This window comes from Melanostigma gelatinosum (genome assembly GCF_949748355.1).
Source record: "Melanostigma gelatinosum genome assembly, chromosome: 9".
In the NCBI taxonomy this organism is placed as follows: Eukaryota; Metazoa; Chordata; class Actinopteri; order Perciformes; family Zoarcidae; genus Melanostigma; species Melanostigma gelatinosum.
Window position 1 is genome coordinate 20407319 of NC_136642.1, and position 116429 is coordinate 20523747.

Below are 116429 nucleotides of genomic sequence, written 5' to 3' on the forward strand. Positions count from 1 at the left end.
TACTGAAATGATTTTGTAACTATAAACCATTTCCTCTAAAATCTAATCTGAAATTAGACAATTTGTCTCATGTGATTTGAAGTTAGCTCATGAATGAGATGTTGAAGGGCTTTAATTTTCGAAATGCTACATCAGAATGTCCTGATTATCCCTTAGCTATACTCTGTCGTTGTCTGCTATTATCCTCAATAGAAATGATTTCATAATTATAGAGCCTTTCCTTTAAAATCTAATCTGAAATTCAACGGATGTTGGCTCATGAATGAGATTTTTAAGGGCTTTCATTTTGAAATACTAGATCAGAATGTCCTGGTTCTTTCTGAGTGACACCTTGACGTGGTCTGCTATTAACCTGGAGTGAAATGATTTTGTAACTATAAACCATTTCCTCTAAAATCTAATCTGAATTTAGATAAATTGTCTCATGAATGAGATTTTGAAGGGCTTTCATTTTGAAATGCTACATTATAATGCTTTTTTGTTTTTGCCTTTAAAAAGAGACGCAAAGCACGACAGGTAACCCGGAACTCAGAACATTTGAAATATTCCCTCTCCGCAGCTTCCTGGTCCTGTGCTCTGTGAAACAGGTTGCTGCCAAAGTGTGACACTCTTGTCAGTGAGCCCACCTCTTGTTCATACCAGTCTGCAGCCACTGATGCATCCAGCAAAAGGTCTGTGGACAGCTTTTTGGGTATCACTGTCTGGCTAAGTAACTAGTATCCCCTTCCCTATAATAAGAATTGAATCTTTAACAATGGCTAACAACAACAACTCTGCGCACACAAAAATGACTTTGATTAAACTGAATTATAAACTGTATTGTATCAAACAATGCACCGGTTAATTGAAAACCTGATTCTTGCTGTGTGTATGGATACATGCATATTAAACTGTGTCAACTCCTGTTGCCAACATACTCCTGGAATTGGCCCAGGTTTATTGATTTAAATTAATTTATTTTTATTCTAATGTTACCCTGGTATGTGCTTGCATCACAGACTGTAAGAATGTATTGCATACAGTCATTCTATTGCCTTGACTTTTATTTTTGAAATATTCTTCCTTCCGGGTTACCTGTCGTGCTTTGCAAGGCAAAGCAAGTTTATTTGTATAGCACATTTCAACAACAAGGTAATTCAAAGTGCTTCACATAAAACCATTAAAAGCATCAAAACATAAGGCAAAAGAAAAGGAGATTTAAAAACAATTAAGAACATTCATTGCATTAAAACATTAAAAAACAGTATAAGAAATAAAATACAGTAGTAAAATGCAGAAATGCAGGAAATTGATTAATATATTAATTGAATGTGGTTCAATTAAAGGCAGCAGCAAACAGAAAGGTCTTCAATCTTGATTTAAAGGAGCTGAGGGTCTCAGCAGACCTGCAGCTTTCTGGGACTTTGTTCCAGATATGTGAAGCAGAAAAACTGAACGCTGCTTCTCCATGTTTAGTTCTGACTCTGGGAACAGAAAGTAGACCGGTCCCAGACGACCTGAGGGGTCGGGATGGTTCATAAGGTAGCAGCAGATCAGAGATGTATTTTGGCCCTAAACCATTCAGTGCTTTGTAAACCAACAGCAGGATTTTAAAGTCAATTCTTTGTTGGACAGGAAGCCAGTGCAAAGACCTCAGAACTGGAGTGATGTGATCCACCCTCCTGGTCTTAGTGAGGACTCGAGCTGCAGCGTTCTGAATCAGCTGCAGCTTTCTGACGGACTTTTTACAGAGACCTGTAAACACACCGTTACAGTAGTCCAGTCTGCTGAAGATAAATGCGTGGACAAGTTTCTCCAAATCCTGTTGAGACATAAGTCCTCTAATCCTTGATATATTCTTCAGGTGATAGTAGGCTGATTTTGTAATTGTCTTGATATGGCTGTTCAGGTTGAGGTCTGAATCCATAACTACACCTAGATTTCTGGCTTGGTTTGTGGGTTTTAACATCAGTGACTGAAGCTGAGCGGTGATTTTCAATTGTTCGTCCTTGGTACCAAAAACAATTACTTCTGTTTTATCTTTGTTTAATTGAAGAAAAGTGCATCTCTTTTTAAAAGCAAAAACAAAAAAGGGATTTGCAAAAAAACAATATTGGCTCGTTATTTGATTTTGGTCTGACTTGTTTTTGGATTCTGACAATAAAAACGAAAAAACGGCTGTGCTTTTCCGTTTTTGGTCAAAAACGAAAACGAAAAAAATATGGTATTTATGTATTTTCGATTAAATGGGAAAACAGACTATAAAAACGTACATGGACCTGGTTCACAGCAACAGAACGAATATAATTGGAAGTTAGTATGATCATATAGATCGATCCTGAACATAACTTACTCCTTTCAGATGGCAATGTTATCCGTTTTGGGGAACTCTGATGAATGGCCTTGTTGTTGATGCTCAGCCAGTAGAATATAAAAGTGTTAAAATAACTTTCGAGGACAAAGAAAGATTTTCCAGGACATTTTGCTTTGTCTCTCAGTTTCCATGTTTTTTCCAATGGCTGAAAAATTGGTCAACAGTTTTCTAGGAGGCGTAGCAACCCTGATAGTAGCTGCTCTACAGCTGTGCTCTAATGTTGTGATTGACCATGGAGGGATGGGAAAAAAGGCATTATGTGAAGTGTCTGACTTTTGTTTTCTAGTGTCATTACTGCTCCTATATGTAATTTAAGAAAGCAGCACTAAAAAGCATGTTTCACTCCACAAATAGCTTCAGATGCATGGATATTGATGTATGAATGACAAGAGGGCCTCTTCAGAGCGTATTTATTTCCAACATCCTGTTAATGGTCAGAACTTACAACATTATCCACTCACCACATCATTCAAAGCAAAACCACGAAGCAAAACAAACCAGTTGGTTTGTGAAATGATATGTTGCAAAAACAATTCAATCAGCACAGCTACATCTGCAGTTTTCTTTATTTTACATCATCATTATCCCCCAAAATCCTTTATACGGTTGGTAAAACATGCAAGGCAAATTAATCAAAAAACTTGATGAAAACAAATGAAAAAGATTTACAGAGGTAAAACACTTTAGAGATACAGAACAGAAATACAACTATAGGCAAAATAAAGCATCAAGCTCTTTTTCAGTTTGCAAAGAAAATCAATGGCAAATCAACTGATATGAGTTCATTTGATACAATACATACATTCATGCAAATTGCTGCTGTATCAAACATGTCAATGTATCTTTTGAGCACTTTGGTCGGACTGGATTTACAGAGAGATAATACAAAAACATACTGAGTGGACTTAAGAGCAGCTAAATGAAGATGTGCTGCTCTACCACTACTGTTTATGCCAATTAAAAATAAATACTACACATGCAGATGTGTGTATGTTTGGGAGTGTTCTCTCGAAAAAAGGATATGACCACACAAATATCACTACTAGCATTCAAATAATAAATATATAAAAAAAAAGGTAATGAATGAAAAGTGTTCCTAGAAAGGTATCCCAAGATGGTTTCAGGTTGACTCTGCCTCAGCTCTCTTCAAATAGGATGTGCAATGGAAGAAAAGATACACTCAATGGCAAATCTAGAAATAAAAGAAAATAGCTATGAATTCAAATCAAAATAAACTAAACCATGCAGCGGGAAAAATAGAGATGAAATGAAAATTGCCAAACAAATCTTGATGAAACTTAGCGTCATCTTTTGCAAATGAAATGAAAATGACAATGTTTTCCAAAACAGTAATACACTGTACCTGTGTAACTGCGTGAGGATGACACGGACTCATAACTCCATCCAAGTTGAGAGGATTGTATGCTGCGGCCAACGCAGTATCCGTGTTCATATGTTGGATTATGTTGGACTGAGGCAGCTGTCAAAAACAAGATGACAAAAAATCAACCTGTCAATTAGCAGCAATGAGAACTTTGAACAGTAACAGTTCACTAGTGATATCACCATGTGTGGGATAGGGAAGAAATGTCATCAATAAAAGGGCATTATCTAGGCTCTGAGATGCGATCAAAAATAAACTGAAGAAATCAGACAACAAAACAAAACAAAAAAATTCAACTTACAAGAACCAAAAGAACAGGACGCAGGTCTGTATGGGAGAGCAGGATGAAGTCTGACATCATCTTGGGATTAACCAGGAACACTTGACTGACGGTTAATATATAGAATATAAAACTTGGAGTGTGTAAAACAATGAACCCAAAGGATGCAAAAGTCCACTCAATATAAATGGGCATGAGTACAAAAAAATGACAGATTTCAGAATAGTCTGCATAATTTTAATTCTGGCATGTCTTTTTTTTGTATTCTTGTAGTGTCCCATTTTGTAGTGTCTCAGGTGTACATTATATACTGGGTATATTATGTAGTTACCCAGACAACATTCAACATAACACATAATGTGTCCATACTCTATACACACATCCAGAAATGTGAAGGCATCTATGCATTTTAGAATCTGTTAAAAAACATTAGAACTACGTCGACATACAGCATCTCATTAAGGAGTGTCGGAAAACATAAAAAATAGACAAATATCCATGAATTTCAAAAGAATACTGGAAAAATATCTCTGTTTGACATACATACAGTATATATTAGCTTCAGAAAGAACAAGTTTACAACTTTTTAAGTGTAAAATGAAAACTATAAAGTCACTTAAAAACAGCAGAAATGTCATGCTTTGCTTTGAAAAATATAAACGGACTTGGTAATTAGTACTAAAGACATAAAACATAATATATATATCTATTATGTCTCCATATATGAGGCACATGTGTACCCATCTGTTATCTGAAAAAAAATAATAGCCTTGGCAATTCTTGATGTGACCACAAATAAATTATATTTTCTTTGTTACTGTAACTATTTCTTTCCTATGAAAAATGCAACTGCAAAGTGCATTATTATTGTTAATTCTTAGACACTTGGGCTATTGTTGGGAACAGAACTAGCTCATCAGTATCTGCGGCTGTAGCCACTGGAAGAAGATGTGGTGAAGGAGGAGGAGGCGAAGTTCATGTTGAAGCCAGCATCAATGCTGCCTCTCCTGGAGCCTGATTGGGATCCGGTCCTCGAGCCAGTCCGGGAGCCAAGGGCAGATCCAGGGCCGCTGGCATTGTAGGGACTGTAGAGACCTTTGCTGGATTGTGAGGAGGCCTCTAGAAGTCTCAGGCTTGATCCTTCCTCGACCATGCTCTTGTCCATTGCGTCTTTGAAGGAGATTTTCAGTTTGGTTTTTGGACATGTTAGGTATTTAGAATAAGCACCGACATCTCTCAGTTTCTGGGCAGTGCGGGCATCAATTGTGCCCTTCCTGATAGATTCATCGAGTGTCACTCTGCTCTCGACATCAGGCTCAATAAGTCCACCAGTCAGATATTGGACCTCAAGGAAACGCTGCCCAGCTTCATAATACAACCAGCCTTTCTTAAGAGCCTGGGAGGCAGACATCTTTACTTTAGTTCTGGGGTCTTCAAATCCATTGAATGCTTTTTGAGCCAGGTTCAGGCGATCAACCATGATTTTATCCACAAGGCCTTTTTCTGCTGCATCAGTGACTGAGAATCTCTCTCCAGTTGTGGGATCAATTATTCCTCCTGTGCAGGCTTGGGCCTCCAACAATCTTTGGCCAGTTATGTTGTCTACCAGGCTTCTGTGTATGGCCTCAGTAATAGACACCTTCTCCAGTGTGTCTATGTCCAATATTCCAGCTACAGGGCCAGTCTCCTCTGCTGGGTCATTCCATATGACTGCAGGTACTTTAATGGAGGGTATGGGGCTCATGGGAGAGGAGTAGGTAGAACCAGTGGTGGAACCAAAGGAGGATGAGCGTGAGCGGAACCCTCCCGTGTTTCCAGAAAGCAAATCAGCAAATTCTGTGATTGGCAGGTTTCCAGATCGGTATGTTTCAAGGGCTGTCTGGTCAATGAGGCCACGTGAAAGAGCATCATCAACATCATACTGTCTGCCAGACCTCCTGTCAATAATAATCGATTTGACAGTACCATCAGAGGAGGTCATTGTGATCTCTTCCCATTCACATTCCTGCTCAGCAAGTTCCAGGTAAGTTTGGTTGTCAATGAGTCCCTTCCTGTAGGCCTCATACACAGTCATTTCTTTACCAGTCTCAGGGTCTACGATGACAACTCTGCGTTTACGAACCGAGGATTTTGAGGAGGTCTTGCTTTCCCGCTTCTTTTCTTTCAAAAGCAGGAGCACCAGCCCAGTGTCAGGATCGGTGATGCACCTCTCCATGAGCTGGAGGTAAGTTAGGTTTTCTTCAGTGTTGGGGTCAAAGAAGCCTTTGGTGTCATCAGATGGATCTGTCAAGATCTCATTCATTTCCTCATCAAAGAAGCCACGTTTGTAGGCCACCTCAACTGGCAGACGGTGACTTTCCTCTGGGTCAATGACTCCGCCGGTGGCAATCTGGGCTTCCAGGAGACGGATTCCATGATCTTTCAAGATGAGCCCCTTTTGCATGGCTTGGAACAGGGAGATTGTCTTGCCTGAATAGGGATCTCTATATCCTGTCACTGCACGTTCAGCAGAGAGGAGCTTGTCTTTGAATTCGGGTCCTACAAGACCCATTTTCACTGCATCACTGACAGTCAGTCTGAGGTTTTTGATGGGATCAATCACATATCCTGTGGATGCCTGTGCTTCAAGGAGTTCAAATGCTGTGCCTGGCCTGATCATGTTCTTCTTCATGGCCTTGTAAATTGATAGACGCTCCTTTGAGGACTCTAAAAATACACCAGCAATACAGCTTGTGCCCACGAGGTAGCTTGATAATCTTATGCTTAGCTCCTCCATTGTAATACGACCTTCATTCAGTTCAGTGATAGTTTCCTGGTCAATAATTTGTGAGCGGAGCAGCTCTTCTAATGTGATCTTTTTCCTCAGACCGTCTAACATCACTCTCTTGTCTCCCAGGGAGAGTAGGCGCAACCCGCCATCTAACTTGCATCTCTTGAGCAGCTGTGCATATGACAGGACCTCGTCATTGACAGGGTCCATGAATCCCATAACACTGTCAGTCAGCTTCTCGTTGGTTTCCTTGTTGATGTAACCCCTTTGCATGGCAATGTCTGCTGGCAGGTGGAACTGGAATTCTGGATCAATAATACCACCAGTGGCGGTTTGTGCCTCTAACATTTTCAGAGCATAATCCTCTGGAACAAGATCCTTTTTCATGGCCTGGAAAAGAGATATGATTTTCCCACTGTATGGATCTTTGTATCCTGTGACTGCTCTCTCAGCTGAAAGAAGTTTATCATGGATCTCAGGGCCAACAATACCCTTACGAACAGCTTCGTCAACCGTGAGTGTTTCATTTTTAACTGGATCGACAATGAATCCTGTTGCAGCTTGTGCTTCTAGGAGGCTCAGGGCTAGTTCTGGCTTGATAAAACCTCTCTTCATTGCTTGGTATATGCTTATCTTAGAGCTTGAGTCTGTTTCGACCCCAGCAACACAGCCTGTGCCATAGAGATACTGTTTCACACTGGTCATCTCCATTATATCACGGATATCCCTCTTGCCCTGTTTAAGGAGGTTGTAAGTCTCCAAGTCAATGATGCGGGCATTGTAGAGCTCCTCAATCGTTATCCGTCTCCTTATAGTCTTACATGACAATGGACTATCATGTATGATGATCTCTCTCTGCTCCATGATCTCAATAATAATGATGATCATCCGCTCTTTAGTGATTTTACCAGAGCGATATTCATTCATGAGCTTCTGCCTCTCTTGCTCTGGAAGCAAATTTGAGTTCATGATTTCCCACAGGTTGAGTGGCTTATCAGCAAGGCCTTCGATTGGAATGTCAATCTGGGTGTCGGTCAGGTCACTCTGCGTTTGTTCCTCTGTGTAGAGGTATGTCTTCTCCACAACAGTTGGAGACTGAGGCTTGGAGAGTGGAAGGATGTACAGGCCTGTCTCTGGATCTCTGCTGCACTTGTCTTTGAGCTGTCGGTAAGTAACATTCTCATCGGTTTCTGGGTCTGAGAAAGCCTTGTTATCATCAGATGGTTCAGATAGGGTCTTAGCAATTTCTTTGCTGAAAATGTTCTTCTGATATGCAACATCTGTTGGGACACGGTGGCTATTTACAGGGTCAATGATTCCTCCACAAACCATCTGTGCCTCTATCAAAGGCATGGCATGTTCTTTCAGGATGAGATCTTTTTGCACTGCTTCAAAGAGGGAGATTGTGTTGCCTGTGAATGGATCTTTATAGCCAGTAACAGCTTTTTCTGCAGAAAGAAGTTTTTCATGTAGCTCTGGTCCAACAAGACCTGACTTCACTGCGTCGTCTACTGTCAGGCACTGATTCCTAACTGGATCCACAAGAAACCCAGTGGCAGCCTGGGCCTCAAGAAGTGAAAGACCTGTGTTGTGTCTGAGGAGCTTTTTCTTCATAGCCTGATAAATGCTTATTTTCTCTTTGGTTGGCTCCAGGTAGATGCCAGCGATGCTATCGGAGCCCTGGAGATATTTATTGACATCAGGATTCTCACTGACTTGTTTGGGTGTTGTTTTGCCTTGTTGAAGGAGGTCAAAGGTTGGTTTGTCAATGATTTTGGAATCATACAGAGAGGATGCTGGAACAGGAGCTCTAAGGCCCTTGAAGCTGGACTGTTCTCGTTTCTTGGCCTCTTTCTCATCTACAATTGTGATGACAATCTTGACTATCCTTTCAATTGTAAGCTTTCCTGATCTAAACTGTCTGAGCAAGTCAAGCCTTTGTTCCTCAGTGAGATATTCTGAGTTGATGATGTCCCAGATGGTTATCTTCCTGCCCTTAAATGGTCCAGAGTCAAGCTCCACAGTTGCCTGAGTCATAGCCTCTTTCGTCTGGGTATCAGTTAATGTTGGCTCCTCCTTTGCATTAATTGCTTCATCAGAAAGAGGCAGAAGCTGGAGACCAGTTTTCTTGTCAGTGACACACTTCTTGAAGAGCTGCGAGTATGTGACATGTTCTTTTGAGTTGGGGTCAAAGAAGCGTTTAGTTTCATCAGTGGGACTGTTCAGAATCTTTTTCATTTCGTCATCAAAATAATTTCTCTTGCAGGCCACATCATGAGGAATGTGATGGCTCTTTACTGGATCAATGATACCACCAGTGGTCATTTGGGCATCAAGCAGTCTGATCCCTTGTTCTTTAGGTATGAGGTCTTTTTTCATTGCCTGGAACAAAGATACAGTCTTCCCAGTGTAAGGATCCTTGTAACCTGTAACAGCTCGCTCTGCAGACAGGAGTTTTTCATGCAGCTCAGGACCAACCACACCTGCTTTGACAGCTTCATCAACAGTGTACTTCTGATTATTAACAGGGTCAATCACGTAGCCTGTTCCTGCTTGGGCTTCAAGCATATTCAAGGCAGGCCCTGCCCTCATCATGTCTTTCTTCATAGCTTGATAGAAGGACATTGTCTCCTTGGATGAGTGAATCATTACACCTGCAATGCAGTTTGTACCCTTCAGTGCTTTGTGGACAGGCTCCATTTCAGACACTTCTTTAACTGTCTTATTGCCCTTGTGCAATTTGTTGTAGAGGTCTTTGTCAATGATTTTGGATTCCAGGAGTTCAGTGGCAGGAACAGGTGCTCTCAGTCCATCAAAGGTAATCTCATTCTTCTTCTCTTTGTTCTCTGCCACAGTAATGACAATCCTAATGATTTTTTCGATTGTGATTTTCCCTGTTTTATATTGACGGAGAAGGTCCTTCTTCTGTTCCTCAGTGAAGTACTCAGAATTGATTATTTCCCAAATGGTGATATTCTTTCCTTGGAATCGCCCGAATGGCACAGACACAGTGGTTTTGCTGAACACATCCTTGGTCTCCTCCTCTGTGTATATACTTGAGCACTGAGCAGCTTTGTCTGTGATTGGCAGGAGTAGCAGCTTGGTCTCAGGGTCCGTAGTGCATCTCGCCATTAGCTCAGAATATGTCAATGGCTCCTGAGTGCTGGGGTCAAAGTATCCCTTTGTGTCATCTGAAGGTTTCTCCATAATCTTATTCATTTCAACATCATATTGTCCCTGTTTGTAGGCAATGTCATTGGGTAAACGGTGACTATTGATAGGATCGACGATGCCACCAGTTGCAAGCTGAGCCTCAAGGACTCTGATGGCATGATCACGTTCGATCAGACCCTTCTTCATAGCTTCAAAGACAGAGATCTTTCCACCAGTGTATGGATCTTTGTAGCCAATAACTGCCCTCTCTGCTGAAAGCATTTTGTTGTGCAGTTCAGGACCAATCAAGTCTTCCTTGACAGCCTCGTTAACAGAAAGTTTTTGGTTCTTAATAGGATCTATAATGTAACCTGTGGCTGCTTGAGCTTCAAGAAGGATCATGGCTGTGCCAGGAGTAATCTTCTTCTCTTTTGATGCGTGATAGATTGACATTTTTTGATTAGATGGTGTCAAAATCCCAGCAATGCAATTCTTTCCTCTAAGAGTTGTTTTAAGTTTGTCAGTCTCACCAAGCTCTTGAACAGTTGTTTTGCCTTTCTGTAGCTTTTCAAACTCCTTCTTGGATAAAAGGCCAACATCACGAAGTCTGCTTGCAGGTACCTTATCACGTATGCCGTCAAAAGCCAAGGGATCTGGTTTCTTCTCCCCACTGTCTACCGCATCACTGGCATTTTGTCCATTGTAAACAATGGACGAAATGGTCTGTGTTGTTTCAACAGTTTTAACACCAATGTCAGGGACTTTATCAGTGTGTTGGTCTTTCCCTGCTTCCTCAAGCTGCTGCAGCTTATTGCGCAATTTCTGGTTCTCTTCTTCAAGAATCCTTTCCTGCTCTAGTCTCTTCTTCTCCAGTTCTTGCATTTCTTTTTGCTTGTTCAGCATATCTTTCTCAGCTTCTTTTTGCTTATTGAGGGCCTCATCCATGGTAGCGTGGAGTTTCTTCTTCTCCTCCTCCATCTGTTGTCTCTGGCGTTCCTGTTCGTCTTTGAGAGCTTTGGCCTTTTTTAATTCCTCTTCAAACTGGCTCTCCAGCCGCTTTTTCTCATCTTCAATTAGCTTCTCCTTCTTCAAAAGCATCTCCTTTTCTGTCAGGAATGTCTGCTGGAGCACCATCTTCTCATGTTCAACTTGTTTCTGCTGTGCATCAGCCATCTGATAAAAAAATAGAAAAAGTAAGTTACAATTGGCATATAGGTGAAGAACATATTCTGTACATATTTTCTTCATCGAAAATGTTTATTTTGTATACTTAATTTGTAATGGGTACAATTTGTACAATGCACTCTGCTTATGCATAGGGAGATACAATATTGTTAAAATTTGAGTGTGCAGTTTTTGTATATATATATATATATATATATATATATAAAAACATATAAGTTTAGAATGACTTTCCTCAACTAGCAAAAATGCAGAGCAAAAAAATGAATCGATTAAAATAAATTGTCACAATCCCTTTTTCTGAGAGATTTTTATGTGAATGTCCTGCCTAGAATAATTTGGACTGCAATTTGTCTGCATGCTCTTACTTGTTTTGATTGTAGAGTTTTTTGTATTACTTGATGTGTTGCAACAGAGAATACATTTTGTTGCAAAATAATTTACTGCTAACTATATACCAGAAATCTTGTGTTAGTTACATTTTAAGGCGTTACACACAGACTCACCCGATATATTACTTATAGTAAATGGCAAGGATCAGAATTCTGACGACACATCATATAATTAGTTTAAGACAAACAGTTTGCAAGGATCTCGGATAGTGTCTTTTGAAATAGTTAAATATTAAAGGAATACTCCACTGCTATTCAACTTTACCTCTCTGTATTCTAATAATTCTAATGATCACTTCAACAAAGCTCCCAATTTAGTGTATTGTATACTATTGCAATTCTCTCCTCTTCTACCAGATGTAATGGAAACGGAGGGGTGAGGGATGTTGATGACGCCAACATATACTTGTCAACAAGAAAATAAGAAAGCTCAATAGGTATGGTGAGATCTCTGGTAAATGTTTTAGAATGTCTATGTTGGTGATAAAGTTTTGCTTGCCTGAAAAGTATAAATACATACATTTGTCGGGGTAGAGGCCAGTTTGGTGGAGATTTCTGCATATTTTAACACAGCATTCAAAATTGAATCTGGGCATTTTTACAAATGGGATGGTTACTAAAGGTAAAATTTGCTGAGCCACTAATGGGTTGGTCTTTTAATCCTGCAAATACAGCCAATATTCAAGGTTTGGCCATCATCCAGGATAAATGCAGTGGAACATTCCTTTAAAACTCATTGAGCACTGGCACAAATCTTCCTAGAGGTTTGGGGTTCTTGTAAATCTGGATGTAGTGTAATGCAAGGTTATCTCTCTAATCACACTTAAGTTTAACGTTTTGGCTAAATTGCCAATGGACTATCATATTTTTATTAATTTGAGTTTTTTGAAACGGAAGAGATGTATGAAGCATGTCTCAAAATAGAAGAAGAAACATTCCAGGATATGAGGGTGACATTCAGGATATGATCTGCATGAGCAGAGTGCACTGTAAAAAAATTAAATCAAAATCATATTTAAAATCAAAGATGGTTTCATGATTAGTATGATAAGAGAAAGGAATAGAGGAAATTTAAAGAAAGAAGTGGGTTAGTTTTCAGAAAGAGTTAATGACATAAGCTGCTTTGTTATGCCATTTTTGACACAATACCTCTTTAGATTTATTTTGAAGTTCTTCGGCTTCCTTTTTCAGTCTAGCCTTCTCCCTCTCTAGGTCTGCGATTGCGTGGCGTAAATCGCTAGCCTCTTTGCTGGTATTTGCGCTCTCCAATTCCAGTATTTTCACTGCAGTCATTTTTCCTTTGGTGGCTATCTCAGTCTCATGAAGACGGGCAGCAATATCATCAGCTTGTTTCTTGAATTTCTTTGCCTCCTCCTCAGCTTTGGCCTGGCCTTCGCTGAGCTGAGAAACCTGGAGTTTGAGTTTTTCGGCTTCAGCTACAATCTCCATTTGCCTTTTCCTCTCTGCTACAAGTGACTTCTGGTATTCCTCCGTCTCGTCGTCCAGACGCTGTTGCATTAGTTGTTTGTCCTCCAGCAGCTTTTGAGCCTGCTCCTGAGCCAAGTCCTTCTGTCTTTGGAACATCTCTGCCTCAGCCCGAAGTCGCGATGCCTCCTGTATGGCCTGCATTTTCTCTTTGAGCATTTTCTCTGCAAGAGCTCGTTGCTGATTGAGGTCATCTTCTGCAATCTGTCTCAAGCGTGCAGCCTCTTGGGATTCTACACTAAGTCTGGCAGCATCCTCTGCGAGCCTTTTCATATTTTCAGCCTCATCGGCATGGAATTTCTGTGAGTTGTCTTTGTCTTTCTTGAGGAGGCGTTGATTTTCCTCCTCGATTCTGATTTTCAGTTTGAGCAGCTCCTCCATCTGAACCTTGACTTTGAAGAGCTCCTCCTCTACCTGGCCCCGTTGTTTGACAGCATCATCAACCTCATCCTTCAAGCGCTGCAGCTCTTCATCCAGGACAGATTTCTGTTTATCGGTATCATCGAGCCTAAGTTTAACCTTTGTGAGCTCTTGCTCCACTTGGAACTTCTGTTTCAATGTTTGCTCTGCCAGTTTTTTGTGCTTTACCATTTCAGCATCGGCCTGTTGCTTCTGCTTGAGTGCTGCACTTTCTGCCTGTGCTCGTTTAGCAGCTTCAAATTCAGCCTCCTTCCGCAACCTTTCCGCATCCTCCTGAGCTTTGACTTGGATTGCAGCTTCTTTCTCAGCAGCTGTCTTCTGCCGTTCTGCTTCCTCTGCTTGTTGACGAAGCAGAGCCGCCTCCCTCTCTGCCTTCTCCTTAGCAGCCTCTGCCTCCTTGGCCAGCTTCTTTGCTTTCTCGTACGCTTCCTTAAGCTTATTCTGCATGATGCCGTCTTCCTTCTGTTGGGCAAGGACACTTTGGGCTTGCTGCTCAGCTGCATTGCATTTCAGGGATGCTTGTTCGGCTGCAACAATCTGTTTGTCAGCTTCAATGTCGGCCAAGTCTTTCTGCCTCCTGGCCTCTTCTGCTTTCTTTTTCAGGCGAGCGAGCTCGTCTTGGGCAATCTTGCATTGTCTGGCTGCCTCTTCCTCTGCAGCAGTGATCTTCTTAACCTTCTCCTCTGCTTCCCTCCTCCTCTTCTCCTCCTCCAGGGCAAGCTTCCTCAGGTTCTCCGCCTCCTCCTCTGTTCTTAGTTTGCTCTGTTGAGTTTCTTCTGCAATGTTCTTCAGTTTGTTCAGTTCCAGCTCCAGATCAAGTTTCCCAAATGAGGCCTTTTCAAAGTTCAGCTTCAGAATTCTGATTTCTTCTTCGACGACTCGCCTCTGTTTCAGGGTGTCGTCCACTATTGCTTTTTGTCTGTCCATTTCAGCCTCAGATGATTTTTTGAGTAGGATGATCTTTTCCTCAATCTCTTGCTTGTGCTGGTTAGCCTGGTCTTCAAGAGCTTTCCTCTGGTAAGCCTCATCCTCTGCTTGACGGCGGAGTCTTTCGTTTTCTGCCTCTTTCTCTTTCAGGGCGATTTCAGCCTCTGTTTTCGAACGAGTGGCGTCGCTGATAGCAGCCAGCTTCTCTTTGAGAATCCTCTCAGCCTCTGCTCTCTGACGAGCTGCCTCTTCCTCCGCAACTTGCCTCTGATGCTTGGCCTCCTCTGCGATGGCTCGAAGCTTGCTTGCTTCCTCAGCCACGTCCCTCATCTTGCTGGCTTCAGCCTCAAGAAGTTGTTTGCTCCTCTCTGTGTTGGACATGGTCTCCTTTTCTGCCTTGGACTTAAGTTGAATGAGTATGTCCATTTCACTCCTCACTTTGGCCAGCTCATCCTCAAGCTGTTTCCTTTGTTGTTGCGCTGCGACGACTTCATTTTTCAGGCGGTAAAGTTCATCTTCAAGGAGGGATCTCTGCTGTTCTGCGTTGTCAAAGTCGGCCCTGAGTCGAATCAGTTCGTGTTCTGCAGTCAGTTTCTGCTGAGCCGTGCTCTCAGCTACCTTCCGCTGCCTATCAAGCTCTTTCTCGGCCATCTCTTTCTGCTTCAGGGCTGACTCTTCGGCTTTGGTTCTCTTTTTGGCCTCACGCTCAGCCTCATCCTTTTGTTTCTCAGCATCTTCTTGAGCAAGGCTCTTTTTGTGAGCTTCTTCCTCAGCCTGGAGTCTTAGACGGAGGGCCTCATTAGCTTTTTGCCTCCACTTCTCAAGCTCTCTTTCCGCCTCTTCTCTGGCATTTATCGCATCCTCCTGCTGTTTCTTGAGATATGCTGCTTCTTGTTGCAGCTGAAGGACAGCGCCATGTTCTTGCTTGAGGGATTCTTCCAGCTTTGAGGTCTTTTCCACAAAGGAGGTCCGTTTGCTCTCGAGCTCAGCCGCGGCACTCTTCTGGGCTGCCACATGGGCAACCTTGATTTGTCTCTCCTTTTCAATCTCTGCTTGCTTCACTTGCCTTTCAGCCTCCTCGGCCTGCATCTTGAGATTTTCAAGGTCTTCCAGAGCTTTTTGCTTCTGCTTCGCAGCTTCTTTCTCTGCCTCAGATTTGCATTTGAGTTCCTCCTCTGCTATGCGCTTTTTCTGGGTCTCTTCCTTGACTTGTCTATGGAGCTTCTCAGCTTCTTCCTGGGCGGCCTTTCTGAGTCTCTCAGCTTCGGCCGCTCTTTCACGAAGTTGCTTGAGCTCAGATTCCGCGGCGGACTTTTGTGTTACTGTTGTCTCAAGTTGGATCCTGATGAGGTAGATTTCCTCCTCAATCTTGGTCCTGCTGTGAAGAGCCTCATCCACCTGTTGGCTTTTGTCCTTGATCTGCTGCTCGGACAGATTTTTGAGCTCATGCAATTCCAGCTGGATGTTGTGCTTTTGCTTCTCTGCATCTACAGCAGCAATGTCTCTCCTGCTAACTTCTTCCTGCATTCTGAGCTTCAGCTCTTGAGCCTCTTTCTGAGCTTTGGCAATGGCCTTTGCGTGAGCGGCAGCTAACTGCTTCTGTTTGTCTAACTCAGCCTGCATCTCAGCCATCTTTTTCTGCTCTTCTGCTTTGAGTTTCTTTGCAGCTTTCTGCATTAGTGGAGGCAAATGGTAAAGAAAGGATTACAATCAAGCATGACATGTTAAAGGTAGCACTGTACATTAACGAGCTCAAAACGGTGTGGATTCAAATTGTAATTACTATAGTAATCAGAGCCAAATCACACCGGAATAAGAGCAACGTAATGTACTGTGTTACCGAGGCAATGTTAATGTTAATGTTAGCTCAAAGATCAATCACTGGACACAAATTAGATGCACATTCATCAAAGTGATGTTAAATTCACGATGCAATTAAAAACATTAATGAGAAGGCAATTCAGGAAAAAAATGGATGACGGGGATGAATGAATCAATGTATGGAAACAAAATATCACTTCACAACACAGCAAGAAAAGCATATGGCATGCAACTGTAGCTGTTTCTAACTTTCAAAACTGCCTTATAATTGTGATTCCAATATAATATTGTACGTTTACAATGTAGCTTTAATTCTTGACAAATTGTTGAAATGTTTTTTTTCCAATATTTATTGCATAAGTGGGAGGAAAAGCCATTTCCATGTATGTAAGAGTATTTCCAACACATAGGTATTGTCACTATTTAATTATTGATCACTTTCAGTTTTGTTTCGGTAGGTTTCTGTTGTTTTACATAAAACTATATTTTCAAAATAAGAACTAAATGCTCCACACCATTCACACAGACTAGCTTGTATCTCATCCATGCACTCGGGGTTCTTTAAATCACTATTTGCCACAACATGGAATGGAAAGGAAAGGCAAGGTCAAGGATGACGAAACCCGTTTATAGATGCAGGAAGTGTAAGAAGCACTGTAAGGTGGGTTTAAAAAGAACACTGAGTACATAGTGTGAGTAAGGAAGTGTGGATAGCTACTGTACATCTATGAAAGGCTGCCGTGAAAGCAAGGAGATGAATATGCCATGAAAAGCCAGAGCGTAGTTTGAGAGAGACACAGATGTTAGGATGAAAGAGGGAATGGAGATTATACGATACAGTAGAAACACTGTGAATAATTTACCTCTTTAATGCTCAAACAAGTTAAGCATTCATCATGGCAAAGCACTGGCAAGCAGTTAAGAGGAGCAAAGAAACAAACAAAACATTAGGGTTAGAAAATAATGTGAAACTTTAAACTTGTGTGAATTTAGGGGCTAAAGGAGGACTGGAAACCACGATAACCAGGATGAAACACTTTGGTTTTAAGGACAGGAAGTGGCCAGAAGGAAAAGAAAGGAATGAGAATTGTAGTGAAAGAACGAACCCCTAACTCTAAACCTGCATCACAATACGCAAAATGAATGGAGATGAGGCAGCTATACGAACACTCAGTGTGCTGTATTTATTTAGTCTAGTTTTAGACTGCATTGAGAGTTAATGTTACCGTCTCAATGTAACAGAAAGAATAATCGAATAAAATACTATATTCCCTTGAATGTAAACACACTCAAACCGCATGCATCATGTTTGTTTGCAAATTCTTAATTTGGTGATATTATTAATCATATCCTTATACATCATTAATCCTTTATCGTGATATAATGACTACTGAATGCTCCTCCAGCAGATAGATCAGCTACAGCATGCCAATGTTTCAAGCGTAACCAGTGCAAAGGAACTGTTTGTCACCGTACATTAATGTGATGTGTGCGTGACACACACAGTACGTGCATGCATGTGTTTCGGTAATCGGCGGGTGATCTCGTTTGTTGGTTGGTTGATTATTTGGTTGGTTGGTTCGGTTAATGTTAGAATTTAGTTTGTTTGGGATCCTCAGCCAGTTGTCACGCACCTCCTCGTCCTCCAGGCGGCGCTGCGTGTCGGTGATGAACTTGATGTACTGACTAGTCAGAGTCATCAGCTCACTGTACCGGGTCCTCAGTGTTACATACTGATACGGGGAGAGACAAACAAAACATCTGTGTCATTTACAGGGAAATGAGTTCATGGTTAAGTCATCCTTTAACAAAGCTATGTTCTACAAGCTGCATCCAACGGGGGTTCTCGGAAACGAACCTCCTGAATGATGTTGTCAGAGGCAGAATCCAGTTTGGTTTTCTTCAAGGGAGAAGCAAGAGGATCCATATGGGCTTTGTAGGCAACCAACTGGAGTTCATAGTCCTGATTGGAAAAAAGGTGATCCTCCATACGTTAGTATTGCTCCAAATTACTCCAATTTACAATAATGAACGGAAGCTGTTGTTGTTGTTGTTGTTGTTTATGCTCACCTTGATAGTGTTAATGTATGCTTTCGCATATTGTTGACACTCTTCAACTTTGTCTTTGTTATTCTCAATCTCCTCCAGCAGTTTCTGTTTTGAAAACGGGTTTTAATTAATTGAGCTCACGTGAAATAATTTTGAAAATAAATAATAGTGCTCAGAAATAAGAATGCTGGTTGGTATCAAGCGGTAATATACCTTCTCCTGGGTCAGTTGTTCATTCAGAGTTTTGCTGTTGGTGATGGACACAGCCTGGATCTTCTCCTGCCTTTGCTTGGCGTCAGAAATCCAGCCGATCAGCCAATCGTGGCTCTCGCGATAGTAGCCTAGCTGGCGGCCAAGCTGCTCCAGCTCTCTCTGGCGGATGTCCATCTGGGCGAACACGGCCTTCCAGCGGTCCTGAAGACCAGACAGGAGGTGGCGGTAGTGGTCCAGCTCGACGTCCCGCTCGCTGTGCACGCGTGACATCTTGACACTCACTGCGGTGGCCTTCTTCAGCTCTTCCTCCAGAGAGTCAAACACTGGCTGTTGACCCTCAGCCTCCGCTCGCATTTTCTGCAGATTTCGTAAGAAGAGAAAGGCCAGTCAGCAGAGCGCAAACAATGTCAAGATCACCGGTCAGGCTGAACTACTTAATGGGAACAGTTCTCAATTGGCTGATAGGAGGATTTGTATTTTTTTCTGTATGCAAATATCCGATCAGTTGAGAAAAATTCTCCTCGTAAAAAAACACGCTGTTTACCTTTAGCGTTGTTCTGTAAGTATCTACTTCTTTGCCATCGCCTGGCACGGTGTGAACCTCACGCAGACAGTCCTCGTACTGCTTGAGAACTCCCTCAGCACCCTGTGTGTTACGGATGACCATATCCACAGTCTTCAGCCTGGGACAAGAAACAAAAAGTAAACAAATGAGCAAGGCAAAGGGGCATCAGTGCATTTCTTCATTCCCATTGAACTCGACTGGGGGACTCACTTCTCGAGATAAACCGAGGAGAGCATGTGGGTATGATCCATCTTCTGCACGGTGATGTCAAGCTCTGAGCGCAGAACGGGAGCTGAGGCAGACTGCTGTGGGGAGGCCAAGACCTCTTGTGTCCTCACAGACACCTTATCAAGGTCCTTCTTGAGGCTCTTGAGCTTCACCTGGACTTTCTGCACAACAGAAGAAGACAACAAGAGTAAGCAACATGTCAGAAGAGTCAGAACTTCTTAAGCATGGGGGGGGGAAACAATCAACTGACAAAGAAATCCCAACCAGACTATTATGAGGAGCAGATTCCAAAAATGTGCTTCAAGGCACCTTTTTAATTTAAATGAACAGTCTCAGATCAGCAGGCACCTGAGCAGCCGTTGTAGGAAAGCAGCCAGAAGTCGTACTGCAATCTCTGCAACTCTCTCTGAACTGCTACAAATTCCAGACCTTAAAGCTTTTACAATTCTCTGCGGTATCTTCGCACTCTGAGCTACACTGATTGAAGCTCTTACTCCAATTGTACAGTGTGCCCAGTGGTTTAGTTCTTCTTTCCGCCAATCCTGCCCATCATTGCCCCTTACAGAATTAGCAAATTCCCATTTTCCCTTCCTCTACTTTCATCTTTTCCTCTTTCCTCTATGTGGATGGGTTTGTTTTGCCTCTAGGGCCAGCGGGTTGCTAAGAGCCTTGCTTTACATCCGCAGATGTTGCCATCAGGCTTATTTTAAAAAACGAACCAAGCACATGATACTCAAATAGTGTCCCGAGGGTCAGGCAAATGTGCACAATTGCGGCCAACGTTTTGTATCTCTCACTACATTGAGACACGTGTCCTATTGAAAAGATTATATTAGTTCCACTTCATCCCCTCAAGTAAGAATACAAGAAAGGCTAATGTAACTTAGCCCTTGAGATAATCAACGCCATCTGATTCAAGCCCATAGGCACTGGTGTGTAATTCATATGGTAATGTCGTGTAATTAATATGGCCACATTGCTGTGTACAGTACCTGCTGGTCTGCTGTCTTCTGAACACATTCTTTCAGAGGTTCCTTCTCCATTGGTTTGCGTATGCGAGATAGAGTCCCGGCCTCGCAGTCCTCTATGCTCACACGCAGGTCCTTGATCTCAGAGATGTAGTTCTTACACAGAGTTTCATCCTGTTGACCTGTGGAGCAGCATAATGTATTACTTTAGAACAGCAAAACAAAAGATTGATTCAATCAAAAGGCAAGAAGTGAGTTTGGATGCACTCGAGGGCCAAGAACACAGAAATACTGAATACTGTAGATACAAAAAGCACCGTCACAGCCTAAATATGAGTTTTGTGTCCATGGCACAGTATGGTGTGGTATTGTTGATGTGTAACTACGTGTGGCCCTCTTTCACACTCAAATCACGTTTTTTGCGACATCTACCACGTATTTGCCGTGTAATTACATGTCGTGACACACGCAGCTCCATTTAAACTACAGTCAATACATACAGTACATAGCAAGTATGTTCTACCCAAGTAATCACAGCATTAGGTGATAAGGCTGCATGACATAAAGAAGAAAAGCAACGTGGGAACCAAACCAACATGCGGTCACTTAGAACTCTACTCTAATCACACTGATGGTTATCTCTGAGCATCTCATCCAAAGCTTTGACCGGCTCGACGTCACTCACCTTTGAGCCTAACAACCATTAGTCCTGAAAGGTGAACAATTACATGCTGTGAAGTTGCTAGTCACTTATTGTATATTTCCTTTGTACATCCATGAATTATTTGTTGTTTGGAGGGAAAAAAACCCACAAAAGTTACCTTTCTCCATGGAGCGGAGCAGGTGGTCGAAATGCTGGGTGGACTTGGTGTAGTCGCCCTCGACCTGCATGCGGTCATCGGGGCCAAAGAGCTGCGAGTCCTGGCTGTCGCGCATGTAGTCCTGGTAGTGGAGCTCCAGGTTCCTCATCAACAGCCTGTACTCCTCCGCTTTCATGGTCTTCAACTGCAAAGGACGGAGAAGAATGGGGGCGGGATTAGAAGGCGGGATTTATTCTGCGTATTCTGAGGAGGTTGATGATGTGGTTTGATTTAATGATGTAATTCTTTGGTTTTGGTAACAAAACGGTTTCTTGTTGATTGTATCACGGCTAGGGCACTCTTTCCAGAGCTATAAAATGATCCGACAGTAACTGAATGTGATTCCAAACACCTAACGTAATAAAACCCTTCCCTGCGCAGCCTGCTGTTACAATAACAGACGTCAAGCCTTCAGTTAGTTATTTAGAGTCTATTAGCTATTTACAGCTCATGGTTTGGTCTTATTTTCAAAGTAGTGCAGTTGGCAGAAGATTATATGTTGTTTAATATTTCTTAAGTAAAAAAATAAAAATGCTTTTTGAATTGTTTTTATCATTTTTCACATACAGGTCAGCTCATGAAGTTTACACCGAATACAACAACTCTGTTTTTCGATTTAACATTTTTTGCAGAGAAGCTCACCATTGTGATGTTCCAGGAGCGTATCTGTGTGTAGTCTCTCATCAGGTACTGCCACGACAGCAAGCTCTTCATGTCTATATGGAGCGTCTGCCACATAGACACCATCTGCTGATAACCTGAGTCCAGACTGGAGTAGGAGAGGAACGCAGCGAGAATCAAGAAACAGACGGTACTCCAGAGATTGTACCCGTCTTCACCATTTACAGTTTAGTTTTAAACTCAATATGTATTTAGTGTCATTGGAGTGGACCGGTTGACAGAAAGAGAAACGCCTTCCTAAATCGGTCAATCTGTCCCATAAACCCTGCTGCTCGTCCACATGTGTTCTCACCTGGACACGCTGTCCACGGCCTCCTTGTTGACTGGAGGCACCATGAAGCAGACGGAGGGCACCACCGCCTCGTTTCCGGCGTGGTTCAGGACCTTCCACTTGTAGGGCTGTGAGTTGTTGAGGAGCGCGCACTCGTCTCCTTTATGGACGGTGATCTGCAACACAATGCACGATTGGTGAATTACACACACGCATGGAAGAGGGCGTGCTGAGGTTCCGCGACACGTTTGACCACTCTGGACGAATCGCAGATCACTGACCTCCTGCTGCTTGAAGTCACAGACGGCTTGAACGGGCAGTTTGCCTTTGATGGAGGTGGTGGGGTTGCGTGGTTTCAGCTGGATGATGGACTTGGCTCTCTTGTTCAGGCCGGTCGCAAGGGTCTTGAATTCATTCATCTGCTCTTTCTCCTCCTGGGGGAAAAGAAATACGATCAAATGAATAAAACACAAACAAGATTCGAGTAAAATAATTCCCAGTTTTCTGATGGCATTCACTTTAAAAAAAAGGGGGAAATTGTTGCTTCTAAATCGAAATAGTCATCGCCGACATTTTCTTAAGAAGCTCATCTGGCACGATCGTGTGCACGTAGAGCTAGATATACACATGTCAGCAGTGCTCACTCACCACAGCATCCTGCAGCAGATCCTCCAGCCGTGTGGCTGTGGTGGAGCGATCGCAGCTGTATTTCTTTCTCATGGTGTCTTGCATTTTCTTCATCTTGTCCTGAGCCTCGTTCACATCAGCAAAGAACTGCAAAGGGACAGGAAATTGCTCACTGAATGTTGATGGACGTATAGGGTTATTGGAATTCCACAGATCTGTCTGAATTCACATAGCTGTGCCATACCTGGTAGTAGGCTGTGTTTTCTTTGAGATGAGCCTCAATACAGCAGCACAGCTGAAGGATCCAGCTCCACTGAGTCTGCAGGGCGGCTGTGAAGGCCTGAAAGAGACAAAGAAGACGGTGCATTAGTGGAGGCCTCACTCAGTAGCTTTTACACAGCGTGTGGATTTTCACTGTTCAGCTGGGCTTATTAGCGTAATTACTTCAACTGTCTTCTTGCCGGGATGTCCGTCCCTGATAAGTTTGTCTCCTGTGACCTGGAGATCATTGACTTTCTTCTCCCTCAGCTCCAGCTCTCGCATGAGACCCTGAAGACTCAAAATGAAACAGTTAATGTCAATCTTGGTCGGAAAAAAAAACAACAACTCCTGTGCATTCATTTTATGACTTTATCCATAAATATTTCACACAATGGGCTGGAATTGGAGACAAGATTTAGGAAACTGAAGCACGTGAACGCAGAATTTGAAGTCCACTCCTAAAACGCACCGAGTAGTTGTCTTTCTTAGCCATCATGTTGCTGTTCCTGTCGCTCCAGTCGAAGTTGACCTCCTCCTCTTCTTTGTCATTTAACCACATCATTTCCTTACTGGCAGCGCTGATGTAGGCGTGGAGCGAATCCAAGTTCCTTAGGCGGGACTTGGAAGAGTTCTGAAAAAAAGATCAAAATACAAGCAGTTTAAAAAACAGCTTTCAAACACCTACAACCATAACTTAAAATTTGTGCAGATTAAAATACTAAATATTTACCAGTAGCTTGCCGTACTGCAGGTCCAATTTCCCCATGTATTGTCTGTACGAGCCCTTGCCGATAGGAGATAGCTGGCTCTGCAATAAATGAGAGATGCGACGGAGGTTACTTTTGAAATCAACAGCACAACATCGTACGGTGTGCGATCCCTTCTGGTGACGGTGCTACCTCGTCGGCCCTGGCCCGCTCAATCTTGGATCGGAAGTCCTCCACAGTTTGGTGCAGGCCTCTGTGGCTGCCCAGCTGGGACTCCACAGAGGGCAGATCAGAGCCCCACTCCGCCTCATCGATGCGAAGCTGGTTCTCCTCCACCCACGCCAGGAGGTCTTTGACATAGCGGATGGTGACATCATCCAACTCTGGCCGCACCCTCGTGGAGCTCTGCTGGAGTGTCTGCGTCATAGAAGCCTGGCTCGTCACAGTCGTCACAGTGGACTTCAGGCGAAGGTTGTAATCGGTGCGCAAGTTCACCAAGCGCTCATGGAGGCGGTAAACCCTGTGGCGATGAGAAACACAGAACTTTTATACTGCTGATCTTTTTTTTGGGGGGGGGGGATTCAGATCTGTGTCTTTCAACTGTTTTGTAACACGGTGTATTACGTCAAAGGTTCACTTGAATCCAAATACACATTGCACCAACCTGCGGTACATCTGTTCAGCCTGAGGGTGGCGCCCGTCCTTGAGTGTCTGCACATCGTTGAAGAGCAGGCGGATCGCGTTGTCGGCCTTGTCGAGCTCCCGCTCCACTTCTGCTGTGTGCTGAGCTGGTTTCCCCGCGTTCAGCAGACGAATGTCCTGAAGGAATGAGAGACAATTAAAAACATACATTTTAGACTGAGAGAATATAAAGGCGTGTGACAGTGATGGACATACAAGCAGCCACTTCTCTGCCTGAAGGATACTAGAGATTGCATTTTTTTCTCCTTTTACTTTTCTGTAGCTTTGCGTGACATATTTTAGGTGCATTCTTCTCTTAAATGTCTGATTGGAAGGATGTTCATAGTTAGTTTTTGTTAAACTAAATAGCATAAAAGAGGCTTAAAAAGTCTGTCCTTTGGACTCAAATAGACCAAATTTATAACTGATATGTATGAAAAAAAACTTTAAATCCCTAACTCTTCACAATGAAATAAATAAAAAAAAGCCACAAGGTCCAAACAATCATCTGCTTCGTGAACACACATTGAAGAGTAGTATTTCTAATGTTAGCACTCACCGTCTGCAGCAGGGTCTCCAGGTGGCTGAGTTGGCTATCGCAAGACCCCGACTCCATCTGGACTTTACTGACAATCCTCTGGAACCTCTCGAGTCTGGATAAGATACGATCAATCATAAAAAAAATCTAAAAATGAAGCTCAATAAGACATTCAATTGGAAAACCACATTACATTTAGACCAACAGAAGCTTAAAATCAAAACTGACGGCCACCTGCGTTGCAGCAAATACTCCAATTTATGAGGGTCACTCACAAATGCCATTCCTCAAGCCTGTTAGAAAGATTACAGTTACAGCTACCAGACAGTCAGCTCTCCTCGCCCGTCGTGTCTCCTGAAAATACTCTGCACGTAACAGAGCAGGGTGAGACGAACATGTCCTCTTGACAAAGACATCCTGTCTGCTCACTCAAGTCACTCCTCATCTCAGAACCATGAACAAGGCTGTCAGGCTGCGAGATGACCGGACCGTCTCATGACATGAAACCACCCCATTATCCAGACATGACGCAACGCGACTCTACATTCTGTCTCGTTTTGATGCAGAATGTTTGTCTGTCTCCTACCAAAGCGGGGGAACGACGCAAAACAGCTGCAACAAAAAATATATGACGGTGAAATAACATTGTTGTTTGATAAAGGAGTAACTTAATGTACCTAATGTATTTTAGCTATATAAGAACGTAATTGGGAATGAGATACTTTTATGATACCTTCATGAGCACAGCTTTGGTGGTGTGGGAAGGTTAGCAGGCTAGCTAACGCAAGAACCCTCAGACTAAAGCTGGGCTACTAGCTAGTTGCATTTTTCTTTAGTTATGAGCTTGATAATACTAGAAACTTTATTCTTAAACTGTTCTGTCTTATTTGCACAACACTCCTTGGTTGGGGGGGGGGCACAAGTACAATGAAAATGAATGAAACCTAACCTCTCAAACTCTATCCTGAGCAGCCGTTCTCTTTCCAGAATGGTCACGTGAAGTCGACCCCATTCTTTCTCCACATCAATGGGATGGTAGCCTGGAGGGACCTTCACCTGACCAGCATGCACGGCACTCTGTGGGCAGGTGGGAGCACAATGCGTTGGCTGGCACTCAAAAGAACAGAGCACAATGAAATACAAAAGGACAGGACGGTTTAGCTTGCCTCAAAGGACTGGTAGATGTGCTTTGACCGGTTCTTGTCGCCTTCTTTCACTGGCAGCTCCGTCTCTTTGAACTTCAAGAACTGGCGCCAAAGAAGCTAAAGAAAACAAAATAAAAATACACAAAAAAAGAAAGTTTAAATCAGTAATATCTTATCTATATCGTCATTTGATTTATGTCTTGAATGACATAATGTTTTGGACATTTAAATGAATTTAAAATCCTAATTTCCGAAATAACATAAGCACATTAACACCTCACGCTACAGTTTTAGGAGTCTCTACACAATGGCGTGCTGTCCTCTGTTCATTCCCATGACTGGTGTAAATTGAGTTGAACTTATAGAATGACTCAATGACCTCACTGCCTGCATTACCAAAGAAAACTGTTACTCGCTCTCAGACTTATCTGCTTTAAAAAAAAAAAAAAAAAGCACAGCCAAACTGCTACTTTGGATGATGCTGTGTTGCTGATAATTTCACTTCAGAGAGAATTAAGAAAAATACTAAAGTCACGCTAAGCTTTTATTCTGCAGCGCTGACAGGGAGTGGTTTCTCAGGATTAGGTTCAGCATGATCTGCCTTTTGGCTGCATATTCTCAGCACCGACAGGGCCCCACCTACAGTACAACAATGTCTGGGAATACAGTTACTCTGCCCGCAGTTAGACATTATATAAGCGTGTTCTTTGATCCAGCAATGGAAACCTCTTTTTCACAATACTTAATACATATTAACACATGCAATGTGTTTTAATTGTTTATTATGAGTAAACTAAAATACTAAGATATTTGTGCTCTTCAACAAAAGACAAATCTCTTGCAGAGAGGCACAATATCGGCACATCATCTCACCTCCATCTCCTCGTAGCTGGCAGGGAACTTCCTCTCCTCAAAGATCGTGACATGGTGGCGGATCCACTGCAGCAGAAAAGTCACCAGCTCGTAGTACTCCTGCCAGCGCAGCTCCAGCTCCTGCAGCCAGCACAGCAGAAAACACAGGCAGGCGTTTAACAACAATAACAGATAGGGGGGGCGCTTATTCCTCCCGCCTCGCCATGTTCGATCGCTCGCGCACCACGCTAAACTCAATTAGGCGCCAAACAATCCGGGTCTTGTGTGAGTGGACAAGGAGGCAGAGGTGGAGGAGACAGTGGAGGGGGAGGAAGACAATGGTGGGAGACAGACAGACAGACGGCAGCAGGAGAGTTGAATTTAAAGAAGCCGTGTGTTTGTAAAACTATGAAGAGTAAGAGTGTTTCAATTTGTGGAATGGTTTGGATATAGAACTCAAGCAAAGTCCAAATATGAATCTATTTAAGAAGATGTGCAAACAATGTCTTCCAAGAGGTATCGGGGTGAGGAAGGGTCGGTTGAATGAATGTGAGGTAATTGCCAATCGGTGGATATTCGGGTTCAACATAATGGCATTGGGGTAGTAGTTATTTATATGACAAATCATTGTTTGAGTTATGGAGGTGGAGTAAGATCATATCAGCGTAAACTTCTTCTGGCTCAGACATGTAATATTTATTTACATTGTTGATTTATATTGTTTATGATAATCTCTATTTTTAGAGTCAGATATGTTTATTGTTTTAGCATTTTATTGGTTATTTTTGTTTTGCTTTTTTATGTTCGAAATAGAAAATAAATAAGCAAACAAATGAATAGATGAATAAATAAATATATCTCTGGTTCTCCCAGAGTCATTGGTTGCTGTTACTAGAAAAGATGCAAGATCAGCATTCACCTTTACTTGTTTTGAGATACAACAGGACATTAAATGCACCAGCAGCATACCATTAGTCCAATGAGTGTATAAACTACGATACAGTATATGTTTTATGTGAACAGATATGAGCTTATGCCCTTTGGCTGACGCAGTGTAAACAACACAGGTTGCTAATGTCCTGTGATACTTGGTTTCACAAGACTTCTATTTCTCTCTGAAAGCAGCGGTGAATGCTCTTAACAAAAAGGCAAATTTATAAGCAGAGTCACAAGCCCGTTCAGGTTTCAATAAATCTGATCAAGCTTTCAATCAGATCTAATTAGAGCAAACGTTTGTGTTCGTCAACCCAGACTCATGGTCTGGAACAAGTTCTGCTCACGTTAGATCTGGCGCCATCGTGTACATCGATCCGAGGCATGGCATCGTACAGGGATGACACATACGTGATGATGGACTTCTCATCAGGGTGTGCGACATCGACATCTGAAAGGACATCTCATTATTTCATGTTGCAAATGAATACCGATAATCAGTAACTAGACATAATGCAGCACAACAAACCAAATTATTACAAGATGAAATGGCCTCTGGGCCAGTCTTACCCTCAGGGTCCAGTAGGCGGGTCACCCCCAGGTCGCTCTCTGCCACAATGAAGGCCTGTTCCAGGTTCTCCAGGTTGGTCTGTCGGTACACGCTGCCCATGTCGATGAGTCTGGGACTAGGGGAACACAAGCATGGACAGTTAATCACCAGGTGATAAGTTATAGTAATCTTCAGGGGGGGGTCGAGTGAAACGTTTCACAGGAGTTTAATAGTATGACCGACTACAATCCGCAGTGTAAGGACGTGCATTTTGAGTCTCCACAACAGAACTGCCACGATACATTTGATATCAACGTATGAGAGTAACCTGTAAAGCTGCAATTCAAAAGTTTCGCTTTCTATGCGCACATGTTGTGTTGTATTTTCAGCCTCAGAAATCCAAAGTTGAAACTTGGGAAGTGGGATAGAATGGAGGGCTAAATGCCAATAATATAACATTAACATGAATAAATAATTCATGAAGTCTGTACAGGTGGCTGTGCTTGTTTAAGACCTTCTGCCAATAGCTACATCCCCATCTGCATGAGCACCTGCATTTTTGTCCTCTGGGTGTTTGACTCTGCCTGGCAGATGTCAGAGCATCTATAGCTGGAATATTAATTCATAAGGGCAGCTGATGTAATCACAGCTGACACATTTTAAATAGGCAGCCGCCCACTACTCGACTCTCAGGACATAAAAAAAGGTAACGTCTTCAGAGTGCAAAGCAGGATGACTGAATGCACCACAAAACCTCATCTGTCACACATGCATACTTGACCATTACAGAACTTCTCATCATTATATCACAAACTGTTTCAAACGCATTACCAACTCCACAAATTCAAAAGTGCAATGCATATCCCTGCAGTACTGATTCCGATATTTAGTAAGCAAATCCAATACGTGCAATAAGTAACGGATGGAGCAGGTTCATACAGCTCTCTGATGCGTAGAGTGGAACGACCTGCATTCTGCCCGCCAGCAGGTGAAGCCTCCACGTGGCGGATTTCTCGCACGGAGTACTGCTCTGTCGGCCTAGAGGAGCTGCTCACGCTCCGTCCCTCTCTGTCATGAAAGCCACGGGACCTGCATCCGTGGCACAGCTCGTCACCGCTGGAGCGGGCCCCCGAGCTCTGGGAGCCCCGCCCCGAGTCCCAGGAGGATCCCTCCGACGGGATGTCCTCGCACAACATGACCACCCTGCTGTCCGCATCGCTGACAGATCGCGACACGCCGCCAGTGAAGCCGATGCTTCCCTTCTTCTTCTTGGACTTCTTCCTTATACTGAGCATCTTAAGATCTGCAGGACGGCCCTCGTCCAGCGGCAAGTAAAAGAGGTTTTGCTTCACAGATCTTTCATTGGCTTGACGGTTGCATGGAAATCAATCCAATGCATTGTCTCAGGTGTCCATCAGCACGTGAAGATCCCCTTAATCCTCCTGCAGGGTTGCTGAGATGAAAAATCCTCCTCGTGGTGCAGCCCAGTCACTGCTTTTTTTCCACGTGACGTCTAATTCGACTGTTGCGGCGTTACGAATTAAATCAGTAACCCTTCACACGCCTACATAAACCATGGACAATTCTCTGGACGAGTGCACATTCTGCTCCGGGATGCTCTGAACTGTGCCTACACACGAAGCAACGCCACAGTTTTCATGTAGCAGCCACAAAGCGCCACAGTCACGCCCACACACCACACCCCTGACCGTTATGAAAGGCAGCACTAATCCAGCCTCAGGTGTCTCCAACAAAGAGAGAGAGAGAGAGAGAAAAAAAAAAAAAAAGGTTTCAGGTGCACGCTCCAGTTCTTGAAAAACTTGCCCCTGCAGGCATCCCTTTCTTTCAATGCATAAAGACTCTTAACCTGCTCCGCCTTTAACTCTCTCTCATCTAATACCACGTTGCTGTCTGGACTCTTCTGCACGAATCCCTTTGTTGAAACGTCTAAAAAGAAACCAACCAATGGCAAACTGCATTCACAAATATTCCTGAGAAACAAACGGGCATTCATTTCCCAGGATGCCACCACACAAAGCGATCCTCAACCACTAATTATGCCATAAAGACACACAACAACTTGAGGGGAATTAGCATATTTGGTGGTCAACAGCAAGGACTTTACTTTGACTTTTTAATACCTAGGGTTAGCAAACAATCTAATAAGCTAATCCTGATTAATAGCGTGTTACTCACGGCCAACGGCTGTGCTATTCGTAGCCTAAAGGCCTCAAATGTTCATGGCGAGCCATTAATAATGCAGCTTTTATTCGAGCTGCAGTGAGTAGAAAATTGGTCAACAGAAGACGCTTTTATGAGAAGGTTTAATCAGACGCAAGTGAATGATTTATTTAAGCATTGCGATATAGAGGATCTGCACTATTAAAATATGTTTTTTCCGTTAAAATAGTGGTCATGTCTGACTGGAATAGACACATCTTGTCAGTACTGAAAGTGGGATTTAATTACAGAGCATGTTGAATCCGGCATTGTGAAGCGGAATTTGACATTTGAAAGCTTGGCAAAGGTCCCACTCCTGGTCCAGTGCACTCAATATATTAAATTAAACTCATGTGTGGTGTCATGACAAGACACAGCCCCTCTGGTCCTATTACAGGACCCCTGCATCCTTTTTTTTTAAACTTGACATTTAACAGTTAATATGTGTCTCCAAACTGACTCACATGCCAGTGCAATGACTCGCGTGCTCTCGCTACCGTTTGTATCGCTGTTATCATTTTACAATGCAGCAAACAACGAGTGATAAATTGCCCCACTCACTGGTGTTTGTGTATGACAGCGTTGAAGAGCTTGCCGTCCCTCCAGCTGGTGGTGAAGTTATCACAGCGGATGCTCTGGTAGCCGTCGGTCATCCTCTGGGACCAGAGCAGCAGCTTCTCCTTGGCCGTCATGTCTTCTGACTGGCCGTTGATCTGAATATCTGAGATCTGAAACAATATGGATCCATATATATATAAATACAAATGCACTGCTGGAAAAGGTGGATGCTGTGTTAAAAATGCAATGTTGGTGAAATGTGGAAGAGATAAGTCATCAGTGGAAACCATAGGATGTCATTTAAATGGTTGCAACCCATAGTTCAATTAACAGCTTTCATCATTCCTTGGCTTAATGTCTTTCCTGGTTGTCTCGTCTGTTAACATGCTCAACATTTATCAGGAGTTCAGTCGATTTAAGTGTTCTGACTTGGCTCACAGGATGCAGCAGGATTTCTGTCCTGAAAAACGGCGCTTTTAAATTTGAAAAAAAAGTGTGTGTGAATATCAATGTGTTTGCGCCATTCAAATGCATCTCCTCTCACACACTATCGTGCAAATCTGCAAACGTTTTTAAATGAGGAATTATTCAAAAAACAGAATGGGATGTGATTTAAATTTTTTAACTTGTAACTTTTGCAGATTTTTCTTTTTTTTTTTACCTTCTTCAATGAAAAGCATGTTGACAATATGGACCACTCATCTGGATGTTTTGATCATGTCGATTTTAGAGTGACTATTTAATCTCAGATCATTTTTGTACATTTATTTTAGAGCGAACAATTCTTATTTCCTCAGTATATTAAATCAATTGAGGATACTCGCGTTTTTACTGAACATTACTTGGTAAGACTGGAATTTTCCTCTCCCCTCTGATCTCGATGACTCACCAGCCGCCACGACCCAGCTAAGTTCCCTCTCTATTCTAGAAGAGTATAAAGGCTCATTATGTGTATCCACAGGGCACCTTCACCGTATCACCGCTCTCACCACCAGTGTCTCCTTTATTTCCCATGCTCCGCTTTTTGAAACCCGAACCTGAATCATTTGACATTATAAGGCGTGCCTCTGCCAGTCAGGCTGGTGCCCAGAGATTTATGCATTCTTGGAAAATGACTCATACGTACACCCTGATGGTGTTTATGTTCTTTATGCTGTTCATAAATCAGCCAAAGCACACCAAACATGTGGCGGCGGTGTTAATATGTAGCTGTAAATGCTTCTAGAAATACGGTAAGACATATTCCGTGTTGGTTAGAGAATGTCAATTTTGAAAGGGAATTTGGAGAGCAGAGAATCCATTCCGATAGGTTCCAGGAAACAGCAGGTGGAGATCCCAGAGACAGAGGTATAGAGCGATAATATAACGGAACACAAAACTGACAGAAGAGGAGACCTGGAAGTGGAGGATGATGGTCCATATTAACCCCAGGGTGAGCTTGGGGTTCCCATCTGCTATGTCATCGTTTCTGATGTTAACCAGCTTGACCTGAGAAGACAAAACGCGGTGCGATTATTTTCAGGATTACAGCATCTGGTGAAAACACACACACACACACACACACACACACACACACACACACACAACAGGGTGACTTGTGACAGGGACAGGTTCAATGTCTCCTCATATGTTTCGTACCTGCCGGTGTCTGAGGAAGTCCAGTGCTATCTGTACATTCTGTAGTTTGTGGAATCTCATACGGCCCTTCTCTCTGGGCTGAAGAGGAGGGGGGGAAAAATAGATGTTTGGTTACATGATGGACACTAGACTGTCAGAGACGATACTTCTGGTATACTCATGGTGAAGGAGAACGAAAAGCATTCAATCAAAACAGAGAAATGATGGGGAGGAAAACAGGAAATCACGTGGAAAGACATTTAACAGAAAGAATAAATGAAGTAATAACTGGAGAATCTTGGATATTTTTCGAGGATTTCAGGTGAGTAATTATTTAGATTTTGTCCTGTTGTTCACAACCATCCCACCCTTGGGGGAAAAAACCCTTTAGAATACTAAATACAGCAGGAAGTTAGCAGTGGCCGAGCCACGCTTTTGTTTGATTTAAATCTACTGACAGCAAGATAAGAAGAGCTCATGATGCTCAGTTTGTCCTTTGAATTTCAAATGTAAATCGGGAAAGTAATGCTGAACACAACATGAAAAGTTCCTAAACAAATACAAACGCCTCGAAATACTGCAACGCAAAACAAAGCCCAGCTTGAGCCCAAAACTGCATTAAGTTAAAATAAAGTGTCAGCAGCAGCAGTTAGTTAGAATCCAGCAGCCAAATGCTTAAAGCGAGCATGTCAATGAACGAAAGAAAGGAAAAAGGCAACAAAACACTTGAGAAAGCGCAGATGAATAATAATGATAATACAATAATTATGATAATAAGAAATGAACTGCTGTAAGTTATCGACCCACTCACCAACCCAGCGGTCCTGACCACGTCTCTCTCCCTCAGCTAGCCCCAGCAAGAGCAGCGCAAAGAGAGGAGGCGAAGGCCAGGCAGCAAAGATCAGCACACACAGACAGAGGTCACAGCGAAGAAAAGGAGGAGGAGGAGGAGGAGTAGAGAAGGAGAACGGTATTCATCAGGTATAAGTATAGTTCACACACACACACACACAGGCCAAAGTGGGGTTAATGTGTCAAGGCTATGGAAGCGTTCAGAAGATGAGCAGAGCTGGAGCTGGTGGAGAGAGCGGTGAACTACAGCAGCAGAGCAGCCTCTATACAGAGCTGGTGTGTAAGTTCTAGGATTCTAGTTGAAGACATATGCAGACTACAAGGGTGCATGAGAAGTCACATATGAATACAAACTAGAAGGATAGTTAGGAAAGACAGAAAGGGATCCTGGGCTCAAGAGCCGCCGGTAAATGAGTCTTTGTTTAGCGAAGTTCAGCTCAGGTTAAGCCTCTGACTTGACAACGTGGCTGCGACTGGTTACGACTTGTTGACACAGGGATGATATCCCAGCTCGACGAACACACGTACTCCTTGTGTAATTAGTCTGGATTAGGTTTTGGTTCGGAGGACGTCTGAGAGGTAAAAGATGCAGAGCTTGGGCAGACTTGTCGGCCCCTCGTCCTGGTCAGAAGTCAGACATGGCGGCGGTACTCACCAGCGTATCCCCAGAGAGGACCTCCAACAGCGAGATCAGGTTATGTCCATCTCGAAGGTCTTCGTACAGGTCTGTCACGTGACGCTGCGACTGCCAGGACAAAGGGAAAAGAGCATGTCACAGGGATTCAAGAGGCAAGCACCGTGAATAACACCGACAACCCCATATCACATACAGGGACAGCTGTTCAGGACTAGCAGCTGGGACATTTCTTTTAGTGACTGAGGCGGAACACAATAAATCACAATACTGGCCTATTTTTCCAAATGTTTCCAAATGTGCTGAAGCTCAGCTAGAAGTGCTTCACACTGATTTGAGAACTGCTTTTTGTTTTATATATGTTTACAGTGCTCAGAGCGTTCTCTCCACAGGTACAGTTCTACCCGGGACAGGAATGCATCGCCGTCAGCAGGCAGGCCCGATTCCAAATCCAAATATCAGCTGTCATCCCTGAAAAGTGATCGATGGGACCGCATAACAGCCAGAGCAGTGAGGTAAAAAACGCAAAAAACACACATAAAATCAAATGTAACACAAAAAAGCCCAAATGAATCAGAAGTGCACTCCCTGGTTATAAAAGTGAGGTGTGGTCTACTTGCAACCAAGACAGTTGTTGTGGCGATGCCAGAAAACACAAGATTGGAAAGGGGGAGAACAAAAACAAATTGAGGGAGGTCTCCATGCAAAGTCATGCCCATGACCAGACACATTTAGTAGAGTCAACCGCTGGAGCGTGCCAGTACCTACCTCTGCCCTCCGATGCTGGGTGAAAGATGGAGGAATGAGAACAGATGGATGAGCAATGGAGAATCGGAGAGAACAGAAACAAAGGAGAGAGAGAGAAGGGAAGAAATAAATGACAATACAATGAAGGGCAATGATTTGGTTGAGATGATGGACACGGCGGCATACGGGACGGACAGATGAAACACAGAGTGGTTAAACTTCTTTCGTTTGTCGTCTGAGTGCGTTTCGGTCGTTATGTGTGAAGGAGGCCTCGGCCCTCGAATGGAATGAAAGCGCATCGCCCTTTGCAAGTTGCAACAGCGGCTCATTTTATGTCGGCAAGAATTTCAATACAGTTCTCCAAACCTTAGATATGCTCCGCCCCTTCTGGCAGAGCCGAGATGAACACATCTGGATGCGAGTGGAGTGAAGGCAGCCTGCACTGCCACCACTAGGGTTCACTGTCTACACATGCAAAACGTCCTCCCGGGGGCGATGTTGTGTGGTTTGATCAACTTGTGTCGAGTACTGTAATATAATATTCTCGAGCTGCACGCGATTATTAAAAACGTTGAACATCTTAATCAAACACTGTTAAATTCCTTGGTTCAAATATAGAATTTTGCAATTATCTTGTAGTGTATTTCCCTGGTGTGTACTTAAGAGCCAGCTGTCATCGCCCCTCAATTACTTCGAGGCTCTGCTCCATGTGACACTGTTGCAGCTGAAAGGTAAGTGGTATGCTGTACAAACAAAGCTGCTCTGTAAACTTGTCACGGTGAAAATCGTTCGCGCACATGGCTGACCGCATCATCCTGGTCATCATCCTGGTCCCTCCGCGTGGAGACAAACGCTCAAAATGCTTCGGGTTTAACGTGATGTTTTTACGACACCTTGCGCAATTCCTCTAAAACTCCCAAGGGCGTACTTTCAACACTAGTTAGGTGTAATATGAAATCAACCTGCAATGATTGTAGTTTTCAATCAATGTAACATCAAATGTAAGATGATGCTCGAGGCAGATGTTTTGCTCTGCAGCTGGTGTGACATTATAAAAAGATGTACTGCGCTGGGGAGCCAGCCATCAGGCCATTAAATCAGTTTAACATCAGTTTAACCTGAGAGGGGCAGTCTCGCCGACCGAACATGTGCCTTTTTATTTACTGACATTTTCAGTGGCTGAATGTAGGCGGAGATGATGATCCCTTTCTTCTTATTCGTTGCTCTTCTTAAGTTAAAAGTTATATTTTTCATACCAAATATTGACGTGCAATCCTTAAACTTTTGAAAACAGAACAGTCATGCTTATACTGTAGGGTTCGCTATCAAACCGTACCATATCGATGTGAATATCTGCAATCTATGCAACTTCCCACACATCAACGTCAGTTTAGAACGGGCATGAACGCAGGTAGACACCCAGACCCGGGAGTCTGTGCAGCACATGTGCTACCGTTGGCCTTAACCGCCGTGGGCCCTAGTCCGAGACCAGAATTTGCCTTTTCAGAAGGAGGTAAATGAGTCCAGATGTCTGTGACTCACCCTCCAAAATTCACAGTGATCACTAAAGAGGAACAAGAGGATCTACAGTACGTTCTCATAGTCTGTCAGCAAATATATTGCACCGCACATTCATGGAAAGGAAAACACTCTTTGTGCTTTTTTCCCCTCTTGTTCCATTAAAAAAAAGAAAGAAATGAATGGCCCTGTGTCTGTGGAGTGAATGTTCAAATAATGTGGAAGCGCTGAATGTTGTGATGGCTGTTAATGCATTGCTGCCAATGGGAGTTTTCTGGAACAAAAGTGGCGCAGGCAGGGGTATTTCTACTGCATGTGGGAGGGGTATTGTGTTACGGGGCTCATTTTTCACTCGTAATGAGGAACTCCAGAGTGAGGAGTTTGGCCCCGTCTTCCCCCGAAAGCATGATGCATCAGCCTGCATTCAGGTCGTAGTTTGAGAACAGAGCGCGAGGTCGGCGAGAGCGGACGCCCGCTGACGGATGGTGTACACGCTCTCCAAGCTGATGACGGACTGGACTTCTGGTTAGCCTCCCCCATCGCGGTGCAATGCTAAAGACAAGGTGTGACACAACAACTGCCGAGCTAATGTGTGTTTGTGTGAGGGGGTGAGGTGTTTCGGTGGTAATCACTTCCACAGGGTCAGTTCCAATGCACAGGTAAGGGCAGTCAACCACATGTTTGTGAGGTTCAGAGAAAGGGACATATATGTGGGCACCTTTTGGTGAACTTGCATTTTTTCTTTTGCACAAGTGTACCTCGGGAGTGTGACAATTAACATGGAGCATGACACTGTAGGCGTGTGAGAGCTTGAATGTACCTTTAGGGTAAAGAATAAGAAACAGTAAAAGTCAAGGATGGCTCCTCACCTTTATCAAGTGCTTGTTCACCCATTTTGTGAAGGTCTTTTTCTGTACTCGATCTCGTTCATCTGCAAAAAACAGAGACGCCACCGTTAATCATCAGACACGTGTGAGAAGGAAACAAAATCGACAGGACTTTTGTGAATGTAGCCTAAACCTTTAAAAGTCGTGCGCTGTAGCTTTGTGACGACGGAGGTATCGCGGTTGGAAGCTCCATTTATTTGGCATAAAAGCAGCAAAGGAAAGAGGAAATCCCCAAAATGCCAGACTTGTTTGATATCTGTAAATCTGACAAAAAGATTCATCACCAGGTTAAAAAAATGCCTCTTGACTGTGCACGTCTGCACCTGAGTCAGACCGCATCAGATCACAGTCATTGTCGGCAGCTGACCCCCCCCCCCCCCCGTATTTGCGGGGTCACATCTGTCCCTATGACACCGCTGTCAGCTGGGCTCTTGGACACAGACATTCCTAAAAAGGATAACATCGTGAGGGACGGATGTTTTAAGGTGCTCCGCATGATTACAACAAGACATGGCATATCTATTAGAGAGTGCCATTTTCCTACAAGAAACAAAACGATGTTGGCAAGGAGCACGCCCACTGAGACAACAAACCCGCATACACCCAATTCCTATTGGAGTTCAGGCAAAGCCCACAAGGTGTGGCGGCGCTGCAACATCTATTGTGGACACAGTGGATGGATCGGGTTCGTTTTCACTTGAACTTTAATGCACAGTTTTCATTACGCAGCATGACAAGTGAGTGGCGCTTTGAAAACTGAAGGAGCCAATCAGGCACATTTTTGTATTTCTCCTGAAAAACCCTCCTTTACTGACTCACACAGCAAATAATTCTATCCACATTGAGCCAGAATGAACTATGGTCACAGACATCAAAGTCCTCCGTCTTATCAGTTTAATAGGAGTTATCTGAACGGTCAACTCATACAGCGACACACCCAGCAAAGAGAAGCAAAGGGCTGTGATTCAACCTTTAAACAAAAAAGAAGCCCATAGTCTGCATTTGTGTTTTCAGGAGGGTGTCAGCATGACTTACGCAAGTGTGTTATGGAACTACGCTTCCAAGGAAACCTTGTATCGACACCGCAGACCTTTTAACCACCTCGTGTATCATTGAAACCAATGGGGGGGGGGGGTTATTGTTGTACAATAAACGTATAAAGTATGATCTAATGTTATCGATGGAATGATTCAGTCTTGTTAGAATTAGCCACCACCTTAACCCAACACTTACACATTATTGCATTCGTAATAATACAAGTTCATTTTCCCTGTGTGATGAGTGCGTTAGTTTTTAATTCTTGTTCAATTCCTACTTTCACTTAAGAATTCAAATACTTTGTCCACCACTGCTCAGGGAATCACAATGGCACAATCAAAGTGTCTTGATTAGGAGAACTCATGTGTTCCACTGCATGGTAAAACAGGGCATTCATTTTTTTTTTTTGAAAAACAAAAGAAAAAGAGGAGCAGACTGGAGAAAAAAAACTGACGAAAATGTAACGCACCATTCATCCTGTCTCCAGTACAAGTTAAGGCAAATAGACTGCAGCTGCAGTGACTCATTCAACCTCCAAAACCCATGCATGCCACACAGCAAAAGTTGTGAATGGGCTTTGCTGACCAATACGAAGTGAGGAAGCTGCTGATGCATTAGAAAAGGAGAGTATATCCTCCTTTAAGTTACAGAGATGGAGAAACACTGGACACTGCAGTCGGATCACAATAACTGCATGTCTGCCATTTTTTCAATGTTAGATTGCTTTGACATTCAAACTTGCCTGTGACGACACTGGACACCCCGCCACCTGATGAGCTAACTGATGTACAGAACCACACATTAAATAACACGCTAGCCAATCACATAAACCTCTTAAAGCTCTTACAGACAAAGACGCATAAAACCTGAAACCATTGTCGAACGCTCCTCTCACCTCTTCATGGAAAAAAGCACTTCACTCTTGCCCAGCGGTGTCTCACACACACATACAGGAGCAAATACATCAAGATCAAGACTTGCAATGGAGCCGTTTTCCATTGATTGCCACCATACTGGTACCTTTCCTGCCGTCCGTAGCCTTCAGCATCCCCCGGTTATAGCCTTCGTCTGAGGCCATCCTCTCTCTGCCCGTGTTGTCAGAGGAGAAATTCCTGAACCTCTGCTGCTGAGAGTTCATTTTCACCGTTTGTCAGCACGCAGGATAATATTCCTAATGATACAATATCCTCGGCGGCTTTCGCCCTTGAGAGCAAACTTCTGCTTTTCTCGCGTCTATCTGTCCCTCGGGTTCGTCCCGGAGCATGCAGTCCTGTGGCCACAATCCACTCAGCACTTCACCGACCTATGATTTCTCTCCCTCTCCTCTGCCTCTCAAACTCCTCACTCCCTCATTGGGTTCGACTCTGCCCCTCTTTCTTTTCTTTTTTCTCTCTCTCTCTCTCTCTTTCTGTTCTGCTGCCGCTCACTCTATCCCTTTCATAGCAAATGGTGCCTGTGGGCTATGAAGTCTGGGCCTGTCCTTGTGTGGGATGAGCGAGTGTGTATTTAGTGGGTGCTGGTGTGTGGAGGACACGGTGGGCGGGGCTCTAAACACACCCCTTCCTCTTGCAGCGTGCCCGTGCCTCGCCAAGGACGAGGTGTGGTAACCTAGCTGCATGGACTATTGCTTCATTGCGCAAGAAAACACACACACAGAAGCTGAGTCTCAAGGTGTAATAAAAAAAAGTCTGTGCCGATTACTTTTTAAGAATTTATATTGCACTGAACAGAACATTAATAAATGATGTACAATCGAGTGACAGAAGTAACGTGTTCAAACAACAACAAGTTAAAAAAAAAGAAGTTATTATTTTCAGTCAAACACTCGCGTACACACCAACACACAACCTCATGGTTAATCATTACTTAGTCACAGCATTCCTCAGACATCTCACATTAGGAGTCACTCACTGTGACGAGAAAAAAGGAAGAAAAGAGAAGCGATGGGGGATGAGATCGTTTTGGGAAGGGCTGACTTGGACTCCAGACAGCGATGGATGACCACACCCTGAACATCACTGCTTCACAGAGAGATACAGCAGCTCATAGCTCAGTGTTTGAGCACGCTTGTGAATGTTGCGCGATGACAGGCTGCTCTGAGAAGTCGACGCACACGTCTGAGCATCTGTGTTTTAGTTGTCATTGTCGCACAGCATTTCTCACGACTTCGTTGAAGCTTATCTCCAGCTCTGTGAAGATATTTTGCCTCTTTGACAACGTTTTTTTGTAACAGCAGCCGGAGCTTCTTTCTTTGGTCGTTCAGTCGCCGCAACCATTGTTTTCTCAGCCTGACTGCACATGTCCTGCTTTGTGGTGGCTAATGCTAACAAATTGGCAAACATCAGATGCGTTACTTCCTGCTATCCAGAGGAGGAGGAGGAGGAGGAGGAGGAGGAGGAGGAGGAGCAGGCAGGCAGTGTTTAGAACAGAAAAGGCAAAACAACAGGCATTGCTTCAATTCTGTTTCAGTTTATTATTCTGGGTTTTTCTCTCAACATATTTCAAGGGTCACACTGGATGCAAAGTTATATTCCATGATAGATTAATCTGCAGAAAAACAGCACAAAATAAACTTCTAACTCATCAATCAGTCATAAAATCCAAACCACAAGTACTGTCATCAAATGTTCTTTTAAATTGTTAAAATGTAGCAGAAGTAGAGAAGAGGCAAACAGTCAGATTACACAGAGCAATGTCTGCGTAAATAGCTAATATTAGTCAAATTTAGCCACCGTAAGCTACTGGTCATGCCAGACCAGGAGAGGCTGTAGAAGCATGGTGCATATATATTACTTATGACTTTAACTTTTCTTTTGTGAAAGGGAGATTGTGTTGTTTCTCATTTCCAAAGTCACTCTTGCTTTTAAGTGTCTCAGCACACAGTTCCTGCATGTATTCAGAGTTTATCCGAGGAGTTTGGGGCTTAGTTACACAACGTTCCTCTCGTGGTCCCCTATACGGCTAGTGCTGACAGGTAAGCTTACTGACATGATTTAATCAGGCATCCAAAACCACTTCTTCTCCCAGAGTGCCGAGTGCTGAACGCGACCTGTAGGAACATGAAGGTGCTTCATGTGTCAGGGTACGTGTGTCCGTGTGGGTGTGTGCGAGCGTTGACTCATTTCGAGCCACGTTAGCAAATTTCATAGAGACACACCTTTGTAGGTCCAGACAATGTCTAGGCAAGCTCAGGAATTAAGGAGTGGTATGTGGGAAGGAAATTAAAGGAAATGAAACATGCCGAACACAGAATTTATTGTTGAACTTTCATTTAACATCGCAGCCTGACACTATACATGCTGTAATTTGAATGAAATAGTTGGAGCATGTAACACCTTAAGGAATGAGAACAGCGAAAGGTCTATAAAGTTTCTCATGTACGATATACAGTGTGGAATAGAATGGAATGGAATTAAAATTGAACAGAATAATAACTGTTGTCCCGGTTATCTGAGACGCAGAAGCAACAGTAGACGGTAACGGAGAACTCTGTGGCGTTCTGGCAGTGAAACACGCACCGACACCTACTAGAGCGCTCTCAACCTCGCGGGCAACACTAGTGGGAGACCCGAGAGGGAACAGGCGAGAACGAAAGAACGTGTGGAACATCTTAGTCATGAGATCTTTCCACCGAAAAGGAGGCATATCATTAAGGTCTCAACATGCTTATTACACTGCTGCCTCGTCTGGCTTCATTAAAACCAGATGGAACAGTTTTGGGCTTTTTATGTACGAGCGGAGAGAGCGACAGGATAGTTTGATACATTTTATTTTCATTGATGGAAGTGACAGGGAACTAGTGTTTCCTTCTTCCCACACGGATACTTACTATCTATTTACATGCTAGCAGGGTATTTTTAGAGGAGGTTTGGGTAAATTGGGACTTCTAGCATTGCTTTTAAGTCTTATTTTCCCAGTCTACAGATTTCTGTTAGTAGCCATTTTTGTTAGCCATGTAAGAGGCTAGAGATGGAAATGTTGGTTGCTCAGTCGGTAAACCACTTTGGTGATCTTCAGTCGCCATCAGGTCAACATTTCTATTTGTCGAATACTTTGGTTTAATACCTGCAAAACTCATAACTCCCATCAGCCGGAGCTCTAATTTGTGTTGACTAACAAATGCTAAGCTAAGATGCTAAGCGTGGGATACCCTGCATCACACCTCCTAAACATCAGCATGTTAGCATCATCTTTGTGAGCATGTTAGCTTGCAGACGTTAGCATTTAGCTCAAAGAACCACCGTGCATGAATGCCGCCTATCAGAGCTGCTGGCGTGGCTGGAGGCTAAACAAACAAGATACTGTACCATTGTGAAAATAGTTTGGTACAATTACCATGAACAAATCTTACCACCAACGTCATGTGTTGGTTCCCAAACCGGTCCTTGTGGTCCTGAAAACCACAGTCCCCATAAACCATTTTTGTTTTTGTGATCCTGTATAAAGGTAATCTCACATGCATCTGTGACAATTACATTTCTAATCACTCAGGCGTGCCTTTGATACGACTTGTTTATCGCTATTACCGCAGCAGTACAGTAGAAAAAGAGACGATGGATCCGGCGCGCTAATATCACTTAGCTTTAACTCTATCCTTTAGCATCAATCGGTTTGAATCAACCTACACAAAACAACACGATGTTGTTGGTCAGTATTAGAGGCATACTGTACTTACTTTACAAACACAGGGCTGAGTTTGCAGCCTTGAACGACCTGTATTTAAGCACTGGGGACTCCATTCCCAAACCAAGCCAACACATTACAGGACAAAAGAATTCTAAGAATATGTCATTATGGCTTTTGAAAGCGCTGAACCGCAGAGCAACTTTAAGGGTTTACACAGAGGGAGGATGGACATCACCTTCCATCGTAGAGGATGGATGAAGCCGCAGAAAGGATTTGCTCTACCTCTCTTCTTTTTTTTCTATCCCTCCCTTTAATGTCTCAGTCACTCATGGTCAATTCAGGTGAAGGTTTATTTACTGCGATATCACCACACCCCGCAGGGAAAGGAATGTTCATAAAACTAGGAGCAGCCTAAACACACCCTGGATTATCACCTCAGTTGTTTAGAAGGAGGAGGAGGAGGAGGAGGAGGAGGAGGAGGAGGAGATAGCTACCACCTGAATCACAGTGCACGCCGGATCAGATTTCTGCTACGCTGTGAATGCAAAGCCAGCATGTGGCGCATTGAATTTAAAACATTTGAAAGGCCTTTTTTAATAATGTTGCATGAATTAATTGATTCTATTGAAAACCAAAAAAATCTAAAAGCAAAACACAGACTCCCTGATAATACACCGTCATAGGTGGCCTGTTTCTCAGTCGAGCAAAACGAATGAGCCATTGTGCCGTGATGCGATGTCCAGTTATTATCCACAAGGATCTCCAGCCCGTCAGCAGACTCTAGATTATGTTGTTGGGAATAGATCTAACGATGAAGCTGCAAACCCACTTAACAGGCCTCTGGCTCCGCCTCCACAGCTGAGTTTTAAAATAGCTCAGCGCTGACCTTTGGAAGCCTCTGTGGAAAGAGCAACATCTGGGATTGTGACAGTTGCTAATGTTTAAATTGGAGAAATCAATTGCAACAGGCTGATGGGGGTGAATAGCTGAGGTGGGTGCAGTTCCAGTGGCTCAGAGGACAACGTTTAAAGCTGCATGTGTCTCCCTCTGCAGGCGAGAGCAACACAGTTAAGATGCTGCCACCTGGCTGAACATGTAGATGTCAAATAAGACATGAAGGAAGCAACTTATTATTAATTTGCCAAAATGAGTCAAATGTAATTAAAAATGAGTATTTATGTTTCTTTTTTCTCTGAGTTAAAGAACAATTTGTAATATTTATTTCTTATAAATTGACTAAATAAAGTGCCTAAATGTAAATATTTACAGCAGTATTGGTGGTGTTTTGAGTCAGAGCAGCATTTTCAGAGATGATAAATACATTTGAAATATCCATGACTGTGGGTTATGACCACCAACTTTCCTTGCCTTGTTTACTTCACTCCATTGGGGAATATTTGACCTCAATAAAAACACTAAATATACATGCCGTCTTTGTCCTATCCTGTTTGCATACTGCTGTTCAGCTATAGCCTATCTATCACCGCTCTTCTTCTCCTATTCCAAACAAAGTGGGATCCCCAAACCGAAAGTTGATCATCTCACTTTCATATATATAATAAGCACCTCCTAATAGAAGCTGAAACAAGGCAACGTTTGGCACTTTTGCTTGGAAAATGAGAATTAAGGAAATCACAAAATAGTTGCCGATTAAATTTTCTGTAAATTGACTACTCAATTAATCAATTAAATGTTTCACCTGAAAACCGAACACAGTGAATCCATTCATCTGTGATAAAGTAGCAGCAACATTTTCTTTTTTCTATAGAAATGTTAGATTTCACAACTTAAACACTCATGTTAAAAAGAGAGAGGAATTACTAAAAGTACATCAAAAACTACTCAGTTAAATGTTGTATTTGTTATAAGAAGCTCTACGGAATATCAGAGCCTTTAATAAACTGAAAGCTGAATATTGTAGGTTCCCCTTTTCTCATGTGTTTGATGAATCCATCATTATGACGTGCGGTATTTCCATATGCCATCTTACCGTTGCAGATGTGGGGGGAAAAAAGGGGAAGTTTCGCATGTTTCTATGAGAACAGCTATAAACATACAGAAGCATGTGCAGTGGGAGCTGTGACTGACTCTTACTCATAGCTGTATTTTTAGACACAGGAGTCTCCCATAACTGACCCATTTGATGGGGAAAGGAAAACGCCATCTTCCAGCCAATACGCTGCTCTCTCCCCCACTGGCAGAAGGCGAGACATTGTTCTCACCACTAGATGGAGCCGGAGCACAACCACGCCCAAACTCTTCCCCAGTAGATTCTGCAACTATGAGGCTATGGACTAGGGGGAGATGAGAAGAGCGACAACTATTTAAAAGGATAATGAATAGAAGGGAAACAAATCGTTTTCTCCCAATAACATTGCAAGCTTGTTATGGATATATGACATCAAAATGCTTTTTTTTTTACTGGGGTTAAATATATAGGGAAAAAATGTACAGAAAAGTAGGAATAAGATGAATTACCAAATACTATATCAACTTAAACCACCCCCTTGATGCAAAACCTTCTTCAGAAGAGCTGTTTTTTCATAATCATGTTACACAACAACAAAACAAAAGGATTTTCTGATAAAGTAATTAATTACTTACACACTGATGTCCTGTCACTCTCTATAGTCGTATAATATAATTGTGAAATATAGATGGTAAGAAAGATAGTTTATGTTATCATGATTAGTCATAATTAGACATGTTGGTTATGCAGAAGATAAACGCATTGTTCTCATGCTATAGATATTTCCGGCCTATATAATATTTCTTAGATAAAAGCTGACGCTATCCTGGTGGTCATGCTGATTTTTATCGAGTTAATAAAGATAATGCCGACCATAACGACCACTTCATATCTATCTTAGTTACTCATTTACGACATGAGCCAATAAAATGACTGAATTTCTTTGGCATTATAAAACTTAATTTTATTATCTTCAGACATGTTACCACACCTCACAGCAGACAGCTCCCATAGTTATGTCGCCTCCCCCTTATCATAACACATGTGGGCCCAAGGTGTGCTTGTTGATGGTCGTAACATATGTATTGCGTGAGATACAGCTTCAATTCACTGTCGGATTTATTGCAGCAGCCAACAGGCAAATCTCTCAGCGCCTCATTGTATTACAAAACACTCCAAGGAGAGTAGTCCTGTGGTTTTGATTTTCATCTGAACTCCTAAGGAAACAAAATATTCCTCTATATATGATTTGATATGATTTTTGATACAGCTGTTCAGAAAAGTGATTCAACACATTTTTATAACTGGTAGTATAGTGTGAGAGAGCGCCCCCCTCAGGACTGAAATAAATGGAAAGCAGAGGCTTCTCTCTATTTGTGTGTGAGTGAGTGAGTGAGTGAGTGAGTGAGTGAGTGAGTGAGTGAGTGAGTGAGTGAGTGAGTGAGAGAGAGAGAGAGAGTGTACAAAAGTATATTAAATAGCATATCTCCTGTCAACAACCCATTATCTCCGATATCCTTTATTTTATTCAGGTATAGAACAGACTGTCGGACTCAATTTGAGTACTTCGCAAATATGAAGGTTTTCCAGCTGCTGAGCAAGTAGCGCAACAAGTACTGCACGTTCAACGATGACATCCAAGGTAACGCAACAAACAACACACACACACAAATGGACACCCTCTCTGTCCATCTAAGCCATTCATTAATTTCTATTTTATAAAACAATATGACTAGTGTATTATAATAAAAATTATTATTATTGGGAGTAGCATTACAAAATGTAAAAACTATGGGAACAATACACTTTTTAGCAAAATATAATTGAAATACTTGAATACAATAAAGTAGATTCACCTAAAACGTTTAACTCTGTTCAGTCTCTCTGGCAGTAACAACCATGTAGTTTCACCACAATGAAAACACAACAACAAACTCCCTCCTTCCCTACCTATCCAGTCAATAATGCACGTCAGGTCTCTCCACTCACCTGCACAACACATCTTACTGTACAAATATCTGCTTTCCCCATATGAGCCCATCTCATGCAGATATAGGGCCCTCGCACATGATCCCATAATGTGGCCATTAGGGGCCCAACGCAAGATCTGTGTTCCAAACACAGTGTGCCAGCTGGTGTATTTTTAGATACATTGGCAGTAAAAAGGGCAGTGATTTAAAATCCTAAGGGTGTGTTGTCGTATGTGAGTTGGCAGGTTTGATGCCAGGTTTGAGCCCTGGAGCAACAGTGACAATTCTTTAGTGATATTATTATTAATAGTTTCTCTCCTCTGGGCTTTCTAGAATCAATCCAAAAACACTCTCTCAGCTGCAGAACTTTCATAAGGAATGATATGTTTGAATACAATAAAAACACAAACAACAAACGCTGACTGTGTTATGCCAAGTCAACTTTAGCATGTGACAATTTACGACGGGGCACAGCTGAGCTCTTCTTAGGTCACATTTGAAAGGGAAAGTGACCTGAATGTGCTGTGATCTACAGGATGCTGACCTCTGACCCAGGACCACACGGGATGCTCTCTGATCTCCTCACACTATGACCACAGTCACTCGCAGAGGCAGCATTTTTAGGAAGGCCTCCTTGTAGTCTTTTTACAGCAAACATCTTCCTGTTGACCTGAAGAATCTGTTGTCGATAACACGTTTTCAGTGCGATATGCAATGTAACTGGATTCAAGAATGCCAAATTCAAGACTTTCAAGGTTGTGTTAATCGTGTCTGGAATTTAATTGAGGCGACATCATAGCCTTGCAACCTCAGAATGGACAGAGCTGCAATTTGGAAATTGAAATCTGAGATATGAGCCGAATATATGGCAAACAAAAGAGATTAGTAATGCAATATTGGCCATAATATTCTAAAGGGATGGCTATAAATCATAAATAAATCTTTGATATCGTCATATCAGTTCATCAAACCTAGTTGACAAACTGGTGCGAGGCACTTCTTGTCCTTTAAGCTTCAAAACTCAAGGAAAGTATGAAAGGAATATTTGACGTTTTAGGAAACACGCTTATTTGCTTTCTAGCTGAGAGCTAGAAGATTGACACCACACTCCTTATGTATCGTTCAATATGAAGATATACTGCCAGCAGCCGGTTAGCTTAGCTTAGCATGAAGACCGAGGGAAACAGCTAGCCTGGACATGTGCAGGATTATCTCTTGGCCAAGGCAAGGCAAGGCAAGTTTATTTGTATTGCACATTTCAACAACCAGGTAATTCAAAGTGCTTCACATAAAACCATTAAAAGCATCAAAACATAAGGCAAAAGAAAAGGAGATTTAAAACAGGCCAGGCACAGTTACTCTGTCTGCAGAGTCTCGGCTGATTGCAACCTCATGGTGACGACACTCAAGAAAAACACTGTGTCCGGCCAAGATCTATATTTCCTTTGGAGAGAGCCGAGCTAGCTGCTTCACCGTACTTCCAGTCTTCATGCTAACAAGCTAACTCGTTGTAGCTTCAAATTGATCAATATTATCTCTTCCAACTCTCAGCAAGAGAAGGAATCAGCTCATTTTCCAAAATGTTCAAACTATAAATCCAGATAAGTGCGTCAAGGTTTTGTATCTTACCGAGGTCAGAATTTTGGTTTTGTGACGGCACTAACTGAACAGAACAGAAAGGGGCACTTAATTCAGGCACCGTCTGAAGAAAAGTCAAAGTACCTGCAATCACACTTTGGTTATTTGACTCAGAAATTGTGTTTTCTGTCCTTCATGAATCACTATAACTGCATACAAAGACTGTAGCTAGAAAGTGACATCTTTAAGTAAACTATTGATGTCACTGCACTTTATGCCCCAAGGAGTATCGGTCAAATCCCTGATGGAGGTCACAAGAGGTCTAAATAAACTCCCAGCACAGGACCGGATGTGTATCCACGGCCCCAGTGCTGCTCATGAATAATGAATGCATGTGCCCTATGTGTCTTTCTGTCTCATCTGGGTTTGTTTACTATTCCCAGAGGACATACGAAATGTATCCACAGCCCCTTTTGGGTTCCTATGAGGCACAAGTTCACTGTTTATCTTATGACTCATGCCCACTGGTTGATATGCAGCAGTCACGGTGGTGTAGGCCATCCAGGCTGTTTTATGTACTCATGAGGGCTGGAAAAAGAAACGAACACACACACACACACACACACACACACACACACACACTGGTGTACAGTAAAGTAGCTAGTCGTGGTTGTTTCCAGGAAGAATGCTGACTTTTCCATAAACCAGGCCAACGCTAGAGCCAGAGCTCAACCACCACAGCCCATACAGCTCTGTGTGCGTGCCTTACATTCATCTCTTAAAGCATTTGTTTGGCAGTTTGTGTGATTAAATGGCATATGTGGCCTTAGCATGTCTAACAGGATGTTACCTTTTACCAGCATTGTAAAAAAAAATAACTTGACACATTCTCAACTGTCAGCTGAGAGAGATGGATTGCGAAAATCTGCTTTGGTATATCCCCCTGGAGTCGCCCGAGGAAGGGAAAACAAACACGGCAGAAAGGTCAAAGTTCAGCGAGAGAAGGCCGAGTGACGCACCTTGTGTGTGACAGAGTATTTACAGTCCAACCTTTCAGCTGACCTCATTCCAACATGGTCGGTGGGGCATGTTCAGATCCGTGTTCTCACTTCTGCGCCCACAGCACAGTGCGGCACATCTGACTAGAAGCCGAAGCTGCTCTCACCGCTGTAACATGCGATAGCTCGAGCTGCGCGGCTAACTACAGGACAGAGTCTGTCATCGTGCGGAATGGATGCCAGGGAAAAGGGGGCAGCTAAGACCAGAAAGCCCCAAGAGCACAGATTACCAGGGACAGCAGCTGCATTAAGTCTTCAGTATCTCAGACGATAAAACATTAGTGGATAGCAGGGTAATGTCAGGGTCATGGAAACAATATCCCTTTAGGAAAAATGTGTGTGCAAAACGTCAAGTGGCACAATGTATACTTCATTTGTATCTTTTCAGCGCGGTCAGCCCAGTTTCCTCATACTTAGTCCCTCACCACAGTCACCTTCCTTTGAATTACAGCTATCTCACACTACATACGATACCAATGCTTGGGTGACACCCCTGCTCTTTTGATGCGTGTGTCCGGAGATAAATGGTCTCAGTGACGACGCTGACGTTCCGAGGTTTTGCAAGTATATTGTCAAGCACATTCAGCATCTTACTTCAATGTGCTGGCTTACACACAGCTAAGTCTGATGAAAGTGTCATTATTTTAGCAGGGTTGGACAAATTTAAATTGTGACCTCACAGCTCGAGGAATCACTAAAGTCAGTAGGATTCATCCTCTGGGGACCATGAATGTCTGTACAAAATTCCATGGCAATGGCCCCCAACAGTTGTTGAGATATTTCAGTCAAAAGCAAGGCGGAAGCAGAGCCACAACGCTAGCATGGCTCAAAACTCAAGGTAAGTGATTGAGTAACTTGTGAGTAACGCATCAAAATGTTGCAATCAAAGATTAATGCAAAATCGCAGGATCAGACAGCTTACTTTTTATCTACGGTCTGTGGGGAGCAGATTTATGGATTGATTTATACGGCTGTCTGTCAGTTCAAATGCTGGCAGCCAGGTTGGGGATTGTGTACTAAACAAGTGCTAAGAGAAAGCAATTCAAAATCTGAAGAAACTAGAGGACACCCACCAGCCAGAATACACACACACACACACACACACACACACACACACACACACACACACACCCCACCCCTTTGATCCGTAATCAAACTTGACTAGACAGGTTTGGGAGGGACCCAGCAAGTAGTTGTTACACAAGCACTCATCTACGTGAGAAAATGGGCCAAGTTCAGCTCCACGTAGTCTGGACTGGTTTGTATCAATGCACTGAGACATGTCAGGCCATCAGTGTTGAGGGCAACTGTGACAAGAGCCAAACAGAGAAGGCCTCCAACGTTGTCTGAGCCTAATGGGGGCTAATCTCTTGGCCGCTGCGAGTAAGAGCAGCCACTTTGCGAAACTGGCATGGAAAGGCCTGGTGGCACCTCCGACCGGTCGCAGTGTGCAACGGCGGCCAGGTCTCAAGGTTGCACGCGAACGTGACTAATGCACGAGGTAAACATCCCACAGGTGGAGATGTGTGTGACCTCTCAGTGTCAGAAATATGACCTGTACAGATCAAAAAAACAATAATAATAAAGAAACAAGCGTAAATATAACAAATAAGACACAGGCAAAATGACAAATATGCAAAAATCAGGGTGACTAAGTGCCCCAAAACCACCAGGGCGGGGAGAGTGGGTCCTGGGGGGCTTGAAGGCATTTGTTTGGATAAATAGAGATAAGTAAGAGGGGTTCAGGAGATGAGCCCGGACTGTGGCGACAGGTGGGCCTTTACTGGGAGGGAGGAGAGGGGGAGTGGATCGGTGAGGGTGTGGCGGGGACATTAAAAATAAAAAATAAAAAAAGGACGCATTCCTGCGTCTCCAGCCTGCGGCTATTACTGAGGGTCTGGTCTGCTTCTCCTGATTTGTTCAGCTGTTTTTTGAACACTTGCCTGACAGATGCGTTCTGTAGAGTCAGAGCAACTTATCACATTACGAAATGTGTGGTTTCTTTTCCTAAGCACAGTGTAAAAGAGCAAATGCACTTGTTTTCTGGATCCACGTTTTTGCTGTTAATCCATGTCATAAATATCTATTTCGAATGGTTTAAGCTCATTTCTGTGTCAATCAAGCATGAAGAAAAATAACAATGGTTAATCTGTGTTGTTTATCAGATGCACCTCTGTGAGTCACTCAATCTTGCAACAGCTACTTCAGGTCATCGCGCCAGATTGGCTCGTCATCTGCATTCTTGGCAGATCACCAGTTTCTGGAGAATAGGGTGAAACCCATTTGAGCAATGACAGGTCCACCTACAAGGACGTTGTGATTACTACAACACCCATCAAAGGAATCTCCGTTGAATATCTTGAAGCATCAAGTGATGACTGTGTTCAGTGCAGTGACGGTAAACAGGTAAGAATAACTACACATTTAAAACAGCCCTCTCTCAGAAAATGAATAAAATATAGTCTGTGTGAGTCACCCCAGCGTGTTGACGCCCATCAGATGTCATGATTGACAGGAGAGACAGCTCCTGAAGAGAGTAAGCGGAAAAGGAGGGGGACATTTCTCTCCTCGACCCCTGCCCTCACCCACTATCTGCATACCATCAAATAAATGACAATACAGAAGCCAGCCAAGCTCATGATTCAAGTCAGTCACGTTGTAGACATGTTTACATTTGGAATAGAATCTGTGCTGAAGGTTTCTCTTCGTTACAAGTGTGCGTCTGTGGTGGTCCAGCGGTCCCACCTAACGACAACACAACAAGACTTCACACGGGGCGTTCGCCAAAATCAACAATTCCCCGACGGTCAGCGGCACAGACGGACAACACGCAGTTAGACACAGACAGACACGCCACAGCAACCCCACTCTGTGGACCTACCAGGTATGATCTTCATCTAAGAGGCGGTAGAGGGAGGAAGAGGAGTACGAGGGTGACGAAAAGGAGAGCTTTACAGAGGGGGAATGAAGAGGACAGGAGACGCTCCTGTTTGTTCGCTCTGAACCGCCTCGGTTCTCCGTTGTGTTGAATTTTGACAGGCTGTGCCTGCTGCTTGGATCCGTCAGCCTGCTCTCCCGTGGCCAGGGGAGGGGGCAGGGGGGGGGGGGGGCTGAGGGTTATAAATACCCATCAAAGCCAGATGATCACACAGTGTCACAGTTAGAAACTGATGGAAGTGCTCTGGCGGGACACTTGGCTGCACTCACCCCCTAGAGACAAACTCCACAAACACAAGCCTCCCTCCCTCCCTCCCGGTTTCTCTTTGAGGAGGATGACGACCGCAGGCTGATCTGTGAAATTAAGTCACAGCTCTCAAAATATTCTCAGCATATGCTCGATGCATCATTCGGACATTATATTCTCGACGATAAAACTACATATGACATGGGATGTAACGTAATATAGTCATATCCCCATTTGTGATTTCCTAACTTTTGATAACTTTGGTGCAGATTTTTGCACTTCTACCGTTTGGTGAGGCCTCTCACGATGATTGATAACAAGAGTGTTTACGCAAACGTCTGACATTTAAACTGTAAATAGATGAGTTGACTGGATATATTAAGTGTCATTAAGGGAAAAAGGCACCGGCAGTAACGCTTGACAGAAATGGCGACGAAGTTAAAAATAAAAACTGAGTCTATGACTGATGGAATAATTATCAACAGCCACACACAGAGTTTAGTGCTGGACAGATTGAAGAGCGTTTAGCTCCCAGTGTCCCATTGTTTTGACAATTAGTTCCATTTCCCTGTAATGCTAAAAGCAATTCCACCCAGTGTCTGGAGAGTAGAGGTGGGATTGTCTCCTCTCATGTGTGAGGCAGCTATACTGAGAAACCACGCGGGGGGGCTTTACGGAGGATCGCAGGGAATCCACATGCCTCCACAAACTCCTGAACCTTTAACTGAGCCTCACACTCGCGTCATTCATGTTGAGACACATGGTCGAAAGCTATTCGAAGCGTGCGTCCAGAGGGGAATACACCTCTTGTCTCAATCTACACCCGTATACTGCTGGAGCGTCATTTTTTTGTCAACACCATCTTGACTAAACAGGTGGTGGGGTCTCCTGAGAAAATACCGCATGAAGCAATGGTCAAAACACAAAATTGACATAAAGGCTTAAAAAGCCCTTACAGAATACTGAACTACAGCTATTCCACCAACTCACTCACTAAACTGAAGTTGAGTCAGTCAGCCCCTGTAATACGGCCAAACATGTGCTCTGGGAAATGACTAACATCATAACCATCTTGACCAAACCCTCAATATATTCCACATGTTATCGCAATCAACATCACAAAGTTATTGACAACTGATTCCCGTTTTCTATTGCAATCCTGATTCAACCGGAGTGATGCAGCAGCTATGGAGTATTACAGCCGCCTGCTCAAGTTTCATTCTGAATGTATCAACAACATCTCAAAATGTTTTCTTGGTGTGCGTCTGTCTCAGTTTCATGAAAGGGAGGCCGATATGCTCTGACACTTGTGGGTGCAATAGCATATTAAGCGATTTCGCAGGCTGAGTCAGCAGTAAAAGATAGGGCAGCTACGGTCATTTACTTTGTTTTGAGCAAAACATCGCTGGTGGGCAACAGCAAAAAGAGGCAGCAGACTCTTAAGCTGCCAGCTCACAACAAAGGCTATTGATAGAGAGCATGAGATTGAACATTAATTATGTTCCCAATTCTTTATTTTTATTTTTTTCTAACTCAAAAAGGTCAGGCTCATAACTCAATCTCTCAGATCAGAGAACGGTTCGGGTGAGTCATAAAATCAAAATGACGTGCCGCCATAATGAAAGGCACGAAGCTGCAGTTTTCATTTCACCACTCACACAAGTATGCATCGGGCATGATTTCAGAGGTGGAAGAAAAATAAAAAAAAGCAACATTGAGGACCTCAGTGCCATGTCTGGGATGTGATTTAGTCTAATTGCCCCCGGTGCCATGTGTGGGCAGAGTTTAAACAGCCTTCTCATGTGTGTCCACTTCATACAAAGCACGTACAGCGCCCTCCATTCAAGAAATCAAAAGTGCCGCACGTGATGTCAAAGCGTTCCCTTCAAATCAAAACCAGTTCAAGGAGCTCTCTCTCTCTAGAAAGCTAAATTATTTGGTTGCGCAAGACTTTTTCAAATCCTTTCCCTTTCCCTGGTTTCCACATCACTGATGCAATGAAAGACAGATTGTAGCAAGACACAAGCAGACATGCTAGACTGAAACTATGTCTAAGGGTGTAACTGTGTCTGCTGACAGCGATTTGATTAGCTAACATACCAAGAATACCGCACTCTTTACAGCACTAAACATTGTACCTGTGATAACCACTGTCCTGTCTAACAGCATATCTGAGGTCAGATTAGAAGGAAACTGCTTTGGCAACAGTGCAAAAAGCTGGATAATGCAAAGCTTGATAACCAAACAGAAAACAAGGCCTGTCCACTACGTGATGTGAAATATGCATAACTTGGAGCATTATCAAAACTGATTACAGCTGCAGCATTTGGTCTATGTGACAGATGATAATGGTTGGTAATGGACAGCAGATGTCAGCAGTGGGTCACCGAACACTGTGGTCATCTGATAGACTGGCACCGTCTGTGTCAACATCTGATAGCGCCATAGTCTATCAGACTCCATAATTAAAAGCAAAATTTAAATCTTTCTTAATGTTTCATTTATTAGTTTGTTTTGTTTTTAAATGTTGAAGCAATTAACTCAAGTTCTGTTTATGATTAGTTGCATATGCTGTTTTCTGTGCATGTGAGTCACACATATATCTTTATCAAAGTGCAGAAGGGAATTATTTCTCTGGTGAGTACCACAGATTGAATCGAGGGTCCAGGCTGCTAATTGAATCCAGATCGGCTGTCAACCAAACAAACACACCCTGAGAGCTGTGAGCAAGCTATTCCAACTTCCTGACTCTTTGTCCCGTTGCTCACACCCACGAAAGACAACGCCCCTGTGAAGTCCCTGCTATACACCCATATGCACATGACAGTCAACAAAACACGCATATCACTATTTCCATCATCCAAACCCCAGAGTCACATGAACACGCTTCATCGTGATTCATAAGTTTCACTTCAGCAGAACCAACCGCAGCATCGAATGGCATCGTTTTCAGGGAGTTGTAGAACTGTTATTTTCCAGATCCAGCAAAAAAAGGAGGCCATCATACACTCCTGTTATCACAATGTCTACATAACTCCCATATCCTGCGCATGCCATTGCATAATGGTATGCAAGGGGAATGCCAATCTCCTATACACAAGAGAAACAGAACCACAGAACATAAAAGAGTGCCAAGAACACATTCTTACTGGAGGAAAGGGAACAAATGCTCCAAAAAGCACCACACCTCCCTGCCTCTGGCTTTAGCTCACACACAACTATCTCTGAAGGGACCAGGCGAGCGGCTGAATCTCAGCAAACAGCCCCACCTTGTTGGAATGACTGCAGGTCTGCGTGATTTGGCAAACACTCCGAGATGGCTCCAGAGAGTACTGTCTTTACGTGTGTAGAGTTCCCCACCCAAAAAAAGTGTGATTCTTGGCATTTGTTAAAAATAATTATAATCGTCACTGCAACATGCTCTGCATGTAAACGGTGTGGTAAATTATAGGTACGATGCATTTAGTACTTAATGCACAAGTATAGCTTTATAAACAGCTTTTAAGTATAGCGTTTACCTGAGATTATGTGATAATGCCAGTGGGAAATCTGCCAGTGTGTCACTGATCTATTTTAACACACGGATAATTAAATCCCAGACACATCTCAACTGACTCTTCTCACCAGCTCACTGAAACCACTCCTAAAGAGAGAAAGCCTCTCATCCACATCGCAAAAGTAGAGGCTCTGTAGCGTGTAACTTTAAGCCATGAACTGTACTCAAATCACCCCAAAATAACACTTTAGAAGAGAAGTGAGAGACAGACAATTATGATCTTTGGAGTATGAACTGCTTTAAATACATGATAATGTGGCGGGGCAACAGATAAGCCCTCATCAAACACCCAACCTAAGACCTCCCACACTTCAAAGAAAGGTGAGATCCTAGCTGAGAGAGCAATTACACATGCAAAGCGAGAGTCGTGCAAGGTAGGAAGTTGGTTAATTGGCACGCATTCAAACAAACCTTCAACGAAGTGTGGCCATGTCTTCTCCTCTGGCTCATCCAGTGAGTGGTCCCAGGTTCCCTCAGGTGAGGCTCCTTGCACCCTGGACCCCGGCACAGCTGACAAAAGTGCCCGCTCGATGGCAATTTCTTCCAGAACATCCATGTCCAGTTCCTCGTCTTCATCCTCTTGTTGCACAGGTGGAGGAGGCGAGTGCTCCCCAGTGCCCTCTGGACTAATAACCTGTTGCACCTCGACTATCTCCTCAACCACTACAATCTTCCTCCTCATGGCTGCTTCGTCTGTATCAGGGTTTTCGGACTTGCAGGTGTGTCCTAGGGGAAGCTGGTCAAGCTGGGCAGCAGCGGGTTTGTCAGTGGCAGAGGGTGTGTCCTCCACCGAGTCTCTCTTCTTCTCTTCCTCCTGCTTCGAGGCCTTACCGAAAGAGAGCCCTTTCTCTGTGCTGCGCTCTGCTGCCTGACTGGCTGAATGTTGTGCAATTCTGGGAGGCTCCTCTTGCTTGCCGAGGGGGCTGGCCTGTGTCTGAGCTGCAGCTGCCTCTGCTCTCGCCGCTGGTGCTGCTGACGGTGATTCTCCGGCTGCGGGCGCTTCCCTCGCAGTGGAGGATGTTTTTGCTTTCGGAACCTCCCGCTTGATTCTTTCTGCGAAGAGCCCCGATGGCTCCACCTCCCCTTTGTCTGCCGGGGCCTCGCAGAGCACAGCTGCTGCCTGCCTGGCTTCCTCGCTGCACAGTCTTTTGGGAGTCTTCTTTGGAGAAACGTTCAGTTCAGTCACCTCAGTGACATTGCCGTCTTTAACTGTAGCCTTGGGTAATGATGTAATGTTAGAAGATGGGCAGGCCTCTGCTTCAGGCAAAAGCACAGGCTTTGTGTTTATGGTGTCTGATACTGTTGCCTGAGCCTGCTTTTTCCCTCTTCCTTTCTTTTTTCCCTTTGAAGATTCCTCTGCAGCTTTCCCTGTATTTATAAGGGATTTAGTGTCTGTGGGTTTCTGGGATTCTGGCGCTGCTGCAGGGCTTTTGCCCTCAGGTTTAGGACTTGCTTGTATGAGCTCCACTTGAGTTATTTTCTGCATAGTCACTGTTTCCACTTTAGTCACAGTCATTCCCTCATATTTCACTGACTCTGTGTGGGGCAATTTAGCTTTCAACTTGTCCTCAGAGCATGATGGTCCACGTGTTATTTTGCTGACACTGCTTCCCTCAACCTTCCCTTTTACTAGTGCATTGTCAGGAAGCTCCACTGGGGGCACTGCTGAAATCTGAGCTAATGGTAGTGATGCTACTTTAGAAATACTCTGGTCCTCAGTTTGTTTAGGGACTTCCATTAATGGCTTCCCTGGAATTTGTTTAGGCACTTCCTTTATTTCCCCCCCATCCCTATCTATTTTAGCCTGAGCCGTATATTTCTCTGCAGGTCCCTCAGTCTTTATGCTGGTACACATGCTCAGTGGCTCTGAGGTAGTCAGTGGTGTGGGTTGGAGGATATTTTCAGCCACCTCCTCAGGTGTCTTGTCAACACTGGGTTTTTCCTTCTCCAACTTAAAGTCAGGCAGCTCCTCAGCATCGATAATCTTGGAACTCTCACCTGGAGATTTCTTTTTCTTCCTTTTTGATTTAGAGCTTCCCTCAACCATTTGTTTGGTTTCCCTAACCACCTCCGTGGTGGCAACATTTTGACTGAGTTGAGAGGATGTGACACCCTGTACTGAGACTTTAAGCACCTCTTCTGGCACTATTGTTTCATCGTTCTGGACATGAGGAGTCCCCTTTACATCAGTTCTCTCATGTTTTGTAATAATCTCCATTTCTGTAGCTCTCCCCTTAACGGGTTTTGCGTCTTCAGAACCGGCCATAGGTGCTGAGAGAGTCGTTGTACTAATGGTAGTTTTAACTTCGAGTACTGAGGACTCCGTCACTTTAGTAGTTTTCTGGGGAGCTTCATCAGTTTTGGGCTTTGCTGAGAGATTCACTGTGGTCACTTCAACATCAATGGGCTGCTGAGTGACTTTTACTTTAGATATCTCCTTTACTGACTTCCTGGTGATACTGCCAGGTGGTGGTTTGGTGGTCTCCTGAGTAACAGAAACTTCTGCAGTTTTCTTGGCCATCTCGTGATCTATTTTGGATTCAACTGGGGTCTTCACTTCTGCCAGTTTAACAGGTTCCTCATTGATCTTTGCCCTTTTAGGCTTCTCTTCATTGACAGGTTTTGTGATGACAGGGGTGGAAGTGGCATTGTCAGCAGGGGGTTTGGAGGTTTCCTGAGCAGCAGACACTGCAATAACTGTCTGGGCATTCGTGTCATAAGATGCTGTTTGAGCTGCAGCCTTGACCTCGGCAGACCTTACTGGAACCATAGTCACTTGTTTTGTCTTCTCTTCATTGAAATTTTTATTGACCAGTGTTGTAATGACAGGGGTGGAAGTGGCAGTGGCAGCAAGGATGTTGGAGGTTTCCTGAGTAGCAGACACCGTAATAACTGTCTGGGCCTTAATGTTATCAGTTGCAATTTTAGCTGAAGGCTTCACCTCTGCAGATTTAATTGGATCAACAATCACCTTTTTTGTTGTCTCTTCCTTGACATCCTTATTTGCAGGTTCTGTGACGACAGGGGCAGCACTGTCAGTGTCACTAAAGAGTTTGGAAGTTTCTTGAGGAGAAGCCATTGTAATAACTGTCTGGGCCTTCATGTTATCAGTTGCAATTTTAGCTGTAGGCTTAACCTCTGCAGATTTAATTGGATCAACAATCACCTTTTTTGTCTTTTCTCCCTTGGCATCCTTATTGGCAGGCTTTGTGACGACAAGGGCAGCACCGTCAGTGTCAGTAAGAAGTTTGGACGTTTCTTGAGCAGAAGCCGTGGTGATAACCGTCTGGGCCTTGATGTTATCAATTGCTGTTTTAGCTGAAGCCTTGACCTCTGCGGATTTAACTGGATCAACACCCTTTTTTGTTGTCTCTTCCTTGACATCTTTGGTGGCAGGTTTGGTGACGACAGGGGCAGCAGTAGCCGTGGCAGTAAGGAGATTGTTGGTTTCCTCAGCAGCCGGCATTTTAATAACTGTTTGGGGCTTTGCTTTATAATTTTCCATTTCAGCTGCAGCCTTGACCTCTGAAGGTGTAATCGGATCCACGATCACCTTTTGTGTCTTCTCCTCTTTGATCTTTGAATCAGGAAGCGTTGCGATAGCTGAATTGCTTGTTGCAACATAACCAGGCTTCCTGGAAGCTTTTTCATCAGCAATCTTGAGCTTCTCTTTATTTGTTTTAGGAGAAGAGGGTTCAGCTGTAATCTTTGATGTTGCAGCACCTGAAGCCACAGTTAATGGTAGGGCTGTCTTGGAGGACACTGATGTCAGAGTGGTCCGCGGCACATCCTGTTTCAAATCTGCTCTCTGAATCTGGAAAGACATTGGTGCCTTCTCCTTTTGGACTTCAGACACTCGTCTCTCCTGTGATGTAGCTGCTGGCTTCTCACTGCTCACATCAGGATGCTGACGAGAGACTCTTCTTACCTTGCTCTCCTCCATCACCGCTGCCTCACTTTTAAAGCTGTTCCCCCTCCTAAACAGAGGCTGAGACTGGTCCTCCACTTCCCATGATGCTTTTGGCCTGACTGGTTCCGCAGCCAGCGGACGGCCCCTAAACCTGGGGGTCCTATCAGAGTAGCTCTCCTTTTCTCCGGGACCCATCATCTGATGGCGGTAGCCTTGGCGCTCAGTCAGAGACTCTAGGCTCTCTGCTTCGCCCCTGCGGCCTGGCTTGGGAACATAAGATGTAGGACCTTCCACAGATTGGACCTGTGCAGCCCGGTGGCCAATGGCCAGGGTGGCGGCTGGCTTCCTGATCCTCTGCAGGGAGGCAGGGACAATCTCAGAGGGCAGGTGGAGGTAGTCACGGAGGTAAACAATGCCCTCATTGGTCAGGTACCAGTAGAAATGTCTCCAGGCAAATGTCTCCTTCACGTAGCCCCGAGACTTAAGAGACACCATGGAGCGGATTACTTGTAGGTTGCTCACACCTTCTAGCTCAGGGTGCTTGGTCTGAGGCCTCTTGTCCTTCTTGGCCACCATGACACCATCTTTAAACAGGGCCTCGTAGATGGCCCTCAGTTCCCTCAGGGGCATCAGCATTCCAGCAACCATTGTGCTTTATGTCAATGTAGACTCTCAAAGAAAAACTGAAAATCACAACATGAAAGGAACATAAATAAGACGATCTCACACCCTGTTGTTTAAAAGAATCCAGTGGCAAAACCGGCTGTCACATGCTTCTCAATTCAATTAGAAAAAAGTGGAAGAAGGAATCCTTGAAATCTTTTTATCTTACTTTATTTTCCTCGTTCTTGCCGATCCTTTGGATATCGTGAAGAAAAAAGAATATTCCTCTGTGAAATCGGACTTAAACAAAGTCAAACGTGGGCTGTTCCCCCCCCCCCTTACATTCAGCGTGGCTGGGAATGAACAGTCTCCGTTCTGCCGAGATGGCAATGACAGAATGGAAGCGGGAGCGTGGTGTGTGAGTGTGAGAGAGAGAGAGAGAGAGAGAGAGAGAGAGAGGCACACTTCTCAGTCAGACTCCTCCCACCTTTTCTCTCTATTTCTTAGGAAAAAACAGGCATGGAAAAAAATTCTCGCGAAAGTAAATAGTACAGCAGGTAGTAGGAAGCGAATAATAAAAGTCTACGCAATAAATTGATTGAAATCAAGAAAGCACAAAGTTAAACGAATGGAGCAACACACCTATGAAGTGTGTTTGAGCACATGTTCTGCAGCTCTGTGACTTCTACGGAGACGCCCCAACCACACACGAAAGCACACACCTCCGAACACACAATACGACCGGCAGATAAACACCCTTTGGTGTGTCTCTCACACACACACACACACACACACACACACACACACACACGCACACACACACACACACACACGCCCAGTAAATGGGCTGTTCTAAACAGGGATTAGTGTACAGAAAAGACAGTCATCCCCTTGGCATGCATCTATTCCTGAGCATCTCTGTAGCTCATCTATGTAGCTCATCATGTGCAAGGCGTCTAGTTTTACACATTTCCCGATCAGGTATCACTAGGGAACTTTTACTCTACGCACAAGGTGTGGTTTGGGGATCTCATGTCACACAGTCTTTTGAATGTGGAAAGAAAAAGATGACATTTTAAGAGAAAACATATAAATAACCATTAAAGTATTTTGGTATAGGGAGAAAACTGCCATGACAGTTTAACTGACACACAAGTAGTTTGAGAGAGAGAGAGAGAGAGAGAGCGAGAGAGCGAGAGAGAGAGAAAGAAAAGAAAGAGAACAAGAGAGAGAGATTCTATTCATGTCTGTTTGTTGGAGGGTCACCAAAACACCAAGTGAGGGAAATGACATAGACTAATAAGTGTTTCCCATTGCAGCTCATTAAAGTGATGCAACAGGCTGTAAAGCACCCTAAAGTTGTGTTGCTGCTTCAGACGGCTAACATTCAGGCTTCATGCCTCGACTTAGCTGGCAACCGAGATTCTGTCTTGCACAACTATATAAAGAGCTGCGCATTATAGCTAACCTTTCCAGCGCTCCCAGGAACATGCTATCAGATTTCTGTCCCCAGATCAGTTCTCTCTTCCGTACATCTGTCTCCCGTTCGTCTCTCTGTGTCAGTGAGTGTCCTCTCACGGTCACTGTCCAAGCCAAACTGGAAGGAAAAGTGACCATTGTTGGATAGAGCAGAGGAGTACATGTTCACTCATCCCAGTGAAAAAGTACACAGTACTGTGCTGGAACACAGCGATCCAGTTGCGAAATTGTGTGGCAGCGATGAAATGATGCATTCCGCCTGTTGGTTGAAACCACACACGCTATATTACACATCTAAACACTGGCTGAAAACTGTTTCCACTTTGTTTGCCATGGCAACAGTCAAACGAAGTGAGCCAGTTCTGAGTAAGCCACATGTCCGCTTGCTGGGCCGAAGTGGAGCAGCGGGATGTAAATCTGTTCTCCTGGGCAGCTGGACTGAACTGTCATTAATCAGAGCTATTAATCAGAGCGATTTGCAAAGACACTGTGATCTGAAACAAACCAGTCAGCACATTGTCAAGCTTTTGATAGCAATTAAGAAAATAAAAAAATGATCCGAGGGCAAAATTATCGTCTTATGCGAATAGAACCACAGACAACTATTAAATATCAACATGATAAAAACTGTTTTTGGCAGTACTGTGGTGACACTTGTGTCTACTAATAGTGTCATGAAAAAAATTCCTGTCAGTCAACACTTCTTTAGCATCCATCTAGTCAGACTCGTAGGTGATGCCTCAGGACTCAGGCCATGTGCGTACTCCACCTACAGCAGGTATGCTCTGAAACATCCCTCCAGGGCTTCCATCTTCTGTGGTGGCGCTTGTGAAGTTAATGATTCAGATTAATGGCTTGGAGGAGTTTTTAGTAGAGGAACAAAGGTATACTCAGGTTCATGGTACAAGACAGGCATTCGTCTGTATTACGAAACAAATGTTTTATCACTGACTTGCTGCAGTTTGCCTTACATTGAAACAGAGGCGGTGGCGGTGGTGGTGGCAGCTGGTTCAAGCTGGCTGTGTGTGAATCTGCAAGTTTGGGCTTAAATAAGCATATACAAGTGACATGAGAATGATCCTGAAGCATTTTATTGCTCAACCCATTTGGTTTTTGTGGCACACTGCTGAATGTCTAGCTGGCAGTTATAGAGGTCAATGCAAAACAATATAAGGACCTTATCCAAACAGACAATAACCAAATACATCAGCCCCAATCATACGACAGTCAACTACTGGTAAGTGTTAAAATCGTGAGGGGGGGGGGGGGGGGAGTAATCTGCATCACCATGCATGGTGCTTTGATCTCCTGGCCCCATATCAGTGTGATTTCATGCACAAAGTGTTCAGTGAACTTCAAACTTCCCACAGTGGCCCGTATTCTGGCTTGAGGCCCAGTCCCCTTCAGCCATCCAAATATGAAATATGCCCAGCTTCAAGAGGAATACAGTATCACCGGGCCTGACAAACCTGGCTATGAACACGGTGCTGCTGCTTTTTACAGCGACCTGGTGGTTACAATAGCTGTGTGAAGGTGTGAGGGTGGCGGTAGCAGCATAATAAATGATTAGAAATAGATTCTCAGAAGGGAACGCTCACTATAGAGCTAATACGGTCCGATTTCATTCAGTCTATTAACAGCAGACAGCTGCAAATGGAAACATGATTTGATTGATTGAAGGAGGTAAAGTAGTAATAAAACTTTGGGGACGAATAGATTCCTAGTTAAGAGCCCACTTCTGCTTTGATGAGTCAGACCTCCACAAGTCCCAGAATAGACTTGTCACCACCAAACCTGCTGCCTCTGGTTCTAATGGTCTTGCACTCGTGCCCTCCATTCTGATATCAGATCCAAGCCACTCCAGCCACTTCCAGGGAAAGCAAAGGTCAGCAGAGCCTTTTCTTGCCCACTAATGTGTACGCTGACATTACCAGGAGTTAGCGCGAAGTTAGCGCGAAGTCACACCTGTGCCGACACTGAAGACCATGTCAGAGCAATTGGGTCCTCCGAATGAATGACACATGCAATTCTCGCGTACGGGTTAGCTTCATACACGACTATCAAGTTGTTACGGTTTACAGTACAGTTTAATTGAGATTTTTTAAAGCAGGGACAAATGGAATACGTCTCTGCCATCTGCCAGCCACTGATGATGCACTGACTCTTTCTAGCTGAGCAGCAGGAACTGATTCTCCCACAGCGCTACACGCTGACCTGAAAATACGGTTTAAAAAATTTGGCACATATGATATCGCATGAGGTGGATAGAAACACAGAAAGGGATTTGAACATCTTTTTGGAAGGGTGGCTCCCAAATCATGACATGCACTTTTGTGTTAGTGAAGAGTCATTCTGCAATGCACGGGAGTTCCCTTTTAATTAAATAGCCGATATTCATTTGAGGAGCTTGTCCCCTGGATGGATATAGTGCAGCGAGTGACCCCCTCAGTCGGGGTCAGCTGTGGCCCCTGACAGGGCTGACGCTTTTTAGATCACAAACACCTCTGACCCAGTAACCTGCTAAAGTTAGACATTGTTGTAAACAGCTATATATGGAGGCGGGGGTTGTCCTCACAGTAATTATCGGTTGTCCCACTCGGCAATTTTGTCTTTTTTCTATAAGAAAATATCAATAAAATAAATATTAACAATTATTTTACTGATATCACATGTTTGCAGCTTTAAGTGTGGAGTAAAGAGAACAGTCAAGATCTTTTTTAGCCATGCTAGGAATCTGTTGGGCTGTTGCACGGTTGGTCGGTCGACCACATATATTAGTCACAACTCAAATATCTCAACAGCTATTGGATGGATTTCGCCAAATATATTCTTGGTCCCAAGAGGAAGAAGTGGACTGACTTTGGTGTCTTGCCTCTTCCTCTAGTGCCTCCATAACATTGACTTGGACCTCTAAAGACATTTCCCATCAGCCTCAGCTGTATTTTGTGTTTAGCCCTAATGTGAGCATGTTAACACGCTAAACTAAAATAACTGACATGGTACAACTGCAGTGGCTTGGGTCTGGAAGAATATTACTGAAGCATGTTGACATGAGCATTTAGCTCGAAGCACCACTGTGCCTAAGTACAGTCTCAAAGAGCTGCTAACATAGTTTTTAAATGTGGCCGCAGTAAAAAGGCTGAATCCACAAAATTGGTCATATCTTTTCATACTCAATTTCATACTTAGAATTAACCAGGGCCTAAAGATTTAAGTTGTGTCACATTGTTCAGATTGAAAAGCCCTCAGGGACACGTTTGTGATTTGGGAGCTCTATATAAACTTTACTCGTTGACTTGACAGTCGGAACATGCCGATTGGCGGCATGTGAGGCCTTAATCTCGACAGTGTCATAAGTGCTTGTACAAGCAGAGAAAGTAGCCTTTGAAATGCAAGATGGACGAAGCTGCAAGGATTAACCCCACTGCACTGACTGGCCCCGGGCCACTCTGTGCGTAATTGGGGCGCTCTAGTGGTTAAACATTGGCGATTTGTTGGGGAACTGTGAGTTGCATGCCAAAAGGGACAAGAGATCATTTGAGGGGTGGCCAGTACACAAATAAAAAACTTTTCATACTCTTTCACCAAACACAAACACACAGAAGTGTGTTAAACCACAGAATGGCTTCAGACAAAGCACTGTGTGTTAGAGGCTGGTGTGCATGAAACAAGCCAGCGAAAGTAAATAATCAACTGTTCTTTGATAGTAAAAACAAGGAGGAGCAAATTACAGTAGGAGGAAAATTCTTTGCTGTGTTTCAGAGCAGAGGGGCAAGAACAATAGACAAAGTAATGGTCTGAAATCAATCAAGACGCCATAGGAAGTGTTCTTGCTGCTTTGCCAAAGCTTTTTCTTGCCCCGTAAATATCTTTGGAGTTGTATAAGGCTCGTTAAAAGCAATTGTGGATGAAGACATCTTTGTTTCATAAACGAAAGTCTGTGTAACGGTGTAAAAGTAAAAGAAAATGTCAGCAGAGTCGTTTTTTTTAAAGCTAAGCTATATAAAACCATATTGACGTCACAAGGAGAATAGCCTACTGTGTGAGCAGAAGAAAAAAAAAAGGCAACTCTTGGCTTTTGTCTGACCAGTATACGCATAAGTGCACATGGAAAATCTATAAACCGATGTGCGCTTGAGGTAAATATGACAGGCCCCGCTTGTGTCCTCGACTTCTTCGAGTCACGGATCACACCGACTTCTCCTTTTCCAGAGTGGAAAGAAATGAAGTCACAGATTATGCATCCCTTCACCCTCTTTACCGACCAAAAATAAGCAGGAGCCCCCGAAAGGACTGCCAAGTCCCTTTCATCCTTACTCTCTCTCTCCAACAAGCTGTCATGTCATGTGTTAGTGGTGGGGTCTCTATGTGTCCAGCCTCACAACGCCCCCTGCAGCCTCTCAGACTTGGACGGGAGCCCACCCATGATGGGGGGCAAATGAGGACGAACTGGAATCAGGATCTGTAACGTGACAGATTGTCCATGTCTAACAGGAACGGCATCGTCCGTGGATAATAATAGATAATATTCCCTATGATTGATGCAGAGGAGGCCAAAGTATTCCTTGCCCCACCATTCTACATCCATTCTACACAGCACCTATATTCTGCTTTTTGACCGCAGGAGGAAAATGTTTCTTTTCATTCTCGAATAGAAATCAGCTTTCGGTGGGATTTCTGCAAACAGCCACAGACTACAAAACTCTCTGTGTTGCAAACAAGTTCCAGCAGTGGGATCTGCACAGAAAATTCAAACCAGCCCTCGACTCTCTTGTTCTTTCTCCTCTGTGACAGCGGGTCGCCAGCTCAGCTAGACGGCAGCCAGGGATCAGAATCAGCATGCAAGAGAGGTATTACGCAACTTAGGTGCTAGAAAAGGCTCAACTATTGACGAGTAAGACGAATCCTCGACATGCGCAACTCCCAATTTAACTCGCCAGCTTCCAAAGTGTGAAAAATTAGTTGCTACTTGTATGTGGCCACGCCTCTTCATCCGACCAATGCTGACAACCATTCACTCGCTGCACCCTGCCTCCCTTTCCTGTATCGATTCATGATCAATGTTTGCCACCTACCTTTCTTCGGGCTGAGCCAGAACCGATCTCCAAGAGGATCTCCTCTGTCCATGCTGCTTTGATCTGATCGCACAAAGGCCTCGGTGGCATCGACAAAACACAACACCTTGTTTTCTGCTTCCACCACCCAGTCAACACCACACTGCTACTCCTTATTTTCACCCTCGTGAGACACGCTGCCCATCCAGCGGAACAACAGGGCACGCAAGATGGGTCTAAGAGAGAGGAGGAATGGGAGTGGAGGGGTACATTCAGGGTAGGGAGGGTGTTTGTGAGAATAAGAACAAGGGAATCTTTTCATCTGTGGCCCATAAATGCAGAGGAACATCTACACCATAAATTTGAGAGGCCTTGCCAGCCTGGACACATCCTCTCTGCTACCCCGGATACCCTGCGCCATGTCCCATACATCCCAAGGCGCCCACGCTTTATTCTGACAGCGGCTAAGTGGGGAGATACACACTGGGCGCCTTGTTTGAGAAACCTCACAGATTACAGCCCCAGACGTTAAAATGAAGTGTGGACACTGGATGAAAAGGGAGAACAAAGAAAACCAGATGGAGAAACACAGAAGACAAAGAACTAATCGCCGGACTGCAAAAATCACTACCAAGGCATCCACAAGAAAGCCAACAACAACTCTGGCTCTGTCTTCTTTCTTGGTTTATGGGGAGCAATTAAGCTTTTTGTGAGTCGTTAAAGGCCGGTGAGTTAATCTTAGAGCTGGAGACAAGTATTAGGGAACCAAAAAGAACAGACCCGCCAGAGCTCCTATGCAAATTTCCTTTTTAGTGTGCTAATGGTGTAACCGTATTTCAAGAGCGCGAGAGATCACAGGCAATAGCTAATACGGTTTAGCCGTTATCAATGCTGGCTTGATTCCAATGAGTGCAGTTGGGCCTGAGGGGTAGACCAAGAGATAAAGCTCAGACGGAGCTTCACTCGATACACTGCAGCACTTTGTTCAGCCTCATTTGTAAACCTGTCAAAGCATAATCCTCCTGGTTATGTCAAAATGACAATGTGGCCCCTTCCTTGGCCCTTGACATACATGACTAGATGAGCTGTCCCTGTGTTGTGTGGGCATCCTACAGCGACTGCCTGTGAAAGACTGTTCTCAATGTTGTGGCTGCAATACATAGAAAAGTAAAAAGAGCTGTGCTCTTTAAAAGTGCTATAAAAAAACCTTGCATCCCTAACATATATTAGTGATTTATAATAATGATTTCAATATCAAAAAGTACGTGAAAAGTATGCAAAAAAGTGCATGTGAGTATCGTATGAAGAGAAACTAAAATAAAATGTGATTTGGAATTATGCTTAAATGGAGGTTGACCTTCACAAAATGGAGCTCCAGTCTGGTTGGTGAGGAGGGTGTAAAATGGCTGGAAGGGAGCGGCAGGTCTGGCAGTGCCAGCCGGGACCAGCCGGTTTGTTAGGCCAGAGCGGGCAAGCTCGTTCACTCTTCCTCTAAACTGTGTTTGTATGAAAGTAGAGGAAACATCTGAGCGAATATGAAAACATGTCCCAAACAATGAAACAAAGTCACGTTTTAGGGATAAAAGAAGAAGAAGAAGAAGAAAAAAAAAGACTATTTGCACGATGACTCAGCGTCTGCAAACCACACATGGGTGTGGCCATGCCGGGCTTTGGTCGCTGTAGCAACACCGCCCACAGGTTATTCAAATACCATGTGGCCGTCCACGGTTGAGGCCTCCGGGAAACGTGGGCCTGCTGCTGCTGCCACGGGCAACCAGCTGTCAAACAACAAAACTCGACAAAGCTCAGACTTTCCTGACTGGCTGCCACAAATGTGAGGATTTGCATTGTAACCTGAAGAGGCTGAGCTTTATATTTAGACAGGCATCCTGACGATCAGCCTCTAATTGTACCCACGCAAACAAAATACAGGTTACTCCTCCCGTACACACACACACATGCCCCCCCCCCCCCACACACACACACACACACAGGTGATTTATTATCCTCACTACCATAAAGCGGCTCCATCTGGAGAGAATGAATCGGTTGCATTCTTTCTTTCCTCAGAGTGGAGAGGGGGAAAAAAAGTGACCGCACGAGCGGCTCCGTTCACAAAAGAAAGACCTGCAGTAGTCTGTTTGTGGCTGAGAAAGGAAAAGGCCTATTCTCCCATAATGCAGTCCTGTTTCAGACAGCGGGTGACTCGCCATCATTATAATCTCTGTGACATTCATCAACTGAGCTGAACCACCCACAACAGGGCTCTTGTAACTCCATCGTGTGGGAAAGAAACACAACAGACGTGGCATTTTGAATCAATGCTGCTGCTCTTTGGACTGAAGCGCTGACGGTTGACATATTTCCAACGCGCAAGACAGTCACCAGGACTCTGCCTCAGAGCGGCCCCGTGGAGCTTAGAAGTGTGTTTTATCTGATGCACACAACGCAAGACTTCACTTCCTGGATTCCTGTCGCCTGAGAGGCGAGGACAGACCGCTGCCATGCGGTAGCATAGCAGACAGGTATGAAGAAACGAAAGGTGTCCATGTGGGGGAAATGAACACATGATAATTAATAAACACATTCCATCAACAGGCTTTGCTCTTTCAGTCGTGTACTCCAACAACTACAGGAATGCGCTCTGCTTGTCCGAATGACAGCCCATGTGCAGCAGAATATAATTACTGGAGTAAAAAAAAAAATACAAATGTAACCCAACGTGTCCTTTCATGCAACGATGTGACCAAAATATACACATCCTGGCACCTATGGAGCACAACAACTCATGCAGCACTGAGTCTGTGCTTGCCACTAAACCACAATAACAACAGGAGATAGTATGTCATGCAGGAGCAGAGCTTCACCCAGTGGGTGGAGTGAGATATTATAATTGATCACTTTTGAATTATTAAGTTCTAATTATAGCCATAGGGTTGAATTATTATTTTTTTTTTCACACAGCATTGTCTGAGACTGGCGAGAGTCCAAGGCAGAAACGCTGGGAAAATAATACACCACACCCAGAGCTGCTCTGCTACAGCATTAATAAAATATGAGGTCTGTTCAGATGCATGTTCAAAGTACAATACCCTGGAGGCAACGAGAACACCTACACTAAGCCACATGATCGAGTTTCCAGTTGACATGTTGCAAATGTATTATTTAACATAGGCTATTCATGTCCACGGTTCAAGTGTCCTCACTGCCGCAGGAGATGGCATTTTGCTTTCCTCTTCCCTCGTCCTTATCGGCACGGCTAAAGCTGACTCCACATCCTGTTTTCACACCGGGACGCCTACAAATCAAACTCCTGCCTTTGAGAGAGAATAACAGTCCAAACAATGGGCGGCTTGTTTTTCCAAACTGTCATAAAAGCCAGTGAGCGGGGGCTGCTCCAACATTGAACAATACAGTGGAGTCTTTTAGCACTGTTCTATGAAAGCCCAGAGAGGTAACAGTCAGTACAGTTCGTCCTTGAGGGCATGTGAGGACTAAACAGCAGGGTAGCTATACGGCCAGCAGCCTATCAGCTTACTCCCCTGACAAATCTGACAATTGATTTATGTCTTTCCAGCCTCCTCTCAGGATACAGTATGAGCTTTTAAAGATTTTACCGCAATCAATCCATGACTGAATGCACTGACAAAAAGGTGTGAGGACAGTTGTGTTGCTGGCACTCACACATATATATACAATTGCACGGCAGAAAAAGGCATACGACCAGGACACTCTTTGTAGCAAAACCCGAAGTCAGACAGCGACACATGTGCTGCAGGGGAATTAGATACGATACGAGTGTCTGATGGCTTTAAAAGCGGCATGCCCTTTGAAGGGAAAGCCAAACCAGTTGGATCAGCTTCAACCACGATGCACCTTGCTTTCTAAAGAGCATCCATGCGAGGTGTGACAAGGTCGTGGCGGGAGTGGTTACTCACCCTCGGGTGAAGAAATGTGAAGCCCAAAAGCTAGGGCGGAGAAATATCTGTAGTACTATCCATCACATGGTCAGTAAGGTCAAGTTTGCCAACATTGCGACACACGCACGCACACACACACACACACACACACACGCACAAAGATCTTGGCATTTTTGCTTTATGAGTAAAGTTCAGAGTAACTGAGCTGGCATTGTTGCCCCCCCCCCCCACCCTTCAATCACACGCCCACACATTCGTTTCAGCAACATTTGATGCTATTTCTCCTGTTGTCGCTCTACGTTCACTGCACAGCAGATATCAACATAAGCAGAAGCCCCAACAGAGTCTCCATGGCTCCTTAAACACCGTAAGAAAACATACCGTTCATACTTTCACCCAATGCTCTGTTATGGGGGCCAAGCTACACCCAGGTGTTAAAGGGCCCTCCGCTGGTTTATCAAACTGAGACAACAAGACTTCCAGATGTACTTCTGAGGAAACCGATGGCCTGTGAGGGCAGGTCTTGACCGAGCCCTTCTCTTTCAAGACCGCAAAAAAATAAAAAATAAAAGCATGGGCTGAAGTGAGTGTATGAGGGTTTCAAGTGTGTAGCACAGAATATCCATCACTGAACGAGTGATGCAACTATGTCGTTTAGGAAAATGTGACACTCAAAGCTCAAACAAGCGTCTCTTTCATAAATCCATGCGGTACTTATTGGTTCAGATATTCAGATGTTCCGGACCATCCTCCGGCAACAATGAAACCACAGAAGAAGAAGAGGCACTCACCTGAAAAAACAGACAGACAAAACAAAGTATGAGTGTAATCTCATCAGTGGTAAATAAAGATATGAGCTGTAGGCCATGTTACATAACAAAATACAAATGTGGGTGAAGTTACTACATCTCTCACAGACACATCTGTTGAACTGTAAACAAACTGTTCCAAGTGTGTTGCATTAAGCAGACACTTGCAAAGCCGTCAGTCAAACGGGAGCATTTCTTTCTCCACACGCTGGAGCACGAGTTACAAACTAATCACCACGTTTGAGCCTCGGGGGAAGTTTACGTCAGGTGAAAGGATTTTTGCACAAAAGGAGAGGAGAGATCTTGATCTCGGGAATCTTGCCCCACGGAGGATTAAGCAAGAATAATCCCTGGATGTGAACAACACATCCACGAGGCAAAGTCAAGTTAAACTGGCTAATATCACCATCTACTGGACAAAGAGAACAAAAGCAAGCGGTGTGCTGCAAAGCATGATGGTAAGTTACAAAGTATTTCAGCCGGGTCACCACACTCTCAACTATTTTAAATTCCTTTGCACCATACCTTTCAAACTCCAATTATGGCATACAGAATAATTCATGTGGACAAACTGAGACATTGATAACTTGTAAGATTTAATAATTATTTGGTGAGTGTCATAATTCATCAAGCACAGAGTGACATGTGTAAAGGGAACATTGGTCCTGAATATTCACAACCGGATCTGGTGTCGAAATCAATTATAATAGAGTTGCCAGTGGAGGAATGTAACTAAGTGCATTCACTAATACTACTGCAGGTAATGCGGTAAATTTAGGCAAATTTTCTCCTTTTACTCCTCTACATCTCAGAGGAAAATATTGTCCTTTTTCCTCCACTACATTTGTCCGACAGCTGCAGTTACTTTTCAGATTTCCATTCCCTTCCTGCCCAGTGAAAACCGTGCATCTCCAAATAAAGTTGTTATGAATATGAACATTTGTTATAAAACTGTAGGATGATGTGTTCCTTTATGTGTTGAGAAAATTCTCCTCCTTTTTAAGATTTTCTTTTTTTGCATTGTCACAAAGCTTTAAAACATGAATGTTTCGAATGTTGTTTTTTTTTCACAGATACGTGGTTCTCACAGGACAGCAGCGCGACCAACATACGATGATCTAATGGAATATGATGCGTTGCTGTTGATTAAACTATCTAACAGGACGTTCCCCACGTGAGCACCGGTGCAGTTTCCTGTGCGTATGAAGACCGGCTACCGACCGTCAGCCCTGCTCGTGTTTCCTTTGAGTAACCAACACCTGTTTTAAATCATCACCGTATGACATCTGCGATCTAAAAAAACCCGTCCGAGCAGCTGTCTGTCCCAGGTATCTATGGTGAATACTTGTGGTAAATATTTGGCGTAATAGCTTATTAGGTTATGGTGAGGATGATTACATTTTAGTGGGCAGCTTTTAAGGTTTTACTTGTTTTTTGGGGGGTCCCCCATGCTTCACATTCTGCAGCTCATTTTAAATGGTTATGTCTGCTTCAGAATATTCCACCGCAATAAACAAGAATCCAGCCACCTTATTACTTTATCTAGGACAGGGATATTTAACACTATGCAAGACTCATGTCTCTGTGAAAACACTGAACATTTTTCAGTTGAAATCACAGCCGATGATGAGGCTTAGGGTTGCAACCAACAACTCTTTTCATTCATTCAGCCAATCATTTGATCAATGTATCAATTCATTTGGTCTAAAATGAGTAAAACCTCCAGCAGTTTTCGGTGACGTCTTCAGGGTACCAACTTTTCTTTTATAACAGAAGTTGCACATTCATTTTTCTGTCAATCAATTGACTACTCATCCAGTCCCATTCCCGTTAATATAACAAACCATATAAGCATGATATGATGACATTAGGTAGTGTGTACGGTCGGAAATTTGTGCACAGAGGTGGCATATCACAGTGAAGAGAATCAATTAAAAAACTGTCTGACAAAATCTGAGATAGAGAAATCTACAGCAGTTACAGACATCATGTCCCATTATTTCTAGGTCAGAAAGCTGCCTTGTATCGCTCGTACGATAAGTGACATGTGATACCAACTGCTGCCAGAATCACGTCGTGTTGTGAGCTTGGGGACTCGTCAAATAAATATAAAATACAGAACAACAAGATGTGAGAGGAAGCATCTTGAAAGAGCAGTCAGACTCTCCCCTGGAACATCCCATGGTCACATTTCCCGGATGGACGGTCTGCTGTCGGATAGTGACATCTTCAAAATATGCGTATCAAGGACAACATCATGGGACAGGAAAGCATTATCTTTGTTCGGAAAGGGACTCTCAGAGCCATTTGTCATGGGATGGCATCCAGCCAGTGTTGGCCCTGCTTTCGGTTCATTAAGGGGGCATGTGTGTACTACAAAGTCTGACCAGGCAGAAAATGAGTGCAGTTGGTTCCTTATGATTAATTGTGTTAATTGCCTAAGTAGACCTTAGTTTAATGATGTCACTGTTTGTATCTGCTCTACTTTACTGAAGACTGTGAGATGTAGTTAAAAGCTGGAAAAAGATAGAAAGTAAGTGCACTCCCATGAAGTTGGATGACTTGCAAGAGACAGATTTCCAAAAAAAAAGAAAAGTTAAAATCACAGAAGCAAATGCCAAGATATCCTGACTTTTAGCTTTAAAAAAAACACTGAATCCTACAAATCCCACAATGCAACTCAGGAGTCAGTCAATAGATCTTTCCCTACTTCCCATCTCCACTAATAAATATTAGTTTGGTGTTTCAAACAGAACTCAAGATGACTCGATGACATCATGAGGGTATTTTTCCTCAGAAAACATTATTTCCACAAACTGAATAGAACTATGTAAAGTGTAATGACCTGTATGAGTGAAATAGTTGGAGTGCCACTTGCCAAAGACCAAAATTGTAAATAAAAAAAAGAAAGAAATGATACTATGCGTGGTGAAATTATGCAGTGATATCAACTCTTGGATGTCTGTAGCTCCTGTTTTGATACGCGCTCCTCTTTGGTTGCCCAGAATGCAAACTACCCCTATCCAGCAACAACCTAACACACATTCCACCAGTCAGTACAGCCCCAGAAACCTGCCCTTGGCTTTCACTCTCGCTCCTGCAGTGCCGGGAAACACCGATCACTGCCAGACAGACAAACCTCCACCGGACAGACACAAACACTAACTGACAGTGCCCTACTTCTTCTCGCTGTGTGGGAGGACTTTGAATCGTGCTGCGGCCTGATGGAAGCTCTCAGCGAGAAATTCGTCCTCGCTAATCCCAGAGAGTGCCACAGCAAAAAGGCCTTTGAGTGAGAGGAAGAATCCCTCCCCTGTGGGCTCGGCACTGAGAGTCAGCAGCACGGTAACATCGCAGTCAGCAAGAGCACACGGAGGGTAATATACGGTACTGCTCAGGCTGCTAAAACGGGGACATGAAGTGGCAAATTAGGGAGCCGCTAGTGAAGGGAAGAGAGTATATCTCTGTAGGACTGCACGGCCACAGTCAGCATCTATTCTGAGTTACACCTCGAAAGGTTTAATCCATCTTTGATGAGGCATTATGAGATTTCAATCTGTGGCAGAATAATAAAATATCCGTACCAAAAAAAACCAGATAGTAGATTATTAGTGCCAGTTTTGTTCATTGAGGTTTGGTTCCTGCAAAATGTCGCTCCTCCTCGAGAAGAATAAAACAAACAAACCCCTGAGAATTCTGGGAAAATAACGTGTTTTGAAGATCGGTATGAGGACATGTAACCTGCAGTCCCCTATACTATAGCACACACAGCCATTAGCCGCTTTGAAGCACGTTGTCTTGTGTTCCCCTGCAAGCACAGACAAGAAAAGCAAATAGGCAAAAACTAAATGTGGATGATACACTGATCCAGTGACAAACACAGCAGACAGAGAAGAAGATGCTCTTCAGGCGCTGTGGGGAAAACGGTATGTTGGTTCAAAATACCAACTGGTGTCAGGCTCACGAGGTCTTCTTCATGGTACCATCGTTTCCTTCCATGCATCTCTTCATGCATTATTGTGACCCTGAGCCATTCTACTCTACAGCAAGTCAAATACAGCGGAACTGCATTGGCCACATTTGATGTTGCTTTTGATTGACCTCACTACCCATGTTACTACCAGGTAAGGTGCTAAACCGAATACATTTACAGATTATCATTTTTGGTGAATTCAGTTTCATTTAGGGCTGCAACAATCACTTTCATTATCAATTAATGTGTAGATTGTTTTTTTTTACTGATTCTACAAAAAGGAAATCTCATAATAATAGTCTAATGGCTTGTTTTATCTGACCGACCATCTAAAACCAAAGGTATTCAATTTCTAATTATATAAAACAGATGAGAAAAGCTTGAACCAGCAAATTACTTAAACCATTACTAATATTGTTGACGATAATCAATTCAGCTGAACACCCGTCCCCTGAGGGTATACTCACTCCATTGTTGCATGGTTGCATAATGTCTGAGCTGCTGGAATATCTACTGTTACAATATCATATTCAAACATACTTTGTTTTTATGATGTTGTATACTATGCAGACAAAGTTATATTGGCAACCAAATAAACTTCCAGCTTACAGAACAAGTGACGCTCAGTGATAAAATAGTCTTCCCAGATACTCTCCATCACATGCACATATGTAAACATGCATCATGCAGTATGCATTATGCATTATGCATTATTATTCCGGACAAAATCTATTTGTCTGTATGTGATATTTAAGGTCATGATCTTGATATACTGTAAATCGAGATATCAATCGTATTACAGATGAAATAACCAAATGCTTTTGTCTTTTACAGGCTAATTCAGGAATACAAATAAATAAAATCCTGTCAGTGGAATGTTGCCATAAAGCAGTCCAGCTCACTGAGTTGCAACACATCCTGGTCTCAAGGCAACCAGAGACACTTGAGGGACAGCATCCCTCCAGTGTCATGGCAAAATCTGACGAGTGACACGTGTCCATCGTCACATGATGTGCCGTTTATCGTTGTGTTTTTCCAAACCAGACAAGTCATCATAGATTCAGACGAACACGTGCTACGCATTTACTGCTGCTTTATAGTCCGTGCAGTTCCACCCACAGCCTGAAAAACAAAAACCCTCTCCCCGTCTGCTCTCCACCTGTATCACTTTACCTGTTGGCTTCGCTACCCGTCTCCTTTCTCTCCTTTTCAGCTGCAGCTCTGTTCACTTAAAAGTACACGCAACGGCTCGCTTACCTTTGCCCGAGCAGAAGGACTCCATGCTGAACATTTGGAGCGAAGAACTTTGGAGCCTCAAGAGTTACCGCTGCGACTTTGCCCCCCTCTCCCTGACAGCGTTTCCTTCACTCCCTCTTCTTTTTGATCAGAGTGTGTCCCGCCGGATCTCTGACTCTCTCTCTCTCTCTCACAATCTCTGTTCCTTCTCAACTCTCCCTTTCAAAACACATCCCACTGTTGTGTAGATCAACAGATCATCCCCCACCCCACCCTCTCCGCCTTCACAGGTCAGAGCCGCCCTCCATACTAATACTTCTGTTTGTGTGTGTGTGTGCTAGTGTGTACGGCGGTGAAGTGTTTGAAAAAAAAATGAGCTGACATTTCGAAGCATGCAACAAAGGCAAACAAGGGCGTTCAAGTTGAAAGGGAACAACAGAGAACATGAGTGAAAGGATCAAAATTAAGTCTGGCACAAGCACAGACTCTGCGTTCCCGCTGCAACGGCAGATGAGATGTTTGATTCAGTAATTACAGGCACACACAGTTAGGGGTTATTTCGCGAGGCTAAATGTGAGGTTTCCGTGCAGCTTTGTGCGGGGACAAAAAGGCATTTTCAACATCTAATGTGTTGTGAGAGTGTGTCAAATTGCCCTCTACTACGCAGAGAGAGAAAAGACTGGGTGACATTGAGACGGAGGGAGACAAAAGCATTACAGATTGCACGGACAAAGAGGGCCGCAGCGTTTAACTGCAGTGCCACACACTGTGTGCGTGCATTGTGTTGTATATACTGTAAAGAGAGGATGAGTGTCAGCAGGGGAAAGAGTTCCAAAGTTATATATAGTACATTAATGCAATCAGGCCGTCTAACTGGGTCTCCTAACATTCATCGGGCTTGCGGTGTTGAGGCTGGCGCAGGTGGATGCTTCTCAGCCAATTAAAGTCCAGCATGCTAAAGAATTCATAAGCCGCGTGTAGAGTTGCAGTGTACGGCGGTGTCTGGTCAAGCAGGTGTTTGTCTGAATGTGTGAGTTAAAGATTAACACGTATTCTTAAATTGCAGCACAGCACCACACTCATTAACCCAACATGGAGATATGAAGAGCCATGAGAGCGAGAACTGTGAATGACACCCAAAGACCAGGCTTCAGTGTCTCATTAGAATTCCTTTATAAAAGATGAATTTATGAATGTTTTTGTAGGATAATGGTCCCTCTCTATTCCAATACTTAAATAGTACTTCTACGTTAATCGGACGTGACGGTTTAGTCCTAAACTGGTGAAGCCTTTCTTTGTTCTCTGAGTCTGATAAGCCCGCCATGATCCTCCTCTGACTCTGAGAGCCGAAAGTTCATTTGCTGAGCGCCGAGTCCTGCCCCCAACAGTGCAGCACACCTGAGGGGAAAAGTCGTCGTCTCTAATGCGTTTCCTTTAACAGACCTGTCGTGTATATGCAGTGGTGCATGTTTGCTTTTTATTATTTCATTGTATCCTAAAAGGGTGGATATCGCTGGGCCTGTCAGCTGCACTGCAAACACAGCACATATGCCTACAGTATATGGTGAAGTCCCTGAGAGCATTTCCTCATTGTTTTGTGCATTCAGTAAGTCACTCTTGTCTGCTGCATGTCCCCAAAGCCCTACACTTAAAATGAGGGCAGACTGTGCATTTGCTGTCTTTGTTAAACTTTGAACTAAAGTTTACAGCTCATCTCTTCCAATCTTATTTACTTTTACCATTTAAAGCTGCCAGATATTTCCCTCAGGAGTTGGTGGAGAACAAAAAGAAAAGGAGAAAGAAAATTGTAATTACATCCAGGTCCCCGGAAACAACTTCCTCCAAATGAATGCTGGCTGTGAGTCTACGGTTGTGTACATTACCAACAGTTTGCTAATAACGTCGTGTTTACAGCTTGTTGTGCTGCCGTTGCACTTGGCAAACTGATTATGTGCTTCATGAAAACACGTTTCCACACCACCCACTTGCTTTTGTGACGCTAATGGCATCACCCACTCAGGAAACCGAAGCTGCAGGCTCACACACAGTTTTCACTACCGGTACTTGATTAAATAGTCAAAATGAGGAAGTGAACAGTGCCGGCTTCTCTTAGCTTCCATCTGGTCATGCTCGCCATGAGGGGGACACTCACAGCTAAGGGTCAGTCCGACTCTAAAGGTCTTTCCCCCGGGTCTCACCATCACCAAAAATAGCTCATCAACAGAGAGGGGGAAATACCCATGATGCATTTCCTAGCAGGGATGTAGGGATAACCATGTCACAGGAATGTCCTGAATTGTGTACAAAATTGCTTCAGGGACTCTGGACAAGGGTGTGAAACGGGATACATAGAGAGCCCTGTGCTGATGTGCAGAAGTGAGAATAACAACGCGGGGGTTTACCCACACAATAGAAATGTAGCAGAATGGTAGGAGGGATTCAGGACAGCTGTAACATGCTAAGAAAGAGCCTGACACATAATAAACAGCAGAGGAATTTGATGTGATCCCCATGTGGTGGACTACTAGACAAAAAGGGAGTTGCTGTTCCACAAGTCAACAATAAGACGAGTTGCACAATCCATTGTCCTGCCCAATCTTCATCAACACAGACCACACAGTTCAGACCTCACAGAAGCCAACTGATCGCAACAGTTTGATGACAATCAGGCGTCGCTCCTGTGCCTATAATGTCGTATTCTCACTGAAGACTTGTAAATATCTTCGGAGATATTGGCGAGGTTCAATCATTGTTGATGAATCCAGCTTTATCTGAGAGGGAACATTTTTGTATTTGCACGCCCAATTTCAAATGACCACTTTCTGTGTGTCAAGAGGTTTTTCTCACAACTATACAGAATCAGAATCAGCTGTATTGGCCATGTATGCGTACGCATGCAAGGAATTTGAATCCGGTTTTTCGTTGCTCTCCACATACATACATAGAATAAACAAATAAACACGAAAACAATTTAAATATGTCGTAAAAGAGAGACTCCGCTGTGTGATTTAGACTGTAAATGTGCAAGTTGTTTTTTGTTAAAGGGACTACAATTAATATTTCTATTTATAAGTCTACTTTAAAGTGATCGCTCACATGACAAAACCAATAGAGATGCATCCCTCGACTGCAGTTCCTCTCAGCTCGACGGAGATTTACAGCGTCTTTGAGCTTGTGGTTTAGTTTTCCATCCAGAAACATTTGGATTGGTGAACATCCTTCAGTATTTAGCAGCTGTATGGCGAGATATTTCCCTCAGGAGACCAAAAATAGAGCTAACAGCAGAGTGAATATTGGACTTCCTTTGTGAAAAAACAACCGTTTGCAAACATGTTTGCGAAATCAGCCTGAAAGATACCAATGCTTCTTTGGTATAGTTGCGTTCCACTTGAGGCAAGGCAAGGCAAGGCAAGTTTATTTGTATAGCACATTTCAACAACAAGGTAATTCAAAGTGCTTCACATAAAACCATTAAAAGCATCAAAACATAAGGCAAAAGAAAAGGAGATTTAAAAAACAATTCAGAACATTCATTAAAACATTAAAAAACAGTGTAAGAAATAAAATGCAGTCGTAAAATGCATAAATGCAGGAAATTGATGAATATATGAATTGAATGTGGCTCAATTAAAGGCAGCAGCAAACAGAAAATTCTTCAATCTTGATTTAAAGGAGTCTCAGCAGACCTGCAGCTTTCTGGAACTTTGTTCCAGATATGTGGAGCAGAAAAACTGAACGCTGCTTCTCCATGTTTAGTTCTGACTCTGGGAACAGAAAGTAGACCGGTCCCAGACGACCTGAGGGGTCGGGATGGTTCATAAGGTAGCAGCAGATCAGAGATGTATTTTGGCCCTAAACCATTCAGTGCTTTGTAAACCAACAGCAGGATTTTAAAGTCAATTCTTTGTTGGACAGGAAGCCAGTGCAAAGACCTCAGAACTGGAGTGATGTGATCCACCCTCCTGGTCTTAGTGAGGACTCGAGCTGCAGCGTTCTGAATCAGCTGCAGCTTTCTGACGGACTTTTTACAGAGACCTGTAAACACACCGTTACAGTAGTCCAGTCTGCTGAAGATAAATGCGTGGACAAGTTTTTCCAAATCCTGTTGAGACATAAATCCTCTAATCCTTGATATATTCTTCAGGTGATAATAGGCTGATTTTGTAATTGTCTTGATATGGCTGTTCAGGTTGAGGTCTGAATCCATAACTACACCTAGATTTCTGGCTTGGTTTGTGGGTTGTAACATCAGTGATTGAAGCTGAGCGGTGATTTTCAATTGTTCGTCCTTGGTACCAAAAACAATTACTTCTGTTTTATCTTTGTTTAATTGAAGAAAATTCTGGCACATCCAGTTGTTGATTTGTTCAATGCAGTTACCCAGCCCTTGTATGGGATTATAGTCCCCTGGTGACATAGTTATGTAGATTTGTGTGTCGTCTGCATAATTATGATAACACACTTTGTTGTTTTCCATAATCTGAGCTAGTGGAAGCATGTAGATGTTGAACAGAAGAGGCCCCAGTATTGAACCTTGGGGAACAACACGTCATTTTCGTCAGCTCTGATGAAGCTCCAGTCAGGAGAAAAGTCCTCAGAATGAACTTGTATTTGTAGTTTTTCCAGAAGGACAGTTCCAATCGGTGAAGGAACAAGAAATAGGAAAAAGATGAGTGCTAATATATAAATTCTGTACGTCTATATATATATATGCAACATCACACATTTCTATGTGTCTCCGTGTTCATGATCCAACAGTAGGAAGTTTGTCATTAACTACAGGACATTCAACTTTGCAATTTTTGATTTGGTTGCCAGGAAGCCGCCAATCAGAGTGCAGTCTGTCGGACTCATTTGCTTGTAGTCAAAAATATAGCATTTCAGACACTGAGGCATTTGTGGCTCATGCATCGTTTTTGAATAAGGAAATTAAAATAAATAAACTGAAATGGTCAGCGAGTCACTTCCTATCTGAACTAACATCTGGTTGATGAAGCTGCTCAGTTCCTGGGAAAAGCAAACACTGGCATGGCCACACCCGACCTGTATAATAATGACCTTTCTTCACACTTCAAGTTCCAGCGGCCCCGCTGCCGATCATTCCTTTAAGGTCGGAGTCAAACAATGAAGTGTCCTCCCAATTCTTATCTTATTCTCATCCGAGCTGTAATTAACCCGAGTCTCATTCCGTTCCTCTGACATGCAGCTTTTGTCAGTTTGTTGCCTTTTTTGGCATTTTTGGCAGCTGGATGTCTCCGATCAAAGCCTACATTTTTGTGGCCAGAGTAACATCATGTCTTACTTCGGTCTTACTTACTGCAGCCAAATTGGATTATTTTGATTTTATCCAGGCTACTGTAACACTGAACGAGCAAGCATATCCATTTCAACACAAGGGAGCAGTAGAAGGAAACTGTATTTACTCAAGTATTATTTAGATGTACTTATACTTAACTTGAGTAGTTCCATTCAATGCATTTTCATTTAACCGCTGCAACATTAAAGTAATATAAACATAAATGTATCAATAATCATTATCATAGGAATTGTATATTATTCTGATTTGGGCCTTTCCACATCATGAATAAGTTCACTTTGGGTATTGGAATTGGAATATTATGCGCATACTTTTGTCCTTTTACTACAAAGTACTCCTTCCACCACTGCAAAGACTGCCCAGCAGCATATGAGAGATAAGGTAAATAACTCATATCGAAAGTCTCCATTAAAGCAGCTACAACTTCCTGAGTCTTCAAAAGCCTCTTGCAACTTTTCCTTCCTTTCTTTGTGCTCTCTATTTCCTAGACGTGGGACATGGTTCCACTATAGCAGCACTTACAAGAAACAATTGCCAGTAAAAGAGAGCAATCTGGACTGCAGATTTTATAACAGTACCTGGAAATAATGTCATTAACACAGTACTAGTGACTACTGACTGTAAACTAATTAACCTCGTAATTTGAGAACCATCATTTCATTATGACTGCATTCATTCAGAAACATGAAATTGTTGTAAATTCACAAAGACACTTGTGGGCTGAGTGGCAGCATACAGGCATCTCTCCTGCAGCCTTGTGTTACTGGCCCCCTTAAAGATCAGGGCCTTTTCTGCCAAATTTGAGACACACAAGGAAATTCTCCAAAGTTTGGCCTTAATTGCACCCACCACTTTGTTCCAGACTGAAAGAGCTCAAGAACTGTCCCATGAAGTTGACATTTGTAGTTTTGACTAAAACTATTGGATAGATTGCTGTACAATTTGTTTCAGGCAGTCACATCCCCTTCAGGATTGTAATAACTTTAGTGCACTCTTTACTTTTCATCCAGAAAAATCATCAAGTCAGAATTTCAATTGGTCCAATATACTTCGGTTTATGATAAAATACCTGCAAAACTAATGGAACTCCCATCGGCCTCCGCTGCACTTTGTGTGAAGTGCTAATGAGCTAGTGTAAAGGTAGGGAACATGGTAAACATTTACATCAACATGTTGGCATGGTTAGCATGTTAGCATGCTGATGTTAGCATTTAGCTCAAAGTGCTGCCTAAGCAAAGCCCCACAGAGCTGCTAGCATGGCTGCTAGCATGGCTGCAGACACTTATTGACTGATGAGCAGAGCTTTAGTGGCTATAAACAGGCTTTGTCATTATGTCTCACATTTTAGAGACTAAACTATTATTACATCGTGCAAAGATAAAATAACGAGAAAGCTCTGCGATAATGAAAACATTATAGTCGATGGGATCTCAACGTAAAAGGTGTTACTTAGTGTGTCTCATGAGGCAAGAACAAGGACTGGGCCCCAGTGATTACTAGATGGAAAATAACACTGCAGGGCTAGAGCATCTCAGAGCATACTTTCCCACACACGCACGCGCACGCACACACACGCGCACACACACACACACACACACACACACACACACGCGTTGACACAAACTGACTCACGGCGCTATAAACGACCACGGTGCGAGGTAAACAGAAGACGTACTGCCTCTCGCTCTGTTGTCAAATGAGTATGCGTTCCATCAAGCATCCCATGCTGTGGCGCCACCTCATGTCCGACAACAAACACGGTGGCCGAAACGGTCCTGAATGCAGACAGTGGTTCACTGTAATCAGCAAACTGGTGACAATGTGGCCGGCCAGTTTGTTACTGGCACTGCTCGTCGCTCACATGAATGCACCATGACGGCAGCACAGAGAGACACTTCAAAGAGTGCTCAGGCAGCCCTCTAAAAAGCTGACACGACCACATGCCATTCTGGGAAAATCACTTTTGGGAAAACTTCCCAATGAACAGTTTGACACTTTTCTCGTAACACTGTGACACTATGGGAGCCTGCTTGCACTGCTTTTCAGTCCTAAGTCCTACTACAGCACCTACTCTCTTTTTGTTGTTTACCTTCCCCTCACATCAGATTTGACAAACAGCACTGAATGCCACCTTTGCCACGGATTGTTCTGGTCAGGAAACAGAGGTGCAGTCAAGTTTGACAGAAGCAAACAAAGTCCACGTAAGTGCACTCGTCAAAAGGGAAATGGGGATACAGTCCGTCTGGCTGAAATTGTCTGGCAAAAAAAATATGGGAAAGAAGACAGGAACTCCTCATAATACCTACACACAGGTCAGGGAATTCCCTCTGACTGAGTAGTGTGTGTACAGTACAAAGCATGCTGCATGCGTGTGTGATTGAGCATAGGTACTCAGAGAGCATCGTCTATGCAGACACTGTAGGGGATTTGTGTAATCATACAATCAGTCACTTAAAGCAAAAAGTATCATGGTACAAGTCCGTCTTAAAATCCAATTTTCTTTCCAAACATGCTGGAATGCAATACAAACACACTACGGTGATCCACGGAACATTTCCTGCAGTAAAAGTTATTTCCTTCAGACGATGGCGAAGAAGAGGGAGCACGCATGCAAGGCCTGCACTCTCTTCCTCACTTGGACTAATGGGCAGTGACTGTGTCACACAATGAGTATAGTTGTTTGTTTATTTGTGTTCTCAGTTTACTGACATAAATAAATATTCTGTAAAATTGTCAATCAAATAATTGTTTCATTGCATTTTTTGTCATAGTCATATTTTTTGAGAAGCACATTGTATTTGCAACTTTCTGTATGAAATGTGCTGCATAAATACAGTTTTATTGGTGTTCATTAAATAGCATTACTATACTGATTTATTAAAAGTTTTTACATTTGCTGATTAGATTAACAGAGCAGCGAGCAGTTACTGCCACCATTTGTGAACAAAGTAAAAAGTCCCACCTTTATAATCTCAACAAAATGCCATCACTGTTCTGTCCACATTGATAGAAAAGTGATGTAAGGAGTTAGTTCAAACCCTACGCATATTAAACATTCTTGCTACTCCACGAACACGACAGAATGGACAGAACGGACACGAAGACGACAGCAGGATGCTTAAAGCTCCCACCCTAATGCATACAGTAGACAGTAGCTATCCGTGGACATCTGTCAGGAGGTAAAACAAGGAAAGGCCACAGGGATCTTACATGTCTGCAGATCTCCCCCCACAGGAAGTGCAACTGAGACTGAACTCGATCCGAGAAGGAGACACACAGAGAGAGAGAGAGGGGAGACTAACGGAGAGATCACATTAATTACACGCACGCTACGATTGACAGCTTCCTGCAATCCTACCCCCCCTTGCACTCGCCTCTGTGCATTATCTAATGATACTGTACATGAAGAGGCCTGCTTTCTGGGGTCCATGTCCGACTTTTGCACCATGGTCCCGCCTTACGTGCAGCAAAGTACCCAAATATTTGATCCATAATGTGGAAATACCTTTGAGAGACGTGATCTCATTTTGGATGGACCTGCCACAGTCCATAGTCACTTCCTGAGAAGAATGATGAGAGTGAATGTATTAAATGTTGATGTTGAAGCTTCAATGGTTTCGCCTCCTCGTTTAGCTGAAGCGATGGCAGACTTGATGCCTTGTCTAAGTAGATTCCTGTGTCTCAAGTGTTAGAGCAGCAAAGTATTTTCAGTCTCTCTCCTTGGTCCCTTTCCTCCTCTGCTGACCGGCACTCCGCTCTGTTTTGGTTCCTGTGATACGTCATGTGTGCACACACACAAACACACAAACATGTTGTGTGTGCAAGCATCAGAACAGTGTAAAGCTCCTCCCTTGTCCCCTCCTCTACTCCCTCCACCTCCTCTCCCACCTAAAAACTGGCTTTTCAGTCACAAACACAGTCAGTAAGTCAAACAGCCAAGAGCTTCGCCACAAACCAGCCAATCAGCATCTGGAGTAGATTACCCGTCGATCAATCATGACATTAGGAGGGAGTCCGTCAAAGATACAGATGTATAAAAAGGCAGAGGGCGGAGGCAAGTTCTGCTCATTTGTTGACCACAACACAGAGAAAAAGATAAAGTAATGGAATGTGTGTGTGTGTGTGTGGAGGAACAGAATCCCAGAGCCACACCCACAGCCCTGCAGTAAATCCCAGGATGAGCCTGCTGCTTACCCAGACCGACCACAAACATAAAGGGGAGACATAACCACTGTCTCTGTCTCATTCCTGACCAAAGTAGCTCAGCGCTAATTACACTTATTAACCAGTTGTGAGCATCTTACCACATCACCGTGAGCAACAAAGGCTTTTCCTGTGACAGTAGCACAGTAACTCATTCAGCTTGGACATATGTTGCAGAGAAAAAAGCTTAGAGTCTTGGGTAACATGATGCAATTTAATAAAAATCTAATATTGTGTTGGTATTACTGTAAATCAGGGCTCGGCAATGAGAAGAATCTCACAATATATTTTACGAAATGCCTCAATATCGATATTGCAATAAATCCTGAAGGTTTGACTGTTGTTGCGTTCCCAAAATATTTACGCAAATTACATGAATGTTGTTACATTTTGATGAATACTCATCAGTAATGTGGATACAATGAAGTGAGTAAAGACAAATAATAGGAGAACGACATCATTTAACTGTAAATCAGTCTTCAAAACCAGAAAAAGACACTTTTGTAATATTACAATATCCAAAATGATATTTCACAATAGTGATATGATATGGATATATTGCCCAGCCCTACTGTAAATGTTTAATAAAACATGTCTGCATATGTAATGCTAAAATATATTTTATGTGTCAATATGCATCAGTAAAAACATAGAATTTAACAGATTAGCGTCTAAAGCCGCGATGTGTACTTTTCATCCTATAACAAAGTACAGACCAACACCATTTGTTTACCAGCTACAGTGGACACTGGGTTCGTTGGAAAAATGGAAAACAACTGTGCAAACAAGCAACAGCAGCGTCAATATATTTGTATATTAGTAGTATAAAGCCTGAAGTACCAAAGGAAGGGGAATGATAACAGGCTGTACATTTTCATATCTGCAGGTATGCTAAAAATGTATTGAAGAAGCACCTAAACTGGAGGTCCCCTTAAGCCTCCTCGTGCTCGGTCATAGGGAACATACTCACAACGATGTTCATACCTGCTGTTATTTCTTGGAGTAGTCTGACAATTTATTGTGCTCAGTAAGAAAATTCAGAGGACTGAAGAAAAAAAAAAAAAAAACCTCAGATGAGAATCCTTTTTATCTTCAGCTTGTTGGCCTAATCACAAACCTACTGTTGTTCCTGGACCTCGAATGTGATGCACTGAAAGCATTCATTATTTCCTAATAATCAGCTGAAGAGCTTTTGATGTGGGAATGAATTGAGGGACTAACTTGGATCCGTCGACACACAATCTGTGCCTACTGTGAACAAATCCCAAACTACCCTTAGTCAATAAATGACTCCCCTCGTAGTGAGCGGCTGGCTGATCGAGCCCCCCGACAGCACGCAGGAAGCCCTGCTTGTAGCACAGGCTGCGGTCAAAGCCAGAGCAAATGGACTAGAGCGCACCAAATCAAAATCGAACAGAATAAATGATGGCAAAAATCAAATCCACACTCTAACAATCAGTTAGCTTCCGCTTCGCCTCGAACAGCAGGCGGCTTTTTTGCGGAGCGGTTATTTGATTCAGCTCTTCTATGGCCCTTTGTACATAATGAAGGACGTCTGGAGGAAATGACTGACACATTTTTGGCAGCAGGTGAAATGGAAGTCTAGCTGGTCTGCACAGTCAAGGAGAATACCATCGTGTGTGTGTGTGTGTGTGTGTGTGTGTGTGTGTGTGTGTGTGTGTGTGTACATCAGAGTACTTCTTGAGGATTTGTTATACAATATGCAATACTTGTACAACAGAATGGCACACACACACACACACACAAGCATACAGACGTACAGATGGACCCGGCTGAGTGTTTTGTGTCCTCTGGACCTCTGGACCGGTGCCCATCTCTCTTTAGCATGGCCGACTCTTGTCACTGGAACAAGCACCATGAATGACGGCCAGACAATGCAGCCAGCGATGTACTGCATATGTAATTAGTTATCAACAATAGCCAGGACAAGTACTGTATGCATAGACTGATCATTGTAAATGAATGATCAATGTCCATCCTGGGAGAGGGATCCCTCTTCTGTTGCTCTCTCAAGGTTTCTTCTTTTTTTCTCCCTGTTGAAAGGTTTTCCTGTACTGATGTGAGGGTCCCGGGACAGAGGATGTCGCATGTGTACAGATTGTAAAGCCCTCTGAGGCAAATTTGTGATTTTGGGCTATATAAGCTATGTGAGCTATGTGAGCACAAGTGTGTTTCTACCACATTCAAAAGCTTTAGTGAGAAAACAAATCTCAGTGAGCATTTAGTGACCTGAAGGGGGGGGGGGGGGAAATGAGCAATATGTGTTTGTGTCTTTTATTTCCCAACGCGACTCGTGTTTAATTGTTCAGTAATGAACCGACTCTGCTCTGCCGTGGCGGATTTGACCAACACCATATGCATTAATACATCGCCTGCAGCTGGATATTCAGTCGCAGATAATGCGTCTAATTAAAAGGAGTAAATTCCTCGGTGAGAGCGAAGACTTGAAATCTAATAGTGGGATTTACCAGTAATTGTTGGATGCAATAAAAACCTGTGAGTAAGCCGTGTCTGTTGAAGAGCCAGAAGGAGGTCTGGTTGCAGATTTTGATCAGATTTCTCCCCATTGTCTGTATTTGTTACATTGAGAAAACTACCTCCTCCTAACATGGCAACGTATGCTTCAGCATCCAACATGTCTTTTTTAAATCCAAACTTCACTTTTATCTCGCAGGCCTGCAGATGCTCACATGGCTACACACACACACACACACACACTGCAACAAACACCAACTCCCCGGGCCGGTCAAGGTTACGTCTCTCTTACACAGCGAGCGGCAGCGTTTCATAACTGGGTCTTGTGAGGAATGAGAGTTATGAGGAGCGGGGCTTTTGTTATGCTATAGCCCAGGCTGAGCCGGAGTTATTTGCTCCTGTGCAGTTTTGCGAGGAACCTGCCAATCTACACAAGAGTTTACTGGCAGCCGGACAGCCAGTAAATTGCTGAGGTGTATTTGTTAAGGCCTGCTATGAACATCTTCTCCCAGCTTCTGACTTAATTCTAGATTACTAGAATGCCATCAGTCCTTCACTTTATTACCTTGACAGAAAACAGAGAAACAGAGTGAGTGTGTGTGTGAGTGGACTTATTTTAAATGAGGTGGGATATTTACTGAGAACTAAGAGGAAAGAAAAGCAGGTGTTTTCATGTGACCCACATTGCACAATTAAAGAGGTCCCCTGTGTAGACTTTGCCCACTAGTAGAACCATGGAGGAATGATTTTTAAGAGCGGGTATCTTTAGTATCTTATGCACACACACTGTGCATACTTGACAACATGACACATACTGTTGACCTGCTAATGGTTTCACGCTGTTCCAATGATAAACAGCTGGTGGTGGTAACGTGCCCAAAAATGCAACGCACCAACAAAAGCATTTTGTGGGGGAAAAAAAAGAGCAAACGTCTGAGCAAAATCCAATTGTTGATGAAGACCATGAGATGCAGTTGAACGCTCCGGAAAAAAATAGTAAGTGGACCTTGAGGTTGAACACTGGCATTATGGTTCCAAAATAAAATAAAAACCTAAAACAGTTTATGACGGCATACATAGAGTACATACAATGCTTCTGATAAGAAGTACCAGTAAACATATCAAAGAACTACACAACATGGAGCATCAAAGTGACCAATGGAACTTTTTTTTAAAAATTGTGTTCACATACAGCTTTGTTCCCAATCGCTGAGCAGCTTTCAGATTGGGGACGAGTGGTGTTTCATTGAAAATCAAATTGGCGACGACTCTTTGATCTAGTCGCAGAGCAAAGACCTGGCGGCCACTTGTAATTCATTGGTAACCAAAATATGCTCAGTTTGGGTCAGTTTGTGTGTAAAACTGTGTGTGTACTTCTCTGGTACAGTCACATTTTCTCTGAAACAAAGTTCGTGCCTTTCATCCCACATAAATTAAGTTGGCCGTTTCTGTGTTGAAGAGTTAGAGATAAGAGTAGTATATCTATGAAACACGCTTCAAAAAGTTTTTCCATGCACATTTTACACAAGTGGCTAAAACCGTACCATAGCACTGAGCTTACTAGCCTTGCTTGCTACCTGGTACCAGTGTGAAGGTATACAAACTGGCTTACTTTCTCTGTTTGGTATTATTGTCCAGGACAAAGCTGCTTTACTAACCCGTCTTTTTAATACTCTTCACCTACGAGTCTTTCATGGTCCTGCTGCCCTCGGCTCAGTCTGCGTCAGACTGGTAGCCCCGCTGTGGACATCCAGACAAAACATTCCTTCAGTCTGAGGTCACCCAGTCACTCAAAGCTCCAGCCCAATGCGCCGGCTTAGAGCCCTGGGCAGCAGTCAGCATGGAGACCAGCCTCCGCGGTGAGAGAGACGGCCTCCGTGTTAGCCTGTGATAGAATATTTAAGCCAACGGACTGAAAAACAACACATCACAGGCCGTCAATCAGCTAGAATTTACTTAGAGCCAATGACAAGGCTGAAATAAAAGAATGCCTCCATGTTAACAGCTGTTTAAACCCTGACAAGGAGCTGACTTTCCTTCCATACTGGTACAAGCGTGACTGCTGAGGAATTCTGGGAATTGAGACGGAGGGGAATTGAGACGGAGGGGAAATGAGGCGCGGCGCAAATGACCCCTGTGGGGTTTCCTCCCATGCTCCACCCTTAAAAAGACCTAAGACCAGGTCCCGTGGGGGGCTTTCAAGTAGTGTGCGGTCCCGCCCTAATAAAGAGCCTCCCGTTCTGAGATCTGGATACATCGCAGCAGAGAGAGGCGGACTCTGGACGGTTCTGCTCCGAGTCACATCCTATTTGCAGAAAGGAGAGATGGAGGGTGCGATTTAGAGATGTCTGCGGTGGACAAGGAGCAAGATAGGGCCCCAAAGGTCCCGTCCCCACCCACGCTCTGACTCATTGGCGTTCACTGAGAATCAGTCGCTTGGAGCTGGACCAACACCAACACTGGAGAGGCGCTGTCATTTCATCTTGATTTAGATTCGGCTACTGAGGCAGAAGAGGTTAAGCCACGCTTTGATTAAAGGATGATCTTAGAAGACCTCAAAGGTGCCTGCAATGCAACGGAAGATGATAGTTATCCATTTCAGCAACCGTTCTGGATGTCCTGGAAAGCTTTTCATCCCCCCCAGGTTTTCCTTAAAAGACTATTGCTTCTTTGATTGTCAGGTCCGTTGTTGTGAGGACAATGATCCACTAGGGGCTGTGCTTACCCTGCGTAGCCCAAATAAGCTCAACGGGCACGGGGAGACGTGAGAGGAGCCGGCAGCAAACTAAACACCATAATCCTTTTCAATACTAGAACGTACAGTCGTAAAAGACCATAAACAATCTATGAAATGAAATGTTTAGTCTTATTCAAACCGGAGTACTCTCAAGAGCAGCGGTAAATGTTGGAGCAGTTGAAGACTTCCATCAATTATGAATACTGCACTTAGTAATATGCATACTTAATAAATGGGACGCACTTCCTCTCATCCGATACCCTCTAAACCTGCAGTGCTTCTACAGGGAGAGGTGGAAACCTCCAGAGGCCTGGAAGCTGGATGCTCTCATGAAGCTGGAAACACCATTCAAAACCAGTCAGATTATACTGGTGGGGCATGCCACTGGTGCTTTGTTTACCGTTGTAGGCACAGCAGGGAAGATGACAACATGAGATAAGACACTTCCAGACCTGAAACTCATGCTGTTTCTGGGAAGAGAACCAAATGAGAGGCGGCTCGTCATGTTTTCTATCTGAATGACACCTCTGGTAAAAGAGAAAGTGAGTCACATGATAGATAATAGACAAATATTAGCAGATACATACAAAGTAATAATATGTAAAGGTATACGAGGAGCAACTACTGATTGTTTTCAGGACTGGTTAATCAACTCTATAGAATGTCGGTAAATAGTGGAGAAGCCAAAGTTTCCGAACACTTCAAAACCCAAAGAAATTCGGATTGCAACAATCACAGTAATTATTTAAGACAATTCATCATCAACTATTTTGAAAATCAATTAATTATTTCGGCCATTTTTCAAGTAAAAATGCCAAACATCTGGCTCCAGCTTCTCGCATGTGAATATTTGTTGCTTTTCTTTGTCGTACATGGACGAAGTTTGGACTCCGGGAGATTGTGACAGGCGTAAAAAGTTGTTTTTCCAGCTTGCTATAGAGGACTAAGAAAACTTGAAAACATTTCTATTTGCGAAGCTAGAACCAGAGTTTTTTTTTTTGCTTTACAAAATGATTAATTGATCATTAACATAGTTTTCATAATCGTCATTTTCTGTCAATGCACTGCAGACCTCTAGTATATACATTCTGAAAACCAGTATATATTTAGATGTACAGCATGTGTATGCATCATACTGTGTACCGTGAGAACAGGCCTCCCATCTCACCTGACACACCTTCATCCAAACACACTGCAACCACACACCTGATCAGTGCTAAGTGACCAATGCTCCTCTATACGTGCTCTGCTTTTTCTTCCTCTTAATTTCTGCTTAGCATCTCTTATTTGTCTCAGTTTCATTCCAGCGCCCGGTCTCCCTACTTCCTGTCTGTCTTCTCTCCCCACACTCTCCGAGTGCCTCGTCATCTTTTTCTGTCTCCGCCACGCATGACGGGGAGTTTCAGCCGGAGGGCGGCGCTCTGACGGCTGGTTCGCTAAGCTCTGCTCCCAGGATGGATGGAGGGACTCTTCCTACACGTCTGACAGGTTTACATCGATTCTTTCAGAGACCTTTCAGCTCTCCCACAACATGACACGGGTGTGTCTGTCTCTGTTCCAACACTGGCTCTTGCAGTCGACTGCCTCCTGCTGCAAGTCGTGCGACATAGTTTGGCCGCTGACTATATTTCTGGTCTTGCTATAGTTTAATTCAGCAGACCTTAATGCTTTTTTCAGTCGAGACTCATGAATAGAAGAATACTATTATTCAACTGTTCCCTTGGCCAAGAGACAGTAGAGGGCCGTCACTTTGAATTCAAAATTTGACCTCCTGTTAAAATCTATATATTTGCTCTTTAATAATCTGGTAGTGGAAGTTATTAGGAGGTGAAGGTTATTAGAAACCCCGTGTGACATACGGCACTGTTGGAAAGCATTGTAGAAGTACTTCAGCGGTGCAACATTGCACTTTAGGTGTACACGTCAACTGAATGAGTAACGTACTGTCATATCATACTCGTGACCATCACTTCATGGAATGAATGTAAAGTCCAACGATTAATGATTCATACCGGAGGCCATGGCATTCCACCCCCCTCCCTATCATTTGAGCTTCCATGGATCTGCTGCACATCAAGTGCCTGCGCAGAGCCTTTAACTGTGATAACAGCTGGAACAACTAAGCGAGAGCAAGGTAAAACACCGCACACTGGTTTCATTTCACGCAAATGCACTTTTCAAACGCTCAACCTTGACGGGATGAAAGGTTTCGGGAGAGCAACTGGAGCCCGGCCATGCTTTGTGTCCCGACACAACATAGTTCGACCGTGTCACAGTGCAGCTACAGGAAGGCCAGAATTAGCAGTGATTTGAACTTTTAGATAAGAAAGTAAACAGGCATGTTGTTATGGGGGGGAGGGGGGGGGGGGTTTCCAGGGTTGAACGGGACCGCCCCTCAGAGACCTGCCGGTCAGCAGACACACAAACGCACCAGAAGCCCTGCTTAGTTTTCTATCACCTCAAGAGGCTGCTTTGTCTGTCAAACAAATCATCCCTTTTATGTAACAGCCAGTTTGCGCAGCCCTTTTTGGTGAAACCATGGAGCCAGCCATTTAGGGTAGTTTTCAAACTAACCGCATCTTCTGTCAAAGCCGGAGAGAATACGTCTGCGGAAGGTATTTGGAGCCGCTAACAACCTCTACTCCTCCATCTTTGGTATCTCAGACCCAAAGAGATTAAGTGATCTGCTAACAGAGTAGAATGTAACAAGTTATTCCTTATGGCGTGTTTGCCGTCCCCGAGGGTGTGTGTGTGTGTGTGTGTGTGTGTGTGTGTGTGTGTGTGTGTGTGTGTGTGTGAATTTGAGTAGTGAGAAACTTCAAGTCGAGTGTCAGTGTGTCTTTGCCCGTGTGTGCGTGCGCTTGTGGGCCACATTCCCCCCGTTGTCAGCTGCGTGGGGTGACCTGCTGTGACCGTCACACCGGCCGGCTCCAGTTGCCCTGAATGCCACTGACCACCAATAAACTCATTGCCTGTCAGTGTCAGGAAAGGACGGGGCCGACTTAAGAAATAGGCCCGCACTCTCATAAATCATTACCAGGTAATATTATACACATCTCCACGTGTCACATCGTGTGCGGAGGGGTGTTTCCATCATTGCTCACGTTGACTGTAATAACTCTGAAGTCTATTTCAGTGTCGTCGGCAACAAAGCGGAAATGTTTCCACTTGCTCTGGCTTTCAGAATCTGGACGCTATTCATTTCGAATGAAATTACTCCAGCTATCAAAAAAGTTCTTGTCTTCTCTCAACAGAGTGCTCCTTCACAGTGGAGACAGAGGTTTCTATCAACGCAAGCCCCAGTGGGACAGATGTACTTTAATTACTGTAAGAGTATGTCAAACAGCCTGTGCACTGTCCGCTTTCACAGAATCACGTCCTTATTTGTCTGGTTTCTTTCAAACTGTCCATGGAAATTGGTCTGTGTTTAAAGCGGCGAGGCGCATTCAGGGCCTTCCCTGTGATTGGCACGCTCTACTCTCACCATTTCCAAAATAAGGGCATGGAACGGAACTAAATCCATTGTCATTTTGAACACTTTTGAAAGGATCAAATGTTGGCAAAACAGCTTTTTGTTTAAGATCAAACACGCCTTTGCAATTCCTAAATCCAAAAAAATTCTCCAGTGGCAGTCTCAGGATGAAGCCCAAACACCAGTCACCGTGCGGAAGAATTAGCACCTGCAGTTTGAGACATTTCATTACTTAAGTTTAGAAATAAGGATTTTTCAGACAAGGACAAGATCTGTGTGAACTCACCAACAACTACATGCAAGAAAGAGTACAAAGATGAATTTGTTCTGTGTAAACCTCAGCAAGGACTCAACAAAGTAAGTCTATCTCACCACTTGTGCATCTTTAGGGTAAAAACGAAAGTAAATCTAGTGGGTGATTAGCTTAGCTTAGCTTAGCATAACAAATGGAAGCAGGGGGAAACGGCTACCCTGGCTCAGTCCAATAGATACAGGTACCTCAAATTTAACCATTTAAACACATAAAGTGTCCTTTGATCTGCATACACACAGGATGTATGTTATGTGCAGGACTATTTCTTGGCCGGGGGCAGTGAGTTTCATGAGTCTTGTCACTGTGAGGTTTCAAGGCAAACAAAGTGGAGAAACAAAGGAGACACGTTAATAGGTGAGCTTGTAGACGCTGGGAGATTTCTTTTTTACTTTGGACAGAAGCAGGCTAGCTGTTGCCCTCCAGTTTTTATGCTAAGCTAAGCTAATCTCCTGCTGGCTCTAGCTTTGCATTTACTGTACTGGCATAACAGTCGTACCTATCTGCTCATCGAATGGTAAAAAGAGTTTTTCCCAAAATGTTGATCTGTTCCGTTGAAAACGTCCATGGACACAAACATCTCTTTTCCTTTTAGTTTGACACATAATGACCTCACTTCATCCCCTTATCTCTCTCTCTCTCGCACACACACACATGCAGGCACTTCAGTCCAATTTTCATTTCCATTTGAGAGGAGAGGGATGGGAAAAGAGGGGGAGGGAATGTTCTCTAAGCTTTGGAGGTGGTGACTCTTTCAAAAAGACCTTTCCATCTACAGTAGTATGCTGCACCAACGGTGTGCGTGAGCGTGTGTGTGTGTGTGTGTGTGTGTGTCTGTGTGTGTTAACCTGTACTACGTCGGGATGTTTTTGTTTTTTCCCCCATTAACTTTTCCATAGCTGATTGAAGCCTTGAAGCCACCATCCCAGACTAATACTGGACTTAATAAAGCGCCCTGCAGTAGAAAGCAGAGACACAGAGAGTCTTTGTGTCAGAAACAACCCAGGTGTTACAACCTAAGTATTTTCCACACAAATGTGTTTTCCACACTTTTTTGTTTCCTTCTCAAACGACAAAGCCATGTGTTTCAGCCCTTGTAAAAAGTGGGGGGAAGACTCCGCAGGTTTCCTAGTTTGTGTTAAAAGTACAGGTCCAACCCTGGCAAGTTGCAGACTGAAAGGTTTGGCTTACCAATGTGATGCATGATGGTGTAATGAAATGAAAGCTGCCACTCAGTCAGCTAGTTATAAGCAGTTATTTTGCAGTTCCAAAGCAAACACGATGTCAGATTAAATGGGATCATCAGGGCCGTCGGTAGCGGACATCATCATCTAGACTAGAGGACTGATGCGCAGCAATAGGCAGTGAGAGAGCAGACGTACATGCGTCTGACTCAGCGATGTCACACACTCAGGCAGGAGCATGACTCTGAAAGGCTGAGTCAGAGTTTAAATGGGTTTAACTGAATGTGTGTGAGGTCTGTATACGTTAGCATCATGTTGGCTGGTGAAGGTTGAAGGTGACGGCGTATCTAGAGTCAGAGGGTCTGAAATTCAGTTTGTGCGTTTTATCAGAAACAGTGCTGATGTTGTGCATCCTTGAGGCTGTGAAAGACACATCAGTGCTTCCGATAAGGAGTGACTGACGGTCTGAAAACAGCTTCAAGTTCAATGCCAAGAGATCCTGGAACTTGTTGTAATATTAGGGAAATGCTGGTTATGATATAGGTTGGATTTTAATCCACTGAAGTAAAATTTGCAGCCTTCATTTCTTTGTTGTGCACATCATTTTCTATCGTTATAAAAAGCGTAAGATAGAGGACAGTGTGAACATTTGGCCCGAGCTGGGTACAGTATAGGGACCTTTGTCTTTATTATGCATTCAAACTGAATTTGACATTCAGCTCAACAGCAAGCAAGACTTTTGGATTTGCGTTAATGCATTTTCAATTATTTTACTTGCAATAAAACATTTTTTGACTGCAGGGACGATAGTTTTGCTCTTAAATCTGTTTTTGGGGATTGCAGTGTGGAAGGTTGTTTGACTGCATAATAAAGACACACAGGTAACCCCATAGTACAGGTTCAGGACTAAATGCAGCACAGAGAAGAAAAAGAACGGTTGTCAGCACATTGAAATTTGCAAGCTCCCAAACGTGGAATTGATGCAGAATGTCGACCTACACTCGGCTTATCCAACCAACTGTATTTGGAGGTCAAACAGAAAATGAACAGATCCAAAACGTTGGTAATAAATAAGCCCTCATTGCAGAGGGAAACCGTGTATGCCCATACAGCAAGTACAGTCGGTCACGTCTCTGGCTGGAAAATATGTTTACAAACACAGTTTAGGGATTCATTTTAGCTTTTGCCTTCTTTTTAGGTTCGACATTGTTTAAAACCAGCCCCTTCTCTTTCCCAGGGACGTCAAATACCTCCGCTTTGTCCCGCCCCCTCGGCGTCTGATACCGAAGCAAAAGGCACCATTTGGTTTCTGTACACCTCTGCATATAGTTTACATTGTTTTACGAATATATATCTCTCTCTCTCTCTCTCTCTCTCTCTCTCTCTCTCTCTCTCTCTCTCTCTCTCTCTCTCTCTCTCTCTCTCTCTCTCTCTCTCTCTCTCTCTCTCTCTCTCTCTCTCTCTCTCTCTCTCTCTCTCTCTCTCTCAAAACACAGATTCAAGCATAAAAGAACTGCAGCTTCTGCTCTGTGAAAATGTTGAGCGTTTGACGGGAAAGCCGACAGATTGAGGCAGCATCCCACCGGAGCTCTTCTCTCTCTCTCTCTCCCATAAAAGGATGCTGAGGAATCCCAGCATAGTTGCGCTTATCAAGCCCCACAGTAACCTTTGGCCGGAGCTGTGTGTCAGCGCTGATCTATCGCAGGCAGCAGGATGCTGACACGTGTGAAAAACAAAATTAAATTTAAAAAAAACCAGGAACAACCCACTGTCTTTTTGGCAACACAAATGTGACAACTCTCACAGCAAAGCAGCAGCAGGAACTAAGCAAAGCACTTTCTGAAGCACACACACACACACACACACGGACACGCCCTGCGGGTAACTGGCAGCTTCAGCTCTGAAAGGGCACCGTTTGGCTGCCCTGCAATAGGGGGAAATGTCCTAAAATGTCCAGCAACTGTATAAAGACTCACACACACACACACACACACCAAATCTACAGATTCAGCACCAACGGCCTACTTTCCATGAGCGTTTCTTTCACCTGTCGCTGACGTCCGTGTATAGCTGACCTCAATATAAATACAGCACTTTGTGTTTGAAGCAGCAGCGGCCAGAGAGGGCTCCGGCTAAAGGACGGCTTACTGCGGTGGGAGCAAGGAAAATAAACTGCACAGGTTTAACTGATATTACCGGCACTGATAAAACGGTCATCATATTTATGTACGGTTCTTATAGCTGTGTTATCTGTATTAGGGGACACATCTTGTTCTGTATTTTTGCTTCGATCCGTTGGTCAGTCGTAACTTGATAACTGACGTTAGCTCAAAGCTCGCGTGGCGGTTGACCCCCCCCAGTGTAGTTTATCTTCTTGTGGCTGTAAAGAAATTCTCCCTCTGACATTAAATGACGGTTAGTGGCGATGCAAATCCACCACAGAGGTAGTAGGCAGAGATAACTCTCTCTACTCTTCAGGCGGTAATTTAATGAAAGGACTGGACGTGGTAATGGCGAGATTTGAGGGGGGGGGGGCAACGCGTGTTTGACATCACAATGAAACAGAAACTAGTTCAGAAAATCAACGTATTCGAACTACAACATCTCTCTTTGTGAGTAATGAGTAAAATATCTCGACCTGCACATAAGTGAGTGCTTCCCACTTACTGCGGGTCAAGTGCTTTTCTCATTTCTATTGTTTTCTCCGACCTCTCTGCTTAACACCTCTCAACTTGTGGCAGGCAGCCAACATAAGACTCTGATACTCAGGTGAAGATATGGCAACAGAAGAGCTCCACCTTTTCTAAGATGTCCGTCACCGCTCAGGAGCCCAACAAAAAAACTGAAATCATTTTTCATACCGTAGCAGCAGGACAGGAAAGGAAAAGAACTCACTGGCCTCAGTTCTGACTAGTCACAAGTGTGTGATGGGAACCTGCGGGCGACTCACTCACTCATCTGCTTTAAACAGACACACACCCCAACAGCAGGTTTTAAAATACACATTACTTCAGCATGCAAACACACACACACACACACACACGCTCAGTCGCCTCTCGGCTTTTTAAAGTTTCATTCATTCACAAGTCTGTGTGATGAATCGCTTCCCATGCCCCTTCTCACCTCACACAATGACACATAGGCTCCTGTCAAATACAATCCACTGCATAAACATAGCTACACTGTAGGTCTGTATTGGTGACAATAATCCTTAATACAGTAATCACTGGCAAAACATAATGACACAATCACCATGGTTTATATTCTTGTCAGACACTGCAGTTTCTTTTAAGCACATGAATGCTAGACTTAGCTTAATAATTCACGAATGTTAGATTTTTTTTTTCTGCCAAGAAGAAACTGGAGTTCAAATGACCCTGAGCAGACAATCAAGCCGGCCAAAAATAACCGTTTAATTGGCCGGCTGAACATGGCCACGGCTAACTTTAAGGGTTATTTTAAGCCCTGTGGGGCATAGGACAGGACCTTGCAGGACACACGGCGGGGGGTGGGGGGGGGAAATATGGATTCTTTCGAAAGTCCACCTGACATGAATAGGGAAATCCCCCCCCCCCACCCCCGCTCAGGCCGCCCGGCAACGTCGACATCAGCTGCTTGCACAAATTGCAGTAGAGGACGGTGGGAAGACAGCCAGGCTTTTACCGACAAGCCGGCTACAATTTAAAGCAGGCAGTGAGACAGCTGTGAGTAACATTAGAGAGCAGCAGACCGACTGACAATAATTGCATTTTCAACCCATTTGGAAAGTTCTATTGATATTAAATCCAACATGATATTTATCTTCTTGGTTGTCCAGTTTTTGTTTTTTTTCAAATATTTTACCATCAGGAAAGTATCACCACTTCTACCTGTAGACATTAGTATCGTATGATCCACAAAACGAGAATGGAATCTTCTAGCCTTTTACAGAGATGAGCAAGATTAAAGCCTTAGTTGTACTTTTCCGCAAGGACGGACATGAGCCGATGCGGAATCTTGACGAGGTCCGCGTCTGAAGGTGTGACGTCACTTTGGCCTTCAACCCTCGCTGATGCAGCAAGCATAGATACAAGCTTAAGGATCCAATATGCGACTGGCTAACTAAGCCATGCTAGCAGGTTACAAGAGGCTGCAGTTAGGCAGAGCAGCACTTTGACCTAAATGCTAACCTTAGCATGCTAACATGCTCATTGCTTGCTCAGTCTTAGTTTAGGGTCTAAGCATGGAAACATTTGCTATTCAGCACTAATGATGCTGATGATGGATGAAATTAAATGGATGAAAAGTCAATGTCTGTACAGAGTTTCACGGAAATCCATCCAATAGTTGTCAAACATTTCCCTCTGAACAACAGATGTTAACCTCGTGGTGTCACGATCGATAAAAGTCCAAAGTTCAATCCATCCAATAGTTGTTCAGATATTTCAGTCTGGAACAAAGTGATGAACCAACCAACCGACAAGCCGACATTGCCGTCCCTAAAGCCCCGTTGCGGCCGTTCCTAAAGGCGTCAGCAAAAAAATAACAACCACTTATTGTTTCGATAAATCTCAAGAGATGTCAACACACAGAAACACCACAGAGGAATGGTGGACAAGTTGTAACATCCTCTTTGTTGCGGCTCAGTGATGGGACAGTCTTTCCCTACAAGTTAGAATATGACGGCGTCCTGATAGGCAAACGTCCACACCTGGAAGTCGTGTGCTGTATCCAGAAGTCATCAGTGATTACATAGGCAAATGATTTCTTTGCATGGCAGCATGCTGAAGATATCATGAGACAGCTTTCTAACATCCAGTAAAGCTTTTACATCATATCAGCTTGCAGCTGGAGCCAGTCGAGTGGAAACGGCCATCTGATGGCAGCGAGAAATATTCGTCTTTGTATCTGAGCCGGTATGTAGGACATATATTTCTTCAACAAATGTGTTTGTGAGAAAAATAATGGACGGATCGGGCCGAGTCTGTCTTTGTATGTGGCAGTATGTGGAGAATATGGACAGGGACAGGTATATAGGACAGTATGGCTGTATTCTGGAAGGATAAGGATGAGTACCTGAGCAACACAGAGACATTGGTACTGCTGGGTACCTTGAGAACGTTTACGAACCAAATGCTTTCCATTATGAAGCATCAGAAGGTACACACACACACACACACCCTATTATGAAGTATACTGAGTCCCAACACTAGGAATAAGACTCATAGGTTTACAAGTCTTCCTACAGTGTTCAATGTTCTACAGAAATATAGCTGAGGTTCCGTGTCATGATTTGGAGGGATGCTGCAGAATATGTACACGCATATACGAGAAACCTTTTTTTTTTCTTAAATGAGAAGGTGAACGTGACAAAGTCAAGCTCTCTGATTGGCTGAGTCATCGGCGTGCCTTAATAAGGAGAGCGGGACGTCGGTGGAGCATGGACGCCTGGCGAGAAAGGAACCCAGCAGAACATCTGGAACATAAACACCTGCCACAGAGCCGGCTCCTGCTTCCCATTACCTCCTGGTACAGAAAACAGCACTGCAAACACAGACATCTGACACACACACACACACACACACGCTCACAAACAGAAAGCATGCACACTCCTGGCAAATGCATTCTGATGTTTTCTCAATACATAATTATGGTCAAGAAGGTTAGCGGTCCGTGTCACATCGGTGATTCGCATTTCAAGACCGCATTTCCCATGAACCCGGTTGCTGATTGGCTTACTCTACAGTACATGTTGGAAGTCAGTTTCCTATCAGTCTTTCACTCTTTCAACAACGCGGCCTCCAAAAACCACAAAGCCTGCAGTACTATTTGCACATGATAACAGTTTGTGTCACAGAGCAATCTACCCTTCGTCCTCTGGATTTCCTACGAGATCCAACCCAATGACAGACAATGCAGAGGCCGGCAGAAGCTGCCTTTCTGGCAATGACGCTGTTTGTTTACACTGATTCGACTGACGGCTAACATCGATGAATGGTTCACAGATGTTAAAACGACAGCGAGCACTTAAAATAAAAAAAGAGGATTTGAGACATCCACACAAATAGACCCACTGACAAAGAAAAACATGAAAACATGCTGATACGGAGAAAAATAAGCAACAGTGGATTCAGCAAAAGCCCAGTCGCCAGATCTTCGACGAGAGAGTGAGAGAGAAAGAGAAAGTGGGGGGAAAAACTGAAAAATGGGGCATTATTTATAGAGGAGCTCTTCCTCCTCCGGATGAGCTGTTGGAACAGAACAGATGCGACATGCAGGAGCAAAAACGTCTCGCGGAGGGAAGACTGAGAGAATATTAACACCAGATATGGACCGGGATGAAACCTAAACCAAACTTTGAAATGAAAGTGCCTGGAGGATGCTGCAGGCCAAAGTGAAAAGCAAACGTGTGTGCAGAGGTGTGTTATGGGATGGACTGGCTCGGCTATGGATGTGGATTTGCTTTCACCCGACAGAACTAACTCACCCTCGTCCTTCGAATCGCCATCTCCCTGTGGATTCATCTCTCTGCACCACACGAAGATTCCCCAATAAAAAGCAAAAGTATGCAAGATGAATCCAGCGAAGGCATGCAGAGCTGCACACGAGCAGATGAAGGGATGAAGGGCATACACCGAAATGAGTGTTTACCAAGGAAAGCTCGAGCTCCCTGCATCGAAGTAATGACTTTCACCGCCGCTCGGCAGCACCTGTTTACCTCCGTTTGTGACTGGATAACAATCAAGCTTCAACAATCAGACTTTAGCTTAACCCCTGTCTTAAGTCTCGCCGAGGTCAGAGGTCAGCGCTTTGTTTGCTTGGTGCACATATCAAAAGGGAAGCACTCTCGCGGCACACACCGAGAGAGGCGGCGCGGCAGAGTGACAGGGAACATGTGCTCCAATCAATAAAACACTCGGCAGTCAAGAGATGCGGCGCGTGGCTGCAGCAGCTCTCGCTCTGTTTCCACACACAGCATAACGGTGCAAAACAGGCACGTGTTTGCACCTGTGCAGAGTCAATAAAACCCAAAATAGACAAACGAATGAAAGCCTCTCCGGCACACAGACATGCAAAGACACCTCGTCCATCATGACATGTGGTCGTGCAGAGGCCGTCATCGCTGTAATGTGAGCTCCCACCTTTGTACTTCTCTCGGACGTTTTCGTAAGCCTGGATGAAGTCCTGCTCCTCGGCGTTGGGAGGCAGGAAGGCGGGCTCGTACACGGCCATGCTGGCACTCTCACCCTCTTCTTCTTCTCCTCCTCCTCCTGCACTCTGCTTCTTCCCTTCTGTCTATTGGGTCAGCTCTCTGTGCGTTTGGATGTGTGTGTGAGGCAGCCTGTGCTGTCTTCGGTCTGCTCTCTCTCAGCTGTGTGTGAACCCTGCACAGCTCCCAACTTCATTCCAAAGCCCCGCCGCCGCACCCCCCTTCTCCTCCCCCTCCTCCTCCTCCTCCTCCTCCTCCATACCCCCCCTACCCCTCCCATAGCCCAGCTCAGAAACAATATAAATGTCAGGCCCCTCCTCTTAAAGACACACAGACTGGGCCTGCTTTCCAGGCATGAGCACAGCAGCAACGGAGAGCAGAGCAGCAGCGTACGGTAAGGCTCTCTGGCAGCACTACAACTGGATTAGACCGTGATGGATGGCAAGGTACAGCCCACTTACTGTCAGACCAACGTTACACATTCAATTCAACTGGGTGTGGCCCTGTAATATACTCAAGACTGAAATATATATCATCATGAATCTATAAGAAATGGTACAATGACGGCAGTTCAGTATCCATAAATAGCCGCTGCAGTACAGGCACTGCCGACGTTAATCTGTCTCTATGATCGATGCTTTGCTGATCAGTTTCATTCAAACTGGTGTGCGGAGTATCGTTTGTGATCCTGTGTGTCTAATGAATACAACTTAATAAAACTCTTAAAAATCGAAAACAATTCCTTGTGAGCAGAAAGTAAAGAGCAGTATTTTCATATCTGTTAAAGTAACTTATATATTTTTTCTAGTTTTTACTACACGCTCTTTTACCGCTACAACTGTCATCTTAGCTTTTGATTCCATTTTATTCCATTTTATCATTTTGTTATCTCGTGTGCATTTTTATCTCAAAAAATGTCTCAAATTGTGACTTTTTTTATATGCCAACGTGACTTGTTTGAGAGCTTCTGCGCTTTTAACCCATGTTGCCTGTAAAAGGGTTTGTGACAATTAATGTCTCGCTTCCTGTAAAGCTAGAACAGTTTTGTAAATTTCAGAATGAAAAGAACTATTCTCCCTCCGAAGAGTAATTGTACCAGTTACTGGCAAGTAGCCGTGTTTCTAAAAAAGAGAAACCGTCCATATATAAGCTCAAAAGCCCAACATTGTTTCCGTAAAAAATAATGTCACCACAGTCGCTGCAAAACCTTCATAGGTGCCCTGAAATGAAATCAGGCTTCCTACTCAGTCATCCCTTATTATTTCAAAGATACTAAGGCCAAGTTATAACTAATTTTAATCACATTTGAACAGGAAGCCGGCTGTCGCTGCAGGACGTAATCTCATAACAAGGCAAGGCAAGTTTATTTGTATAGCACATTTCAACAACAAGGTAATTCAAAGTGCTTCACATAAAACCATTAAAAGCATCAAAACATAAGGCAAAAGAAAAGGAGATTTAAAAACAATTAAAGAAACAGTGTAAGAAATGAAATGCAGTAGTAAAATGCAGAAATGCAGGAAATTGATGAATATATGAATTGAATGTGGTTCAATTAAAGGCAGCAGCAAACAGAAAGGTCTTCAATCTTGATTTAAATGAGCTGAGGGTCTCAGCAGACCTGCAGCTTTCTGGGACTTTGTTCCAGATATGTGGAGCAGAAAAACTGAACGCTGCTTCTCCATGTTTAGTTCTGACTGGAACAGAAAGTAGACCGGTCCCAGACGACCTGAGGGGTCGGGATGGTTCATAAGGTAGCAGCAGATCAGAGATGTACTTTGGCCCTAAACCATTCAGTGCCTTGTAAACCAACAGCAGGATTTTAAAGTCAATTCTTTGTTGGACAGGAAGCCAGTGCAAAGACCTCAGAACTGGAGTGATGTGGTCCACCCTCCTGGTCTTAGTGAGGACTCGAGCTGCAGCATTCTGAATCAGCTGCAGCTTTCTGACGGACTTTTTACAGAGACCTGTAAACACACCGTTACAGTAGTCCAGTCTGCTGAAGATAAATGCGTGGACAAGTTTTTCCAAATCCTGTTGAGACATAAGTCCTCTAATCCTTGATATATTCTTCAGGTGATAGTAGGCTGATTTTGTAACAAAGAAGATGTCCGACCTGTTTGTGCCGCAGTGACACACTCCAGCTGGTAGCTGTTGTGTTGCAGCCAGCCACGGAGAAAGTTGGTGCCTGCGGCGCCATGAATACATTCAAAGTGCAGATATGCCCTTGACATCAACTGTTGGGTTAGCGAGCCACTAAATATTCAACGGACTGACCAGTCAAGCTGATGACAGTCCAGACCAGAATAAATTCTGGGTAAAAAAAACCACCACAACAACAACTACAAGTCATGCTGGCCAAGACTTCAGTGGTCTTCTTAATTCAATTTAGCGGCTTTATTGTTGTGTCAAAACATGATACATTTGCAAGCTGCTTTAATTAATACCAAATGCAATTTGTGGCATGAAAGAAGATGAATAAGCGATGTCTTGTCGAGGAGTTTTATGACGGCACGCCTCATAAACACTATTTCCATGCTGGTGTGCGTAGGAGTCGCAGCCGCAGCACAGCAGTGGAGATTTGATGAAGGAAAAGGAAAGTCCCTGCAGCTCAGCCGGAGTATCAGACATCTCTCTGGCCAAGGCCGCACTGACATCAGCCAGGACTCTTTACTGAGAGGAAACGCGATAAGGCCACTCCGAAGGCTCTGCTGCTGCAGAGGGGTGTGTGTGTGTGTGTGTGTGTGTGTGTGTGTGTGTGTGTGTGTGTGTGTGTGTGTGTGTGCATATATACACAATCTCTCCAACAGGAACTTTTGAACGCAAAAACAGAATTAGGCACGCACTCAAGCATGTTTTCTTAATAGCAAAGTTCAGACACAATTTAAATGAAATGTTTTCACATTTTTTTCCAGACCTAACGAGTCGGGCTTCTTCGTCTTAGTCGATAAGTCGACCAAACGGTCGTTTTATTCTTCGTTGACGAAGATTTCCTTTGTTGATTCGTCGTTTTTTATGCTTTTTTTTATGCTGAAGGATTTATTTCTTAAAAATGTACGAGTACATCTGTAATAAACATAAGATATAAAGTGGTGCTGTATAAGTGGTGCTTTACTCAACTTATTAGCCTACAGTCCGCCTTCCTATATTGATTTGATGAGAATAATTGTACAGTTTATTTTATGGAATATAATAAGCGGACTTGATTCAAGAGCTGAGTGTTGAGGATCAACAGTCAGTGTCCATTACAACATGAAATGTGAAATGTGGACATAGAAGTATTTTAAGGCACATGCAATTTAACAACCATATGTGCAACTGTGCATCCCAAACTGTTCACATCATTCTTTATAAAAGACACAGTGCATGTCCACCGTAAACACGGGGGCTTCGCTTATGAAAAAGGAGTGGGTGGCTGTACATATCAGCATCCTTTAAAAGCCCAGTGCACATAGAGACATTCACATCAGCTAAATGCTTGTGTTTCCCTTGAAATGGGGTTGAGGCCTGACAGAAGAATGACATCACCATGTTGACTCTGGCTTGAAGGCCTCTGACTGATAAAACTGCTCAGAACTAAACAGAAGCCAGTAGCACACCAAAAGAATGAACTCTTCATCCGTCATGCACTGTAACCAGAACATGACTCAGTGGAATGTCCATGTTGATGTAGTCGGTAGATGTTTTTGTCAAAAACTATTCCCATCAGGCCACACTCACATTTCCAGGTGCCCAAAGTAGTGCGAAGTCCGTCTTAAACTGCTGGCTCATACATGTGGAAGCAAGGCGAAGATATTTTAAAAACTGAATGTTTAGCACCTCACCCGCTGTTATTAACACTCACTCACACTGGATCTCAACAGGTCACGTTGCTTGACACACATGGTGGTGACACACAAGTACAGCTTAATGTCCACTCCTAAATAGCGGGACGACCAAATCCGGCTACAGCACATCTGTTTATTTACTCAAGATGCGACTTTAAACGGCTCATGATCTCGTGAAATGAGTATGTAAAAATGTATGCGTGTGTGTGTGTGTGTGTGTGTGTGTGTGTGGAGCCTCAGGTTTGTTTCCCAGATCTCATTCAACAATACTCAACAGGTGCATGCAGGCGTGAAGTATTCCTGAGCATGTTTGTGCATGTTTCACTGTATGAACCCCTTAATACGTGTGTATCTGAACTTTTGCCTCATGTATACATGCAGTAGTGTGTGTGTGTGCGTGTGTGTGTGTGTGTGTGTGTGTGTGTGTGTGTGTGTGTGTGTGTGTGTGTGTGTGTGTGTGTGTGTGTGTGTGTGTGTGTGTGTGTGTGTAAGTAAATATTTAATCTGCATCCTGTATACCAGGCATGTAAAAACAAATAGTAAGTATGAACCACTAACCGGTTCACGTTGTGTTCAATTCAAGCAGCAACCTCAGGTTCTGGGAAGTGAAGCCAAAGTGTTGCATTCTCTCTAATGGCCAGCAGGGGGCGACTCCAGTGACAAAAAGAAGAACTTCTCACTTGATTTATTACCGCAGTAAACATTGTAAACATGAGTTTATGGTCTCAATCTCTAGTTTCAAGTCTCAATACAACATGATGTTCATTTAGTAATTTAGGGTCACATTTAGAGTCAAATAGACCATGATGCAGGGTATGCTTTCGGGCGGGGCTAACTTGTGATTGACAGGTTGCTAAAACGGTGTTGTCCAGTCTGGGAGTTGTCTGTGTTTTTGTATTTCAACTCCAACCCTTTCACAGTGCGTTTTCACCTCATGATTGGAATATTTTGTTGGTTGCCTAAATGTGTCTTATTCAGCGTGCGGTTGTACTTCGCTTCACGTGTCACTTGTGGTTGTAAAAAAACAAGATGGCGACAGCCAAAACGCAAAACAGCAGTCAACAAACTGCAGTCAACAAACCAATGGGTAACGTATCACAATAATGTAATTTGCAATATTTCAATATTTCTTTCCTTGAATACTACATTGCTTTTTTTCTCAAAACTATAAAATACATTGTAAAAGTTTTATTTACACATATTTTTTGGTGAATACTATTGAAATATATTGTTACATTTTAGATCTATGAACATAATTTTTGCAACATTCAGACATTAAAGAAGCAGTATACAGCTAGCCAGTAAACAGCCAGTTTCCGTCCGTTTGATATTCTAGTGGGGCCGACTCTCAGGACGAGAGAAGATACATCATGAACGTGATTAATCTTGTTTTTCACACCATTCTCTTCGGAGAATAAGTCTGCCAGTCTTTACAAATCACAGCACATCTCTTCTGCTTTAAGTGTCAAGGGGGTTACTGAAGCACAGCTCACCGCTGATGGAAAGAGACATGGGGGGGAGCAAACGCGCACACACACACACACACACACACACACACACAGAGGCAGGAGGTTAACACTATCCAACAGCTAGAGTGATAGTCTGGCTTTGGAAGATGACAAACCTCTCAACAATAGTGTGACGCGGTTATTATGGGAGAATTCATGGCCGGCTGCCACTCTAACAGGACTTATCCTCTGCTGGATTGTGATGGAAGAGAAATGATATTGTCCGTGGAGACGTGGTCTGAAAGTCAAGGGAATCTCTCTGTGATTACTTCCTTCCTCGTATTTTCAACTAAAGCTCTCCTTGCTATGAATCATATCTATTTGAACCACAACTGAACCTATGCCATTGTGAAGAGCAGACATTAGACAATGATTAATAGCATTGCAAAGGCATTTGGAATAAAAAGAAATCCTACGATTGTGTTCAGTGTGTTCGCATTGAAAGGACCGTCACCCTTTTTTTGGCAGTGTATTAAATCATCACAAGCCTGGGGGCTTAAAGGAGTTCAGCCAAAGCTGGGGCTGACTGGATTCTGTTCTAGCATCGTGCAATAATGTTGCAACGCTGCTGTAATAACAGTAACACAAGCAGAGAAACAGACATGGCTCCCTCTTCTGGATATCCACAACAGTGTCGAACTGAAACTGCACTGATGCACAGAAGTGAGAAGTTATTGTGTGTTTTTCCTCTTCCTTTTGCCTGGGTCTGTCCATTTCTCTACGGCCCATTTACAGAATTTCAGCATTCCTTCCCCCGATTCAGCATGTAATGGGGAAAGGTGCAAAGGTCAAATCTGTAAAAAAAGAAATAAAGCTGTTCTGACTGATAGATGAGTGTAACACACAAGGAACACACTGTGCAGTTAATGCTATTTCAGACGGGTGTGAGAAATGAGACACATTTTCCAGAGGCTGTGAAGACTCTCCAGGATGAACACTTTCAGGCTGCAGAAAGTGCCACCTAGTGGGAAAATGGCTTGTTGCGGTTTGAAGGAGGACTAACAGCCGAGTTCATTTGACAGCGAACAGCTCGATTCCTGATGACATGACATTCAATAAGCTTTTGTCGTTGAACTGCAGCTGAGAGCCAAGAATAGGTAAAGTGCCACCGTTTGGAAAGAAAACCACAGTCTCTGCATTTAGTTCACACGAGACATTTCTTAAACCTGACGAATAGAAACACAAAGAGGCATTCACGCTGTAAGTAAGTGAATCAGGTCAGCAGACAGACAGAGCGAAGCACAATATGATGAATGTATTGAGCTGTAATGCTTCCATTAAATACGTTTTATTGCGGTCTACTGAGGGCAACGGTCTTAGTATGCGTCTATGGAGTAACCGTCAGTGGGGCTGAAGATTTACACCTGAATAAAAGGGGCATCCTTTCCCTGGCCCTGGCACAGTGGCACTGATAACATGGGGGACCAGACAGTGGGTGACTCACATAAGTCCCGATACTGCCTGTAATATACGAGCAAAATGCTACTGAGATACTTAGGGCTCTGTTCCTAGTCTACACTCATCATTCCCACAGTAAATCGCCACAGTGTGTGAGAGAGTCTCTGTGTGGCGGCGTCTCGGTATCAGATCATAGCCTCCTCATAATGAATAATTAAGGAGTGCTTTGCAGGGACGCTAGGAGGAGTTTAAGTACAGCTTCGTCTCTCGAGGCCGACACTGGGGTACACACACACTGACTGCGAAGGAAGTCAACGTTTATGAAATAAAATGTATTTCAATTAAATTAACACCACAATTAACCCAAAGGCCATATGAGAGTTTATCTTCTTTTTTTTTACAACAACCTTTAAAATTGCTCTAGCCTGATGATTATGATGATGGCATCACTAAGAGGGGGATGAGAGTGTTCTTTTTTTTCTATTCAACACCTACAGAATGTCCACTAAAGACATCATTGGATCAAATAATGTAACCACAGTACACAAAAGCATCAGTCAATGTCTTACTTCAAACTGGAAGAAGGCCGTTCTCTTCAATGGATGTTGAAGAAGAAAGTGAAACTATTTGATATAACATAAGGCCATGGATGAGAGCAGAGTAACCTATGAAAGCATACGATAGAGAGACCAGAAGAAGCTCAAAGACATTGGGTGTGTTTGGTGTCCCATGGTATCTAGCCAGGTAGACAGTTTCAGCTTTCTTTGCTGTGTGGTGGTGAAATTCCATGAACCTCCTTTGTATTTTGTGTATGGCAGTAGAAGCCTCAGTGGCGGAGATTTTAAAACCAAGATAAATACAACTTTAACTATTTGGCAGACTGTACCACTAGAGTTATGTGGGAAAACTTTTTTTGTCAAATCTTTAAAAGATCTGGTACGTTCCATTTGCTGTACCCCTAAAAAATGGTTTAAAGAAAAACTACAGGAGTCAACCACAAGGTGGCAGGGTGGAGTGTTTAACCTCATGTTGAGTTCTGTTGCAGAGCATGGTGCCAGTCCTCGAGTACCCCTCTCATGCGTGCACTAAAGTGATTCAACTATACATCGGAGACAACCTTTGAACTCTTTTTTTAAAACCTTTTTGTCTTCATGCAATAATAGGAGGAGAGAGAGAGAGAGAGAGAGAGAGGACATGCAGCAAAGGGCTGTGGGTCAGATTCAAAGCCGGGTCGATGCTGCAAGTACTCAGCCTTGGTACATGGGGCGCCCACTGTACCAGGTGAGCTACCCCAGTGATATGGCTTTGATGGTTACGTTGGATGGTCCCGTCAAGTCTTCTTGTCAATCCCAACGGAGTCTCTCATTGCCATTTACATCTATTTGTTCCCAAAAAGGCAGCTAGCACAAAGGAAGATTGCCTTTGTATTACTATGATGTCTTTAACTTTCAGCGTGTATCCAGTTGATGCTAACGCTGCTTGACAAATGGCAGAACTGTTGGATTTCTCGACCCCTACAGGAGGATGTAATGATCTTAAAGAACCACAGAAAGCGTAGAGCGCTGCCTCAGCCACACAGCAGCTAATCGCTAAACAGAACTGTGCACACAGTCCACTTGTGACACCCGTCCAGCACATGCTCATCTACACACAGACGGGGATTCTGGAGCAGCCAGTGAGTCAGTCAGTCAGTCAGTCAGCAGAGCCCACAACAAAAGCTCAGCCTCGCCCATGGGTGCTGACACAGTCTGACCTGGCCTTCTGATGGCGGGAGGAAGAGCAGTGCAGGATGTGGATGCAGGCCTATTGTATGTGCTGGAGTTATCCAAACTTCCTCTTAGCCCGGCATGGGCGCGGCGCTCCAAAACAAACTGGATCAAAAGGCTTATTGTGCTAAAATTGGCAAATTAAAAATAAAACATAAAAAGGAGAGTACTGAAGTCATACAAATGTTTTAGTCCGGGCATGTTTTACGGTTTGTCTCAACGACTGATGATGTCCATTATGTTCATCATACCTGTCCAGTCATCTCTTCATTATTTCAGCCTTTTTACACTGGCTGTTACGACAGCGATGCCGGCACTATTTCGATATGACTTCAAAGTATTTTTGTGAATTCATGTCATGCAATTTCTTTTGGCATATCTGCCAACCCTGATACTAATATATGATCCTAACATACATGTGTGAAGCCTGATAATATCAGCCTGCTGAGTTGAGCTCCACTGCACCGCATTGCAATGTGATGACGCGCAGGCCGTTACAGTGAATAGCATTGACACCATCACAACAGTTATAGCACTCGGGGTTGATTTCAGTTGTTAAAAGTGACTGGCGTACTATTATAGTACCGATATCAGTCATGTCACATGTTGTAGAGGTGGCACTGATGATTACATATCATGAGGAACGATGATGACTTGGCATTTCTAATATACCTTTGTCTTTGATTGATTGTTGCCGTCAACAACGAGCTCTTCGCTGTCAATCTAACACTTGTTGCTCAGGCGAAGCAGCACATCACAGCGATGGCACCGCCAACCCGTCGTGTAAATAAGTAATGTGTTGAACTGGACAGGATACCAGCCTATTGTTTGAGCTAAATGAACCACACCTCACACTTGGGAAAGCTACAGTCTCTCGCTACTACTGCCCTTGCCTTAATGTATAACGTGTATATCCTGTTCAGCTGGCAAAAACCCACCACCAGCCTTCAGGGGGAATACAAACCGTACATATGTTCTGTTTTCTTTCCTTTTTGCTTACAGTATTTCAGTACGAGGTTAACTGTTCCTCGGTGAGTTGCCGTTTGACAGGTCAAGGCAGCTTGAAATGTATAGCAGGGCAACAACAGAAAAAGAGCATCCTACCGAACAGCATGCAAGTCTGTCCTCAACCCCCACAAAGAAGTTCAGGAGTTATTACTTTATCAATGTCGCTTTTAAGCGATTTTACAAGACTGACGTCCACAAAAATCCAGGTACTTCTCGCTGCTCTTATAAGACACAGAAGAGCATAATTACACCAAATATAAATGCACACTGTAAAAGGAATTTGTGAGCTGTGGATCGATATCTCAGAGTGAGCTCTCTACCAACTGATGTCATTGTGTCTGACAAGTTCTACCCAGAATGCAAACAAGGAGAATGGCATCGAGGTAATTAATAAATGAACAATCGCTTTTCAGAAGCGCAAAAGTCAACATTATGAATAAAGATCTTTCTGATTTGCAGTCTGGTTTTCCCACTTCAGTCAGGCTATACTGTACAATACCCACTGACTTTAAATGCACTCGGCATGATTCCTGTTAAGTCAAAGGACACTAACTCACATTTCCCAACGTTCCTTCTTCAAACAGAAATCAACAACAAGCTCAAAAGGATTGTTTTATAGACCTCTTCTGGTTTTAAGTCTCAAGTGTGTTGCACATGTGACCACGCACAGCAGACGTGTGCTGCTGATGGAGCCACTGACCAACAGCAAGTGTGAACATTTAATGGAGCCATTTTGTAGTCCTCTGTCTGCTGACAGTTATGAGAGTCTATGGTCCAAATGCATCTTGAGAATGTGAGAACTTAATATCCCGTTTGCGACTAATGAGCTTGCTAAATCACAGTTAGCAGGCAAGCTATAGCCCAGAGTGCTTTCTCGTTCCCTCTTGGGTACCTCTGTATGGAATAACAAAGTGTTCAAAGAGCCAGAGGGGGAATAAATGTTCCAATGTTGCTGTGACCAGTCCTTAAAAAGGTGAGTCTGCATCACTGAGTACATTGTGTTGTGTTCGTCCTACCTGCGATACGAATGACGGCCCTATCCGCGGGATCCAGGACCTCCCCTGAGGACGACTTGGAGCGCTTGACCCTCTGGAGCTTGGACAGGTTCCAGGGCAGGGTGTCTCCGGGACAGGGCACGCCGCTCCTGTCACCGTAGTTTTCCTCCGCTGGGGGTTGATCCCTGCGTCTGTCTTTACGGGTCGCCATCACCTTCCTACAGGTGAGATTAAAAAAAATTGTTTAAATCATGATCATAAGGTGTCCAAGGAATCAGGAATTAAGTGAACAACATACAACTTGAAATTATCCTGGCTAATTATTAAACTAGTGACTCATGAATCTAATCGCCAGGAACCGAGGTGTTGGAAAAAGAGACGTCCAGGCTTCATTAAAGCAGCCGGGGGTTGTGTCAGCTATCTCCTGTGACCTCACTCTCCGAATGTTTAACTGCCATTGAAATGTGTGACCAGATAAAACACAAAATAGAGTGCCATAAAATGCAAAACGCAGGGATAGACACACATTGTCCTGTGAAATATGTCCTCGGTGGTGTGTGTGCTGATGTCAGCGGCAGGGTGAGGCTCCATGACCACGATAACGGCACCGCATGGACCTTCACCAGCTCATGCAAAATACCAGATGTGCTACATGGCAGCTCCGTGACTTAGTTTGGTCCACATGTGGACTTTGATCAGGAGATGAGAGATGGGTAAAGTCAAACATTTCTAGAGAACATGAATGAATTATTCAAGGCTAACTCCACCGACTTAGAATTGCATTCCTATAACATCGTTAGAATCTGGTTGTTTATTTTTTTTGGGGGGGGGGGGGGGGGGGGGTTTAAGTATCAAAATCGATGCTGCAGAACCAGCGATATCATTGCGTCTAATGTCAAAACATGGCACCTACACGACCCACAATGCAGCTAGACTGCCAACAGTCACAGATGCAGGTGTGTTATGCTAGCTGCTAGTGTAGCCCGAGCCGCTAACCTCCGTCAGGCTGTGGGGGTCTGCTAAACTCACTGCTTTCTCCACGCCCCCAGTTTTTTTTTTTTGTTTCTTCATTTTACAACTTGTAGTCTTTAGCCCCAGCAGACGTAGACTCATATGACATCACTTGAGGCGATCAGATTACGCACTGTTAGCTCTGGAGAAAAACTTTTTTTCACATATGCAGGAGTACAGCCCAGCACATTTGAGCTCCCCTTTAGGTCAACCCTGCACAACACCTTTCAGTACACTGCTGCCAATCACAAACTATTGGTGGAGTTTCGACTACTTGCTCAGCCTCTGACCTTTGCCTTCAGGTTAATTATTTACCAGTAGCTTAATGCGCAGCATGGGTTACTGAGTAAACAGTGACAAAGCAGAGTGGAAATCATCTGTGTCACTGTGATGTATCACAAGCCACTACATATGACATCATACTCATCCTATTCCCCATTAACGTCTTGCACAATGCAATTTTAGCTGACAGTTTATACGATCAAGAAACGGTTTGAGGTGTGTGAGAGCACGTGTGGAGACCAGGCCTAACACACACACACACACACACACACACACACACACACACCCTGGCAAAGTTATTACCACAGTGAAAGTACAAACCTGCAGTGATAAACCTGAGCTATGATCAACAGGGAGTAGTTCTACGAGTCATCAGCATGCATTAACACCGTCTCTATACTGAAGTGGCGTTTGCTGAGAGGCCCTCTCTCATC

At 43.7% G+C, this 116429-nt stretch overlaps 1 protein-coding gene across 13 annotated transcripts; it reads right to left on the reverse strand.

The window, feature by feature from the left end:
• Positions 1-2747: 2747 nt before the first annotated feature.
• Positions 2748-104231, reverse strand: plecb (plectin b). Of its 13 annotated transcripts, none has more exons than XM_079274927.1 (37): positions 61051-61197; positions 56720-60901; positions 37312-37373; positions 34946-34960; positions 34199-34288; positions 32713-32790; positions 32470-32562; positions 31078-31244; positions 28317-28432; positions 28094-28197; positions 26835-26954; positions 25983-26078; positions 25766-25893; positions 24838-24931; positions 24262-24416; positions 23790-24117; positions 23621-23698; positions 23360-23521; positions 23074-23178; positions 22874-22969; positions 22651-22776; positions 22284-22436; positions 22024-22178; positions 21693-21819; positions 21012-21195; positions 20876-20899; positions 20215-20372; positions 19205-19383; positions 18974-19112; positions 18430-18786; positions 18238-18321; positions 18026-18130; positions 17802-17900; positions 12664-16017; positions 4039-11113; positions 3717-3833; positions 2748-3497 (listed from the first exon to the last, which is right to left on the reverse strand). In XM_079274927.1, exons 2-35 carry the CDS (start codon positions 60864-60866, stop codon positions 4934-4936), a joined length of 17658 nt encoding a protein of 5885 aa, XP_079131053.1. In that variant the 5' UTR covers positions 60867-60901; positions 61051-61197; the 3' UTR covers positions 2748-3497; positions 3717-3833; positions 4039-4933. The 13 variants fall into 13 exon arrangements, with proteins under 13 accessions (XP_079131053.1, XP_079131047.1, XP_079131048.1 ...); XM_079274921.1 differs by having other exon boundaries at positions 2748-3545; XM_079274922.1 differs by lacking the exons at positions 56720-60901; positions 61051-61197 and adding an exon at positions 104133-104231 and having other exon boundaries at positions 2748-3545.
• Positions 104232-116429: the final 12198 nt, after the last annotated feature.

Excerpts from the sequence above, each read along its gene's own strand:
- plecb (XM_079274927.1), bottom strand. The coding sequence starts at position 60,866 with ATGGTTGCTGGAATGCTGATGCCCCTGAGGGAACTGAGGGCCATCTAC. Across the intron at positions 32,563-32,712 it reads ACTTCCTCAGACACCGGCAG|GTCAAGCTGGTTAACATCAG; the intron begins GTACGAAACATA and ends TTGTCTTCTCAG. Across the intron at positions 24,118-24,261 it reads GCTGAACAGATGTACCGCAG|GGTTTACCGCCTCCATGAGC; the intron begins GTTGGTGCAATG and ends TCATCGCCACAG.